The sequence below is a fragment of the Phocoena sinus genome, chromosome X (assembly GCF_008692025.1).
Source record: "Phocoena sinus isolate mPhoSin1 chromosome X, mPhoSin1.pri, whole genome shotgun sequence".
Taxonomy (NCBI): domain Eukaryota; kingdom Metazoa; phylum Chordata; class Mammalia; order Artiodactyla; family Phocoenidae; genus Phocoena; species Phocoena sinus.
In genome coordinates, this window is record NC_045784.1 from 93,209,776 (window position 1) to 93,353,954 (window position 144,179).

Sequence of the window (144,179 nt, forward strand, 5' to 3'; positions counted from 1 at the left end):
ACGGAGCTTACATTCTAGTGGTGGGAGAGAATAAACAACTAAAAATAAAAGTATAATTTTTCAAGTGGTGTTGGATGCTATAAAAAAAATATGAAGAAGAAAAGTATGATGGGTGCTGTTTTTGATGAGGTAATCATAGAAAGCATTCTCCATTAAGGTCACATTTGAGTAGAGACCTGAATAAAAGGAGAGAGCAAAGTATGTGGAGGTAAAGTCTTCCAGGCATGTGCAAAGAACGAGGCAAGAGTGTACACGGTGTGTTCTAGAAACAGCCCTGTGTGTTTCATATCTTATAGCGACATTCACATGCATCCTATTGTATTTGAAAGCAGACAATTCCACCTTATTCTATTGCTCATGTGCTCTCAGAACGTGGGTGAGTTTAGGGGTAATGTGACACAGGGGTCTTGACCGAGTTGCTCAGTCAAAGCAGAGCTGAGCTCTCTAAACACAGAGGAGGGCCCTAGCTCTAGGATCTCAATGGCATCATCGGTCAAGGACTGAAACTGACTGGACTAACGTATATCAATTAAATTCAGTTTTAATATTAAGATTATGTACTTTGAAGTTCGGTGTTAGTTTGGGTTCAGTCACTTCAGAAAATATACAGCATTGGTTCCAGTTTGAATAAATTCACCGTTTGTTAAGAAAAGAAAAACAATAACAACAAACTTTGGTTCAGGTCACAGTTCAGTGAGAATATTTGGCTTCAGTTGGTGAAGTACGGCTTAGCAAATGAGTGTGGCTAGTCCTCCCATTTGGTTCCTGGTTTGGTTTCATCCAAATTCCGGTATTCAGTATCCATCAGAGGCCCCTTCTGTAAGAAAAGGTAGACCGTCTTGAAGCATTGATGGCTTTAGTGATATAAAACTTTAAAAAATTTTTGATTCAGTAGATTGTTTTTCTTCTGACTAATGCTTTAAAACAAAACCTCTCTAACAGGCTGAAATTTCAGTTAAGAGGAATGTGATTTAATGGTTTGTGTTTGCTTATTTTGTTTCACATTCTGAAGGAACTCATTTCTACCTACCCAGCCAGGCAAAACACAGGGAGCACACACTCTACCTCTGGTTGCTGAATATGCTTGCCCCCCACCCTTATGTGTTCTCCAGTAGCTGCCTCATCCATCAAGTATCTGTCGAACCACGCCTCAAAGCTAGGAAACTGTTCCCTCAAGTGGGAAATAAATTCCTAGAATTCAGAATTCCAAATAGTCCACTGCCTTACAAAGTCTGCAGTGAAAATGTTATTTTGGTCTCCTTGGATAATTTTGCCTCATTTGAGTATAGCAGAATGTGAATCTCGTTTTGATTCCACTAGCCACTTACCACCTTTGTGGCCTTGGGCATTTGTTTACCCTTTCTGAGCCTGTTTCTTCACTTGAAAATTGGAGTTAATAATAGCACCTGCCTCCCAGAACTGTTGTGAGGATCAGGAGAGATCACGTATGTACAGTTTCTGCCACATAGTAGGTACACAGTGATAGTGCTTTTGATTATGATGAGATTTTCTGCTAAAAGGAATAAATTCGCAATTTCCTGATCTGAAAATGACAGGTTATCTGGCTCTTCAGAAAGCTAATGATGCCTGGAGTTAATAGCCACAGTTGATGTTTACTCCAAGGATGATGAGCTAAAGTGGAAATATGCTTTGGAAATTCCACAGTTACCTGATTGCTCACAAACTGACAATCCAGATCACTTCAGCACCCCTACCACAAACAAAACTCCACTCTGGAAACCATTTATCTGGTCTGGCTGCTTCTGCAGACCTGATGAACGGAGTATTTTCCCAGATCTCTTTGCCATATGTGTCATCCTTGCATTGATTCCTTGGCTCAGAGATGGGATTGGAAAAGAAGCAGAAAAGAAACTCCAACTATTGCCCATTTGCCGGTACCTCTTTGACACTGTGATAAAAGAAAAGAATGACTGGAGAAACTTCCAAGCACATTCTCAGGGTCACCAGGCTGTATGAATATCCAGCTGATCTCACAGGATGCAGATTAACCAATGAGTCACGCTAACGAGTAACACCTTGGACGGAATCTAGACAACTGCCTCTTCCATATTGTTCTACTGCAGTCAGGTAAGCGAATGGTATATTAGACCTCTGGGTAATAGTCTGTTTACTGGTTAATACTCAGTATATTAAATCAGGCTTCTGGAAGTTAAGTTTATATTTATAAGGGACAAGAAGGACAGGTCAGAACTGCAGTTCCATTGAAGTTACTGTTGCCATTGCCTACAACTGACTTTGAATACATTCAATTCTCTCTTTCCCAGGATAGATAATACCACTCTGGTGAGTGTCATAATTAAGTGAATTAGAACTCACTGGCACAAATACAAGGTGGAATTTTAAAATCAGGTAACCTAATATCATGAAGGCATTATTTTAACAAGTTACTCTGAAAAACTGTTACGTGGGAGATCTGGCAGCTCTTAGCAGACTCTTGTTCTAGTTGTAACCTTTCACAGTCAGAAGATTTGGGTTAGTGGATTTGGAAACTAATTGGTTGATATGTGATCCTAAACTGATCCATAGATTGGCAAATTCAAGCCTCTCTCCCATGGGGGAGGAGAACACTGAATAAATACATTATTCACATAAGTATGATTTACTTCCTTGTAGGGTCTAAAGACTAAGTCCATTTAGAAAGTATAAGTCAGGAAATTCTTAAGAGTGTAGACTAAATAATCAAAAGTTGAGGCCTTTCCTTTCTACTGATGTGATATAACTAACCAACTGAGCTCGTCCAAAAAATAGTTTGTGTAGCTTTTTCAATCGGTGCCAAAGACGAAGGGAGAAAATGCAAGATCGTGGAGCAGGCTAGAAATGATAGTGCCATATGAAGACCTAATTAATCACTAATGATTTGTCTGCTTCATAATGGAAAGGGGTCAGAATATATTGAAGTGAAGTGCAGAAGTTATTGAGGACACCTGGTGCCTTTTCAATAGTGGATATTTCGCCGACAGCTAGCGTTTGAATTTAACAGTAACTATGCACCTGAAACAAAGAGAAAGGAAGTACTAGTCCCAGCTCTGCCACTAACCAGCTGTGCAAACTAAGAGAGGGTACTTTCTTCTCTGGGAATAGTTTACCAGTCTGTGAAATAAGAAGTTGAACTAAATGATCTTTGAGGTCCCTTCCACCTTTGAAGTTATATGAATCTATTTATTGGCACCATAAAAAAAAAAACAAGGTATGAAAACTGAATATTGGGGGGTCTGTAGGCGAGGTATTTGGGTAGATGGTTAAGGATAGATATCATTTTCATCACCGTTAAGCTTGACCTGCTTTTTCATTAATACATGCCAGAGCCTTTGCTAAGTGCTTTGGACATTGTGCCAATACTGGTATGAAACCAGAATGCATATCCCATCTGGTATCAGCATCCCATGACTTACATGAAATAGCAAGGTTAGAGTGACTACTAAAGTGATTTACATTGTTAATCTGGGAAGAATCTTGAAGAAATCTACACATAGTGTATACTTCTTTACCTTTCTAAAATGTACAGAAGCTGGCGTTTCTTTAACTCTATAGCCAGTGTTTTAGAGCCATAAATGAGAGGATGAAGATGTTTTCTCCACATCTTTAAGGTGCTTTCAACTCAATTTTCTTTCTCTTAGCCAGAATCTTTACCAATAGGGAAGAATGACTGGTGCAATCAGTTACCAAAATATCTACATTTGGCTTTAGAATTTGGGGTTGGATTTTTGTTTGAAGAGGTGTTCCTAATGCTTGGGGGTTTCATACCACAAGTCAAATATTGAAGCTGCACTACAAAGGGAAGACATAGGAAACACTGGGAAGTTTAGCCAACTCCTCCTTGCTCCTTCTACATGCTGAAGATGACATCTCTTAGAATGATGTATTCAACCAGTCCAAGAGGAACCCCAGCCTTTCCACCAGGCTTGCTACCTTTTCTCACCTCATCCACAAGAAGGTTTTGTGATAATCAACTATTGTTTCCAAAGGTCTTTGTTTCCAACTCTTGTGGGAAAATCTATTCTATGAGTTGGAGTGAAAAACAAGAGAAATTGGGTTAATAACAAAAGAGAGTTAAAGTGAGTTATTCTGATGATCCATCTGTCCATAATGAAGAACAGACTAAATTTCCATGTCATGGTGTGATGGAGTGAAAAATTATGCATGTGTAGATGTTAACAATCTTCTGCCTCTCCCAGTGCATCAAGGAGAAGCTGAGTTGTATTTTCTCGGATCCTCGCCATTCCAACTTCTCCCTCCTATGTTTAGCAAAACTGATCTTTGGCCTTTTGCTATACACAATCAAGAAGAGAGAGCAAGAATACATGAGAGGCAGGGGGAAAGGATTTAGGCTGCATTCTAAACCAATATACATAATAAAGTGCTTGGACAGAGGAAAATATTGAGAAAAGAGGATTGCTCTGCCTGGAGGTCCAAGGAAAGTTGGGAGTGGGGTGGATAAATTGAAGAGAAAGACACTGGAGACCTGTGGAATATGATGCAAGAAACAAACAAACAAACAAACAAAAAAACCCACACGAGATAAAGGGGAAGTTAACGAGCTGCTCTGAATCTCCTTCATGGTTTTTGATTAGCACAAGAATTTGAATTGTTTTGAAATTACTTTCGGTTGCTAGACTGTCTTTGAATAAGACCTACTCTGATACTGGACAACGAGGGTCCTTACTCTATCAAAGCTTCATTAATTTCACAAAATCATCTTTCTGTGAGGTTGAATGCCTTGCCCCTGTCAATATGCAATGGCACTTCATAGCAGATCTCACAAATTGGCTTTTCCCACTAGCTAACTAACAAAGCCCTGCCAGAGGCCTAGGCCCTAGTGAGATGCAGCCTGGTGGCAATAGCACTATCCCTCACCCCTGACATTTGGTTAGATATTGTAACTTTCCCCAGTGATTCGACATCAATTTTCTCTTCTTCCATCCTCACGGCATCCCTACTGGGTAGGTAGGACCAGGATGCATATCTCTATTGTCCTTTGCCAGCAAGTAATTGGCAAAGACACAAATCTTTAGGCTCCGATTCTCAATCCTCCTTGAGAGACCCCTCAGAGAATTCAACAATGAATTGTCTGTGATCGAAAGGATCACTTGATACAGGAGACACTAGAGAATAGCTAAGGATCGTGTCAACTGTCCATTCTTCTAGGTTCTCTGTTCTGGGTCTCCATATTGAGGCAGATCAACAGAAAGCAATTTACCTTAACCATAATACCTTAGTGTTCTGACAGAAAAAGGCTCTTACCGGCTTAAGATTTGACAGTTTACACACATCCCCTTTTTTCGAAGGGGAAGAAAAGACATTTCCATTTGAAGATTATATCTGTATCTTTTGTAAAACCACATTGTCCATTATAATAAACACTACCTATTGTACAAGGAATTACATAATAAATTCCTCTTAGAATTCAGTGGCAGGAAAAAAAATCCGGGCAGATGAACTCACAGGCATTTTTTTTTTCTCGACAGAGAACCATATGACTCAATTTTGTTGTTTTCTTCCATTTTTACCTTAACTGCCAAGAAACTCAGAGTAAAACTTAGTGGTCAAAGACAGTGATTTATCATAGGGCTGTCTGAACTTTCTAGTTCTACTTCCTGTAATGTTTTCTTCTGTTTTTCATTTGAATTGATCTGTCTTTATATGTTCTTAAAATTTGAAAACCACCTTAGTCTATTTTAAGTAGGCATGTTAGGGAATCATAGACCAAGAGACTCTCAAAGTAGGAAGAGATCTTCAAAGATCATTTATTGCAACCCCCCTACAAGCCTAGAAATATCATCTACTCTATCCCCACCACATGGCCATTCAGCCTCTATCTGAATACCCCTAATAACAGAGAACTCACTGTCTTTGAGACCCACACATTCATTTTTGGACTGCTCTGATTTCTAGGAAATTCTTCCTTATATTGACCTTATGTTTCTAGCTTCCATCATTTGATTCAGATTCTGTCTCCTGAGACCACCTAAGACAAAGTGAAATCCTGCTCTTCATTGAAGCCTTTCACATACATCAAGACAGCTATCATGCCCCACCCCTTAGTTCTTTAGTCTCCACTTATCTTGGCTAGGTATCATAATTCCTAAAATTGGTTCCTCTCAGTGCCTTAAGAGAAAACCATAGTAAACAATAATTGGATTCTTTTCAAAGCATGAATGGAGACCATTTTTGCTATCCAAAGACAGTGGCACCATCACCTTGATACCAAAACCAGACAAGGATGTCACAAAGAAAGAAAACTACAGGCCAATATCACTGATGAACATAGATGCAAAAATCCTCAACAAAATACTAGCAAACAGAATCCAACAGCACATTAAAAAGGTCATACACCATGATCAAGTGGGGTTTATTCCAGGAATGCAAGGATTCTTCAATATACACAAATCAATCAACATGATACACCATATTAACAAATTGACGGAGAAAAAAACATATGATCATCTCAATAGATGCAGAGAAAGCTTTCGACAAAATTCAACACCCATTTATGATAAAAACCCTGCAGAAAGTAGGCATAGAGGGAGCGTTCCTCAACATAATAAAGGCCATATATGACAAACTCACAGCCAACATCATCCCCAATGGTGAAAAACTGAAAGCATTTCCACTAAGATCAGGAACAAGACAAGGTTGCCCACTCTCACCACTCTTATTCAACACAGTTTTGGAAGTTTTAGCCACAGCAATCAGAGAAGAAAAGGAAATAAAAGGAATCCAAATCGGAAAAGAAGAAATAAAGCTGTCACTGTTTGCAGATGACATGATACTATACATAGAGAATCCTAAAGATGCTACCAGAAAACTACCAGAGCTGATCAATGAATTTGGTAAAGTAGCAGGATACAAAATTAATGCACAGAAATCTCTGGCATTCCTATACACTAATGATGAAAAATCTGAAAGGGAAATCAAGAAAACACTCCCATTTACCATTGCAACAAAAAGAATAAAATATCTAGGAATAAACCTACCTAAGGAGACAAAAGACCTGTATGCAGAAAATTGTAAGACACTGATGAAAGAAATTAAAGATGATACAAATAGATGGAGAGATATACCATGTTCTTGGATTGGAAGAATCAACATTGTGAAAATGACTCTACTACCCAAAGCAATCTACAGACTCAATGCAATCCCTATCAAACTACCACTGGCATTTTTCACAGAACTAGAACAAAACATTTCACAATTTGTATGGAAACACAAAAGACCCCAAATAGCCAAAGCAATCTTGAGAACGAAAAACAGAGCTGGAGGAATCAGGCTCCCTGACTTCAGACTATACTACAAAGCTACAGTAATCAAGACACTATGTACTGGCACAAAAACAGAAAGATAGATCAATGGAACAGGATAGAAAGCCCAGAGATAAACCCACGCACATATGGTCACCTTATCTTTGATAAAGGAGGCAGGAATGTACAGTGGAGAAAGGACAGCCTCTTCAATAAGTGGTGCTGAGAAAACTGGACAGGTACATGTAAAAGTATGAGATTAGAACACTCCCTAACACCATACACAAAAGTAAGCTCAAAATGGATTAAAGACCTAAATGTAAGGCCAGAAACTATCAAACTCTTAGAGGAAAACATAGGCAGAACACTCTATGGCATAAATCACAGCAAGATCCTTTTTGACCCACCTCCTAGAGAAATGGAAATAAAAACAAAAATAAACAAATGGGACCTAATGAAACTTCAAAGCAAAGGAAACCATAAGAAGACCAAAATACAACCCTCAGAATGGGAGAAAATATTTGCAAATGAAGCAACTGACAAAGGATTAATCTCCAAAAGTTATAAGCAGCTCATGCAGCTCAATAACAACACCAAAAAACCCAACCCAATCCAAAAATGGGCAGAAGACCTAAATAGACATTTCTCCAAAGAAGAGATACAGACTGCCAACAAACACATGAAAGAATGCTCAACATCACTAATCATTAGAGAAATGCAAATCAAAACTACAATGAGATATCATCTCACAGCAGTCAGAATGGCCATCATCAAAAATTCTAGAAACAATAAATGCTGGAGAGGGTGTGAAGAAAACGGAACACTCTTGCACTGCTGGTGGGAATGTAAATTGGTACGGCCACTATGGAGAACAGTATGGAGGTTCCTTAAAAAACTACAAATAGAACTACCATACGACCCAGCAATCCCACTACTGGGCATATACCCTGAGAAAACCATAATTCAAAAAGAGTCATGTACCAAAATGTTCATTGCAGCTCTATACGATAGTCCGGAGATGGAAACAACCTAAGTGTCCATCATCGGATGAATGGATAAAGAAGATGTGGCACATATATACAATGGAATATTACTCAGCCATTAAAAGAAACGAAATTGAGCTATTTGTAATGAGGTGGATAGACCTAGAGTCTGTCATACAGAGTGAAGTCAGAAAGAGAAATACAAATACCGTATGCTAACACATATATATGGAATTTAAGGAAAAAAACTGTCATGAAGAACCTAAGGGTAAGACAGGAATAAAGACACAGACCTACTAGAGAATGGACTTGAGGCTATGGGGAGGGGGAAGGGTAAGCTGTGACAAAGCGAGAGAGAGGCATGGACATATATACACTCCCAAATGTAAAACTGATAGCTAGTGGGAAGCAGCCGCGTAGCACGGGGAGATCAGCTCGGTGCTTTGTGACCACCTAGAGGGGTGGGATAGGGAGGGTGGGAGGGAGGGAGACGCAAGAGGGAAGAGATATTGGAACGTATGTATATGTATAACTGATTCACTTTGTTATAAAGCAAAAACTAACACACCATTGTAAAGCAATTATACTCCAATAAAGATGTTGGAAAAAAAAAAAGACAGTGGCTATCAAGATAAAAAAAGGTTAAGCAACAATGGCATAACAGAAATGTGACTTAATTTACCTCTTGGAAATTTTATGAGGGGGATATAAAAACACTACTGCTTTTCAAATGAAAAGCAAGATATTTAACCTCAACTTAATAAACACAACAAATACAAAATACATTTTTTATAATGGTTAACTAAATTATATATATATATAAATTTATATAGAGATACAGATAGAGAAGGGTAGTGAGAGGTAGACGGATGGAAACACCGGAAAAACATTAAATAAGAAAGGAAAAGAGATGAAAATGCACAGAGGAAAGATATACAGAGAGGCATAGAAACATTCACCAAATATTTATTGAGTGCCTTTTATATATGTCAGGCACTGTGCAGAGTACAAAGATGAATTGAACATGGTTCCTGCCATCAAGAAGCTTGTAACATTTCTTTTCTCTCTCTAGAATGAAGTATAGTAGAGACAACAAGACAAATATACAAATAGCTAGAAAACAAGTTATTATTATATAACTTTTAAAGAAGTATAGGTACAATTATTACAGGACTTCAGAAATAGGGACATATCACTAGTGGGAAAAAGGAAGGCTTTTTGGAGAAAGTGATATTTGACCAGACTTTGAAGGATTGGCCTCCTATGGTAGTATTCGGAGGGAATTTCAGGTAGAGGGAGAAGCACGAATAAAGGCATGGAATCAGAAAAGGTCAGGGGAAAGAGCAAGCAGTAGGTTTGGGCTAGAGCATAAACTGTAGAAAGAGGATAGAGAAGGTTATAAGATCTGAGCTTTAATCCCAGAAAGGTACACAGAAATATAGATTGAGATATACACAGAGAGGGAAAAAATTTACTTCTCTGGAGTAACATAACCATCTTTTGACACCCTTTTGGAACACTGTCACTACAAACCATTAAAGTAGTGTTGCACTTTATAGGCATAAATAAGGATATTTCATGTTAATATTTGTCCTTTGGGGACAAGAGACCAAGTCAACCCAAGTCTGACCTATGAGACAGGTTCTGCAGACCCACAACCATCCAAGTGAATTTAATCTGACCCTAGATTGCTCCTGGACCGGGGGATACCCAAAAGAACAAGCAGGTCTTGCTTCTTAGTCACATCAAATATGTCCCAATTAAGTTAATATACTGCCACTTATAAAGAACCTACCTCCATCAGCTAGTCCCCTAGAGGATTCTAAGCATTTGCTCGGAGCAATTGCTTTTCCTTTGATCTCTCATTCCAGAAAAGCATGGTCATGAGAAATTCACCTGGGACTACTTCCCATGCTGGGCTCAATCATCCTGAGGTAGCTGGAGCCAGTGAGTGCACGGGCAAAGTCCCTCCCTGGCCAGACTATTCCCACTGGGTACAGAACTGTACCCACAACTCAGATTTCATGGCTCTGGAGGAGAAAGGTGTTGTCAACAATAGTAATCAGAATTGGTTCTTATCTCGTTTTGAAGTTTGCAGGCTTGGTTCTCCTCTGACTTCCCTCCTCATATACTGGAGCTCTTATTTGGATGATGGGCACAGTGAAAATGTTCCTAAGATGTCCTCTGAAGTCAGGCCTCTTCTCAGGTATTTCTGAGACTTTAATTCTATAAATAGGACTAAGACCATGTGCTTTCAACTAACAAATGAATCCATAAGGCTGGGCAGAATTGGAGGTTTGTTTTTCATCCACTCGGGCCAAATCAACTTAGGAACATGTATGGCTCTGGATGAGATCCTGTCTGCATGATAAAGGTGATATAGTGACCAAGGAATCTGCAATTTTTTTCTCTCTCTCTCTCTGGACTGTGATGTAAATACAGTCACCTAGCTCAAAACACCCCAAACCAAAGTATTCCTGCCAAGCTTATGCCCATACGTACACTTAGGGGTCTTTCCCCAGGATCTCTAAGGAGTGTTCCTAAGGGTCAAGGGTTGTCCTTGATAACTCAGATCTCTTTTTGACTTGGTAAGAGCAGTTCCTCTTTTACTAACTAGATGGTGACTTTAGGAAGATAGCTTCTCCTCTCTGGACCCTAACATACTTTTCCACATTTCAACACGGTTGATGGTCTCCAGGGCCCTGCCAGGTCTATAACTCCATGTGCGCACGTTCATTTGCTTGGAATTAGGTCACCTTTGAAAAATCTTTAGTGGCATCTGGAGCCACTCTAATTTGCAGTGAGCCAAAGTTAGAATACAGATTAACAGTCACCTCTGCTCTCAGTGCCTCTTTGAAAGAGATCCACTATTGCTTGTCCTGCAGCAAATCCAAACTGGAAAGGAGGTAAGATAGCACAGTTTTTACAAACCACTCCAGAGAAACCCAAACAACATACAAATAACAGATGTATTGTAGGTTTTTAAAAGGTACCTTGTGTCTATGTCTGTGGTCTACCTATCAGTCATCTTGAGCTGAGAAGACGGCATGGACCAGAGAAGGGGTAAGAGAGAATCGTATTGCACAGATTCCATTATTTTAATGGGCTAGGAGTAACCAGCCAGGTGGGAAATGTGCTTGATTAAGTCGACTAGCTTTGGCTGAAGAGGAGGCTAAAATAAAAGGGCCAATCCATTGTGGCCTTTTGTCTAATTAATGCTTACTTGACTCAAGTGAGTTTTCAAGTTACATCCAATTGTTTGATGTCACATAGATGTGACCACCCAGCGTACGAAGTATTACCATTTGGCTGTTTGCCACCTCCCACTCCTTGCAAGTTGATTCCACTTGGCTTAAGGACAAGAATGTGATGAGATGAGTAGCTTGGTAATAAAGTTGTTTATACTAAGACAAGGTAGGCAGAATGGGAGTCCTTGGAACAACACTTTTTGGTAGAGTAGTTTTGTGTAGTAAACCAAGTTACAGATGAGGTAGATAGCCATCTGCTATCTCCTCCTGCTTAGCTACATCGAGTGAAATAAGGAATAAGTGGATCACTGAAAGCTGCCCACAATCTAAACAGATTCAGCCTCCGCCACCAGACATATGAGTAACACTGCCAGCAATAAAATAAAATAAAAGTAAAGTGGACTAATTTGAGAATCAGGCTGACTTCAGGTATTCTTTGGCTGGATGGATGTTATAATAACATGCAATAGTCTATGAAGTGAGCCCAAACAGGAGGATAAAATAGAATAGATGATCTAAAGGGATTTTGAGCAATTTTAATTTCCTTTGTGCCTTTCTGTGTTTTCTAAATTTTCTACAATGAACATGTATTGCTGTTGAGATCAGTAAGAAAAAAAATCTAAAGAGATTTAAATAATCCCCCATGGGATGACCATTCTGTTACATTACATTTGTAGAGTATAGCCCAACCTCAAGTAAGCAGGACCCAACTTGAAGTTCATCAGCATTTGGCTTTCTTTTTCCACTAATCCATTTTGAGTAGAGGCAAATCACAAGAAAACAAGCAGATATAAGGGATGTGGTGAAATGATTTAAATGGCTATTTGAAAACCTTGTTTAAGTTGTTTCCTAAATATTTTGTTTTGCGCAAAGAATATAGTTTACTTAGGAAAACATCATTTTGAAAAAATCATTTTGGTCCCTCTTAACCACCCACTCAAGCTCCCGTGTTATTAGTGACAGATGAATAGAGAAATTTAAGAATCAGGCTATACTCCACTAAATAAATCAAATGGTACATGAAAGTAGAGAGTGTTTTTCTTCTCCATAAATAATTAAAACACTAAGGCAAATTGAAGAAAGCTTAGTTTTGGTCAATGCAGAAGGCCTTACTGGAAAAGAATCCAAGAAAGGATGGATGACTTTAGATAGAGGTTCATGATAGAATCAAGCAAAGGAAGATGTGATCATGACCAAGACAGAACTAGCAGGCTAGACGAGGTAGGCTTGGTTGGCATGCTGGACTAGAGAAATACCAAAGGGGGAACTAGAGGGTAGGATTCGATACAGAGCTAGCGATCACACTCAGTGGATCTCATGGCTCACTAAAAGACTTTGGCTAGTCAGTGCTCACTTTACAGGGCCAGCCCAGGGGCTAGACAGTCCCTGGGGCTAAAGCACTACACGATGTCTGGGAGATTCCTGATCCATGGCACCTACAGCTGCAGCCTCATTCCCCCTACCTTGCCCCCCCAAATCCTTCCATATTCATATAAGAGGGCAGTACCACCTCCTCTAGGAGAAGTAAAGTCATGTTTTAAGTTGGTACCTTTCTTTGAAACTTCCCTCAGGCTTTGCCTCTTTCTAGAAGTCTTAAAAGTTCAGCTTTTGACTGAACCTTGCCACCAGTAGAAGATGATATTTCATGTCTCCTCCTCCACTGCCGTGTCTAGGAAAAGGGATTAGAAACTCAGTTCGAGGAGATTGAAAGGCAACTTGAACCTTTTCTGCATCCTCTTGAACAGCGTTAGTATAGGAAATAGACCACCCTGAGGCTGAGAGAAGTGAGCTCCTGTGAAGGGAGTAGTAGTCCAAGGGCGCTTTGACTGAAGATTGAGAGAAAAATGCTGGGAAGAGCTTGTGACTCAGATTCGGGGTGAGGTGATAATGGAAAAATTAAATATTAGTGAGAAAGGTATCAAATTATACCTTAGGCATTTCTTTCTTTAAAAAGGCTTGTTCTAAAAGAATTAACTGCTTTACTGGCTGATATGTTTGGGTTCAGCTGTTTTAATAAAGAGATTATTTTTTATAATAAAAGAGAGGAAAAGCTTGCTTAACTATTTTAAACATGCCTGTGACTTAAGCCTTATTGCTTCGGTCCATGTGACTGTGGCAATCCACTGCCAATAACCCCTTGAAAGTAGGAAAACTAAAAGAATAAAGTAAAAGCAAATGTTCAAAGGGATTTAGTTTAAGGGCAGGGGTAGGGGCTTGAAAGGCAGGGTGGACAGGGGAAGGAGGGAAAGTACCAAACTGTAAGGGAATTGCTCAAGTCAATCTACGACCGCTGTATCTTTTACCCTCACAGTATCTCTTACATCTCTTCCGCCATGTTCAGAATGTGACCCTGAGGCCCAGTGAGATACTCACCTAGCAAGGACAATTCAATTGTGTTGCCTAGATTCTCCTTACTTAGACAAGAAAAGAGATCGTGACAGTTTTGGAAAGATTTTGAGTAATAAGCAATCAGAAAACAAAGGAACTTCTTCTTAGCCCTCAGTTATCCAAACAACACAGTTAACCAGACTCTTCTCCCCGCCTCCTCTTCCCTATGCATTCCAGCCAACTGAGGTCACAGTGCACTGGGATTCAGATGTATGTTTGCTAGAAGATGTTTTTCCCTGGCACTAATCTCACAGTATCTGAGTTGTAAATTGTGCTCATTAAATATTTTCTAGAGATTCAAACGAAATGAAAAAGAAAACAAAGTGCCTCCTACTCTTTTTCTGTGAAAACAGAGAGCTTCTTATCTTAGTCCAAGTAGGGTCTGCTCTTTTAGAATGACTAAACTTGGAGGTGGTTCTCTGCCCTTCCTTAAGGTTCACATCCATTGTAGTATACATTGAAATGGCCTTTGCATGATAGCTGTGTAGTGAGCGAAGCTTATTAAAGTTACTTCCCAGGGGCCCCCTTACAGTGGAATTAGGCTTGAATAACATAATTACAATTGCATAATGTTGCTATTTACAAGGTTTTTACAGATTTAACAAACAAAAAAAAAGAGGAGGCACATTAATACGTAGGTAATTCTCAACTTCCTCATGAGATGTGTCCTAAACATTTAGAAGTCAATGACTTGGAGTTTGGAATGCCTTGCTGCATAGAAACTGTGTTACATATGTGGTGGTCAGGTTTCTAGGCCAGTACACAAAGGCTGATTTAACCCACATGAAGCAGAGTTATATTAGCCCTCTGGCTGAGGTCCTAGGTCCTGAGGGCAGAAGGAAAAGCATTCTTTCTTCTCATTCTTTGGGTCCAAGGAAAACCCAAAGCAAAAGTTTTAAAGTAGAGGAATCTAAACTGACTTTTCCACCCTCATACTTGTTTCACCCTTCACACATCTCCTAGGGATCCATTGCTCGTGTCTTGTCCCAAGCCTTCCACTATAATCCTTCATTCTTCAAAACTGCCAACTTCGGGCTTCCCTGGTGCCACAGTGGTTGAGAGTCCGCCTGCCGATGCAGGGGACACGGGTTCGTGCCCCGGTCCGGGAGGATCCCACATGCCGCGGAGCGGCTGCGCCCGTGAGCCATGGCCACTGAGCCTGTGCGTCCGGAGCCTGTGCTCCGCAGCGGGAGAGGCCACGGCAGGGAGAGGCCTGCGTACCGCAAAAAAAGAAACAAAAACAAACACACCTGCCAACTTCTTCATTTCTCCTAGTCCTGATGAAAATGAAACTTCCCAGTCCTCCTGAGCATCTAGCTCAGTTCACCTTCATTATGATATTAGTGATGAATCGCCCCTTACCCTCCAAAATGTATATCTATGGTTGGAAGAGGAGGCTTATGAACCCCAGTTGGTGAAATTTAAGGGAAAGTAACAACCTCTAGGAAGTTTTAGGAAGTGGTAGATATCGGAGGACAGGAGGAAGAAGCTATTAGGTAGGCAGCAGGGTGCAGCCTGAAAGGCAAGCCCTGCAGTCACTTCACCAAAGCTATACCCCCTTTCACAGCATCTTTCCTTCCTCCCCGTCTGACACCACAATGCTCTCTCAAGGTTTCAAGTGTCTCCTCAATGGCTTCCATGGTAGTGGCAGTGCGTGTGAGGCATTCCTAGATCTTGTGGGTATTTTATAAGTTGAGTCTATCTCACTAAGAGTCAGCCTGAAACTTCATAGAAAGTTGGAAACATTCTGGAATAGGTGGTGTTAGTTGGTGGCATCAACATAGGACATTTAATGAAAGGTAAGTGAGATGTCTGGGAGCTCTTGGATTTAGGTCAAGCCTTCTGAAATTTGTTAAGGGGGCTCTTTTTTGAGGACTTTTGTGATTTGTACAGCCTGCCAACGCCATTGTGGTCAATTAACACGCTGGTTAAAGCACAAGTGCTGATGAGGCCAGGATCAGAGGTCAAATCAATCCTCTTTGGGGCCAATTGGCTTCAATCCGTTCCACAGATGCACAGCCCACGGAATCTTGCCCTCTATCGAGGGGATCCAGATGAGTGAGTGTTAGTGGCCTCAGCTACATCCATCTCCAGTGCTGGGAAAGCGCTACCAAGCACACAACCAATGACGGCGAGTCAGCTGCAGTGTTTTCTGCTGCAAACTCCAACACGTTCTTAGGAATGGATAGGTTCTTGTGCGGTACCTCCAATGCCTGTGCCACCCTGCCAGAGGGAAAACCCTTCAAGAGCTTCCAAACCCTTTCCTGCTGTGAGACAGAGACAGAGACAGAGGCAGAGACCGAGACTGACTGTGTGCTGTGTGTCTTGGGTGTTTCCTTCCCCACAGGAAAGAATGTCTTGGAGACTGGATGAATGTGTGTCCCAGTTGATCATCTGCTTGTATTGGTTAGGAGGAAAGAACAGAGCCGGGTCCCAGGTGGCAGGGGGCCGTAGGGCAGCCACATGTTCAGTACAGAAGCTTTCTGAAGCATAAATGTTATGACACATAGAGGGTACCTGTGATAGTCACAGAAATGAGGATGCATTGGGTTTTCTTAGGAGAAAAGCAGTCATCGAGAGCTGACAAAGTCAACAAAGGCTAGAGGAAATATAGGAAGAATGTGGATGCCTTTGGTAGCTGCTGTCGGAATTGTGATTATTCTGGAACATGTTAAAAAGACAAGGGAGCAGGAGTGTGTGGAGATGCCCTAATGTTTACTTTAGAATCGTGTGATTTCCACGGATATGTGGAGAGAGCAATGGGTCTGAGGGTCAGTGTCTCCATGAAAGAGAGAATAAGAAAGCAGGATAGGGCTTCCCTGGTGGCGCAGTGGTTGGGAGTCCGCCTGTCGATGCAGGGGACACGGGTTCGTGCCCCGGTCCGGGAGGATCCCACATGCCGCGGAGCGGCTGGGCCCGTGAGCCACGGCCGCTGAGCCTGCGCGTCCGGAGCCTGTGCTCCGCAACGGGAGAGGCCACAGCAGTGAGAGGCCCGCCTACCACAAAAAAAAAAAAAAAAAAAAAAAAGAAAGCAGGATAAAGAAGAGAAAAGATACTGACAGGAGCCCAATAAGGCAATGGATTCCTCAGAAATAAATACATGGGGAGAATTCTTGATAATCAGGCTGCTGTTGCTGCTTCTAGTAGGGGAGGAGGGATGAGGGAAATTGTCCTGAATTCAAGCCAGGCAGTCAAGGAGTTGCCAGGCAGAAGCAATGGGGCAGGGCCTGCAGAGGAAATGACATAAGCATCCCCTCGAAGATGATCTTGCCAATAAATCCTGGGAAAAGGGGGTCGTTGCAATATTGCTGTGTGGCTTAAATAGAGGTGAGTCTCTAAAGACCAGAGGTGGCCCACCGTGAGGCCCAAGTGCTCACAATGAGACAGATGGGTGCACCTGCCTGATAACTGGATAACAAGGCCAGCCTCATTAACATTCAAATGCGTTATCAGTGAGGAGGTGAAGATGTCTCTAAGGCCGGGGCAGCTGACCTCCCTCAGATGCAGCTTGCTCTGCAATAGGCCTCCCCACAAGGTCTGTGCACAACTCAGTGGAGCTTGGAAATTCACCAACTCCATCACACTCTGCCAACAGAATGTAGGCTGAGACTGGCATCCACGCCAAAGGGAGCCCCAGCTTTGAATATTTGGCCAGTTCCTGGGCTCTGTTTTCCTGCTGGCCATTACCTTACGGCTTGTTTCTCACCAGCTGCTTTTCTGCTTTTCTTCTTTGGAAGGCTGCGATCTCCACTGGTTGCAGGCCATGGCCCACTTGCCTGCGGGGCAGGAGAGACACAAAAATAGTTAACGAAGAGAGTGTGGCAGAGAGGGGCATGGGACGATGCTAACTAAGTGTGATCTCCACTTACCCATCTTTGCCCACTGGTGGAGGCACGGGAAGGGGCTTCGTGAAGCCTTTTTTTCCAACCAGCCAGAAGGTCTCTTCTGTGCCTTTGCCCTTATTATAGAAAATACGGAAAATCTTAAAACGTGCTATCACCAATTTTCCTAAAGAAGTCCTTCTGTTCAATAGGGTGCAAACATTCTGTTTGGCTCAGAAACTGCCTCTGCTTTCTCCTTATCACCACTCGCTGGAGTCTTCCTTCCTACACGGCTTCTTTGCCATATATACCTAAGGCTCAGACAAGCTCCATAAGCTGCCACAGAGGCCAGATGAAAAGCGAACAGCATTTCAAGCTGTCATCCAGATGTTTTGTCTCCCCGCTGACACGCAGCTCCATCTTTGGGAATACGTGGATGTTCCGCTTCATAGCAACCAAACATCTGTACGTTCAGTCAAAGATTCCGTTTGTCATATTCGCCGTGATCTTTTGCAATTAGGCAACCCATTGTCTTTTGTATCTAGAGTACATACGTTCAGAGTCCACCTCTATCCCCAACACTCCACCATCCAATGGCTCTCACAAAACCCAAAAAGGGAATAGAAATGGAAAGCACACCATGCAACTTTGATCTTAAGCCCAGGGCATCCTGGCTGCTTTGAGAAGTCTGTATTTCTGCAATGTTCTTTTCTTCCTGCCAAGGGAGTCTTACAGAGAGAGACCCCAGGGAGGCCTCCACCTACAGCCCCATTAGTTGACTGTCAAGAACCACAGGTCTGAGAAGAGGAAGGGAATGTAAACTCAAGTTCATTGCCCCAGAGCCTGAGTGATGACCTCAGAAGAGCCAAATTTTCTGCCTCTGCCCTGTCCTCCCCTCTTTCCAATCAACCCTCCTCAACAACATGGTTCTCTCTCCTCCTTTCAATTCTCTTTTCTCTGTCCTGTCATTTCCCCCAGTCCGTAAGGAAAAAATGTGTTTACTAAGACTGAGAAAAGTAATGAGATGTGTTTCCAACTCAATCTGAAATATGGTCTCACTCTTGGCGGATCTCATTTGGAACAGTTCTAAACAGTTTAACTTAGAAATTCCAATTAGGTTTGCCCCCCTTTAAATATCAAATCCATTATTCTCTATTTTACATCACATATATCCATCCCTTAACAATCACGACAACAACCATAATAATAATTAGCACATTTAACTGGAGAATCTCAAAGCGTTCGCAGATATTTGGTTCAAGGCTCTGAACGAGCCCTCCATGAGGCAAGTAGGAAGAGAATACCACAACAGCCCAACCTCCATGAACAGGCAGCCAACCCACCCTAAACCTAAACCTCAAATAATTGGACTGTTCGGGGCCACTCTGTTTTCAGAAGAAGTGAGCAACTTGAAAATATGCTCCCATCACTCATTCTTACATTTATTCCACCCTCGTCGTGTCAGGGCTGGGAATACAGGGATGGCTCTGTCCTTAAGGAGCTCACAGTGTAATTAAATAAAAACAATTATCACAGGCTTCCCTGGTGGCGCAGTGGTTGAGAGTCCGCCTGCCGATGCAGGGGACGTGGGTTCGTGCCCCGGTCTGGGAGGATCCCACATGCCGTGGAGCGGCTGGGCCCGTGAGCCATGGCTGCTGAGCCTGCGCGTCCGGAGCCTGTGCCCCACAACGGGAGAGGCCACAACAGTGAGAGGCCCGCGTACCGCATAAAAAAAAAAATAAAAACCAATTATCAGGCCATGTCTTGGGCCCTAAACAGAAGCCCAACTCTTCTGCTTCCTCAGCTCTTTATTTTCCTCACAGAACCTAGTACAGTGTCTCGTACAGAACAGGTGCTCAGTAAATAGACTGTTCCACTAACTGGCACTCTCATTCCTTGAGTACTTGGAATACTCAAGGTGTCATTGGACCTCATTTTGGTAAAACATACTCTCAAAACTTGACCCCAACCCCCAACCATAGTTGACTGTTTTTCTTGAGCTCTAGGGGCTATCAGGACAGTATGTCAATCCCCAAGGGAGATTTGCAGATGCCAGGATTGTCTCGATATTTGGGTGAGTCCTGGGACATACTGGCATGCCAAAACCAATGGTTGCAAAATAGGATGGAAGTGTTATGGACTCAGGCAAGCTTTCAAATCAAAGAGTATGCTGGGGAGCTCCAGGGGCTCTCTGAGGTTTTGGAGCCCATCCAGGAGAATTCTTAGAATCCTAGCTCTCTGTTTACCCACCCTACTTTCAAAAGTCTGCTGAAGGGAGGTGGGGGCGGGGGGGGGAAACAAGTATGCAACAACTGAAGCCTAAGGCGAACTCTCTGACTCAGTATCAATCCCTAGGCAGTCCCAGAGATCTCCCAAATAATAGCACCTTACTTTGGCCTGACACTTTTAAGATACTTTGGCACCTCCTGTCTTATTTAATCCTCACAAAAACTGTGGAAAGTCGGTTTATTATTAACCTCATTCTGCAAATGGGGTCCCTGAGGTTTATGGTGATAAAATGGCTTGTCAATAAGCAGGCATAGCTGGGACTTGAACCCAACCCTACTAGACTACAAATTTTATTTATTTATTTTTTACTATGACTTTGCTATATTTTATTGAGGTATAATTGACATACAACATTCTATTAGTTTCATGTGTACAACATAATGATTCGATATTTGTATATATTGTGAAATGATCACAACAAGAAGTCTAGTTAACATCTTAGACTCCAAATTTTAAGTGTTCTTCCCTCTACACCATATAGCTTTTCCAACACACTGGAGTCAAGGGGCCAGTCTAGAGGCCAAAAAGCAACCGCAGGGAATTTTAAAGCTTGTGATTAATGATCTGCCTAATAATCACAGGTCAGAAGAGGCCTCCATGTTGAGAAATGGAAGCACAGAGAAGATGAAGTTACTTGTCCAGTGTCACACATTGAGTCATTGATGGGACAAGAATTATGGACCAGACCTTCTGACCTTCATGACTCTGTCAATACAACCTCATTACTTCTTAGCTCAGTTGCTGGTGTGTAAATGTCCACCTCTGGCAAGGACAACAGAAACCGGCTAAGAACAACCATTTGGGGAAATCTTTTCAGAGTGTAAAGCTACCTAAGAGGCCCTGGCAAATATATGTGATAAGCCTAGATATATACAAAGTCTCAGCAAGGAGCTTCAAACTTGTTAGGAAAACAGTAACTGAAACAGGACTCATTCACGTAAGAGAAGAGGTAATAAGATGACTTATCGCCAGGCCATTAGGAGAAAAATATTGAGAAAAGCAGAAATGGCCCGTTAAGCACTGATGATTCTGTGCCAGTATAGTACAAGAGGAGGTTGGAGTGGGCAGGGGAACAGATTCCCAGAGAGTATGAGCTTCTTGTCTCTAAATGTGTCCTCCTCTAAGCTTCCTCATTTTGGTCTCTTTCTTTGTACCCCCCTCCCACCCAATTACTCAACTTCTCTGTGTTCTCCTCCCTCAGCCAATCCAATCCACATCTTTGATCCCACTAAAAGAAACAACTTAAAGCGTCATCACTCCAGTGAAGGAAATGGGATGGGGGGTAGAGGGGGGAAGAGTGGTGTTGTTACTGGATCCAAGCCTTGAGCTGAAGAGAAGAGGCTCTGATGGAGGAATTTTAAGCATCAGCCAGCTGGAAGGAGAGGATGTTTTTGGCCATCAGCTTTGAAATCACACCTGGCTGGCCATCAAATGTAGTCCTTCTGACCCAGGCACTAGAGCGATTCTTGCTTTCCAGCAACACAGTGTGGATGGGGGAGGGGGGGCGGGTGGTGGTGGAAATGTTAAATCAGAATTTCTAAAGTGTGCTGGTGATGTCGTCTTATTGGGGATATATTGCATGCCCTCAAGGGACAAGGAATCTTCTGTCCCCAAGTCCCTACTAGGTAATAGCCAATACCTGCCTCTGGTGGGGAGGTAGAGGTACAGAGACAGAAAAGATCTCCCCTCCTCTCCCTTCCTTTCTGTGGGTCTTACTTCCTGTCCTTATCCTTCTTTTCATTGGCCCTTCCTTTCCCCTGGGGCACCCTCTCTTCTTCCCTCTCAGTATCTCCCTCTCAATCTCTCTTCCTCAGGAGGTCTCTGCCACCCCAATAACCAAGGCCTGACATGGCCTTAGGGGAAGCCTCTCCCAGCCTCTTCCCCCAAATTCCTTGGGGTAGGGGAAACTGTGAAGTCGCAAAGGGCCCTTCTGAAGTAGTCCTGCTTTTGTACGTGAACCACCCAAAGATGTGATTGCTCCTGACTGGTATTTGGGGGGCAATAAAAACCATGGGGATGGGGGTTTATTTTTCCTTTTCAGTTTCAAAAGTGGCACCTCTTCAGCTCTTAAATTCTCTCGTAAATGAGGGAATCTGTGTCTAGTAATACAGGCAGGCAAGTGCTTCAGGAAGCCAAGCCACCTTTGTCCTCTTCCGCTGAGAAATGTCCAAATATATAGAGGGATCACAAACGCCTTGGGTGATTTGATTCATTGCCTAAGTAATATCGTCCCCCACATCCTGTCTTTGCATTCTCTGCAGAGGTGGGAAAGAAACCTCTGTCCCCTAGTAAGTGACCCATCCCCCCTGCTAGAAGATATTAAGGATCTATCGGAAGGGACAATCTAGGACTAGCCATTAAGGGAATTAATTGATCAACTAGAACCAGGCCTTCCAATCTTTGACTTCTGAAATCCTTTTCTATGTAAATTGCCACTATTTGGGGTAGGCATGCAAATGACAGAAACAAATCGTGCATCACTCAGTGCCCGGATTTTGCTTTGCCTAAGAATAATCACTGAGGAAATAATTTTCATGGACAATGGTATCATAGAAAGACTACTGAATGGGAAGTCAGGCTTCCTGGGTTATGGCTTGACTCTGCTATCAACTGACTGTATGACCCCGATCAAATTACTTCACCTTTTTAGGCCTTGGCTCTTCATCTGAAAATGGAGTTAAATTATCAAATCTCTAGAGTCTCTTACAGTTGGGACGACCAGGGGCCCTGGGGTACCCAGAGGAAGATGAAAAGAATCCAGTGGAAATGGTGAAAAAAGAAAAAGGAATATTACTATAATCCTGAATCCCAGATCAAGTGATAGTCCTAACAGAGAAAAGGCACTATAAAATGTTTGTCTTTCATCAGAACTGACTGGTCCTTGGGGAAAGACATAAAGCCTCTCTGTAAACAGGGGGTCAATGTTGTGGATGAAAAATCAGAAAGGAGAGCCACCAAGCAGATGGACAGAAAACCCAAACTCCCCAATACTGTAGCACTGCCACATACTAAATGAAATGGAAGTTAGAAAATGTAAATAATAGTGCCGCTCACTGAAATGCCAAATTCTGGGCAATTTTTTAAGAGAGAAAAATGCAACTCCTAGTCAGGAAAGTGCAGAGGGATTTTAACGATCCTTCTCACTGTAGCCGTATTTTAAAGGAATGAAAGGTGAGGCAAAAAGGAACAATCTTTTGGGAACCAGAAATGGAGCTGGAAATTCTGCCCAAATTATAGTCAGACACCCAGGTAAACTCTTTCAGCAGACCATGACCTCTCCAGGAGCAGGTGTGTCCAAGTGGTTTGACTCAAAAAACAAAAGGACATTATACCTTGAGCTCTGTCCTTCCTCGAAGCTCCACTTCATAGCCTTCACTCAGGGTTTGAAGAATTGTCACCGTGCTGTGACTGACGTGAATGCGATAAGCTGTAAAAGCAAGAGAGGCATGACTTTGGATCTTTTCAGGTAAAATCAGTCAGAAAAATATTAATGTAATAAATGCCCCCACTTCTAAATGAACTAGACCCTAAGCAAAGTCCCTGAGAGAGAGAGAGACAGAGAGAGAGAGAGAGAGAGAGAGAGAGAGAGAGAGAGAGAGCGCGCTTTAGTTAGAGTTTCACAGGAGGAGGGGACGGAGATGGATGGCCTTTCTCACCAGGCCAAACACCAAATAAAACATTAGCTGTAGCACCTATCAGCCTCCTAGACACTATCTCAGATGAAAGACCATGCAATAGAAAGGTGTTCATTCAACTTGAGGTTTGAGATGAAGAAAAAAGCAACCACTACTTTGTTCTTAGCTGAAGCGTGACCTCCTCTGAGGGAAGTTAAGCTTCAGCAGCTACTCTCACAGGCTGCTGCTGGATCTGAACCCCCAAGGTCTGCCCATCCTACTTAAGGGGCAAAAGGGTGTCTCTTCCATATACATCCATCCAACTGTCTTCCAGTATTGCTGAACTTAAAACATCAGTGAGAAATGTACCAAGACCTCTGCCAACATTCTGTGGTGACTACATCTATAGCTGTCCTTTGGGTGGGTGGCTCTAGCTGTGTACACACGTGAATGGATTATTTTCCAACTAATAATCCCAACTTAGGATGAGAGCATTATATGAGGGACTATGACTAAAACTTCTTTTTAGAAATTAAGTGTAATTCTTTGGTGAAGAACAATCATTTATCTGAGGTAGGATCCTTAACTGTCCTGAAAACTGTCATCCTATGAAGTAAGACCTTGTTCAAGTTTTGTTCAATAGAAGTCCAAGACAGTCTCACACACACTTGAGAAAGTAATTCTTTTAGAATCTGAGTACAATCTGAGTAGCAAGTCATGGCTGAAAAGAACTGCAAGAAATTTATGCTGTGTTCTACAAATGACTTTCCTTCTCTTGACGGCTCAGTATTGTTTGTATCTTCCACACCACCTCATGGTCACCCAAAACCTCTGCTCCGAAAAGGTTGTCCCATCCTTAAAATTCAGCTAGTGTGTCCCGAGCCAGCCCTATGTGTGACATTCCACTAGCATCTTGTTGTGAGGGAACATTTCAGTAGAATAATCCTACTGATGGGGAACACCACAGCTCAATACAGAGAGATGGCTCATGCCAACCAACATCCAGTTGTGTGGCAAGGAAGGTCACTCCAGGGCTGGGTTACTAGTCACTTCCACTCCAGAATCAGTAGATTCAACTGAGCATAAAGGAGGTATTGATGAGATTGATTTATTTTTTAAAAAAATAGACCTATGACACGTCCTAGTCTCATATCCAACATGAAGTTAGTCTACCTCTTTACAGATCTTCACTCAGGAGTGGCGCTTAATGTCCTATTTCAGTCACAGTCATTAGCTTCCAGAAAAGCACTCTAACCAGTTCCTGTAGTGCAGAGACCACATATGTATGCGTCTTTGTATCCCTCACAATGCCTTCCTTGCGTAGTCAGTGCTTAATACACACTGCTGTGCATGATTCACTCCATCTTCTCCTTCCTAGCTGATCACTGGACGAGGTTGCTGCCTGAACCTGAAAATTCACTTTCTGCTCTCAACTCTGCATTTCCAACGTGAAATGTGTGGAGTGGGTTTCCCTGGTGCGGACCAGAACATGACTTCAGTGTTCTACAAGCTTACATCAGTCCAGAGTACTGTGCCAAATCTGCATTGCGTTTCCATGATCAATTTCACTTCACCTTGGGTTGCACTTCCAGAGCAAAGGTATGTGCGTGCGGCAGTTCCTGGATGACTCCTTCCATGGCCTCTGCCATATCTGTGGAGTTCGAAGAGTTTCCCAGATGTCAGAAAATTTATTCTGACAACAGCTTCTAAGTTCCATGCTGCCTCCTTAATCATGGCTGCACAGGCTAGATTGACTAAGACTGGACCCATTGTGCAAGGCTGTTTCCACACATGAGTGATGAGGAGGGGGGGGGTCACACAGGGCACCACCCACTGTGATATAGGCCACCATCATCAGGGACTTGTCTACGTATATTGCTGAAGTTTGAGAAGAGCTTGTCTTGCTTAGTAGCTGCCAGAGCCAGGGCTGCTAAGGGCTTAAGTGGTTTTTTTTAAATGTAAAATCCATGAAAACTATATATAGAATCTATTGTGGTTCTTGATGCTTTTTTTATACCAGCTTGAACAAATCGCTTTGCTCAACCATAACATAGGTAAAGCACATTTTGATTCTGACATTGCCTTAACAGTAGCAGGAAATAACCAAGGAAGAGTTGCCAGCGGCGCACAAGTGACTTAATGGTTTGTACAGTTTTCTTCTCAGAGAAGTAGGGAGAAATGGTATCTTTGATACCATGCCTGTTTTGATAGAAAGAAGCTAAGAGTTTTATATACAGGCAAGTTGAAATTAATTATTTCAGAATTCCAAGCTCCTTAGATTGAGGGATTATTGCTAGCTAAATGTGAGGGCACTATTGGATGAAGCCAGAACTCCTGGGGTCGTAACGAGTTCAAAAAGAGGACTAGAGCAGCAAACAGAAGCTGGCTGAGAGACAGCTGGCTCTGGGTGTGTCTCCACAAACTAGCCGAAAAACTGAAAAATGTCAGTCCCTTACCTATTTCCTTTTTCAATATGACGCTCCCAAACCTACCGGGTTGGCCAATTTGTTCCTTTACCCAAAGGATTTTTTTGAGTTGTTTTGATCAAATTGTCTGGCTGTTTCAGCGTCACCTAGCTACAGCTTCACGTCTAGAACAACATCATGTTCGATCCAACATCACCCCCTGCTGGTTTGTCATTAGAGACCAAAATAATGTGTGTTAAATCTTCAACTTCTCAAGTTATCTTTGATTTTTCTTTGAAACAGTAAAACATCTCTCTGCTCTCTTTCCCCTCTCTTTTTTAAGAAAATATTTATTATTATTATTTTTTTACTTGGCTGTGCCGGGTCTTAGTTGTGGCTTGGGCGGTTTTTAGTGGCGGCACGTGGGATCTTTAGTTGCGGCACGTGGGATCTAGCTTCCTGACCAGGGATCGAACCCGGGCCCCCTGCATTGGGAGCGCGGAGTCTTAATCACTGGACCACCAGGGAAGTCCCTCTTTCTCCTCTCTTGACGAAGAATCACTTTGTCAGTAGCAGGAGGTTACCATCCCATCCATCCCTCTAGAAGTACTCACGTAACCCTGTTGATTCCATCCGAGAAGCTGTGTTCACAGTGTCTCCAAATAAGCAGTATCTGGGCATGGTGAGGCCCACCACTCCAGCAGCAACCGGCCCTATAGAGTAGCAGGCAATTGGGAGTATAGTCAACAGGTATGCATCCAGTGCTAATAGCGGAACACTGCCAAGGGAAGGAATGCAGCTGCATAAAAGAATAAAGTTGCCACTAAATAGCTCTGGGCATCTGAAGGAAGTCTTACAGTGAGTAATGAACTCTTTGCCCTACCAGAAAGCAAATTTATAATGATGAAGAAATGATTACCCTTCTGATTTATACCTTTGTTCCAAGTAACAGTTACACCCAAGATGCTTATATCTGTCAACAGGGACAAATAAGCATTAAACCCAATCAGAAAAGCCTGGGCAGGGATTCAGGATCCAAACATGTTTGTTGCAAGGGAAAAAATGTGACTCTTTCTCGTGCCTTAGGGTTGGAAGGAGGGATCTCATAGGGCTGTCTCACAAATTGTGTCTATAAAGAGAATTATTGCTAAGACAGTTGGAAAATCTGAAAAGAAGTAGAGTTGACATTCAATCATTTGTGTTAGAGGCATGGAAGAGTAGTATATAAAGATAATCTGAGAATATTTTCTATTTGCCCTTAGAATGGGTTTTGTTCTTGCATTTTAGTACGATCATGTTAAGTGTCCAGAGAGTGAACATTACTTGAAAAAAATCTCAGCAACCATACTGAAAACCTAGTTCAAGATGATCTAGAAATTTCTCCACCTTCACCTTTCTGGTCTCTGTTCTGTTTCTATGTGAAAAGTGTTCAGCATTACCTTTTTGCTGTTTCCTGAATTAGAGAAAATAATTAAGTGTTTTTGCTTCAAAAAGTTCTTTCTGAACATTAATTTTGAAGAATAAAAGTTATGTTTCTCATTTTAATTCATTTCTCACCCATTAAGAAGCATTCATTAAGCCCTGAGCTAGGCACCAAGGGGAATAAAAAAATGTAGCACATGGTCTCAGTTCTCCAGGAGTTTATAATCTAATTGAAGAAAAGAGACTACCAAACTGGAAGCAATTAAGCAACAACCCAAGACAATGTATGGCTGAGACAAGATAAATGGCACAGGCAGAAGTGCTCTAATAGTTTAGAAAATGGGGGAGAGGTTGCTTATTAAGACCTGGTTCAGTCAAAAATGGCCCAGTGAAGAAGGTAAGGTAAGGTAAGGTTTGTGGTTGGGACTGAGCATGGAATTTTGGGAAGCTCTTAGAGAAAGCAGTCTGCTTAGTTCATGTGCCTAAGGAGAAACTAGAGACAAGGTTGGCTATTGGGTTGTACAAGATGGCAGACCTTGACTCATTAGAGAAGTTTGAGCAGGGAATTACATGATGAAAATCCTTTTTCTTTTTCTTTCTCAGGTCAGTGTATGGAATGCATCGAAAGGGGAGAAAGTAAAACCAGGGAAAACCGTTAAGTGTAATAGCAGTAATTCAAGCACAAGGTTGTAAGTACTGGAAAGGAGGTGATGATGGACGGAGGGCAAAAAGGAGTGATAAAAGAGAGACATTATCAAGGGAGAAGTGTTGGCTGTCTGACAACCGTGAGGAAATTGGCATGGGCTTATGAGCTTACACTGGTTTGTGGGAAAAGATGACTCGAAGCTTTAGATATGCAGAATTTGAAGTAATGGTGACTCATCCAAGAAGAGATGTGCTGAGGGGGGTTGTTGATGTGAAACTGAAGCACAAATGGGAGATGAAGGCTTTTCTTTAAAAGAAAAATACTGAAAACCTGCTGTGTGCTAAGCATTCAGGATACAAAAATGACTAAGATCTGGTTCCTGCCATCAAGGAGCTTACGGTCTAATGGAAGGACAGGCAAGCAAACACAGATGTGGTGATGACCATGAGAAGGACGGATAGAAAGAAGCAAGAGTGGAAGCAAGAAGATGCTATTGCAGTGACGCAGGCAAGAGATGCTGGTGGCCCAGACTTAAGACTTAGTAATTGGTTGAATGGTGAAGGTCAGGGTGAGGGAGGAGTCGAGGAGGATGACTCTCAAGACTAACTGGAATAACTAGGTGGATGGTGGTGACACCAGCTGAAATAGAAAGTAAGTACAGGAAGAGCAGGCTGTTTATGTGGGAAGAAAATCATTCTGTCTTGGATCTGTTGAGTCTGAGGTCTTTGTGGAACATTCAAGTGGAAATGTCAGTAGCAAGTCTGCTATATAGGGCTGACGCTTAAGGGAGAAGACCGGTGCTGAAGTTGTAGAGTTGGAAGTCATCAGCACACGAGTGGTAGTTAAACTACAGACATGGATGAGATGACCCAGAAGAGCACATAAGGGGAGAGAAACAGTGGATGAAAGACAGAACCCTGAGGCATATCAATATTTAAGGGACAGATAAAGACAGAAGAGATTATCAGACAATGGTAGAAACGAAAGCCAGGTTGGAGTGGGTTGAGAAATGAATTCGAGGCCAGGACATACAGAGAGCAAAGCGCAGAGCTTTACAGAAAATGTGGGAGCAGTTAGAGAGCAGGGATTGCTAAGAGAGCCAGTAAATGAAATGGAGAAGAAGAATTCAGAGACTGAGGAGGAGGTCATAAAAGCCAATTGAGGGAGAATCGTCAAGAGTACCAAATGCTGCGGAGATAAGGGCAGACTAGGACCGGGAAAAGTGGTAGGGCTAAAGCCAGATTGCAAAGGGGTTAAAGAGGCAATGGATAGTGAAGAAATGGCATGATAAATGTCAATCATTCTTCTACAAAATTTGGTAGGAAAGGGATGAAAATGATGGGAGAAGAAAAAAAGGAACCTAGAAGAACAAAGCAAAGATAAAGAGGAGGGGAGTAAAGAGGGGAGCAAGAGGCTAGTAGGTGAGAGACCTGTGAAGATACCTATGAATGTGAAGATAGGTGGAAAGGGTACAATGAAGGGGAGTCCTGAAGGTGTTCAAGCAAGTGAAGAGGCGTGTGGGAGAAAAATACTCCAGGAGTTGAGATTTTAACGAATTAAAGCAATTATCCTAAATACCACATGTGCAGGTTGGTCTTGTATCATAGTCAAACATGGAACTGTTGGCTCTAACAGGAAAGGTAGACTGGAAGGGTTTGGTACCTAGAACAAGGGTTGCTGCCCACTGGGGTAGGGCAGGTGCTGGGAAGGGAGTTAACTTAGAGAGACATAAAGGAATGATGTAGCACTAGACACCTGGATAATCCAGCTGCCAATAATCAGGGGAGAGCTACCCTCTTCCTCCCGTTTCTAGCCTTCCCTTGAGGTACATGGGAATGTCTTCTCTTGCTTTAGCTGCTGGTTGTTACCTGAGTGCAGGCCTATTCGAATCCGGACTGGCACCTCTGGCATGTGCCGCATCTTGAAGGTACCCACAGAGCTGAGGATATCTAGGGACATGTTTGCAATCTCGGCTGCATGCCTCATGCCATTCCTCTTTGGGAGGCCTGAGGCCACCATGTAAGCATCTCCAATGGTCTCTACCTGGAAATCAGGGGAGATAGAATTAGCAAGTAAATAATGTGTGTGTATGTGTGTGTGTGTGTGTGTGTGTGTGTGTGTGTGTGTGTGTTTTCACAGAGCTTAAAGGGTATGATGGAGGTCAAGTGTTCTTGTAAAGTGAGGAAGCCAGAGAGAGGCTGTCACTGCTTCACAGTCCTGCCTGTACATTAGAATCACTTAAGGAGCTTCACTTAAAAAATTACTGATGTCTAGGTCCCATACCTGTAGATTCTGCAGTTACTTCTCAGGTTCCTGTCTGACCCTAGAGAATTATCAGGCTCCAAATAATTCATCCTAGGAGAAGGTGCTTTCCCAGCAAGCATTTCTCTAGATGATTTCGGGTCAATAAGCTAGAACAGCCTTAAGGAAAGCATAGGGAAAAGGAAAGGAAGGAGGTGAAAGATTCTGTTCCTTCTGCTTTGCCTTGCTAATATGATGGAGTTAGTTTTGCAGTCTCCTTGGGTGTGAGAACTCAGTCTTTTCCCACCAGCTCCCTCCTCCTGTCCTACTGCCACCTCTCAAAGGAGCAGCAATAGTAGCCCTCAATTGCTTTGCAGGGGCAGTTAGAGCTGGACACCTGTAAATAAAGGCAAATGAATCCGTGCTCGTCTTCCCCACAGAAGTGTACTCACCCTTTTAGGTGATTAGTAAGGTGAAACTTTTCAGGTAAATCCAAAAGATAAGTAAGCTGAAGGGACTTCTATGAAATGTGCCTGTCAGACTCTGCTAGTACAAGTTTGGATCCAGTTAAAATCTATGTTCTCCTAAAGAACTGAACTCACAGATTGCCATAGTTAAGAGCATGAAATTCTGAAGTCATACAGCCTCGTTCAGAATTCCAGATGCACCATTTACAAACTGTGTGGCTTTAGTCACGTAATTTAACCTCTCTGTGCTTCAGTATCCTTACCTGTAAAACAGGGATAATGACAGCACCTACCTCCTAGAATTTTCCAAGTACTAAATGATATCAAAGCACTTAAAACCTGTCCGGTGGATAATAAGTGCAAGCCATTAGCACCACCGCCATCATTATCACATCATCATCATCGTCAAACTGACGTGTCTTGAAACAAGTCATAGGATTGTGCCTATGACTCAGCTCCAGAGAAAATTTCGTAATTGGCAATAGGCCCCTCATCATGACTTCCCGTGTAGCCAGTAACAGCGATCCTTTGCACCTATGGCACTTTGTACCTCGGGATGCTTCCATTCAGGGCCTCCTATACCTGGTGCAATTTGAGAAAAGGATCCCTGCTCTCAGATAAGCATGCCTGCCTGCACAGAGGAAGGCAACAGTTCAATGCAAATACTATATGGGAGGGAGAAACTCACTGGCTGGCCATCATCATTGACTGGTGGTTGACACTTCAGCTTTAATGAGTCAGTCGTCCAGGAGCCCCCAGGAATATGGATGAGAAAGTTAGAGAGGCAGGGAGCACGGGCACTGTTTGGCCTCGGTGGGAGACTGCTGTGGTGAACTGTGGGTTGTATAAACCAGCATAAGGACACAGAAAGGGAAGAGGAGGTATAGAAAGGGGTCTGGTTGAGACGGAGTGGTAGTAGGAGAACGGAAACTGAAAACAAATCACTAACTTCATAATTTTGCAGCAGCCTTCTTCCTTCCATTTCAGATTAGCAAGTGCCAGGGGAGGTGACTCCAATTTTACAGGGAAGGAAAATGAAAACACAAACGGTTTTGGTGACTCGCTGCTGGTTCAATTTTTATTTCCTTTGCACTGTGTTGTTTTTATTAAAAATGACTGAAAACTCAGATTCCGTTTTTGGATTTATATAGCCCGACTCTGTCCTGAAAACAGCCCACTAGCTTCTTACTGCAGCCGTGAAGTATCAAAATACCTAACAATCTCATTCCCAAGACCCCCAACAATTGTCTGAACAGTATCAGCTGGATTGATTAAACCAGTGGCTGTGTTACTGCCCACACTGAGTCACCTTTGATTTTAGTTTCAACTGAATTAGCTTTCAGTGATTTGTTTTTCTCTTCAGGCTGCTTGAGTTCAACAAGTTAAGACAGGTAGTCTGATTCCATGGATTTTTCCTCCACCGTGGCTTCCATGTGTGCCTCTTGATTAGTTTGCAGCTCCTGCTGATTGACAGGTATGATGTCTATTTCTGAGCCCTATTTAGGCAGCTTGGCCTAGCCCCGAGGCTCTCTACTTGACCTGAAAGGGCCCTGTCTAATCTGAGATAAACACACTGCCCTGTGTGTGATTTGAGAGTTGGAACATTTCAGACTACTGTGAAGGATCCAGTGAATGGAGCTACTCATTCTCCAGCTCTACCTGGGCTCCTGGGACAGAGGAGCTGTCTAAAGTGTGGGATGCCTGGGGCATCTTTCTCCATCAATAAAACAAGTAACCACGTTGCAGACGTGGAAATGTTCCTATGTAGCTATGAGATTTTTAGTCATTTTCTGCCTAGAGACAGGACCACACATACAATCAAGGGTAAAGAAGCATGGCACCGAAATGAGTGAATGTAGTCATCTGTTCTGTACTCATCTTCTGCAACCTTTGAAAGGAAGAGTGGCAATTGACAGGCAGGAGGGGTGGGGGGAAGTGGAAGCAGTGGTTGCAACCTCACAATTAATCACTTCCCAAGACCTCAGACCACTAGGTGGGCTTTAGGTTACCCTATAGCAATCCCAGAGAGCCTCGGGTCCAATAGCTCTTTGACATGTATAATGCCAGAGTTCCCTCCTGGATAAAAACGGTACCTAAAGAAGGAAACCAAGTTTTAACAGCACGTATTAGATGTACACAAACTTTACCAGGATGAACTCTGTCATAGTCATCAACTATGGGCCAGACACCAGTACTTTCTGTATCCCCTTCCGTGTCTGCACTGTGGGTACTTAGAAACTGAAGTGCAATAATGCTTTTTGGCCCCAACCTCTTCTTAGTCCCAGTTCTAGAAAACAGCTCAAAAGAAATCTGACTGGCAGTCTCTTGCTGGGTTGAGATTGTTGTTTTGGAAAGTGTGAAATTCTATGCATTCTATTTGGCCTTCATTTCCAATGGGAGACCAATGGAAGTAGTGTACTATTTACATTTTAATTCCTAAATAACAGCATTCAATACAATTGCATCCTTCCTTCCATTTTGGAGTACACATAGGTGAGCCTCATATCAAAATTTCTCTCTGGAATATACTGCTCTGCTAAGTAACGTACCTTGTATACATCATGACTGCCAATGATGGCATCAAAGAGTGTGTACAGGTCATTGAGAAGATCCACCACCTCGATGGGCTCACTCATGGCTGAGATGGTGGTGAAGCCCACAATGTCGCTGAAGTACAAGGTGACCAAGTCAAAGCCCTCAGGTTCAACCGTGCAGCCCTTTTTGAGGGATTCAGCAACTGACCTGAAAACAGACACAGCTATTCCTCAGAGGACACAGGTCTCCCTCCAGGCCACACAAAACATCTGCTAGAACACAACTTCTCCAAAAATCACCACCAAGTAAGTGGTAAGGAAGAAAATGTCACCTGGATGCAAACACTCATTCTTTCATCTATTTTACAAATAGATATCGAGTGCTTGCAGTGTGCCAGGCACTGTGACAGGTGCTGGGATGCAGCATTGAGCAGGGAGCCCTGATCTGTACCTTTGTGGAGTTTTTTTCAACTCTCTATCCTTCCTCAGTTCCCCCCACCCAACTCTACCCCACCTGAGGGGGAAATGTTCCCAGGCAGCTGCCTTTGCATGAGACTAGCTTCCCCAATTATCTCCTAGAAGATCACGTTACAACATGATAAGGTGCCTTGGAAATTTTGGAAATTGTAGCAACACATAAGGCTTTCACCTAAGGAAGGAAAAACATAGAAAAACAGCCCTGCTACTTTCCTCTAGGAGCTAAAAAATCTGCCTCCTTTTAATTGGTCAACTTCCAGGCAGTCATGAAGTGACACATAGAAAAACCGAGGCATCAAAAACTTAAATGACTAGCATGATCCACAAGCAGTGGAAAATTAGGAAGTGTGCTCTGCTCCCTTGGCTTTCCAATTCTTCTTTGATTTGAAGGTGTGACTCAAAACTACTGGGAGTAGAGAGTGTACAGGACAGGGGGAGGGAGCAGTTAGTTGATGGGTAATTTTTTTCTATTTTTAATAGAACACATTGTTACAAGCATTCACACTCCTCAGGTGTTCACACATACGGTGGTAGCATCTGTGTTAGAAGCTTTTCCGTCTTCTGTTTTTCAATTTCCAGCTCTTCAGTCCGCTCCCGGATCAAATCTTCCAGGTTGCTAGAATATTGCTCCAGCATCCGAAGCATAGAGTCAATAATATTAGTCTTCTTCCCTTTATTGAAAGTTTTAAACTGGAAGTAAACAGAAAGAGGAGCCAGGGAATTCTTACTTCTTAAACTTAGAGATGATGGAACAGGACCCCCTTATCATAAACCCCTTCCTCTAAAATGAAAAGGCAGGAGAGGTGACCCCAAATATAAATAGGAAAAGTCACTACCCACCCTTATTGTCACCCTGGCCCACTCACAGGGCTCTTTTTCCCTGAGTAGTTCTCCCCCTACCCTTCTGGTTCTTTCAAGTCTAAGCAAAGGTGCTCTCCAGGCAGGATCCTTCAGTTCTGAGATGCTAGCACATGAATAGTTAGCCATTTCAAAGGCACCAGGATTTGGTCTTGAGCTCAGGCCAGTTGTGAGTGGGGTCAGGGGAAGAGGGCGGGGAGTGTTCTTTCACTCTTCTAGATCACCAACCTATAAAATCATCCTTATCTTCTAATGCTACCATGTTGCCAGTTCTCGGACAGTGGGAGGTTCTTTGACCTCTTAAATATGACCCAAGCTCGACGTGGTAAGATCTACCCCTATTTCTTACCATGGGGTCCAAGAATAATGGTGTCTCCTAGCACTTGGCCTTCATGTCAGTCAGGGTCATGTAGAAATTCAACTGGTCTTGCCCCTGGTCCTTTAGAGGTGGCTGCATGCCACAGATTTTCAATAAGCCCTCCTGGGACCCTGTTCATTTACAGAGACAAGGAGCTTGGCACAGCATTGGAATCACGAGGGGTAACCCCTCCTTATTGCTATATTCAGCATGCAAAATGCTGGGTTGACAACAAGGGAAGACTGGTGGTAATTTTGCTCAGCGCAGGCCTAGGAATCTGTCCCAATGAACCCTTTTATACAGCTGAGCCACACGTGCTCTATATAGCACTCAATGCCCCAAGGCTAACACTAGGAGTTTCCTTCTTAGCCTGGTCCAGATCTACGTGTCCACCAAGGTCCTATAGTAGCCAGCTCAGATGCTTTGGGCCCCCCTATTGCCTAACCCAGGGAGCCTCCCTCTCTTCCTCTTCCCATTTCAGTTTTATTAGCGGCAGGGAGTTGGGAGGCTACCCTTGTCTTTCAGACGGTCCAAACTTCCACTGAAGCATTTCAGTGAGGGCAGCTCCAAGCAATCTTGTTTGAAGGTCGTATGATGTGCACTCCTTCTGTCTATCACCGGCTTCTCTGCTGCCTTCTGAAATAACATCTCTAGCATCAACACCAGGGCAAATGCTTTTTCTCCTGCCTCATGGTAAGTTTTCAGAAATTTGACCTTCATGGTCCTTTGCCTTTTCCATACTATTGAATACCTGTTTGAGTGTCCTCAAAAAACTCAGCCAGGCTAATGGAGGCATTGTTACCTGGGGACACGGATGACTTCATATTCAGGGCCCCTCAGGCTTTCAATCCAAGTCTTTCTTTTTTCCGCCTCAGATACCTGCCACTCACAAAGCATCTCAGTGCTGTACCCTAGCCAGGCTCAAAAGCCTCTCCGCCAGAGCTGACACAGCACTCCCAGAGAGCACCCTCAGCTTCGGTATCCTGTAGTTTGAACAAATCCCTCAACAGCATGCTCCAACAGAGGAACCACACCCTAGCAGGGCTCCCTTAGCAGGGCTCTCTCTGTCTGCTCTCCATTTCCCCCTTTTAATCCCCAACTCTAGGGAAAGCGTCAACCTCTTTGGAAACTCAGTATCTTAAGGAGAGAGCTTATCACTTTTCGTGCACTCCATTGCCTCAAGTCATTCCCTAGAAACCTAAGGAATCCCCTGCTTTTGTACTCCACATTTGCACTTCCTTCCATCTGGAACCCTGTTTCAAACACCCCATATTTTCCCTGACCCTCCAAAAACAATCTGGCTTCACTTAAATGGGATACTCATCAGAGTTCTCTGGAATTTCCAAAGCAAAGGGGGCTCTACGAGGATCCCCATCTAGTCCAGGATATATCTATTCCATCTTCTGATGGTCTCAATGCCATTGTCTTGCAAGTGCCTAGTGGTTCAACTCCATCTTTGAAAGGTTAGTTAGATCGGATTGTGGATGGTCTGGAACAGAGGTTCAGATAAAGAGCACAAAAACCTATCCTTGTGCTCTTGGAGGATGTGCTGGGGACGCTCCAGCACCAAAGGCCTTCAAACAGCCAATTCCATGCTTCTTCCCCAAGACGAATGCCTTTTTCTCTTGCAAGAGGTTCCACAGTGTGATGACAACCCACGGAGTTCATTTTAGGTAGGCCGGTTTCAGTATGGCTTCTGGGCTGTGAGTGTTAAGATTCACGGAGTCCTTACCTGGTTAAATATTTCATCGAAAGTTGGTCGCTGTTCTGCAGCCTCAGCCCAGCACTGCTTCATCAGCTGGAGACATTCAGGAGGGGCGTGCTCAGGAGGAACCACTGGTCTGTAGACAGGAGGAGGCTTCTTAAGTCTTTCTATGATTTCTGTCCAGAAGCAAGAAGAAAAAGGTCTACAGATTGTGGGGAAAGCACCAAGCTTTGGCAAAGATAATTGAGTTTTAGCCAAGAATAGGGTTGGTCAGGAGAAATTACAAAAAGGCAATGTCTTTTGCTTTCTCCTTAGGTGGCCTGAATATAAATTGTACCTGAACAAAGGCTACATCAATCAATTGAGGAAGGACTGAGAAACTAATCAATTGAGCTATTGGTATCATTTAAGCACAGCTTTATTCTGCTTCTGCTAGGTATTATTTATGTTTTCATTGAAGTATAGTTGATTTACAATGTGTTAATTTCTGGTGTATGGCAAAATGATTCAGTTTATATATATATGTACGTCTGTGTGTATACATATATATATATACACATATATATATTCTTTTTCATATTCTTTTTAATTATGGTTTATTACAGGATATTTAATATAGTTCCTGGTGCTATATATTAGGACCTTGTTGTTTATCCATTGTTTCAATGATCTGGCTCCTTTCACCCACCCCCAAATCATCTAAGCCTCTCAATCTCTACAGTAGACCCAATTAGCCCCCGCTGAAGGCCCAGGCCCAGCCCAGTTCCAGGCTATGGGTCCTGCCTGGCCCCTAAGGTAAGGGAATTAAGAACTCCAGTAAAGGGACTTCCCTGGTGGTGCAGTGGTTAAGAATCCACCTGCCAACACAGGGCACATGGGTTCGATCCCTGGTCCGGGAAGATCCCACATTCCGTGGAGCAACTAAGCCCACGTGCCACAACTACTGAAGCCTGTGTGCCTAGAGCCCGTGCTCTGCAACAAGAGAAGCCACGGCAAGGAGAAGCCCGTGCACCGCAAGGAGAAGCCCACGCACCACAAGGAGAAGCCCGCGCACCGCAACGAAGAGTAGCCCCCGCTCGCCGCGACTAGAGAAAGCCCGCGCACAGCAATGAAGACCCAACACAGCCAAAAATAAATAAATAAAAAATAAATTAAAAAAAAAAACTCCAGTAAATAGTTCAGGGCCTCAATGGGATCCTTCTGGCTGCCGGTACTTGAACCCCACTTTCAGTGGAACATTAACTGTGTATCAGACTATGGGCTGAGCACTTTGCATGGTCTCTCTGCTTCCAGCCTTGCCTTCAACAAACCATCCTGAAAACATGGATTTGGCCGTGTCACTTTTTTGCTTAACATCTCTTCATGGATTTTTATTACCCACAGGATAAAATCCAAGCCCCGACTATGTTGGAGCTTCCATTTTCAAATTTAATGTTCCACATTTCTCGGAATAGCTTTATTATTTATTAATTTTTACTGGTGTATAGTTGCTTCAGCTCATTTCTTACCCCTAGTCCCCTCTCCACACCCCTGACTTTAACATCCTCATCATGAACCAAACCTTGCTTGCACCACCAGTGTGCCTTTCCCACCCCTGCCTTGGCTGTAACACTCCAACAGCACTGCTTTATACCATTATAAGTGTCCCCTTGCCTCCATGAAAGAATTTCAGTCGTTGCCTCTGACTTCTCAGCTCCTTGTGACACCACACCTTCTGCTCTGTTAACCCAGGTTGGCCCGTACCAGTAATGGTTTCTCCATCACATCTCTCACCCTGCCCCCAGTGCAATAGATTCCATGGACGTCGACCCCTTGGAGTGCAACCGCCCCATCCAACTCTCTGGTAGAGGGAGTCCCTTTCTGAGAACACCAACGCGTGAAATAGGTCACCTCTCCGCTTAGGCCCAGCACGATTTATGTCCTCGAGGAGCTCACAGTTCAATTGGGAGGATAAACAATGACCAGCAATATAAGTGCTCTAGCAGATATATGCACAGGAGAACACAGAGGGGACACCTGACCCACACTGAAAAGGTCAGAGAAGGTTTCCCAGTGGAGGTGACATGAGTTGGATGAGGCAAGGTGGGGAGAAGGTAGGGGCAACATGCGTGGAGGCACAGAGGTGGGAGGCAGTGATTTCAGGGCACTGCCAGTCACGTGGCTTAGCTGGAGTATGGGGAGTGACAGAAGATAAGCCTAGAGAAGTGGCTAGGGACCAGATTGTAAAGGGCCTTGTACCGCATGTGAGGAGACTGGGCTTCATTTAACTTGTGATGAGGAACTGTTGGGGGGTTCTAAGTAGAGGAGTGAACTAAAACTCCGAGTGGGGCAAGAGACAACTAAGTATTTTAGGTTTGGTTTGGTTTGATTTTGCAGTTTTTAAATCTTTTATTTTGAAATAAATTTAGACTTCCAGAAAAGTTGTAAAAATAGTACAATAATTGCCTATATATCCTTCACTCGGTTTCTCCCTAATGTTAGCAAATTTTTTTCTTCTTTTTTGGCCATGCCATGTGGCATGTGGGATCTTAATTCCCCGACCAGGGACTGAACCCGCGCCCCCCTGCAGTGGAAGCGTGGAGTCTTAACCACTGGACCACCAGGGATGTCCCCGAATGTTAGCAACTTATAAAACTGCAGTACAAAGGAAGTTAATATTGGTACAATACTATTACTAATCTAGAGTCTTTATTTGAATTTCATCAATTTCCCCCTAATGTCCTTTTTCTGTTTCACAATCTAATTCAAGATCCCATATCGTACTTAATTGTTATGTCTCAGTCTCCTCCAATCTGTGATGGTTCCTCATTCCTTCCCTGTCTTTCAGGACTTTGACACTTTTGATGAGTACTGGCCAGTTATTTTGCAGAATGCCTCTCAGCTGGGGTGTGTCGGATGTTTTCTCATGGTTAGATTGAGGTTATGCATTTTGGGGCAAGAATACCACGAGGGTGGCATTGAGCCCCTTTCAGTGCATCATGGCAGGGGTACATGATGTCGATGTACCTTGATCACTTGGTTAAGGTGGTGTCTGCAGGATCCTCCACTAATAAACTTACTCTTTTTCCATTTGTAATTAGTAAACATCTAGTGATTTCATACTTTTCGAATACGTAAACATCCCGCTTCCCCTCAAATTTTGCCTGGTAGCCGAAGATTCTGATGGGAGATAAGGATGAAAGACTATGGCATGTCACAGGGAAAGAATGGGAGGACTTTTGACATCCAGGAGCATCACCGAGGGGGCACTGAAATGTCTGGCAGGGGGTGTCTCAAAGGAGTAGTAGGGGACTGCTAAAAAAAAGGACTAATGTAAGTCCTGTAGGCCCTTGGCTTATGTCACGGTTTGGAAAAGGACCAGCTTCTTGGGTGAGGGTTATTTCTTCCAAATGCCTAAAGCTGTCTGGCTCCAAGTCCCACCTACACACAACAAGGGCTGCTTGCAGACCAGTGGGCAGTTAGCACAAACACGGAATCGTGTTCACTCTTCTGGCAAATCGCAGCAGCCTGGGTTGGCCTGATGATCTGGGTCATGGTGGGCTCCTGGTACCCTTTTCTCACCTCCCGCTTACCTTTGGCAGGCAGATCCATCATGCAGAATGGGGTGCCCCGGACCATCACTTCTTGCATGATGATGGCAAAGCTATAGACGTCTCCTGCAAAAGAACGTAACCTGCTGCCCCTCGGGGCTCTCAACAGTTCAGGGGCCATCCACAGCAACTCTGAAAAGAAAGCATTGTGTAATGAATACAGGGCGGATTAACTGACAGCATCTGCAATGCCCTCGAGGGCTCCAAGGGTGCTGTTTCATTGACTGCTTTATATTGGTATTAAGACAGACTGGCATGCTAGTGCCTCCGCGCCCCCCCTCCCCCTGGAGTCTGCATTTATGAATCTAAGGAATTACTCTCAGAGAAAGCATACTACTTTCCCCACACCAGGACCACGTAGGCAGACACAGCGGAGGTGTGGGGAAGGGCAGAGAAGCTCGAAATAAAAAAACTATCTGGTGCTGACTTTCTTGCTCTCTTGAGCCTGCAAGTAGCAGTTGGCAGGCTTCCAGGGAAAGGCGAGTGCCCTGCCCGACTGGTTGCCATGGATTTGCTGTGTGCTGAGATCTATATGTGTCTGATAATTTGACTGTGCTGGGGCTCGAGGAGTCATAAGTTGCTTTCTCCAGGTCTTATCTAAGAGGATTAGAGGATCCCCAAGTCTCCTCTGTTCCTTGCAGAGCAAAAGGGTGCAGCAATTCCTTCAACTCAGTTCTGCAAATATTTATTGAGGATTTACTATGTACCAGGCACTGTGCTAGGGACAGGGGCAGTGCCAGAGATGAATTAGACCTTGCCTTTGCCCTTGCAGAGTTCACAGACCAGTGGGCAAGACACACACGTGTACCCCTAACTGCAGTACAACAGAGATAGTGATGAGGGCCACTATATAGTGTAAGGAAATGAATCTATTAAAAGCCACTACTGAGAACCCACTGTGTGCTCTGCTGCACTTCAGACCCGAACAGGGAAAAAAAGATATTATCTCTGCTTTCAGAGAGTTATGGCAGAGACTCAGAAATTTGGGGCGAGGGCCCCTTAAGCAATATATAAAGAAATACCAGTTAATAATATAAATTGAGTAGTCAAAAAAATTGGAGGGAATGCTTCATATTGAAACATATGAAATTCCATTTCTGTAGGTCAAAAATGGTTCAATATTGGCAATTCCATGAGGTTCAAGCTAATAAAAAAAACTGAGCTGATCAAGTTAATCCAGGAAGGCTTCCCGGAAAAGTTAAAGGAGCTTGTTAAGAAGGTCAAGGATGCAGTTTCCTAGAGCCGACGACAGGGTAAGGGCTTTGCAGGGAGAAAGAACAGTATGTGCAAAAGAACAAGAGGTAGAAAGGAGCAAATTGCGGATGGGGGTGCTGGTAAGCAGATTAGCTTGGCTGAAGAGAAGGGCTCTGTTAAGGAATAATGAGAAATGAGAAATGGGGTTGATGAAGTGGGGGAGGGAGGGTGGCTGGAAGAATGAGGGCAGAAGGTGAGAGGCCCTGAGAGCCAAATGAAGGCATTTGGAGCGAATACAAAAGGCAGTAGGGGTGCTGGAGCTGGAGAGGGATTTGATGAAAGCCGTGTTCGGGAAGATTAATCTGGCAACCTGCACAAACTGGATTGAAGAAGGAGAGAGGCTGGAATCAGGGAGACCGGCTAGGAAGCTATTACAGTAAGAGCCAGAGGCGAGGTGAAAGGGGCCTGAATGGGGGCAGGGGCGACAGCAGCAGGATGGGGAACGAGATACATAGGTAGGCTACAATGGACAGGGAAGGGACAGGGCTGGGGATAGGCTCAATATGCTCTTCCGAGGGGAGAGAGGTGGAGTAAACAGCAGGTTGATGTCCAGATAGGGAGGCTGGAAAAGAGTGCCTCCTGAGGGTGAAGGTGGCATGGGGAAAGCGCTGGCTAACTTTTCATCTTGTCAAATTTGGGGTATTGAGAAGGGAGCCCAAAGGACAAGGTCCTATGAAGCAAGAAGGAGGATAAAAGGTCAGAGATGATTTTGGTTTGTTAGTGAAACCCAGGAAAGAGAAACTCACCCTGGAAATTCTTACTTTGAGCCAACTCTGATCAAAATGGTGGAACAGGGAATTCTAGCCTCACCCCGAGTCACATACTCATCTCTCTTTGCCCTCCAGGTGTCCCCAGCCTTTGTCCCCCAACTCGCCTGCTGCACCACCCCTGTGAGTCTCTGATACGCTCACTATAGTGGTTTTGTCCTTCTATCTCCTCACCTAGGAGAACTGATATTTGCAAATAAAGCCAAAAAGATTGAATAACACTTTAGTCAAAGGAATACATTTCTGACCATGGGATTTCAGGCATACGGTTTTGGGGGGAGGGAAAATGGTATGCAGCTGCTTCTTCCTGGCATCCTCTCTCCCTGCACGTTTAAAAGCACAAGAAGGGAAAAAAAAGCACAAGAAGGGAAAAGAGGACATGACTCTCTGGTAAAAAGCTGGGTTATTAAATACAATCACTACCAAATAGTATTTTCAGAGAGCACTTACATGTATGTTGTTAATGGCTAAAATGAGGCTTTATCTGCACTATACTTATGTAATTGAGAGTGGGCAGTAATGAATACACTTACAACCTGCCCCCATTTCCCATTCCCACTCCAGAGCCAAGTAAGAGCCACTACCTACCATTAGACTTGAACTCTCAGGAAAAAAAAAAAAAAAACTAGAAAAATCACTTTGGCTTGTTTTGTGTTTGCTGGAGCTACTACTAACTCTTGAGCTCTGCTATGGTGATAAAATCAACCTTGGAGAGCCAGTGTGGTGTGGTACAAGAGAACACATGGCGGAAGTCAAGAGACCTGGGTTCACAATCTCAACCTGGTCACTAATCAGCTCACCTTTCTGAACCTCAGTTTCCCCATCCATAAAATGGAAATTGAGCCAGATGATCTCCAAGGGCCTTCCAATTATAAGATTCTATTAGCCCTGTCGTCTAAGGTAGGGAGCCTCAAATTTCTTTATTTTATTTTATTTCATCCATTCATTGATTCAACAAACATTTTCTCCACCAAGTATCGTGAAAGGCACTGAGGGAGGCAAACCTGTTTCTCACCTTCACAAAACTTACAGTTTGGGGAGGGAGAGAAGACAGCTAATTAAACATGTAATACCAACAAAATGTGGTATTACAACAAAGTTCAAAGCCTTAAAGGATCATAAAGAGGAGAATTTAGCCAAGCCTAAGGGGTCATGGAAAGTCTCTTGAATCAGTGGTATTTAAGTTGAGCCCTGTGGGAGGAGGAGAATCTAGCCAGGCTCAGATGAGTGGGTAACAGAGTAGGAAGGGAAGAGTGTCCCAAGCAATGGGCACAGCATGTGTGAAGTTCTGGAAGTAAGAGAGAGCCTGGTGCAAATAAACAACTGGAAGGCAGTCAGCATTGCTGGAGCATAGAGACAGAGGAGGGAGTGGTTAAGCACAAGAGGTCCTCACGGCCCAGACCATGAAGGGCTTGTAAGCCACGTAAGAGAGTTTGAACTTTATCCTAAGAGCAATGGGAAGCCATTCAATGAATTCTGGCACCGTTGTAACATGATCAGATTTGCAGTTTAGGAAACTCCCTCTGGCTGCAGTGTGCAAAGAATGGATTGAGCATCCAGATTGCCCTTGCAATTTGGAGAATGGAATGAAACATTAAGAGGGAGAAACAGGGAAAGAGACAGACATAGTCCACCAAAAATAAAATAAAATAAAATAAAAATAAAAATAGGGCTTCCCTGGTGGCGCAGTGGTTGAGAGTCCGCCTGCCAATGCAGGGGACACGGGTTCGTGTCCCGGTCCAGGAAGATCCCACATGCCGCGGAGCGGCTGGGCCCGTGAGCCATGGCCGTTGAGCCTGCGCGTCCGGAGCCTGTGCTCCGCAACGGGAGGGGCCACAACAGTGAGAGGCCCACATACCGCAAAAAAAGAATAATAATAAAAAATTTTTTAAATAAATAAATAAAAATAAAAAACACGCACTGCAGCTAGCTTTCCTCACTCTAAAACCAGAGTTTCTTAAGTTCGAAAGTAGCCAACCTATGAATTCAATGGAATTCTGGGAAGCTGGACATTGTGTTTTATCTTTTATAGATGAGTAACTTTGACAGGAAGCTAAGTACTTCCCACTCTCCAGCGGTCGTCCCAACATCCTAGCACTAACACCAGGCAACTACTCCAAGCTTTCAAATTGGGATTAGCCAAATAATAACCATACAACTAAGTCGTCAACAAGAACAGGCCCACAGAGAGAAACAGACGAAGAGAGAGACAGAGACAAACAGAGACACAGAGGAAGACAATAACACATGTTCCTATTGTGATTACCAGGAGCTTCAAGTCCTTCAAAGCATGGATGGGCAGAGAATGAGGAAATTGTTATTAAATGTTTTAATTTAGCTGGGTGTAGGAGCTAGTCTTCAGAAGATCTGAACTGAATTCCTGGAACTGCTTGCTGCTAAGTGGCTGCACGATTTGGGCAAATCTTGAGACTCAGGTGTCTCATCTGTTAAATGAGCAAGTTGGACCGGATGACTCCCTAAAATTTCGTATTCCACTAGCTTTGTAAAGCTCAAAGATGATGCCACTGATGACTGGACTGTGTCTCTATCCGTGCGTGTGTCTCTCTGTGTCCTGCATTCTTCATTTCTCCTATAAAGTCAGCAATTTTAAAGCTTATAACACCAAAGATCATTTTAAGAATATGAGTATATGTTGGCATTTTGCCTCTCTCCCTCTCTGTGTCTCTCCTGGGTTGTCTGTTTCTCTGTGTTTTTGTGTCATTATTTCTCTTCTTCCCCCTTGCAATACCAGTTAAAACTTTTAATGTGCAAATTTCCTATATGTATTTAACCCTATTCATTTTCTCTCCTTACTCTTTCTCTCTCTTCCTCCCTCCCTTCCATCAATTCATTCCCTCATAGTTCTCAATCACCGACTCCCAAGTCCCATCTCAGGTTTCTATTTCTTTGATCTGTTATGACCTCTACAGGCATTGTTTGGTGTTGCCACACGTGCACTAAATAGAAGACAAAAACACAAAGTGGACATTACAGGCATGCCTACTGATTTACTAGAAGGCCATAGTTCGGTCTGAAGCCATCCCACACAACCCACAGAGCATTTACTTGCTGCCGACCGCCCCCCCCCTTGCTTCTTTCTCTCTGACAGAGACAGTGAGGGTAGGCTCTAGTGACATCCCATTCCAGAATGGGCTTTGTGGGAGTCCAGCTACCAAATTACCTTCCATTCAATCTGACAAGTATTTATTGAGCACCTACTGTGTGCCTAGCGCTCAGCAAGTTCCTCCAGGGACACCTGGGGTCTCCACACAATATAACCTAATCCTGCCACAGCAGGAACTCAACATTATTGCACTGGCTTTGTTCAGAAGGCTTGGCTGCGCTGAGATTACAGCCTGCAGACTTCATTCAACTCCTTTGGCTTGGAAATGAGGCTGCTTTTCAACAAAAGTGGGGAGTTGAATCAGCCTGAGGCTTTAATTCAGGGCATGTTCTCATTTGAACTTTGGAGTTACCTTGTGTGCATCAGAAGGGTACAATACATCGCTTACCTTCCGCAGAAGGTTCCTCTTGGGAGAGTCTTAGCGTTTCCAAGATGTCATTAAAGCCATAATCTGTCACTTTGAGTACAAAACGCCCATCTACCACACAGTTCCGAGACTTCAGCCTCCCATGAGCAAACTCTCTGTGATGTAAGTACTTCATGCCCTGCAGATGATACAAACAGGATTTATTTAGCAACTTATTTAACTATTTGGGGCTTTTAGAGCCACTTTCTGAGACTGTTAATGGCATGAGCTATTATGATCTAGAATTCAGCCTTTTTCTCTTACACGCAGGCAAAGCAAAACTTTGACAACAAGAATCGTTTCCAGGTCCCTTCTAGCGCTAAAATTTTACGTTTTGATGAAGAATCATATCTTGTGGGCATAAAGAACTGTGTGTTATTGGAAGATTTATTGACATTTCAAACACAGATAGATCTATACATATATAATTGCCAAGAATTTGAAGATTCTGATTTTCCCCCAAAAGGTCTAGCCAAACTCTCATCTACTACTGGCAGGAATGGAAACTGGTACAGCCTTTTGGGTGGGTGATTTGGAAATCGCTATCAAAATTGAAAGTATGCGTACCCTGTGACCTAGGGATTCTACTTCTCCAAAGAAATGCTTGCACATGTGCACATACACAAGAATGCTCCTTGCAGCTCTGCTTTATATTATATAATTGGATGTATAATAAATATCAAGAAGGGACGTCCAAATTGTGGTACATCCAACCTATGGAATATTCTGCAACAATTAAAAATAGTAAGATCAATTTGTATGTACTGATAGGGGACCATATCTAAGCCATAAAGTAAGTGAAAAGGAGTGAGTTGCAGAACTATGTGACAGTATGTATTTTAAACAACAAACAAAATCTATAATGTATGTAAATACACGAAAAATGAATTGCAAGGCTAATCACCAAACTGTCAACAGTGATTAATTTGGGGGGAAGATATGAAGGAGGATTGAGTAATTGTCAGTATTTTCCCAATATATTTATATCACTTGATTTCTAAATTTAATTGAATGCATTATTTTTATAATTAGAAATGTCTTATTTTTATAATTTATATAAAATATATTAAAATTATATAAAATATATACAATTTATTTTTTATATATTTTTAATTAAAAATAGACAATAAAAAAGAAAGCTGAAAGCAAGAAAGCTGATACTGACTGCTACAGTTTGCTTGGCAACCTTATATGACATTCAAATGCGATCTACCAGGACTTTACCAGATGGGTTTAATCATTCACATATAAATACATCCATTTTCTAGTGCAGTCATCTCGGGACTGTTTATGCTGAGTCCTTTTAAGTATCTGGCTCTATTTTGCCACCTGACACCCCTTTGTATTTGTATGCTTTACATCTTGCACCCTAGGAAATTCTGTAGTCCCCAGTACTTCCAAGCAGAGTCTATAGTGGGGGAGATTTCTCCCTAGGTGTCTAATGCTTGGGTTTCATTCATCACGGGTCTGAGAGAACTCATTTAGAGGACTCTCCCTTAACTCACGGGACTTTGCTTACAGAGTGAGTGGAAAGAGTATTAGAATAGGAATTAAGAGATTTAGATTCTATTATTAGCTCTGCCACTTAATAGACAGCTGGTAAATGTTTATTGAGTATCTACTATGTGTGGTAGACACTATATAACAAAAACCTCATTTAGTTTCTCTGAGCCTCTGTCAAAGGAGGATAATCACACTTCTTTTATAGAAAATTGGAATGAGATAATGTCTATAAAGCTACCTTGAAAAGAGTTAGGCCACAATACAAGGGTCAAGACTGTGATTAATATACAGGAAGCTCAATGACTATTGGCTATCCAAATCAGCCCACTACAAGTGCACACAGACACAATTTTCATATCACTCTAGGGAGTTCATAGACTCCACTGAAGCCCATCCATGGACCCATCTGTGAACCCCGTTGGCTGTAAATAGTCCTTGCCTCTGAGAATGGAGGTGCTGCCTGGTAGAACCGATAGTCTTTTGGCTTTCTGGTCATGCTGAGTTCCACATCTATACCTATAGTATAGACCTATGCAAAGACCCATCACCTAGTTCTAGACTGAACCACCTTTTAGAACGTGAAAGCCAGGAGATGGGGCTAAGCAGAACCAAAGAGCCTGGGAATGAGCACTTTCCCACATCCAGAAGGCAGAGAAATGGGATGGAAGAAAGGATTGCTTAAGGCAGAAGAGTGCTCAATAGCTATAGGAAGTAAAGACAAATCTGGCCCTCAAACAGGGGAGCAGGTGAGGAGCAAGCAAATTCTTTCTGTATCAGGACCTTATAACAGATATGGACAAAAGGGCTATGAGAAGAAGTGAGGGCAGACGCAGGGAAGGAAGGTGGAGGAGTGAGAGCATCACAATGATCCAAGGAAAGTGAAACATCCGAAAATATTGAAGTTCTAATCTACAGGGAACATCTTGGATTTTCAGTCTTTCCATTAACCTTGATGAGATCCAGCAGGAGTGATGATTTAAACATCCAATCTAGTTTCACATCCTGATTTGTCAGTATGTCTTCCAGGCTCCTTCGGGAACAGAATTCTGTCACAATGGCAAACATCCCCGAATCATAGAAGAAGCCCACTAAAGGGTTAATATTCTCATGACGTAGGTCCTTCATCTGGAAACAGAGGGAGAGAAGAGAGTCACAGCTGTTCTGTCTCAATTGGAGCTGGGGCCTTCTTCCTGATTCTTTAGGGACACTGTGGAGTGGAGCTCAGTGACCCAGGAATACTAAAGAGGTTAGTACAGTAAGAGGTGGAATAGATTGTCTTTCCGTGAATATTCATCTATGCAGCATCTATTAAAATAAATAGCTTACATAAACATCAGGCCAAAGCTTACAAAATTTGTTTCAGAAGAAACACTTCGAATTTTGACTACATTTTACCTTTGTATCCATTCATTTTTTTCCACTAATGTGAGAAGCATTTAGTGTGTCTCAACAATGTCCAAGGCATTGGACTGCATGCTAGTGATATAGAGATAAACAAAATGAAATCAATATCCTGAAAGAGCTCACATTTAAAGAAGGGTGATAGACAGACAAACTGACAGCTGTATTTCCCTGTGAAGTGGTTTCTTATGGGAGAACGGGATGCTGGTAGAGTTCAGATGGTAAGTATCTAATTCAGTCTGGGAGATCTGGCTTCCCGGAGGAGCTAATGTCTAGACCATCATGAAGTGCAAGTAAGAGCTGACCATGTGAAGGTGACATGGTGGGAGGGGTTGAGAGTGAGAGCATGTTATGCTGAGGAAATTGCAACAGGTTTAGGGTGGCCAGAACACAGTGCAAAGGAAAGAATATGAGACACAAGGCTGGAGAGATAGGCTTCCCTGGTGGCGCAGTGGTTAAGAATCTGCCTGCCAATGCAGGAGACAAGGGCTCGAGACCTGGTCCGGGAAGATTCCACATGCCACGGAGCAACTAAGCCCGTGAGCCACAACTACTGAGCCTGTGCTCTAGAGCCCATGTACCACAACTACTGAGCCCACGTGCCACAACTACTGACACCCGTGCACCTAGAGGCTGTGCTCTGCAACAAGAGAAGCCACCGCAATGAGAAGTCTGCACACCACAACAAAGAGTAGCCCCCACTCAACACAACTAAAGAAAGCCCGTGTGCAGCAACGAAGAGCCAACGCAGCCAAAAATAAATAAATAAATTTATAAAAGGCTGGAGAGTTAGGAGCCACATCCTGTGCAGCTTTGAGAACCGTGCTATAGAATTCGAAATTAATATTACGGTCACTCAGTAATTGTTATCTATTATTATTACTTTTTAATGGGGGATGAGAGAGAAAAGGGCTCCATTATTGCTTCTAGATTTCTACTTGGATTCCTGGAAAGATGGCAGTGATATACATCAATATAAGAAATTCAGGGATGTTTTAGTAGTGGATATGTTGGTGCCCCACCTACATCCCCTTTACAGTGCATCCTGTAGCTGCTGTAAATGTTGGCTGGTAACTCACAGTGGCTCCATTCTCTGGAAAATTGTCCTAGAGGCTAAGCCAAAGGGGAGCTATCTTACTTGAAAGGTTAGGGCCCACCCACAGACCTCAGCTAATGATTGACTGACTGGGAAAGGTACAAAAGTTCAACTCTCTCACCTCAAAGTGGAACTCATGGTATAACTTGTGCTCCAGTATTTCTCCCATAAAATCATACTGAAGCTAGTCTCAAGCTGAGATCACATACTTGCCGAGCTTTTACTTCTGCCTTATCCTGCATCCTCACTCCTTTTCTCTTCAGAGCATTCTCTCAATGAGTAATTTGAACAAGAATCTCCATCTCAGGCTCAGCTTTTAGAGAATCTGACCTAAGACAGTGGGAAAGCAAATTTTGGGTGATGGGGACAGCTGATTAATTCAGTTTGAGACACATTAAGAATGAGGTGCCCGTGGAACATCACGGTGGAACTATTCCAAGGAGATAGTGTGTTCTAGATAAATAGACTTGGGAATTGTAAACATGTAAATGGTAGATGAAATTAATGGGAGTGAATGAGATAACCCAAGGGAAGCATATAAAATAAAAAGAAAAGCGGGGGGTGAATATCAACATTTAAAAGATGGGAAAAGGAAGAACATCCTGCATAAAGACTTAGAAATGAGGCTAGAGAAGTGGAGAAAGGCTTATTTAGAACAACATTATGAACACCACAGGAAGAGTTTCAGGGAATTGAGGTAAATGCCAGAAGGAATTTCAGGAAAATGTGATAAATACTGGAGAGGTCAGGTAAGATGAAGACAGCTACACCTAGACACATCATAATTAAACTCCTAAAATCTAAACTTATGCAGGCAGTCAGAGAATATACAAAAACCTCTTCATGATTAAAAAAAAATTCACAGAAAATCAGAAGTCAAAGGGACATGTGTGAAAAAACCTTCAGGTAACATCAAACCCAAGAGTAAAACATTAAATTCTTTTCCTCTAGAGTCAAGAGCAAGACAAGGATGTCTTCCTTCACCATTTCTACTCAATATTGTATAATAGCATCAAAACATTGATGAGAAAAGTTAAAGAAAACTTAAATAAATGAAGATCTATACCACATTAATGGATTGGAAGGTTCAGTATTGTTAAGATGTCCATTTTCCCTAAATTGATTTATAAATTCATATAACCTCCTATGAAAAATTCCAGAAGGCCTTATTGAAGTAATGAACAAGTTTATTCAAGAACTTATTGAAAATTAAAATAAACTACCCTATCCAAAACAATCTTGAAAAAGAACAATTTACAGGAGCTTATACCACTTAACTATAGGAGTTACTCTGGAGCTGTGATAATCAAGATAGTGTGATATTGGCAGTAGGGTACACTAATGAGTTAGTGAAATAGAGTACAGAGTCTAAAAATATACCCACACATATATAGTCAGTCAACTTTTCACCAAGTTGAAAAGTTAATTAAGTGGAGAAAGGAAAGGCTTTTTAAAATAATTGTTACTGGAACACTGGATATCGCTATGGAAAAAAAAAATAACCATGACCACTATCTCAGTCCATACACAAAAACTAATTCAAAATGGATCATAATCCTAAATCTAAAATCTTGGAATTGGCAAAGATTTTCAAGCCACAAAATAAAATCATAAATTGGATTTCCTCAAAATTAAAAATTTTGCTCATCAAAACCATTAAACAAACAATCCACAGACTGAGAAAAAATATTGTAAAACATATATCTGACCAAAGGAAGGTTATATAAAGAACGTCTACATTTCAACAATTAAAAGGCAAAACTCTCAATTTTTTTAAATGGGAAAAAATGTGAACAGACAATTCACAAAAGAAGATATACAAATGAATTATAAACACATGAAAAGATGCTCAATAACATTAGTCATCAAGAAAATGCAAATTAAAACCACAATAACATTTTATACACCGTAGAAAGGCAAATATCAAAAAGACAAATGTTGCTGAGAATTTAAAGCAACTGGAACTTTTGTACATTGCTGACAGGAGTGTAAAATGTTGTAACCAATTTGGAGACCTGTTTGGATGTTTCATATAAAGTTATACGTACATCTACTCTATGACTCAGTGTCTATTCTTAAGCATTTACCGAAGAGAAGTGAAAATATATGTTCACAAAAATATCAATACTTGGACAAAAATGTTTATAGTTGCCTATGAAGAAATACTCAACATACTAATCATCAGAGAAGTGCAAATCAAAATTACAATATGATATCATCTCCCACCCATTAGGGTGGTTACTATAAATTTAAAAAAAATAACCAGATAATAACAAGTGTTGACAAGGATGTGGAGAAATTAGAACTCTTGTGTACTGTTGGTAGGATTGTAAAATGATGCAACTGCTATGGAAAACAGTATGGAGGTTCCTCAAAAAATTAAAAATAGGACTACAATATGATCCAGAAATTCCACTCCTGGGTATATATCCAAAGAATTGAAAGCAGGATCTCAGAGAGATATCTGCACACCCATATTCATAGCAACCCAAATGTCCATCAAGAAATGAATGAATAACATAAAATGGAATATTGGTCAGCCTTTAAAAGGAAAGAAATCTATTCACACTTTACCACATGGATGAACCTTGAAGACATTATGCTAGGTGAAATATGCCAGTCACAAAAAGACAAATACTATATTATTCCATTTATATAAGGTGCCTAAAGTAGTCATATTCATGGAAACAGAAAGTAGAATGGTGGTTAACCCAGAATAGGGGGAGGGGGAAAAAGTGAGCTGCTATTTAATGGGTACAGAGTTTTATATTTGCAAATTGAAAAAGTTCTGGCGATGTGTTTAACAACAATGCAAGTATATTTAACACTGCTGAATTGTACATTTAAAAATAAAGATGGTAAATTTTATGTTATGTGTTTTTTCTTAATTAAACAAATATTTATAGTTGTCTTATTCATAACTCCAAAAAACTGGAAACCCAGCCAAATGTTCATCAACAGGAAAATTATAAACAAATTGTGATATATTCATAAAATGAAATACTACTCAGAAATTTTAAAAAATGAACTGCTACTGATACCTGCAAAAACGTGGATTTAATCTTAAAAATACTATGTTGAGAGAAGAAAGTCAGGCACAAAAGAGTATATAGTCTATCATTCCACTTATACAAAATCCAAGAACAGAAAAAATATTAATTCATGATGATAGATATCAGAACAATGATTGCCTCTGGGATAAAAGAAATGACTGGGAAGGGAAACAAGAGAACTTTCTGGGGTGATAGACATATTCTGTATCTTGTTTTGGGGAGTGGTTACACAGATATATGCAATATATGCAATTATCAAAATTCACTGAACAGATAATTCATTCATCAAATTATACGTAAATAAAAAATGTCTTTTTGAAACACAATGAGACATTATACTATGTGAAATAAGCCAGTGACAAAAAGAGGTATCTAAAGTAGTCAAATTCATAGAAGCAGAAAATAGAATGGTGGTTATCAAGCGTTGAGGGTGAGTGGGGAAAAGGAGAGTTTTGTTTAATAGGTACAGAGTTTCAGCTTTGCAAGAGAAAAGCTGTGACGATCTGTTGCCAAAAAATGTGAATATACTCAAAACTTAGAGATGGTAATTTCTGTCATTTTATCATACTTTAAAATTTAAAAAACACAATGAGATACCCATAGAAACCCACTAGAATACTAAAACCAAAAAGACTGACAAGACTACATCATTGGTGATGATGTAAAGGGAGCTCTCATAACTTGCGTGTAGGAAATTAAACTAGGAAAGGTTTGATACTGTCTTATAAAGTTAAACATGTACTATATTTTAACATAGAAATTCCACTCTTAGGTATTTACCCAAGAGAAATTAAAATATGTGTCCATAAAAAGACATAAAAAGCATATTCGTATCAGTTTTATTCACAATAGCCAAAATTGGAACCAGCCTAAATGCCCATCAGCAGGAAAATAGATAATTACATTGTGTTATATTCATGCAATTGACTACTACTCAGCAATGAAAAGAGCAAGCTATTTATACACATGATAACACGAATGAATCAGTCAGTATGCTGTATGATTCCACTTATATGAGGTTATAGGATAAGCAAAAGTAATGCAAGATAGACCCAAAACCCAGAACAGTGGTTTTCTTTGGCTGGGGGCGGGGGGGGAACGCAATAATTTACTAATGAACACAAGGGAACTTTCTTGAGAGAAAGAAATGTTTTATATCAGGGGTCAGCAATCCTCTTCTGTACCTATAGTAAATATTTTAGGCTTTGCTGATCATGTATAGTTTCTGTTGCATAATCTTTGTTTTCTTTTTTTACAACCCTTAAAAAATGTAAAACACATTCTTAGCTCCCAGGATGTAAAAAACAGGCCAGGATGTAAAAACTTTGCCGACCCCTATTCTATATCATAATAGAAGTCTAGATTATATGGGCATATCTCTTCATCAAAATTATATATCTATGATATGAGCATTTCAATGCATGTAATTGTACCTCAGAAATACAGAACTGCAAAATAACAACAATAATAACCAAGTTAGAGATGTGAGAAGTGGGTGGAGGTAGAGATGAAATAATAATGGTAGAATGTTGATAATTGTTGAAGTTGGGTGACGGGCATATGGAGTTTGTTTATATCATTCTGTTTATTTTGTGTGTGTCTGTTATTTTCTATAATAAAAGTTTTTTAAAAGAAAAGAAAAACTTCCAGGATGTAGCTGAAGCAGTACTTAAAGGAAGTTTTCTAGCTTTAAGTGACTGTATTGGAAACTAAGAACAGTTAAAATCAACTATAAAAACTTCCAGCTCAAAAAACTAGAAAAAGAACAACAAATTAAAAGCAAAGAAACTAGAAGGAAAGAAATAACCAGAATACAAATCAATAAAATAGAAAGCAGACATACAATAGAGAAAAATCAACAAAGCCAAAAGTTGATTTCTGGAAAGGATTAATAAAATTGATAATCTTCCAGCAAAACTGATCAAGAAAGAGAAAACACATATTGTCATTATCAGAAATGAAAATGGGAGCATCACTACAGATCCTAAGGCTACTTAAAAGATTGCATGAGCATATTATGTACAACCTCATGCCAGTAAGTTCCACAACATGTATGGAATGGACAACTTCCTTTTAAGACATAACTTACTGAAACAGGTATAAGAAGAAATAGAAAGTTTGAATAGTCCAATATCTATTCAAGAAATTGAATCTGTAATTTAAAATCTCCACACAAAGAGAAGAACAATAGGAATCTAATTAAAGAGATTCAAGCAGAGAACTGACAAGATCAGGTTTGATTTTGATTCAGATTGCAATGTGGAGAAAAGATTTGACAATGATAAAAGTGGATATGTGTAAAGACAATTGCCAGTGGTTGCCAGGGTTTATGGGGAGGAAGGTGTGAATAGGCAGAGCACAGAGGATTTTTAGGGCATTGAAACTATTCTGTATGTTACTATAATGGTAGATACATCATTATGCATTTGTCAAAATGCATAGGATGTACTACCCTCTGAACCCTAATGTAAGCTATGGACTTTGAGTGATAATGATGTGTCAATGTGTGCTCATGGATTATAACAAATGTACCACTCTGGTTCAGGATGTTGATAGTGGGGGAGGCTCAATTTTTCTGTGAACCTAAAACTGCTCTAAAAACTAAACTCTCTCTTTAAAAAAAAAAAAAAAAAAAAAAACAGACAATTGCCGTAGCTCTTGTGGGTGATGATGGTGGCTTGGACCAGGATGGTAACAGTAAAAACAGAGGAAGAGAACATTGGACTTTTAAGAAAAATGGAGAAGCTCTGAAATACAGGTTGTAGAAAGTGAATTAACTAATGAAGTATTATAATGGACTTAAAGGATAATTTTAAGGGACATTTTAAGATGGAAACAATATACCTTGTTACATGACTTTCTGCCATAATACTCAGCTGTTCAGATGCAGGCACAAAGAAAGTTAAGAGTTAGGGTCATCCTGAATATGAGTTTTATGTGTGTCCAAAAAGACAGAAATAAGAATGTGTTCAAACGGTCAACTATGAAATCTAAGGTGGGCATGAAAGAAGATAAAAGAAGGGCTTGTGGGATGGGAGAAAGTAGAGGTCAGTAGACAGGAAAACCCAATGTAAAATATAGGCACAGTTGAAAGAAGAGAAGGCTATAGTCAGAGAGTGTGATGTTTGAATCTATGATTTTGGAAGTGAAGCATTTTCAGTAGCAATTATAGATAACGACAAACCCCAAGGTATAATGATAGTAGCGGATGGCCAAAGTGAAATGGAAGAGAAGATGATTAGAGATTATATGGCAAGGAACTAAATAGCCAAGGTATTAGAAGGTACAAGGAGTATGCCACTCAGTTCCAGATGATGGGAAAGAACATGAGACTGGGAGATAGATACAGCCTGATTTTCCTGCATACGTCTTTGGAGAAGTTGGGACCCTAAAAGATGTTGGAAGTCATCAGTCCTTTGGTCTTCTGACTCCAGCTGTTTCCCTTTAAGGAATATCTATCTGACTGTACATGACTCCCTTCTATAGCTGGCTCACCAAGATGTGTTCTCCAGTCTGGCCCCTGATACTCAGTCCCCAAATTTTAAAATCATGAAGGCACATAGTAGTCAAAGCAGTGCTAGACTCACAGTGATAGCATCGTCAGATCCACTTCCTGCTTCATAAAAGTACTAGAAAGGAATTAGGGCCTTTCACATGGTAAATTCTGGAAAATTGGCCTTCACCCTAGAATTGAGTTACTATCTGCACCTGACATAGTAACACAAGTTAGTAAGGGGACACAAAAAGATGTCATGAGGATAATGGGAGCCAGTTTTCTAACTGTTGGAGAAAGCAGTTACAAACACGGAAAGGGAAAGGATAGAATGAACTCTGTGGCATTCAATTACAATTGGAGGTATTAGATGGATGATAGATAGATGATAGATAGATATAAATGATAGATAATTGAATAAAATTAAAACCACTGGTATAAATGTATGAATAAATAAATAAACGGTAGAGAAGGTAAGGCTCTTTCTTACAATACAGAGCCAACAAATAAACATAGAAAGAATGCTAGAGTTAGAGAATCATCAATGGATGCTAAAATTAGTAGGTAAAAATTTGATCAAAAAAACAGGCTATTTATACAGACTCAAATTATCTCTCTACAAATTATGTATTAATTACAACGAGGATAAAAAAACAGTAGCTCTACGGTGGCAAAATCTGGTAGACACCACCTAAACCAAGCAATAAGAGTTAATATCACTAATAATGGGGCAATCAACATTATGTGCTTCCTAATACAAAGCACTGAAAAGAACACTGCATCACTTCTGTAGCATTCTGGCTGAAGATGCATAACCTAAATCTAACCATGAAGAACATGGAAAAAACCCAAATTGAGGGGCCATCTACAAAATAACTCAGCTGAATTCTTCCAAAAATATCAAGATAAAGAAAAACAACAACAGCAAAAAGCTGAGACTCTGTTTCAGATTAAAGGCAACTAAAAAGACATGACAACCAACTATAATGTGGAAACTCTGATTGGAAACTGGCCCAGGGAAAAATTAGCTATAATGTATTATGACTAATGATAAAATTAAAATATGAGCAGTAGTTTAGATAATATTACTGTATCAATGCTAAATTTTCTGATTTTGATGATTATACCATAGTTATATACAAGAATGCCTTTGTTTTTAGGAAATAAACACTGAAGTATTTAGAGGTAAAATGGCATGATGTCTACACCTTACTCTCAAATGGTTGAGAAGAAAAGAATATACATAGTCAACCCTCAGTGTCCACTGGGGATTGATTCCAAACCCAGGAGGACACCAAACTCCATGGACGCTGAAGTCCCTTATAAAAAATGATACAGCAGTACTTTGAATTCTCCCTTGAAGTGGTTGTAATATCTTCCTGATTCCCTTATATATTTAATGATTTAAACAAAACCTTTGACATGTATTCATTTTGTATTTGTGCGAGAATCATGATTTTATCCTTTAAAAAAATAATAGTTAACACATAATATTGGTTGTTATCAAACAATGTAATAAATACTTGTCAACTTAAAAAAAACAAAAATAAAATAAAATAGTACAGTGGGCCCTCCGTATCCGTGGGTTCTGCAGCTGCAGATTCAACCAATCTGAAGTTGGTCAAATCAAGGGGTGCAGAACACATGGACTCTGAAGGCCGACTGTACATAAATTTATAAATAGAGAATGAAAAGCACTAGGAAAAATGTAAACAATTGCTGAATCTGGGTAGGATATACAGTAGTTCCTTGAATTATTCTTGCAGCTTTGCTGCAAGTTTGAAATTATGTCAAAATTTTAAATTACCCAAAAAAAGGTATCATGGACACACTCTACCTTGGGTCTTCTTATTTCCACACTTGTAGTTTATCAGCTCCCCCAGGTTTGGCATTGTTTGGCTCCATACTTTGGATCTAGCTCTCTGTTTAGCATCCCAGATCATCAAACCAGTGTGGGACTGCTTATTCTAGCTCTGACCTTGGTCACTCCTTCTGGATTCATCTCTCACTATTTTTCCTTCAGCTCCAGGCATCAAAACCACATGTAAGGGAAATACCAAATCATAACATCTCATTCTGATCCATGAGGCACATTGGGTCCCTCATGGGCTGCACCTCTTCCATTTCCCCATTTCCCTTGTTTTCTCACTTGTACACTTGTACAGTCTGGATGTAGCAGGTGTCTCATTCAAACCTATTGGATTGATTTGAACTTGCCTGATTCATAAATGTGAAGAAATATATCATTATCTTCTAGAAATCCCACTTTCATGAGTCTGAAGGAACCAGACAGTTCCGTAAATCTTTTATGGACTCAAAGTTCAAGGAGGAGTCAATTTTAAATGGTTTGAGAGGAAGCATCATCATCTCTGCCTTATGTACAGACTGCTTCCTTAAACAAACTATCCAAGGACTTTTTTTTTTTTTTTTTTTGCGGTACGCGGGCCTCTCACTGTCGTGGCCTCTCCCGTTGCGGAGCACAGGCTCCGGACGCGCAGGCTCAGCAGCCATGGCTCACGGGCCCAGCCGCTCCGCGGCACGTGGGATCTTCCCAGACCGGGGCACGAACCCGTGTCCCCTCCATCGGCAGGCGGACTCTCAACCACTGCGCCACCAGGGAAGCCCCCAAGGACTTTTTAAATATAATTGGTGGGATTGGGAAATCACCATTTTTCTTATGTAAACAGAAATTACCAGATGACTTTTCCAGGCCTGGCAAACGGAGATTTTGAATGATTATGGGATATGTACTTAATAATAATCAGATACCATTTTACGAAGAAGCTGTATGTCAGGAAATGTGCAAGATCTCAGCCCTGGGAAGAAATAAAAATAAGGAAAGTAAAGCTCAGGGAGTTTAGGTGACTTTTCCAAGCTCATATATCTCTTAAGTGGTAGAGCTGAGAAGTGAATCCTTCATGTCTTTCTGACTCCGGAGCCCATACTTTTGCCATTGCATCATACAGTCGTAATGAGTCAGTAGCTACCCTATAGTTTCCCTGCACTGATCTGTTAAAGGATCTTCCTAACAGCTGGTATTAGTTACTTTGGAGAAACGATTGGTGGTTTCAGTGGGAATATATATAAGAGAGGGTTTCTCATACCATTTCAAACATATCACTTGCACTTGATTTGATGGATTTAATGTCTCCAAAATCTCCAGAGGGGAACTTTTTCAGCCACACCCAATCACCCTAGAAAGAAAAGGTAAAGATTGTTGGTGAGCCTTAGTTGCCAGCAGCTTTAGAGCAATGTCCCTTCCACATGAAGAGTCTATAGTTAGACCATCAGCCTAAACAAGCGTTGTTCCTCCTCTCTCACCCTCCGCCCCATGGACATTCTGTATTCAGAGCTAAAAAGGAGGTCACACAGAGAAGTTAAAGTTTAAAATTCCGATTAACTAAAGCAGGGAAACAATTGCAGGGATGCAGATGTCATCAAAGGAATGATACTGCTCTCTGCAACGACTTCCTTAACTAACTGCAGAAAGTCCCGGGTCATTTCACTCATTCATAGCTAAGTGATGTAGCACCAGGTTTCCTGCGATTAATGGTGATGGTTAGTGGCTGCAATTCTCACTGCCTTGAGGCGTCTATGTCGAGAGATGTAGGGCAGGAGATGTAGTGCAACAAATGTTTCCTGCATTTACCTTGATCCATTTTTCTCTTGTGGGACAGGTCATTTTGGGGGCCTGTTATGCTTTAATCATAAACTGATTGGCTTAAACATCGATTAAACATTTTTTATTTGGATGTACAAATGTACTACCATAGTAATAGAGTAATCTAGACTCTTTCAGAAGTCTATTTCTGACTTTTTAAGCACAAAACAGCTATTTCTAAGGCTGCTGTCAAGTCAAAGACAACAATTATTTTACTGTCTTCACTTTAACACCAGTGCCTGATAGATAATTTTCTTCTACGTGCATAGCCTCAAGGATTCATCAGTCACCAGGCCCTATTTAGTTTCTGTCCAGCCCAAATCTGAAGAAAGCAATACACAGATTCCTTTTTCTCTGTAATAATAATAATAATGCCTTACATTTGCACAGCGCTCTCTCCTCTTCAAAGTGCTCTCACATCTATTACCTATAGCCTGGAGATTCTATTTCAGGCTGCACCAATTTGTCATCAAGTAGAGATAATAAAGCAGAGAGCTCTGTACAGTCAAATTCCGAGAATAAGAGAGTGTAGCCACTCTCTTATTATGGAATATATCCAGCTGTGGCACTACATCTGGAGACCAGCCGGAGGCAAAGGCTAATAATGGGAGCTGCAGGCATCTGAGTTACTCGCCGTACTGTGTGTTAGAGGGTATCTTCTGGCCAAGGAGCTCAAAACCCTTTAACTAGGAAATGGCTTCTAGAGACCTTCAGCAGCTGAACAAAACTGTGTCAGCCAGGCTCACGCCCACAAAATTCAGACAGGTAGTCCAGGACCAGTGCCTGTCTGTAGCAGATTGGTCAAAGTACCAAAGGCAGCTTTCCTGGTCTCTTGCCCAGCAGTTCCCTGAGTGTGGCCCTAGACCAATTACATCATAGTCACTTAGGAACTGGTTAGAAAGGCCCATTGTAAGGCCCCACAAAATCTAAAGGATTTTGCCCTTTAGAGGGATCAAAGGCTGAGGTTTAATCTGAAAGTTTACAAAGTCAGCCCATGTGTGGGTTATACACATATACTGATGTGTATATAGTAAAGCCTTCCCAGCACGTTTGCCATTATATTACATGGACCATGGTCACCGCTAGCTTCTATGGCACCTTTGTGCTAATTAGCAAAGGGTGCTTTCCCTCAAGTAAAAAAATAATGTGAGAATATTATTTTGCAGCCTGTGGCAGCCCTGTGATGTTGGGCAGCAGCCCCAGCTGTATATATCTGTGCATGTACCACACTCTCGTTGACTCATACATCCTTCAGACACCAGGGAAAACACTCCACTAGCAGCTTCAGTATTCTGCGTACCACCAAGCCCTGCCTGCCAGGTAAGGCCTCTTTGTCAGGTCCGCTACCTCATTCCAGAACTAGGCTGAGAGGCCAGAATCTCTTTGCTCACTCCTGCACCACTCTCATATACGTTACTATATGTCTACAATGTGGATAGTACCCTCTTAGAAGTGGTTCCCTTGTGCAGTGTACAGCCTGAATATCAGTACTGGCAGCCCTTACTCTGCCTATAGCCAGTGCCTAATACCTTCTTCCTGGAATCCACCGTATTGCAGATATGGGTCCGCTTTCTCTCTTGCTTATTAACTTTTACAAGTAGTTAAGCAGAACTTTTTTTCCTCCCAAATCACCAAATTTGAGGGCTTCATATTTAAAGTAATTGAAGCCTGAAGAGATTAAATGACTTGCCCAAGGTCAGAAGGTTAGGTAGTAACACAACCAAGGTCTTCCATCTCCCACTTTGTTGCTCTTTCCTCCCATGGGCTTTCTTTGGTTTGGGGGATTTGTGTGTGTTTGTTTCAAGATTTAAACAATTCTCATGAACTTTATAAGCAAATGTTTATTAAGTCTGTGTGTATCCTACTTTATGAGTAATGAGGAAAAGGGAGGATATGGGCCGGTTTTATCTTTACCGTGCATGCACTATTTATTTGTTTTGTTTTTTCTTTTAAGAGAAAGAATGATAAAATACTTCACTCATCATTCACTTTTTTTTTTTTTTCATCATTCACTTTTTAATTAAGAGGAAGAAACATCAAACTCTATCCACTAAAGTTTTTAGAAGTAACTTAAAGTCCATCAGTTTTGCACTAAGGCCCTGTTGCATTAACTAAGAGTCAAGAGAATTAAGTTCTAGACCTGGCTTTGCCTCAAATTCAGGGGTGGTCTTAGGGTAGCTACCTCATTGGCCTGAGCCTCAGTTTCCTCACTGATTGATAGAGCTGGACGACTTAGATGATTTCTAAGGTCCTTTTCAGCTTTGATGATCCAATTCTGTGATGAGAGAGAAAAGATGGTTGGTGCAAAGGAGAGGAGTGGAGAGAGAGCTATATGGGATATAGAAGGTGGGAAGATAGAAAAAAAGGCTCTGGAAAAGAGAGATGAATGGGGAGGGTGTACGGGGGAGAGACAGAAATGAGACAAAGAGAAAAACACAGGGAGAGGTTGAGGGACAGAAGGAGTCAGAGAATAAAAAGGGAGGATCAGTTCAGTGGGTTCTCTCTGAGTGTGTCAGGGTTGCACTACTGCCCACCTCACCCCCTCTCCCCTAGACTGTGGCTATTAGAACAGATCCTGACACGTCCCCATTGCATCGGCCAGTCATTGCTCTTTCCCCAGCAGTCTGCTCAGCTGGCTTTCCTTTTACATCTCACAGAGTATCTCTGAGATAAGGGCTGATTTTCCTGTACAGTTCCGAAGGCTATGCATCTGTGTGTCCCATCAAAGTGTGAATCTGTGTCAGTGTATTACAATGTTATGGAATGTCCTAAAGAAGCCTGTCCTCTGTTATTAGGTATCTGCTACTCCAGGCACACTGTCTGGAACTTCCACACCTTCCAGTAAAAATTCTTATGAAAATTTGGTTTATTCTAAACAGAAACTAGATAATGAATCTTTAAAACACTCCTAATAGAGGGCTGTTTCAGAAGGCACACTGGACCTCTTTCTTTGGTCTGTTGATTCGATTGACTACCGCTCTCTCCCGGAGTCCTCTTTAGCTCTAGCTAGGCAGTTTTCTAGCTTCAACTGTCTTCCTTTACACCCTGCCATCAGCCTAATCTTGACCTCATGGCGTGGTATTATTCTCACTAACACCTTCCTTTTGTGCAGATAAAGTCCTCCTTTGGCCTACACAGTTCAGAAACACCCATGATCTGACTGACCAACAACAGGCATTATGGGAACTAACTCAACTCACTGCTTCCTTCCAAAGTGAGGAAATATCTGACAAATTCTTAAAGGCCAATTACATACAGATGTTTATTTTCTCCCTTCTTAATTCTACACTATCACCTTCCAGCTCCACCAAATAAAACATACCACAATTAAACACATAAATTCTTCCACAGAATCAGAGATTCATAGCATATCTGGGCCAGAAGAGGGCTTACTCTTAGTTCAGCAATTCTCAACCCTGGCTGCACATATAGGGGAACTTTGAAAAGAAATACCAATGCCTGGGCCCACCCCATACCAAATGAATCAGAGTTACTATGCCTGGGCATAGGTATTTTTTTAAGTTTCCCACAGAGATTCTAATGAACAGCCAAGATTAAGAATTTAGTTCAACCCCTCAATTTACAGATGAAAAACCAAGAGACTGCCATAGGTACTGAGATTTACTTCAGAATCTTAGAGATGTCAATATATTTGTAAACCATCAGCCCCATTCCATTTGACATCCTGAACATTATCTTGAGATTATCTTGCCTTTGGTCTTTGAGAGAGTAGAACTGTCAATTCCCCAATACCTCAAGTTTACATTTGAATCAAATCTCCTCTTTGATTAAATTAAGTTCAAGGCAAGATCCAGAGGTTTCCTGCTCCAAATGTAAGTCAACACACTTCAGGTACAATGAGAAAATATATGCCATGCTAATCTTGGTGTTTTTATGTAGCTATAAATTATTTATCCAATGAAGGAGAGCATTCACTTGGAAAATCCAATGGTGGACAACCTAAAAACTCATTCTGGCCTGTTTTGGACTTTCTTTGTAGTTACTATTGAAGTTGAGAGTGTTTGCTGCTTTTGGGAGTATCTTCAAACAAAACAAGGAAACCATACTGGGAAGGCCTTACTTAGGAGGGACAGAAAGGCAGTCTAGTTTCCCTTTTACCCCCTGCTTAACTCTTTCCTGCTGAGAAGAAACAGTTCGTCTCTCTAACTGATGCAAGATTTGTTCTGGTTGCCAAATTCCAGTATCTTAGAACAAGGGGTTGGGGGTGGTCTCTTAAAGCATGAAAGACAGAAATTTAAGTGAAATAAAAAGGATTTCTATTTTAGACATCAGAAGGTAACCTTTTACTGCAAGAGGAAGTACAGGCTGAGGAAAGGAAAGAAATGAATAATTTTTTAAAGATTTCAGTAATATCAGAGAATAACAGGTAAAGGAAGAACAAGCAGTATTTGAAGGGAAGAGCTTGCCCCAAGCCTTACTCTATATAAGCATGTCTCTAGACATCCCATCACAAACAGTTCACTCAGGAAGTCATTTCTTCTATTATGATATCTATGTCTTCTGGAATGAGTGACATGGTTAAGTGTTTGGGCCTCACGAACTTTTTTCTGCATTCATAGTAAATACATGGTGTTGAAAGATCAATGAAGTTGGAAGTAAGTAGATTAGCTGCCGAGGAAAATCATCGTCAAAAATGTCAACCAAACAAGTCTGTAAGGGGATAATGGACAAAAATACTCATCAAAAGGAAAGACTTACCAAAGGCCTCAATATTTTGGCACAAAGACTAAGTAAGTCCTACGTCACTGCCTCAATTTAAAACCGAAGAAGGCAGCAGATTAGATAGCTGTTGGATATCCTACCTCATAAATTGCTATGTTGGAGTTTTCATAGATAGCTGGAGTTAGACTCCCTGAAGAAAAGGAGAGCCTTGGGTACCTTCCACTTTGGACCTCCGACGTGATCTGGAAGCTTACACTGACACGACTTCCTCTCTGTGAAAGGATTAGAAAAGAAAGTTTATGAACAAAATTATCGTGATTAAGGACAGAGCATTGAGCTATGGTATAGACACTATGCTTACATGGTATTCTTTTTCTTTTTTAATTCCTAATCGAGTAACTCTATGAGTTGAGCTCTATAAACATGAGATTGATTAATTTTTCCTATCCCCAGCATTTTTTAATGCTAGGATTGGTTCTGTGCTTCACCTCCGTATACCACAATTCACCTCCATATACCACAAAGGAAAGGCAAAGCTCTGCAGATATTTCCATCTCCTAGAGAAGATTAGAGCCGTGGATTTTGGGGGACAAGAAAGAACGCCTGTCATAATTTAATTTGGGACCCTCATTTTATAGACAAAAATGAGAAAAAGATGAGAATCTAACATTTTGAAAAAATCAATAGAAAACTTAGGACAGAATCCCACTGTTCTGGCTCTTAGGCCTAGCTCTTTATGTTATACCATCTTGAATGGCATCCTTTTTTGTGCAGTCAAGATTAATGGCAGAAGATATCTCAGAAAGCTATAAGATGGTAGAGAGTGAGAAGATCATCTGCCCATGATTTATAAGTCTGATGTTTAAATAGGCCAAATTTCTTATTCCTTTATTTGTTAATTAGTACACAGAAGTCTGATAAGAGAGGGCTAGGAAGTGTACAGTTGAATGACAAAAGGAAGGGTTATCTCCAATCTGTGTTAACTTTTAAAATTGAACATCTTCAACTGAACGTAATATCTTCAACTGAACCAGCAGACGTACTTCATATGAAGAAATAATAAGTCAACAAGTTCCTCATATCCTTTTCCACTTCTCTAAATATACCTTTCTTAAAATTATAGCAATTCAGAGTTAGCAGTTACATTTGGTATTGTCTAGGCCATTCCCCACCACCAACTCCAACACTCTCATTTTACAATGAAGAAACAGAGACCTAGAGGGGGACTTAGGGACTGGAAGAGGAACGTAGATGTTATGTTTCCAGTCTTGTGTTCTTTGTACCACATCATGCTTTGTTTCTCTCTTGCTCACCAATAAAAATTAATCTTAAGTAGTTTCACACACTCTGCCCTTAACAGTCTTTGATAAACTGAAGCTCATCAGTTGATTTAGCCCCGAGTTCAGTTCATTCTACCAAGACAAGACAATCACAAAGCTCCAAGGCAATAGTAAACTATACTTAGCCCCTGATGTGTTGAAGTCCCAACAGCTCAAGATTCAGACAAGGTGGAAAACTTGACTCTTCACATATCCCTTGCATCAACCTGAACTCTCCTCAACAGAGCAAGGCCAGAGAGGAATCCACTTCCCTTTCATTCTTTATTTTCATATCTCAGCAGGAGCACCTAGATCTGTATATTGAGATATAAACCTCTCCATGAAGGGCAAAGGAGAAAGCAAGAGAATCTGCCAAAATCCACATATATTCGGGCTTCAGCTTCACTTTCTTCTAAAAACTTCCTTTCCTGACCTGACTTCTACTGACCTGCCAATTTTTCTAGACTGAATTAATTTTTTATGCACCAAGAGTTTACACTTTCAGACATTCCATTTGGATGGAATTCTCGCCTTGGCTTCTTGACTAGTTAGACACAGCCAGCTGCAAGTTTGTGACTACACAGCAGTTAAGGAAAATATATGCTCCCCTTATCTTCTTCCATAAGAACCCATGATACAAGCCAAGTGCCACAAAGGATCTGGAGGCCAAGGGCTATGCTCTTCTAGGTAATGCCATCCCTTTCCACCTGGGCCAATATAGCAAAGAAAGAAGGAGGAGAAGGAGGAGGAGAAGAAGAAGAAGAAGAAGAAGAAGAAGAAGAAGAAGAAGCCCTGTAAGGCTATCTATCCCTGTTGCTATTAATTTTTATCACTCATATGGTGAGAAGTGATGATGATTGTTTTTTTTAACTCTCATTATGTCAGAATTTATGCACAAGTAAAAGAAAAGATCTATTATCATGAACAAGATTTTAAAACCTTGGGCACTTTGCTCATCTGAAGGTAGCACTATTCTGCTATTTATGGTGATTTTGTGAGAACTGGTATGAAACCCAAATATATTTTGTGTCTCAGTAGGAAAGAGAGAAGGCATAATTGGAGGAGGTTTTATATTTACTGGACTACTGCAAGGCCTATAAAAAGGAGAGGCTAATTCAGTCCAAAATTGAGCTATGTTTATTGTTTTGACACTTTAGACCCAAAACATCTAGTCATATTGAATATGACAAATCCAGACAAATTCCACCACTTGAGTTCCAGTGTCCTCTGGTGGCTTCAAAAATAGAGACTAACATCAATAAGTTTTGATGGCATAAGGGTAGAATGTAGCTTTCAGCCACAGTGATCATTTTGGCATTCAGCAATACCTTTCCAGGAACGTGATATCAACCTTACAAAAGGATCTGGTGATTTAAACAAGTAAGAGTTAGGGTTGTAACTGAGACTTAAAGCAAACAGCTGAACTTTTCATTTGATTCCAAATGCACAGGGTATTATCATGTAAATCCACTCTCACCCAGCCAACTAGTTAAAGCATACCTCTTAGTGTCACATTTAGGCAAGTGATCAGTTCTGTCACAGAGATAATTAATTCTCAGATCTGGTATGCTGGTGTAGCAAAAGTAAATAGCACATAAGAACAATGTGAGGTGTGGGGATCCTCTCCCTACACCCTGCCACCACCATACTAGAATTGGCAAAGACTAATGTCTTTATTTTGACCACATATACTGGGCACAAAGAGGCACAGTCTCCTACTACTAGCTGCATTGGACAAAACTCTTCCCTACACATTTTCTTTTCCAAGCTCTTGTTTGTGCTGTTTTCTCTGCCTAGGAGGCCTATAGGGGCGAGGCAGGTAATATAAATTGATGAATTAAGTTGAGTATTAAGACAATAGAGAGTGATGGGAACTGTGTCAAACTGCAGACACCGTTTTTGCAAATTCTTCCCAAAACGGCAACTACTGAAGAGTTTCAGCCAGTTGCCACAATGATGCCCAAAGTTGATAGATCTTCCAACCTATAAAGAACCTCCAGAAATCCAGGTTTTTATGTATAATCTCACAATTCCAAAATTCTGGCTACAATTTTTTTAAACCATAAATGTCAGACAAAAGTGGTTACCAGTTTGTGACCTGGGACCTAGACAAATCCTCTCCCGCCTTCTTTAAGACCCAGATTCGGTGCTGGGTCTCTAAGAAGCCTTCCTCCACTGGTCTATCTCCTCTTAAGTTCTACCATATTTCTAGTGTCCTTTGTGCAATGTGGCATCTACCGACTCGTATGGTATGATTTGTCTCTCTGACTTGACGGTAATCTCCACGAAGGCAGGGACTACATGCCATCTCTTACAAAGCCTAGCCCAAGGCCAGGACATAGTGGCAGGCACTCAGTGAAAATAGCCAATTACGACACAATCACAATCAGAAGAGGACCCCTGGTGACGCTTAACTTTCTTTCACTCGTTGATTCATTCACCACTTTTAAGAGCACCTATTACACCATCAGCACCACATCAGGTGCTATGGGCTAACATTAAAACAAAAAAGATGTACCCCCACCATTGAGGAGCTAGCAATCACATGTTGAGTCCAAATGTACAAAAAAGGGCTATATGTAGTCAAAGCTACACTATTGCTCAAAGTGCGCTGCGTCACTTTCTCAAAACTAAGACAGCACTATCCAATAGAAATGTAACATGAGCCACATGTGTACTTTTAAGTTTTCTAGTAGTCACATTAAAAAACCTAAAAAGAAACAGGTGAGGTTAATTTTAGTAATATATTTAACCCAATATATCTAAAGTATTATCATTTTGACATGTCATTAATATATTTTAAAATTTTAATGAGATATTTTACATTTATACTGTCTTCTAAGTCCAACGTGTATTTTACTCTTATAGCACATCTCAGTTCAGGCTAGCTACATGCCAAGTGCCCAATAGTCACTTGTGGCGTGTGGATACCAGCTTGGGCCGTGCAGTAAGAGCAAGGGATGCTCCTTACCTTACTGCCAAAGTGGGGATTGATAAACGTCACATCCTCCAAAGTCAGTAGAATTCTGTTGGGTCCTTTAATCAACTGGATTTTATTTATACGACGTCTGAAAGAAGCATACAATCAGATGGTCACAGGGGGCTGGATGTTTTGCAAACCAGGGGTAAATTTGCCCTATGACAGAAGTTTAAAAATACACAAGATAATTGAGAGAATAACCACACATAGATGTTTACCACAGTATCCACAGCAAAGAGAGAGAACGAGCCTGGTCCTCATCACTTGCAATGTTACAAAGACCAAAAGAGAAAAGTGAAAATGCTATTAAAGAGGTATCAAAAGGGAAAGCGCTGCATGGGGATGATATCTCAGACTAATAAAACAGTGATTCCACATCAAGGGTACATTCAAAACAACACCTCTGAATACTTTTAAAGAACTCAACAACTTTTCTCATATGCCATAGTATATATTCTGATAATACCAAGGCCAAGAATCATTAATCTCCATTTTATAAATACAAAAACACACATTAAAGAAACAAAACAAAATTAAGCAAATTATGTGAGATTCCACAGCCTGAGGCAGAGCTGGGACTTGAATCCTTGGTGTCTGGCTGTGGGCCCAGATTTCTGCCCGCAAGACCACTTGTCTTGCAAAGTTGCATCTGTACGTTGCCAAAGCAACAGGTTGAAAAGTGGAAAAATTCAATCAGTTGGTTGCTTTGTCCACATGATTCCAAACAAGTGGGCTGACTGAGTTTTTTTTCCTTTGACTGAATTGGTCTCTTGTTTAAAGAGTCTTGTCTCACAGTTTAAACCTCATTCTCTCCAAACATGTCCATTAATTTGCGGTGAATGCAATTATTTCTTACAAATCAATTACTAGACACATAGGAGTTTATGATGTCTACCCACACAGCCAGGTGGGTCCTCAGTTGAGCTAACTGAGCAACCTGAGGACCTGAAGGGAACCTTGGATTAGTCCGTGTGGTTGTTTTGTTCTGTTTTGTCTTGGGGGCTCTGATAGCTACAGTTTGGCTTCACTTTTTCCATAACCCCTTAATGGTCACCCTGTGGAATGTATTAAAGCCGACAGCCAGAATGGGGAAAACAACCACTGAATGAAACTGCTTTGTCAAGTTGCTCTAAGAAGTCTACAGTGTCACTGTAGCTTTAAGTACTGGCAACCCAGACAGTTTTTCTCAGTGATTCTACTGATTTGTAAACAAACAATTAATGTGTTTCTAATTGTCTGCCAACAAATATGTCCCTTATCACTGTGGGAGCTGCTGCCCTGCAGAGAAAATTAAAAGAGCCCTGTAGTGAATTCTTGGGTAGAGCACATGAATCTTTTGGCAAAGTAAAGCATCACTCCCTAACTTATCTATTTCATATGTGCAGTGAATTGTCTTAAAACAGGCACACCTGTAAAAATAATCATGCTACAGAATACACTCTAGTAGAAAAAAAACTGGACTCTCAATCCAGATTCTGTCATTAATTAGCCAGATTACCTTGGATAAATAATTTAACCTCTTCATGCCCCAGTGTCCTCATCTACCTCGCCAGATAATAGTCCTTGCATTACTCGCTTTATAGAGTTGTTTTGAAAATCAAATGAGATAATATATGTGAAAGTGCTCCGAAAAGCGCGAAGCACTATGAAAGTATAAGAGCTCATTATTTTCATTATCATCATTAGTATTACAGAGCACGGGAGAGCTTTATAGAAAGGCGAGGCAATCTGGTTCAGAGTAGGGAGAAAGGAGGAGTTCAAAGAATCCTTTGTTTTGGGGTGGTTGGGTTCTTTGCACGTCTTTCTTTCTGAAGAAAGAAAAAAACTTAAACAATCAAAACACAGAGAAAAGGAAGGAACAGAGAGCCACTCTCCTGCAAGTAATCACCATCTATTACAGAAACTCATCAGCCGCTCAGCTCTTCTGATTGCAGCCGCGGTGGGCAGCGAGAGGCAGGAAGGCAGCAGAGAGAGGGCATCTTTTGTGCTTTGTTAACTGAAGAACCAAGGCCCAAGTGACTCTGGGAAATGATGTGCCTCTCTCCCATCTCTGAGTTTTCTGTGACCACTTGAAGTACCAACTGTCTCACTCATTTTCCTCTCCAATCATTTTCCTCTCCAGTCTTCTTTGCCCTTCAGCCCACAAGATCCAAACAAACCCCCTCCCATGACTTTTTTTTTCTTTTTTTCCTTCCCTTCCTGAGAATTGCAGGTTAGGCTCACTCTAAGCCCAAAAAAACAGTCCATTCCATGGGAAAGACCAGTGAGATCAGTCATTTGGGGGAGAGTCGGGGGGGGGGGGACCGACAAATAAACAGCTAAGTGATTCCATTTTCCACCTTGCCATGGCATCTTTTGGCATTGGGGAACCAGAGCCTATTACTCTTCAAATTTCCCTAGAGGGGGAAGATTTTGATTGGAGGGCATTTATTTTCACTAAGTATCTCATGATGTTAATTAAATACTTTATTCTTTGGCAGCAGCTAAAGACATTAAATTTCTGTTCTGAGCAGAGATATGTCACAGTCATAGAAACTGAAAAAAAAACTTCCTTTGAACTACACTATTGTCTTTCTCAAGTGTGCTTTAACAATGCATAAGCTACCTACTATTTTGTGTGGCTTTATCAAGTCTCTAATACTGGGGAGATGGATAATAGTGGTTTTTCATAGCGATGCTAACATTCTAACACTAAGAGTAACACCTGTTATAGTTTCAATCCAGGATTTTGCAGACTCATTAGAACATCAGAGCTGGAAGGGCTCTTAAAGATCATCTAATCCAATTCCTTCATTTTACAAATGAGAAAATTCTGGCCAAGAGAGATTTAGTGTCTTGTCCAAATTTACACAGCTGCCAGGGCTTCCCTGGTGGCGCAGTGGTTGAGAGTCCGCCTGTCGATGCAGGGGACACGGGTTCGTGCCCCGGTCCGGGAAGATCCCACATGCGGCAGAGCGGCTGGGCCCGTGAGCCATGGCCACTGAGCCTGCGCGTCCGGAGGCTGTGCTCCGCAACGGGAGAGGCCACAACAGTGAGAGGCCCGCGTACCACAGGAAAAAAAAAAAAAAATTTACACAGCTACTTAATACACTCTAGACATTTTTCTTCTTGGAATTTTCCAAAATAGCTCCACTCCCGTTCCCTACCAAGTTCTTGTCATGTTGTTAGGACCACCCACAAAGAGATAACAAAGGTGTGGTTCGCAGGGTGGAAAAGGTAAAGTGGGAGGGGTATGGCTGATTTCATTTTTCATTTTTCCCAAATCACCCTAATGTGGGGAGGATCCAACTGTTAAAATGCAAAGATTATAAGAAAGGGATGTCATATTAAGCCATCTTCAGCCATTTATCCCTGATCCTGAATTAGTTCATCAGAGTAGTTGGTGGTGTATTAAATGATCTGCGGGAGAAAAACAAGGACTTGATGATGTTGATGATCAACTAGGATAGTTTTTGTCCAAGGAAGAAGGACAGTAAAAATCTGGAATATGATACCCTGGGCAAAAGAGATTACTGTCAAAGTGAGGATCCTGGGCTCCCAACAATCAGCAGGAGAGTCCCACGTGCTTGGGAAGCAGATGAGATTTACCGTTTCTTGAGCACCTACTGTGAGTCAGCTATTGTTCTAGGTACAATACTTGCTTCAGTTTATTTAATCCCCACTACAGTCCTGTGAATTAATACCATTATTCCTAAATCTTAGATTCTAGCCAAAGTCTGCCTAATTCTTGGAACTTGTTAAAATATCCCAGTCCATACCTACCAGTCCATACCATTTGAGGAAGGAAGTGGTTATAGGAGACTCTACCAGTGGAAAAGGGAGCACAGCTAGGGAGTAGGCAGGCCCTAAAGTACTAGTTCCCTTATTTCACGATAGTGTTGACAGCCAGATCTACTCACAGGCCACAACACTGACAACACAGCTGAGGAAGTTATTCTTGGCATCATGAAAACACTTCACTCTAAATGGGCCGGTAGGGATGGTAAATCACTACGGAAAAAAGAAAATCAGTGGGTCATGTAATGAGGCAATTATACTGAAACATGACTTCCCAGAAATCAATATTAACAAGGCTATAATGGGCTTGTGTTTTTACATACAAAAAGAAAAAATGTACCTTATAAAGTAAGCAAATCCATTAATAGATAGCAGGGCTATAAGCAAGGCAAGGCAGACCATCACAGCAAAGGCAGGGTCGATGCCTGCAGAGAGGAAGAGGAAGAGGGAGAATGGCATCAGAAAGAGGCTGTAAATAAAGGGCACCACTGAGCGACTCCTCGTGCTTTCTGGTGACTCTAAAATCAAGCTACATCTACCTAACTTAATTCTATTTTTCTCCGGCACAGTCTGTCTTGTTGACTTTATGGACACAGAAAGCAATTTCACTGTTCTGAAGCAAAACCACTCACCACTCTGACAATAACAAATCACATGAATTAAGGCTGACCCGGGTGTTTCTTTGGAGAAAAAAAGTCCACGAATGGAAAACTTTGAGTACTTTAAGTTGGACAGCAATAGAGTTCTTGAGAATAAATATATTATCTCACCTGCGAAGGGTATTATGTTGGCTTCATAAAATAAAAGACCTTTCTAATTCACCTGAGCCCATAGACCTCGTGAGTTATAGATGAAAAACCTAACACTTGTCCTTCAAGGGTAAGTTTGTTTTTGATAATTAGTGTTTTCACTAGGATGTAAATTGTCCTCTGTAAAATCTAAGTATTTGGATAGATTACTAAGATTTCAGAGGGAAATATATGATGAGGCAAGTAAAGAGGTAGCTGGGTATGTCATGCTAAAACAAAATAGAAGTTGAAGTCTATTTCAAATAGATGCATTTGGTTTTAGAAGGGTGTGGGGTACACTTGCATAGGAATAGTATAGATCCTTCCAAATTTCCCCTCTGGCTCTCAGAGACTAGATGGAGTTTCCCCTCTTCCACAAACTAGAGGAGTTCCATCAGTCAATCAAATGCAAGTATTCATGGGATGCCAACTGTGTTGGGTGGCTGGAGGGTTATAAGAATTATTAGCTCTGGTCCCTGCCCTCAAGGAGCAGTCCATTTGGGAGGAAGAGATACAAATCAATACACAAGAAACAACTGAAAAGCAATTTTGTGCTAAGCTGTGAGGTACAGACTTTTAGTTCAACAGGGAGTTCAGAGAGGAGAGGGTGGAAAATGGTATTTCTGTGGTGGAACCTGATTGAAAGGATTTGGATACATCAAGGGAAGGACAGGTGAATTTTCTAGCAGGGGGAACAGTCACAGATCACAGCCTACAAAAGACCAAGAAAAAGCATCATGCCTTCCTCTTATTAGAAAAACCTCTTTGGGAGTAGGATCCTTTTAAAAACAGGTAGGGGGGGCTTTTAAATTGTGGATGGTTATTTAAGGCTGCAAAGTACCTATCATTGTCCTTATTATTTTAAATTAACTATGTAGAGTGCCGAGATGTTTATGTCACCTAAATGCAAATGACTGATTCTATGAGTGTCCCAATATTAAAATATGCCTTCTCCTAAAGAGGTTCCCTATAACCCAAGCTGAGCCAAATTGACTACCATTGATTTTCCATTCCTTACCTCCTTGGCAGATCTTCCCTTCTGCAAACCAGCATTTTGCATCTGCTTGAGGGGGCCTGCCACCAGGGAAGTGAATTGGGGTCTCTCTGAATCGTAGGAGCTCTGTTTCCATGTCCACAGTGTAAGTACTGTGGAGTTCCCATTCTTTCCAGTTGGTGTCCAGGATTACATACTCTGAAATTCCATTTCCATTTGAATCTGTCCTTATCAACTGGTTGAATCCATAGAACTGCATGTTTCTGGAATGCTGAACCAGGCTGGCAGCGCTAGCCCGTCCATTTTCTTTCATAGCATTATTCATGGCTTGTGCAATAAAGTAAATTGAATTGTAGATGGTTCCAAACAACGGTGAAACCTATTTTTAAAAATTACAATTATCTTGAGCCCTAGTCACCCTAGAGCAATCTCAGAGTGTATTCCAAGCCTGTGTTCATTATTAAGGGCTGCACGTCTGAGCGGAAGTGAGCTCTGAAGACCCAGAGGAAAAAAAAAAATTGTTTCTCAGGACTTGCTTGGTTTCTCCCCTGAATTTTTTCTGTTTTTCTCCCCCAGGCCTTCACATCTTTAAATATATCAAATATGACAATTTTATGAGCAAACCAAGTCATACACAATATATTTTTATGCTCCTAAACTAAGATAGTGATTTAGTTATAAAGGGCACTAAAAAAATAAGTATGAAATAGACAAGAGGCACGCAAAGGAAATTGACCAGGTCAATTACTAGTGCATTATGCACGGTAAAATCTTTTTTTAGACAAGAGGCAAGCAAAGGAAATTGACCAGGTTAATTACTAGTGCATTATGCACGGTAAAATCTTTTTTTAGACAAGAGGCATGCAAGGGAAATTGACCAGGTTAATTACTAGTGCATCGCACGGTAGAATTTTTTTTTTTTGCGCGGTACGCGGGCCTCTCACTGTGGTGGCCTCTCCCGTTGCGGAGCACAGGCTCCGGACGCACAGTGTCAGCGTCCGTGGCTCACGGGCCTAGCCGTTCCGCAGCATGTGGGATCTTCCCAGACCGGGACACGAACCTGTGTTCCCTGCGTCGGCAGGCGGACTCTCAACCACTGCGCCACCAGGGAAGCCCAGTAAAATCATTTGGTTGGCACTACTAGAGTGGTAGGTGTATGTGGTAAGACTATAATGTGTCTCCACAGTCCAGGTCTGTGTCCCGACTTAGTTCAAAATGGCTATTCTCGGGCTTCCCTGGGGGCGCAGTGGTTGAGAGTCTGCCTGCCGATGCAGGGGACACGGGTTCGTGCCCCGGTCTGGGAAGATCCCACATGCCGCGGAGCAGCCGGGTCCGTGAGCCATGGCCGCCGAGCCTGCGCGTCCGGAGCCTGTGCTCCGCAACGGGAGAGGCCACAGCAGTGAGAGGCCCGCCTACCACAAAAAAAAAAAAAAAAAAGGGTATTCTCCTAGACACATGCTCCCCAGAGAAAGTGAACACTAGAATACAGTTTTAAACATATACCCCAACTCATACACATGCAGACATGCACACGGACACACACCCCCACAAATACAGAGCCAAATGTTGCGTATAGAGGAAGTAGGTTTTAATCAAGAAATCCCATATCCTATTGCTGTGCAAAGTGGCAAAGCTTTGGTGAGAAGCCACTGTAAAGCAACAAGGCTGCTACAATGGACAGCATGACTCTTCCTCTCATACAAATATGGTAAAAGCAACAGCATTTGTGTCCTGTGTCTGATACCCTGCTCATTAACCTGGTAAGTTTATTTTTGGAACAAACCTTGTATTCTTTTTCCAAAAAGGTGGGGAAGAAAAGCAAATGATCCCTCCATGCTTCCTCCCACACTGGCCATGGCTTCGTGGCTTTTCACAACATTTCACTTCTAGGATGGAGTTCAAGAAAGCTATGGTCATGCCACTTTACTGAGCTTCAGGGAAAGCTGATACTTGCTACTTTGGTTTCATAAGGTCTAGAAAGCTATCCTCCTGTAACAATCTGCATCTGAATAAATGGGTTTAAAATTGAGTGAATCATTTTTGTGTTAGAAATACAAATCAAGATGCAGAGTGGTGTAGCAGCTAGCAAAACACTGCCATGCCTTGTAAATGTAGAGCAGAGGGTTTTCAACCCTGGCTGCACATTAGAATTACCTGAGGAATGTCAAAAATACTAATGCCAAACACAACCCAGCCAACGAAATGAGACACTTTAGGTTAGGAACCCAGTAATCAGTATTATGAAAAGCTCCCCAGGGATTCTAATATTCATACAGGGTTCAAGACCAACAGTATAGAAGAAGACACACTGGCCTGAGGTCTTTTCCTAATGCCAGTATGTTGGGCGAGTTACTTATTCCCCCTCTCTGGACTTCAGTTTCTTCCTCTCTAAAATGAGGATATAGAATCATGAATGTCTAAACCTTGGGAGTCATCTGGTCTAGCTATCTTACTTCCTAGATATGAAAGAGAGACCCAAAGAAGTTAAGTGATTTGTCAAGGTCGATTAGCAAACACTTAGTCCTGTCCAAAATAGTCATAAGATTTTGGTCCATGCCAAAACGTCCTTGAGATTTGGTCATATTTAGTCCTATCCAAAATGTCCATAAGGCATTTGGTCCACACCAAAAGGTCCTGGAAATTTGGTCCTACCCAAAATGTCCATGAGCATATTTGGTCCATGCCAAATGGTTTTGGAGAGGACCAAATATCAAGGACCTTTTGGCATGGACCAAATGTCTTATGGACCAAATGTTGATGGAAGTTTTGGTCAAGACCAAATATCAAGGACTTTTTGGTGTGGACCAAATGTCTTATGGATATTTGGGACAGGCTCAGATGTCCTGCAGTGGTCATGGTCACTCACCTAGGCATAAAATCAGGACTAGAACCCAAGTCTCTTGGTTCTTAGTTTATTTTAGCATTCTTGGTTGAAATAGATGTTCTCCGTGGTCTCTTCTAGTTCTAAACTCCTGTGAAACTTCCCAAATCTTGATCTAGTCCAGGGAGCAAATTTAGCTTGCAGACTTTTTTGTTTGCTTTGTTTATAGTTTCTTCTTAATTTCTCTGATCTTTTAACATTGGCGTGCCGCACAGCTCAGTCCTTGGTCCTCCTCTCTATCTGCACTCACTCCCTTGGTGATCTCTTCTGCTCTCATGGCTTTAAATACCACTCTATGCCATAAATGTCAGGTTTACACTTCCAGTTATGACCTGTTTCCTAAATTCCAGTCATATAGTCAACTGCTTACTTGGTATCTCTACTTAAATATTAAGTTTCAGTGTACCCAGAATCAAACTCCTGATCTTTACCCCAAATCTTCGTGCTCCATTTATGAGTTTTTCCCATTTTTGTTAAAAGCTACTCCATTTTTCCAGTTGTTCAGGCCAAAGACTTTGCCCCAGTAACAGAGAATCTAATAGCAGAGCAGAAATCAACATCTCAGTCTCCTGAGTTTTATTCCAATGATCTCCCTTCACCACCCTGCTTTAACACACACTATAGATATAGGCATGGTGAATGGATGACATGTGCTGCCACCAAGGCACCCACACTTAGTTGCCTAGCACACACTGAGGTCCCTTCAGGGGTTTTTACTAACTCCCCTTCCTGATGTTCTCAGATGATCCATTTAATTGTATTTAGGATTGCTGCAAGAGTCTGCCTGTTTACTGGGGCTTTGGTAGGTTATGACGATAAGTGAAGGCTGGAAGGTAGAGTATAAAATCAATACTAGTATAACAAATGAGTAAAAAACCACAGGGCAGCAAGAGAGCAGGGAGAATGCTAGTATTCTGTTTTGAAAGGCACAGAGCCTTCTGGGAAAGGGACTGCATCTAACCTACAACGAAAAGCAAAGATTAAAACGCTTAAAAACATCATCCTCACCTCTGAGCTGACCCATCACAGAGTTTTCAGCTGGCCATCTCAGATTGACCCCTGCTAGAGCTGACTGACAGCAACTCCCCAAGATGAATGAAACCTGAAGCTTGTTCTTCAGGATTCTCCAGCCTCCACCACATACCACACACATACACACACATGCACGTGTACACACACACACGCGCGCACACGCGCAGAGCCACAGAAGTATGGTAGGGGGACTTGAAGCTAGGAAAGAACATAGCTGTAGCAACAGCATTTGGTTGCAAAAGAGGGGCTGTCACTATGCCCCACTCTTGCTGTGGGGCCTTAGATTTGTGTTCTAGCTGGTTTGTGTTGCCATTTTACCTGCTGTGCCTTTCAGCAATGGTAATTGCCCCTTCCCATAAGCCAAAGGCATACTCTGTTAGCGTTGGTAACAAAAGCTCTGTAGTTGCAACTGCTGCAAATAATGAGAAAAAGAGATAGAGGATTGGACAAGGAAAGTAAGGACACTCTTTACAACCCTCTGTCTTGGTTTCTGACTAGGTTCTAAAGAAGCAAGACAGGATTGGCAAGACCTTCTGTCGGGCAGATGGCCTTGTTATATCACAGGCCAGAATGGTGAAACCACTGATGACTCAGTCTATTGGTTTGGAGTGCTGTATAGACCTGAGCCTGAATGAACGAATGAATTGTGAATAAATGAATGATAATTGAAACTTATCTTTCATTATTATTCAGTGACTTTAGCTAGCTCTACCCTAGGCATTTTTGGAGCTTGTATCCAAGAGAACAAGGTCTGGGTCAGGAGCAGTGCTATTTGAATTTGTTCAGTTTAATGGTTCATGGTGTCATCAAGTTGACTATCATCAGTTCAGATTTACTGTGCTTAAAGGACACAAAACGGATTTCCAAAGAACTTTGTCCTTGGAAGTGTACATTAAAACACCTGGCTTGGAAAGCACCACTTGAAGGACAAAATGGCAACATCACCTTTGAACAAAAAGCCAGGTGCATACAGAGACCAAGAAGCCAAAGGGTAATTGAATTCTTGTTATTAAAGGTGGTACCTCCAATAATGCATGATCTCAACCCTTGGACTTAGCCACAAAATGTCTAATAGCCTAATCTGTTTGATATGATGATAGTCATGAAGATAACACTCTTATTTTACATAGAATGCAGTACAAAGGCAATTGTAGCCACTGTGAGCTGCAGGCAAGCTTTTCTGACAACCTGTCTAGTGGGCCCCATCCTGGAATGTTCCAGTCCTAACCACATCGCCTTCGGCCTGGCATCCCCCTGCCAAGCACCCATATTTATGGTAATGGAAAACAATAGGTGTAGGAGCTTAAGGTCCCCCGGGCTGGCTGAGAAATCCAGAGGATTTCTTTTGCTTAGCCAAATAAGGCCACATTTGGAAAAAATATCCAAAATGTGTGTTCTAGCAATATGCATTTGTAGCCAATAGAATTTCATTGAAAACAAGCGTTGGGAATACAATGAAAGAGAAGAATGCAGGAACTAAAATCTTAGTTCAGAAGTCTTTTTGTGCCAAAATATAAAGGTACAAAGTGATAATCCTTGCCCAATCATGCTGAGACCAAATTAGGAAGTTTTTCACTGATGTTCCACCCCCGCGATCTCTCCATTCTGATTTATTTTTCTCTTTTCACAAGTCCTCATAAAGCCCTATCACCTCCTATATCAGAGGAAAACAATCCATTCAAATCAAATACCCATTCAAATCAAATAAGTATTAGTCACTTAGCAATGTTACTTTGAGTAAAGCACTGGACATGGGACACGATGTAATTTTTTTTTAAGGCTAATGTGTGGTTAAATGGTCAGGTTGTATTACTTCAGGTCGTGGACTTAGGTTGGAATTCCAGCTCTGCCACTTGCCAGCTGTATGACCTTGGACAAGTTACCTTGAGCCTCAGTTTCATCATCCATAAAATGGAGTTGATAATACCTAATTTGTAGGCTTGGTCTGAGGATTCAATGGAATCATTTACGTAAACTACCTGGTGCAGAATAATCACTGACTACATGGTAGCTGCTACTGTTTGCATTTAAGAAGAGGAACACAGGGCTCTGGTAATATCATCATGGAAGTGAGTGTTCAAGACCCTTGTCTCAGTCTTGAATTTGTCACAAATATGTAATAGAGTGCCAGTTTTGGACCCAGTGTCCTTAGCACCCTGAAATGGCGGAACTGTTCCCCTTCACTGGAGGAAAGATCTTGCTTCTATTTTGTTTTCCATTATATAACCAGCAGAGTGCCAAGGCCATCATAATAATAAAAATAACAACATTAACAATAATAATGAAAAACATCATATTGATGTTAGGTGCCAGGTAAGCTCTTTATGTGTATTAACTTATTTAATCTACAAATAATGAAAAGAAGATACAGAGAGCTTAAGTAAGTTTACAGCATTCTGCCTTCAGAGCCCATGCTCTTAACTACCATGTTATATCTGAGCTTAATAAATAAATAAATGCTAAGTTAATTCATGGACTGTCATTAAACCCACCAATAAAAGAATATCATATATACCTTTTGCAACTTTTTTCCTTTCATGACTTCCCGATTAAAGATAGAAAAATCAAGATTTTTTTCCTTCACTCTCTTCCTCCTCTCAAACATCACTCCCAAACAACAAGGAGAACAAGAAACAGAAACAATAAACCGCCATATCTAATGGCACTAGAAGATAAGTGGCACTTGACCACAGAATATGAAGATAGAAGGCTGCTACAGGAGTGGTAACTGATTTAGCAGAGTGGAGAGTGATTAAATCTAAGTATCTGAAGAGGGGAATATTGGTAAGCAGCAAGCAGATTTGCTCCCTGTGAATCCTGGAAAGGCTTAGGAATTAGAGGCACTATGTACAGAAGTGGAGGTTAGGCAGAGCACGAAAGAGGGATGGCTTTGGATGTCTGTGTAAGGAGCAGTTAGACTTCTGCCATCCCACTTGTACTAAGGAGAACCAGATCTCTGCAGGAAACAGGTTAAACTGATTCAGAGCAGCTCTAGAGCTGGGACACTTGACCCAAATGACAGTGAGAGTGAGGTGGGCCATAAAAAAAGAGTGATGAAGTTAAAGTCTTCATACTTAATGATGAGAATCCCAGTCTACTTCCCCCAACATGGCTCCTAGAAGAGTGACAACCAGGATTACAACTCCCAGGAAGGAGATTGAAACATTCTTCTCTGAAGAAAGTGACTGGCTCAAGAGGCAAGATCTACAGGTATTGGGAAAAAACAAACAAACAAACAAAAAAACAGCTGGCAAGCCAATTGCCCTATACTGAAGCCTACAGGTCAACATAACCACCATGTACATACACTTTCAAATTCTCCTTTTAAAGCTTCACTCTTAAAAACATACAGATAGCCAGGATCATCAGACATTTAAGGAAAGCTTCCAAGATTAAATAGAAAGACCAAAACAAAGAAGCATGAAAAATTAGGAACTGAGGGAAACACAAAGAGCAGAAGAAAACTTCAAAGAAATTATAATGAATATCTTCAGAGAAATATGAGAAAATACCATATTCAAAAACAGGATGCTATAAAAATAATCAAACAACTAGAATCAATTATTGGAACTTAAAAATATGATAGCAAAAAAATTTTTTTTAATCAGTAAAAGAGTCAGAACAGCTTTTTACGTCAGGACGTGGGATCTACCGTGTGGTTCTAGATGCAAAGGAAAGTTCCAAAACGTATGGGAGGTTTGCTGGAAAATGACTTGGTTAAAACTTGACAATCTTACCAGGAGCATCCTGCAGGTCGATGAATACTAATGAAGCTATGACCATCACCGATTGATGATGAACAGCTTCATTTGAAATGACAGGGGTCGCTGTCCGCCTATTGAAAGAGGCCAGTTTGCCATGAAGTTCCTAAGGTGTAAACATGTCTGGCTAGTGCCACGAGATTTACTTGTCTGTTGTATGAAAAACTGGTGATCAGGAAAAGCTCTTCATTTTATGGACACGGAAAGAAAACAAAACTCAAGACAGATTATTTAATTTTGAAATTGCATTTGTAAATAGATTTCTGAGCCAACATCAAATCTAGATTAATGCATCCATAAGATTCAAGCCATTTCTGTTTAATCTTGTCACTGCCCTAGAGTCATAACCTGTTAGCCAGTATATTATTGATACTTTCTAGCTCTGAAACTGTTTTTAGTGGAAAATTCTTTTTCAGTTGTCCAGCCTTGTAATTAAATAATTCTGAGTGAAAAAAAAAAAAAAAAAAGAGTCAGAACACAAACTTAAGGAATTCTTCAAGGAAGAAAAGCTTAAAACAAAGATACGGGTGATACAAGAGAACTAATAATACAATTAAAAAATCAACCCAGGCAATCTTCTATCCAACTAATATTTTCAGAAAGAGCAAAGACAATGTTGTTGGGGAAATTATAAAAAAAAAATAGAGGTCGGCGGGAAGATGGCGGAAGAGTAAGACGTGGAGATCGCCTTCCTCCTCACGGATATACCAGAAATACATCTACACGTGGAACAACTCCTACAGAACACCTACTGAAGGCAGGCAGAAGACCTCAGAGCTCCCAAAAGGCAAGAAACTCCCCACGTAACTGGGTAGGGCAAAAGAAAAAAGAAAAAACAGAGACAAAAGAATAAGGACGGCACCTGCACCAGTGGGAGGGAGCTGTGAAGGAGGAAAAGTTTCCACACACTAGGAAGCCCCTCCGCGGGCGGAGACTGCGGGAGGCGGAGGGGGGAGCTTCGGCACTGCGGAGTAGTGCACAGCGACGGGTGCGGAGGGCAAAGCGGGGAGATTCCTGCACAGACGATCGGTGCCGACCGGCACTCACCAACCCGAGTGGCTTGTCTGCTCACCCGCCGGGGCGGGCGGGGCTGCGAGCTGAGGCTCGGGTTTCGGTTTTGGACGGAGCGCAGGGAGAGGACTGGGGTTGGCGGCTTGAGCATAGCCTGAAGGGGTTGGTGCGCCACGACTAGCCGGGAGGGAGTTCGGGGAAAAGCCGGCACCGGCCGAAGAGGCAAGAGACTTTTTCTTCCCTCTTTGTTTCCTGGTGCGCGAGGAGAGGGGTTTAAGAGCGCTGCTTAAAGGAACTCCAGAGACGGGCGCGAGCCGCGGCTAAAAGCGCGAACCCCAGAGACGGGCGCGAGCCGCGGCTGAAACCGCGGACCCCAGAGACGGGCGGGAGACGCTGGGGCTGCTGCTGCCGCCACCAGGGGGGCTGTGTGCGAGCACAGGTCACTCTCCGCGCCCCTCTTCCGCGGAGCCTGTGCAGGCCGCCACTGCCAGGTTCCCGGGATCCAGGGACAACTTCCCCGGGAGTACGCACGGCGGGTCTCAGGCTGGTGCAGCGTCACGCCGGCCTCTGCCGCAGCGTCACGCCGCCTCTGCCGCCGCAGGCCCGCCCCGCACGCAGTGCCCCTCCTTCCCCCATCCCCCAACCCCCGGCCTGAGTGAGCCGGAGCTCCCGAATCAGCGGCTCCTTTAACCCCGTCCTGTCTGAGCAAAAAAACAGACGCCCTCCAGCGATCTGCGCGCAGGGGCAGGGCCGGGTACAAAGCTGAGCTCCTGTGAGCTGTGAGAGCAGGGAGGAGAGGGGGAGGTCTCTCCCGGCAGCCGCGGAGGCGGCGGATTGAAGCTCCACGATCAACTTGATGTGCCCTGCATTGTGGAATACCTGAATAGACAGGGAGTGATCCCAAATTGAAGAGGGGGAATTTAGGAGCGAGATCTGTGATTTTTTTCCCTTTTCCTCTTTTTGTGAATGTGTGCGTGTATGCTTCTGTGTGAGATCTTGTCTGTATACTCTTGCTTCCACCATTTGTCCTAGGGCTCTATCCGTCCATGGTTTTTTTTTTTTTTTTTTTAAATTTTTTTTTAATAATTAATTTTAATTGTAATAACTTTATTGAACTTTACCTTCGTTCTTTCTTTCTTTCTTTCCTTCCCTCCTTCCCTCCTTTAGACAGCGAATCACCCCAGGTTGAGGGGGTGGTCTCTGGGAGCAGGATTTATGATTTTTCCCCCTTTGCCCCTCTTTGTGAACGTGTATGTGTATGCTTCTGTGTAAGATTTTCTCTGTATAGCTTTGCTCCCAACAGTTGTCCTAGGGCTCTATCCGTCCATGGTTTTTTTTTAAAAAAAAATTTTTTTTTCTTAATAATTAATTTTAATTGTAATAACGTTATTGTACTTTACCTTCGTTCTTTCTTTCTTTCTTTCCTTCCTTCCTTCCCTCCTTTAGACAACAAATCACCCCAAATTGAGGAGGTGGTCTCTGGGAGCAGGATTTATGATTTTTCCCCCTTTGCCTCTCTTTGTGAACGTGTATGTGTATGCTTCTGTGTAAGATTTTCTCTGTATAGCTTTGCTTCCAACATTTGTCCTAGGGCTCTATCCGTCCATGGTTTTTTTAAAAAAAAATTTTTTTTTTCTTAATAATTAATTTTAATTGTAATAACTTTATTGTACTTTACCTTCGTTCTTTCTTTCTTTCTTTCCTTCCTTCCTTCCCTCTTTTAGACAGCGAATCACCCCAGGTTGAGGAGGTGGTCTCTGGGAGCAGGATTTATGATTTTTCCCCCTTTGCCTCTCTTTGTGAACGTGTATGTGTATGCTTCTGTGTAAGATTTTCTCTGTATAGCTTTGCTTCCAACAATTGTCCTAGGGCTCTATCCGTCCATGGTTTTTTTTAAAAAAAAATTTTTTTTTCTTAATAATTAATTTTAATTGTAATAACTTTATTGTACTTTACCTTCGTTCTTTCTTTCCTTCCTTCCTTCCTTCCCTCCTTTAGACAGCGAATCATCCCAGGTTGAGGAGGTGGTCTCTGGGAGCAGGATTTATGATTTTTCCCCCTTTGCCTCTCTTTGTGAACACGTATGTGTATGCTTCTGTGTAAGATTTTCTCTGTATAGCTTTGTTTCCAACATTTGTCCTAGGGTTCTATCTGTTCTTTTTTTTTTTTTTTCTTTCTTTCTAAATATTTTTTAGTACAATAACTATATTATACTTTATTTTATTTTTACTGTATCTTCTTTCTTTCTGTCTTTTTTCCTTCTTTCCCTCCTTCCTTCCTCCCTTCCTCCCTCCCTCCCTCCCTCCTTTCTTTCCTTCTTTGCTTCTTTCTTCCTTCCTTCCTTTCCTCCTTTCCTCCTTTCCTTCTTTCTTTCCTCAAACTTCTACTAATTCTCTCTACATTTTCTCCTTCTTTCCCTCCTTCCTTCCTTCCTTCTCCCCTCCATCCCTTTCTTTCCTTCTTTGCTTCTTTCTTCCTTCCTTCCTTTCCTCCTTTCCTTTCTCATACTTCTACTAATTCTCTCTACATTTTCTCCTTCTTTCCCTCCTACCTTCCTTCCTTCCTCCCTCCCTCCCTCCTTTCTTTCCTTCTTTGCTTCTTTCTTCCTTCCTTCCTTTCCTCCTTTCCTTCTCTCTTTCCTCAAACTTCTACTAATTCTCTCTACATTTTCTCCTTCTTTCCCTCCTTCTTTCCTTCCTTCCTCCCTCCCTCCCTCCCTCCCTCCTTTCTTTCCTTCTTTCTTCCTTCCTTCCTTTCCTCCTTTCCCTCTTTCTTTCCTCATACTTCTACTAATTCTCTCTACATTTTCTCCTTCTTTCCCTCCTTCCTTCCTTCCTTCCTTCCTCCCTCCCTCCTTTCTTTCCTTCTTTGCTTCTTTCTTCCTTCCTTCCTTTCCTCCTTTCCTTCTTTCTTTCCTCATACTTCTAATAATTCTCTCTACTTTTCCTCCCTTTTATTCTGAGCCGTGTGGATGAAAGGCTCTTGGTGCTCCAGCCCAGGAGGCAGGGCTCTGCCTCTGAGGTAGGAGAGCCAACTTCAGGACACTGATCAACAAGAGACCTCCCAGCTCCACATAATATTAAATGGTGGAAATCTCCCAGAGACCTCCATCTTAACACCAGCACCCAGCTTCACTCAACGACCAGCAAGCCACAGTGCTGGACAACCTATGCCAAACAACTAGCAAAACAGGAACACAACCCCACCCATTAGCAGAGAGGCTGCCTAAAATCATAACAAGGCCACAGACACCCCAAAACACACCACCAGACGTGAACCTGCCCACTAGAGAGACAAGATCCAGCCTCATCCAGCACAACACAGGCACTAGTCCCCTCCACCAGGAAGCCTACACAACCCGCTGAAACAACCTTAGCCACTGGAGACAGACATCAAAAACAACGGGAACTACGAACGTGCAGCCTGAAAAAGGAGACCCCAAACACAGTAAGATAAGCAAAATGAGAAGACAGAAAAACACACAGCAGATGAAGGAGCAAGATAAAAACCCACCAGACCTAACAAATGAAGAGGAAATAGGCAATCTACCTGAAAAAGAATTCAGAATAATGATAGTAAGGATGATCCGAAATCTTGGAAGTAGAATGGACAAAATGCAAGAAACAGTTAACAAGGACCTACAAGAACTAAAGATGAAACAAGCAACGATGAACAACGCAATAAATGAAATTAAAAGTACTCTAGATAGGATCAATAGCAGAATAACAGGCAGAAGAACGGATAAGTGACCTGGAAGATAAAGTAGTGGAAATAACTACTGCAGAGCAGAATAAAGAAAAAAGAATGAAAAGAACTGAGGACAGTCTCAGAGAGCTCTGGGACAACATGAAACGCACCAACATTCGAATTATAGGGGTTCCAGAAGAAGAAGAAAAAAAGAAAGGGACTGAGAAAATATTTGAAGAGATTATAGTTGAAAACTTCCCTAATATGGGAAAGGAAATAGTTAATCAAGTTCAGGAAGCACAGAGAGTCCCATACAGGATAAATACAAGGAGAAATACGCCAAGACACATATTAATCAAACTATCAAAAATTAAATACAAAGAAAGCATATTAAAAGCAGCAAGGGAAAAACAACAAATAACACACAAGGGAATCCCCATAAGGTTAACAGCTGATCTCTCAGCAGAAACCCTACAAGCCAGAAGGGAGTGGCAGGACATACTGAAAGTGATGAAGGAGAAAAACCTGCAACCAAGACTACTCTACCCAGCAAGGATCTCATTCAGATTTGATGGAGAAATTAAAATCTTTACAGACAAGCAAAAGCTGAGAGAGTTCAGCACCACCAAACCAGCTTTACAACAAATGCTAAAGGAACTTCTCTAGATAAGAAATGCAAAAGAAGGAAACGACCTATAATAACGAACCCAAAACAATATAGAAAATGGGAATAGGAACATACATATCGATAATTACCTTAAATGTAAATGGACTAAATGCTCCCACCAAAAGACACAGATTGGCTGAATGGATACAAAAACAAGACCCTTATATATGCTGTCTACAAGAGACCCACCTCAGACCTAGAGACACATACAGACTGAAAGTAAGGGGATGGAAAAAGATATTCCATGCAAATGGAAACCAAAAGAAAGCTGGAGTAGCAATTCTCATATCAGACAAAATAGACTTTAAAATAAGGACTATTAAAAGGGATAAAGAAGGACACTACATAATGATCAAGGGATCGATCCAAGAAGAAGATATAACAATTGTAAATATTTATGCACCCAACATAGGAGCACCTCAATACGTAAGGCAAATACTAACAGCCATAAAAGGGGAAATTGACAGTAACACATTCATAGTAGGGGACTTTAACACCCCACTTTCACCCATGGACAGATCATCCAAAATGAAAATAAATAAGGAAACACAAGCTTTAAATGATACATTAAACAAGATGGACTTAATTGATATTTATAGGACACTCCATCCAAAAACAACAGAATACACATTTTTCTCAAGTGCTCATGGAACATTCTCCAGGATAGATCATATCTTCGGTCACAAATCAAGCCTTGGTAAATTTAAGAAAATTGAAATTGTATCAAGTATCTTTTCTGACCACAACGCCATGAGACTAGATATCAATTACAGGAAAAGATCTGTAAAATATACAAACACATGGAGGCTAAACAATACACTACTTAATAATGAAGTGATCACTGAAGAAATCAAAGAGGAAATAAAAAAATACCTAGAAACAAATGACAATGGAGACACAACGACCCAAAACCTATGGGATGCAGCAAAAGCAGTTCTAAGGGGGAAGTTTATAGCAATACAAGCCCACCTTAAGAAGCAGGAAACATCTCGAATAAACAACCTAACCTTGCACCTCAAGCAATTAGAGAAAGAAGAACAAAAAAGCCCCAAAGCTAGCAGAAGGAAAGAAATCATAAAAATCAGATCAGAAATAAATGAAAAAGAAATGAAGGAAACGATAGCAAAGATCAATAAAACTAAAAGCTGGTTCTTTGAGAAGATAAACAAAATAGATAAACCACTAGCCAGACTCATCAAGAAAAAAAGGGAGAAGACTCAAATCAATAGAGTTAGAAATGAGAAAGGAGAAATAACAACTGACACTGCAGAAATAAAAAAAATCATGAGAGATTACTACAAGCAACTCTATGCCAATAAAATGGACAATCTGGAAGAAATGGACAAATTCTTAGAAATGCACAACCTGCCAAGACTGAATCAGGAAGAAATAGAAAATATGAACAGACCAATCACAAGCACTGAAATTGAAACTGTGATTAAAAATCTTCCAACAAACAAAAGCCCAGGACCAGATGGCTTCACAGGTGAATTCTATCAAACGTTTAGAGAAGAGCTAACACCTATCCTTCTCGAACTCTTCCAAAATATAGCAGAGGGAGGAACACTCCCAAATTCCTTCTACGAGGCCACCATCACCTTGATACCAAAACCAGACAAGGATGTCACAAAGAAAGAAAACTACAGGCCAATATCACTGATGAACATAGATGCAAAAATCCTCAACAAAATACTAGCAAACAGAATCCAACAGCACATTAAAAGGATCATACACCATGATCAAGTGGGGTTTATTCCAGGAATGCAAGGATTCTTCAATATACGCAAATCTATCAATGTGATAAACCATATTAACAAATTGAAGGAGAAAAACCATATGATCATCTCAATAGATGCAGAGAAAGCTTTTGACAAAATTCAACACCCATTTATGATAAAAACCCTCCAGAAAGTAGGCATAGAGGGAACTTTCCTCAACATAATAAAGGCCATATATGACAAGCCCACAGCAAACATCATCCTCAATGGTGAAAAACTGAAGGCATTTCCACTAAGATCAGGAACAAGACAAGGTTGCCCACTCTCACCACTCTTATTCAACATAGTTTTGGAAGTTTTAGCCACAGCAATCAGAGAAGAAAAGGAAATAAAAGGAATCCACATCGGAAAAGAAGAAGTAAAGCTGTCACTGTTTGCAGATGACATGATACTATACATAGAGAATCCTAAAGATGCTACCAGAAAACTACTAGAGCTAATCAATGAATTTGGTAAAGTAGCAGGATACAAAATTAATGCACAGAAATCTCTGGCATTCCTATATACTAATGATGAAAAATCTGAAAGTGAAATCAAGAAAACACTCCCATTTACCATTGCAACAAAAAGAATAAAATATCTAGGAATAAACCTACCTAAGGATACGAAAGACCTGTATGCAGAAAATTATAAGACACTGATGAAAGAAATTAAAGATGATACAAATAGATGGAGAGATATACCATGTTCTTGGATGGGAAGAATCAACATTGTGAAAATGACTCTACTACCCAAAGCAATCTACAGATTCAATGCAATCCCTATCAAACTACCACTGGCATTTTTCACAGAACTAGAACAAAAAATTTCGCAATTTGTATGGAAACACAAAAGACCCCGAATAGCCAAAGCAATCTTGAGAACGAAAAAAGGAGCTGGAGGAATCAGGCTCCCTGACTTCAGACTATACTACAAAGCAACAGTAATCAAGACAGTATGGTACTGGCACAAAAACAGAAAGATAGATCAGTGGAACAGGATAGAAAGCCCAGAGATAAACCCACGCACATATGGACACCTTATCTTTGATAAAGGAGGCAGGAATGTACAGTGGAGAAAGGACAGCCTCTTCAATAAATGGTGCTGGGAAAACTGGACAGGTACATGTAAAAGTATGAGATTAGATCACTCCCTAACACCATACACAAAAGTAAGCTCAAAATGGATTAAAGACCTAAATGTAAGGCCAGAAACTATCAAACTCTTAGAGGAAAACATAGGAAGAACACTCTATGACATAAATCACAGCAAGATCCTTTCTGACCCACCTCCTAGAGTAATGGAAATAAAAACAAAAATAAACAAATGGGACCTAATGAAACTTCAAAGCTTTTGCACAGCAAAGGAAACCATAATCAAGACCAAAAGACAACCCTCAGAATGGGAGAAAACATTTGCAAATGAAGCAACTGACAAAGGATTAATCTCCAAAATTTACAAGCAGCTCATGCAGCTCAATAACAAAAAAAACAAACAACCCCATCCAAAAATGGGCAGAAGACCTAAACAGACATTTCTCCAAAGAAGATATACAGAATGCCAACAAACACATGAAAGAATGCTCAACATCATTAATCATTAGAGAAATGCAAATCAAAACTACAATGAGATATCATCTCACACCAGTCAGAATGGCCATCATCAAAAAATCTAGAAACAATAAATGCTGGAGAGGGTGTGGAGAAAAGGGGACACTCTTGCACTGCTGGTGGGAATGTGAATTGGTTCAGCCACTATGGAGAACAGTATGGAGGTTCCTTAAAAAACTACAAATAGAATTACCATATGACCCAGCAATCCCACTACTGGGCATATACCCTGAGAAAACCAAAATTCAAAAAGAGTCATGTACCAAAATGTTCATTGCAGCTCTATTTACAATAGCCCGGAGATGGAAAGAACCTAAGCGCCCATCATTGGACGAATGGATAAAGAAGATGTGGCACATATACACAATGGAATATTACTCAGCCTTAAAAAGAAATGAAATTGAGATATTTGTAATGAGATGGATAGACCTAGAGTCTGTCATACAGAGTGAAGTAAGTCAGAAAGACAAAGACAAATACCGTATGCTAACACATATATATGGAATTTAAGGGGAAAAAATGTCATGAAGAACCTAGGGATAAGACAGGAATAGAGGCGCAGACCTACTGGAGAACGGACTTGAGGATATGGGGAGGGGGAAGGGTGAGTTTTGACAGGGCGAGAGGGAGTCATGGACATATACACACTAACAAACGTAGTAAGGTAGATAGCTAGGGGGAAGCAGCCGCAAGGCACAGGGATATAAGCTCGGGGCTTTGGGACAGCCTGGAGGGGTGGGAGGGGGAGAGTGGGAGGGAGGGAGACGCAAGAGGGAAGACACATGGGAGCACATGTATATGTATAGCTGATTCACTTTGTTATAAATCAGAAACTAACACACCATTGTAAAGCAATTATACCCCAATAAAGATGTTAAAAAAAAAAAAATAACATAAGAAAATTTTCTAGGCAGAATGAGCTTCTAGATTGAAAGGTCCCACCAAATATACAGCATAATACATGTCAAAGACCCAAACATAATCATGAAATTTCATTACTTCAGGAATAAAGAGTTGACCTTAAAAGTTTCCAAGGGAGATAAGGAGGAGTGAAAACAGGTTGCTTCAAAGGATCAGGAATAAGAATGACGTTGGAGTTCTCAATACCTACGGTGGAAATAAGAAGACAATGTGCCATGTCTTCAAAGTGCTAATAGAAAATAATTTTTAACCTAGATTTATATATTTAATCAAACTATCAATCAATAATGAAGCTAGAATAAAGACTCTCAGTGCAAAATTTCAAAAGTTTACCTCCTGTATACCTTTTTCAGAAGCTACTAAAGGATGCACTCAACGAAAATGAGAGAGTAAACAAGAAAATGGGAGTCATGAGAGTCATGAATAGTGAATCCGGCACAGAAAAAAGAGAAAGCGAATTTCCAGGGTGATGAAAAGAGAGATACTACCATAACAGCCGTACAGCAGCCTTAGGGAACAACAAGTTTAGATTGGAATAGGAGGACAGAGAGCCTCAGGAAAAACAAATGAAATTGATAAGGGATTTAACAGATTTTACTGTGTATAAAATTGTTTTTATGTTTTTGTTTTTTGTGGGGTTTTTTTTGGGTTTTTTTTTGCGGTATGCGGGCCTCTCACTGTTGTGGCCTCTCCCGTTGCGGAGCACAGGGTCCGGACGCGCAGGCTTAGCGGCCGTGGCTCACGGGCCCAGCCGCTCCGCGGCATGTGGGATCTTCCCGGACCAGGGCACGAACCCGTGTCCCCTGCAGCGGCAGGCGGACTCTCAACCACTACGCCACCAGGGAAGCCCTAGTTTTTTGTTTTTTATAATTTTTGAATGGGCAAGTGTATAAACTAAAAGAGGATGCAAACCACTTCTATAAGCAATATAGCCTATATATAGAAATTTCAATTCCACTGGAAGCTATTGGGCAAAGGAGAAATATAGCCATCTTTCTCATACATTTGTTTACTCATTTACAATCTCTCTTTCATTAGAATTTAAGCCCCATAAGAGCAGGAACAAGTGATATGCTAGTAAATGTTGGCAACAGCTCTATGAAAAGGGAAAAAACTCTTATTTGTAGCATTTACCAATTTCTGTGGTGTTAATACCCTCAGTGCCTGATTCAAGCTACCAACATGATGCCACTGAACACAGTGTTTGGCAAAGAGGCACACAATTAGCTTTTATGAACTGGCTCCAACACACTACTGACAAAAATCCTGTCTTGTTTACTGTTCTGTCTGAAGTTCAGCATAGTACATGGCACATGGCAGGTGCTTAATAAATAGTTGTTGATCTGTTGACTGAACAGGAAAAAACAACAGGAGCCAAGGGATAAGCAAACATTGAGCTACATAATTTGATCTGAGAAAATACCATTTGGAATTCTGAAAGTGAGATAATTTTGAAAGCTGGAACTATTGAGTGATTCTGTGCCAGTAATCATAAAACTTCAAGAGAGCAGGAAGTTGAGGTCAGACTGTAACTTAGATGCTAGGTCACCATCAACCAATAAGGTCATCCTGGCCCCCAAAAGAAAAGGTGGAAAGGAAGTAGCTATAAGCCAGGCACTCTGCTAGTCACTTCACACGTATTACTTTGTTTAATCTTCACAATAATCCTAGAAGCTGCACATCACTAACCCACTTTACAGATGGTAAAATTGAGACTCAAAAATCTAAGTAACTTGCCCAAGGACACGCAGCTAGTAAGAGTGAGAGCTGAGATTTAAACCCGAGTTTGTCTAACTCCTTATCATATATTCTTTCTGCTATACTAGCTCCCTTCAAAAATACCTTTTAGCAATGTAATTTAGGAAAAAAGGGGGTTTTGTTTATCAGAGATGTGAAAATAATTGTCTCACTCTTCTATCATTCTTTGGTTATGAAAGTAAAGCCAAGGCACGTGCAAAGTGGGGGTGGAAATGTATCCAAAAAAGCTTTTTTTTTTTTAATAAGCTTTAGAGTCTTTGTTTTCACTTTCTCTATTTCTTTGTCTAAAGTAGCGTACAGGCTGCCTAGCAACCACACTAATGGCGTCTTTTTTTTAACCTTAATTACCTTATGTTTTCCACAAGCTCAAAGAGATTGGATCAAACATTAAGAGTAGAAGGTCTGAATTTTTTTAATCAAAATATCTGCTCATACATATGAAACACACACACACACACACACACACACACACACACCTTTCTATTTCCCTCAATCCTGTGATTAAAGTAAAAAGACGACTTAGTCTTGTATCTATGTGATGCGATATCATTGGATAAAAAGTACAAAAATTCACCATATAATTGCTTGCCTATAAATACACCAAACAACTGGTTTGAGCAATCATTCTTAGCAGTTTGAGGGATTCTTGCCTTTCTTGACCAAATCAATGAATTGTTTTCAATTAAACATGTGTGTGTGTCCTAAAAGAAAGATTTATTACAAACATACCTGTGGCAATAAAGTTTAAATCCCACATTGTTAATATCTCTGCTGGTCACTTTTTTTTATTAGAGCAAGAATCTGCAAAATCTTTGTTATCAGTACTCAGGACAGAAGGAGATAAGAAAACCTAAGTTTCATCTGAATCATTCATTCAGATAGAGAGGCAGTGCACAGGATAAAGGAATAAATAGTATACACAAAGGAGAAGATCATGGAGAATGTGAGTGTTGGGCACAACCACCAGCCTACCTGATAGCCTTCTTCCTTGCTAATAGAATTTCACTTTTTTGCACGCTTTTCCAGCAGCCATAAGAGTCAGTCACGATGGTCTCATTCCTCTTTCTAAATTATTAGTTTGGGTATGGGTATGGGACACAATTGTGACCAGGAAAATGGGGGGAGAAGTCTGCTTGAGGAGCGTTTGGGCAAGATTTCGTCACTCTTAAAAAGAGACACAAGAGAGGGACATTCCCCATTTTTGTCTGTAGACAGTTGCACTTGGACATGCTGTCTGGAACTGTAGCAGTCATCTTGGGACCAGGAGAAGACCCAGATCGTGAGGGCAATCTAGCATGCTATTATAAAGTGGAAAGACGAAAAGAACCTGGTTCACTGATAACATCACTGAGCAGCAGAATTAACTGACCCTAAAGCCCCCATATCTTCCAGTTTTGAACAAAAAACAACTACTTGGGCCATTTTGTGTTGAGCTGTCTCTTAGTTACAGCCAGAGCATTATAACTAATGTATTAGTTATAACAGAGCATTATAACTAATACAATATGTTAGCAAATGCTAGAATTTTTAAACTTATTCATGGGCCATTCTGAAAATGACTGCCTTCTACATCTGGCCTCTAACCTATAAAAACCCCCTCTGTATTTTTTCTAATCTAACTATCTTTGGCCTTCCCCTCTTCCTCTCATATTCCTTGTCTCTTTTGTATTTTTCCCTCTTTGTTTTTGTCTTTTGTCCATTTTTTGGTCCATTTTACTCTTGTCCATTCATTTCCTTGCTTTCATCCTGTCCCCACTGCTTTTCCTTCCACTAGCCCTCAAATGGCTGTGATTTGATCTGAAATACGTTTATACATATATTCATCTATACATACATAAATATTATTCCTTGTATATTATTAGGGAGGAATTCTTCCCCATTCCAAATGATTCCTTTCATATAGAGATAGCTCTACTAACAAAAAACACCTGACCTCTTCAACCCTTTACTTGTTCCTTCCCACAAAGGAGTGACTTAATCTGACTGGTTAGTTTGGAAGGAGAACTAAACATGTGGAGCCCAAGCCTTCCTAACTTCTTTCTCTTGGGAGTAAGCTCCACTATGCTCTTTCAGGCTGGACGTTTTACAAAAGGCATGTCCTCACGGGGCAGAAATATAGGGGTCCAGCAATGCTGGTAACTAGATGGAGAAGTCTGATCAACCCCTAGATTCAATACTGGGAAACTCAAATGCATATAGACAGAAGCTGCATTCTCCAGCACCAGCTTTATCAATAATAATGGTAATATCTTCCTATATACCAGCTCTCCTATTGTTGAATTGGTTCCAAACTCGGGTGAGAAACAAGATTTCTTTTTACTAGGCCCCCTTGAACGGCACTAGTATATATTAAAGTTTTGTTTCCCTGTTCTGAAACACATTTTATTTCTTCTTCATGGCTGTATATGTTATCATTGCAGGTTGCTCGAAGATTTAAAAAAAAAAAAAACCTCCAATAATGTATCTTTGTTTTATAAATGTTTTCTGCAAACAAAAGGTGTTTTTAATTTGTGTGTGGTTGCCTGCTGTTGACTGAGTTTCCTATGGAATAGAGGCACTTGACAGGAAAAATATTTACCTTCCTGATTTTTGAGGTTTTCTGTTCATGATTAACTTGTGAATCTGCACTTACTTGATCTGACTCCAGTTTCTCAGGAATTTCACCTCTACCTGCTGCCTCCATAAAGGCTTGATAGAAGGTCTTTTCTTGGGACTCCACTGTAATGGTCAACACAGCATCATAGGCTTCCCGGAGTTTTGGATTGTTCCTTAGAACCTGGTAGGGGGTATGCTTATAAGGTAAACTGTAGAGCAGGGCGTCATAGGGAACAAAGACATAGGTTCCATCAGTCATTTTCAGATCGTGAGCCCATTCCAAGAGATGCGTCTGAGTCTCTCCCCCAATCAAGGTCGAATGCATACACATGATGATTACTGAAACCGACAAAGCAGGGAGGTTATGGTGGCAATATGTTAGTAAAATATAGTACCAAAAACTACAGACTGGGAGAAACAAATAATTGTATTATAACCAATTTGTAAATGATATCTACCTTATGTCTTTAAGATGAACAAGATGTTGAAACCCTGAGTTGAGGCTGAGGTATTTCAGGGACTCTAATTAGGCAATAGGGAAAAATCAGACACGTCTACAGGCTGCAGAGACTGGTACTAGACTGAAATAAACAAATATAGCAAGTGGGAGGTAGCATAATGAAGAGGCTTTGGAGTTGGAAAACCTAGGTTTATATCCTAACATCACCAGTTACTAGCTGTATACCCTTAGGTAAATTACTTAACCTCTCTCGGCCTCATTCATAAAATGGAGATAGTAAATATGTACTTCGTGGGGCCGTAGTGACGACTGAAGGGGGAATACATACAATGGGCTTAGCACACAGCGCTCAATAAATGGTAGCTATTATTATACCTAAGAATAAGAAGGCTAGAGGGAGAAGATGGGTGATATTCCCATAGCCACTGTTGCTTTTTATTGCCTACCTCCTACAGACATACATTCTAACAGATGTTGACCAACTGTTCCCACCCTTACCAAGGCCATTATAAACAATGAATGGTACTAACTCACACTCTGCTATAAATGCTACTAATATTACGGGTGATATGTTCAATTTTAAAAAATCCAACTTCCCTATAATAGGAATTACTTTGCACTCACTTTAATTCTTCCTAGACTTATGAAACTATGTTGTTTGGCAAGGCTATGCTAGAATAGAGTGGATTAGTGGAGGCTACAGTTGAAGAATGACAGCTAGATCATGAGACTGAAAGTCTTGTATCCAATTTCGCCCTTGGCATGTTAAATGAGTTTAGTTTAAGCCCACTTGTGCTTCACTGCCCACATCTTTAAAATGTAGATGCCAATGCATTTCACAGGTACATTGAGTAGTTTAATTAGATAATGCCTGGCAAGTATTCTGAGCTCCTTGAAGAAAGGCAAAGACCCTACTGCCTTTGGTAACTATTAATTATACATGCTTACATGGAACCTTTAATCTCAGGAACTGAGTATGCTTAAACTACGTTCAATGACTGGTCTTTGGTATTTACGTATTGCCTCATCTATTTTCAAAAACCTTCTTTGCACTTGTTAGATACCCTCAGAAAATTTCCCCTTTGAGCCAGAGATGGTACCCTTTATTTTTTAAGGTGTACCTAGTAAGTTATGAAGTTGATTTAGATACCAAACACACACACCGTAACTTGAATTTTCAAATGACCATTAACTCCTTCAATATAATTACCCTGAGAGGTTCTACACGTATTCTGATGCGCAAACCTTCCTTTGAATACTCTAGGGATATCTTCGGAGCTAGTTCTTGAGCCACACAAGGAATTCAGCCTCCCTTGTTCATAATCACACATTGTATGATGGGAAAATGGAGTGACAGAGAGGTCCAACAAGGCAATGATTGGATTTAGAAAGAGAAACTAGAACCGAAGGCCCCTAACTCCCTAAGTTTGGCTACACCATTAAACATGAATCACTTTGGTCAAATTAATTCAGTAACATGTCCATTGAGGGGAAAAACTGAGTTTAGTCAGGTGCTTCGGGGTAGCTGGTCAGTTCTTCCAACAGTATCCTTGGCAAGCGGGTCAGTATTGGGATCTTCTACAAAAACAGAGATTAGATTATGAGACCAAGGTTACCCAGTAGAGGTAAAATTCATTTAATTAACTTAAAGGAATATTAAAATTACTCCCCTGGATGGGAAATGTTAAATAGAACTAAGTGCTTTGTGTTGGTTGAAATACAGCAAATATTTTAACATATACTATGTGTATTGGGTGCTGCGATGTGCCAGTCAGATGCAACCCTCAGGAATGAAGCATTCATTCTCCTAGCTGCTGGGAATTTTTGGAGATAATAGCTGATACCTCTCAGGGAATTGCCCTCAGCTGAGGAGAACCACCATAGTGTGTTGGGAGCTGGCTTGTGCTGGTTCACAAAAGACTATGGTTAAATTTTCACGGATATTATGAACTAGTTAATGTCATGTTGGTAGCTTGAAATTGGCCATGGTGGGTGTTATAACACCATGGAAATTAGCAAATGCTACAGATCAGGGCTTTCCCCTCCTCCCCCGATAAACTGGCTATTAAACAATTATTATCACATTGCACCCCTTTCTCTGTATCTGCCTGTACCCAATGACTGGTCAATATGGAGGCATAAAGGCCAACACTCCTTAATTCTGGACAACACTGAAGGGCCACCCCAGCTCCAGAGCTCCCACAGGGACTCGCTGGGACCTTTGTTGTGACTGCATGACAGTTTAATTTTTCCAATCCTACTGCTGCCTCTCCTTCACAGGTGTTATCCTTGAAAGCATTCCCCCAATAAGCTTCCTGCACACAGATCTCCATCTGCCATTCTTTTTACTAGGGTACCAACTTGTGACACTGGTTTAGAGCCCCACTGTACCCTGAACTGACTTCTGTCATGGCAGTTACAAGATTCATTGCCTTATTTATTTATGTCAGCCTCTACTATGAAACCATGAGTTCCTTGAAGTCAAAAACTGTATTTTATTTCTGTATCCTGGTACATATTATATACCCAATGAACGATGAATGTTTGAAACAATTTCAGAAAGAGAAGTTTTGTATCTGGGTATCTTTTGTGGGTTCCTTGAGATGCGAGACATGGGCATTTGGGATTGCTAGTATGGAGGAACAATTCGAAGGGATATTTGCTGGGCAGGTAGATAATAACATGCCTGTGCTTAATGTTTAGTGTCATTAACTGTGCTCAAGACCTTACCCTCCCGTTAATTTTCCTTTCATTGGCCCACACAGAGGACATTTTAGGCAGAGTCAGAATTTTTATTACTGTAAAGACCCTTTGAGACCATCTAGCCTGTCTTACTCCCCCATTATTTTACAGATGATGAAATGGAAGCCTCAAGAGGGAATGATCACAAGCTACTCTATTTTTTGCAAGGTAAGACTTTTCCATCGAACACGATTAAAACAGAAAGCATAAATACTGAATTCAAACAGCACCATCTTAATTTAATAGATTGAGTGCTTTGTCAATAGGGATTTGTAGATGCATCTGTTCTACATGATTATTTTACTAAATAGCTTTATTATCTCAAAATGACATTCATTAAAATGGGATTTTACCTGTAAGTTGTCAGGAAAGGATTAGTGGACAGAAACCGTAAATCCTTGACAAGACCTGGGTCAACAGGTGATCACTGAGTAACATTAATTTGTAAGTTTCCATCCTGATTGTTAACAGTCAAGCCACTCTATAGCCTAAACAAGGACCAGGAGATACATCCTCCTGAGATCCCATCTCACTAGCATATGACATTAGCGCTTTCTCTGAGCCACCTGAGCCCCAACTGAGTTGTCTAGTAGCTATGTCTTCATACTGTGGTACACACTATGGCAGGCTGCTCAGGACCCTCTCTTTCACCCTCAATGCTAGCAGCAGGAAATGTCTAACTCTAGGAGAAGCCAATCCCCAAGTCACTCAATTCCTACCTCTCTTCCTATATTGAAATACTCTATCCAACACTTCCTCGAGGTGGAGGAACTATGTTTCTCCAAAAGCAAATTTTATTTCTCCCAGATTACTGGCTATGGAGTGCTTGGTGGAGGAACCTGAGCCCAGTCTCACACCTTGTGAGATGAAAATGGTTTCACTAGCTATTGCTGAAGAAGTTCTTAGTCATATTCATATTGTGAGCCCACAATACTGCTCCCAATCCACAGAAACCCCCCATTCTATTGTCCTTAATTTTCATTTTAATCCTTTTGTGACATTTCCTACCACTAACCTTCATTTTAACCTATTTTGTGTTAACAAGTGTTGAGAGATGGGAGAGTAAGCAGGTCAGAGGAGGGGGGGGCATGCAGTGTGGTTTATCCCAGGTCTCACATTCCCCCAGGATTCAGCCCCATCTGGCCACACTCTGAAACAAGTAGGGTCACACCTTCCTCCCCTCAGTTCTCCCCCATGCACTCTATAAAATGGATACATAAAAAGAGGGTTGGGAGGCTCTGGAATCTGCATGTTTCCCAACCACCGCCCAAAGTGTGATTCAGGGCAGGAGGCCCTCAAACCACAATTTAAGAACACTGTAGTACACGATGTGTGGCTATTTCTATCGACTGAGGACACTGCACACATTTTTGGCCTTAAGTCCTGAGACCACCACTTAACTTACCTGCCACCAGTGTCAAACTGGTCCAAGTAGCTCAGCATGCTGTCAGACACATATTACATTCAATGGCCATTCTGTCTGCATCAGATCGTGTTTTTTCTTACCCAGTAAAACTGTTATTACAAGTACTTTTATTGCCTTCACATTACTGCCCAGCTTACGTTTCTAATATTTCTCCATACTTTGCAACGTATGTTTTCTTCAGCTTTTCCTAAACTGCTACGCAGGTAAGGCCTCCTAAACGCAGGAAGCCTAGATGTTTAGAGATTTCCTCCTGGGCTGGGTCTTCAATAACTATATCATTACTGATAGTGGACCCATTCGAGAGAGCAAGTTGTCCTTTCACCATTTACATTTACTTACATTTATCTATACCAAACTGTATACCAAATCCCCTATCAGCACTAAGGCTCTTGGCCGTAGTATTACAGTATCACTATTCTTACTACTGTAGGAAAACTGGGGCGATACCCTTGAGGCACTTAAAAGAATTTCATCAGTGGGCCCAAAAGTTAAGAGAGAAAAATAAAATGGTAGGGCTAAATTATACACCATGGAACACAGGGTGTCAAGTGAGTAAGCTTTAGGGGCATCCCTCAAGTGGACAGGAGGCAGGAGAGCATGTCTTTCATTAAACCAGTGATTCTCAAAGTATGATCCCTGGACCAGCAGCATCAGCACCACCTTGAACTGGTTAGAAATGCAGATTCTGGTACCCTATCCCAGCCCTCCTGAGTCAGAAACTCTGGAGGAGGGACGCAAGCCCCCCAGGGGATTCCGGTCACGCTTAGGTTTGAGAGGCACTGCTTTAGATCAACCTGAATACATATCCTAGTTTTCCCACTCACTAGCTGTGTGACATTAAGCAAGTTATTTAACCTCTCTCAGCCTCCAAAGTCTCATTCGTGAAGTGCATTAAATAGTAATTGGCCTTACTTTATAGGGAGGCTGCAAGAATTGAATGAGATGGTCCATATAAAACCCTTGCAAAGTGACTAGCATATAATAAATTCTCAATAAATATTAGCTGTTATCATTGCCATTATTATTATTGGGTTTTTTTTTTTTATGTCAAGAATCTTCAATAGATGGAAGAGGCCAGCCAGGTTCCTGACAATGAGGTAGTAATAAAGTATCTGACTTTGGAAGAACAAGAGGGAAGAGATATGGGAACATACGTATATGTATAACTGATTCACTTGGTTATAAAGCAGAAACTAACACTCCATTGTAAAGCAATTATACTCCAATAAAGATGTTTTAAAAAAAAAAAGAGGACATTCTGACTGTGTCCTAGTTACCGTACATCATACTGTAATGAAGCATTCCCAATTTGGAAGGATTTAAAGAAATCCCCAAATGGTTCAACAACCTTGTAAACCCAAATTGAAAGGATTTCACAATCGGCCAAGCATTGATAGGCAAAAAGGTGAGGAGAAGGGAGGAGGGCTCGAAATAGCCATTTGAAAAGTTCTCTAAAGAGCTTTTTAGTGGGGCCTCCTGCTAGTCTTTGTTGAGAATTAGCAAAAGAACTTCTGGGTAATTGCAATCCCTCAGGTGCTCTGCCTGGTGAGTGATGCTCTTTTGTGCCATTGGATCAAAATCTCCAGCAGGACTCATGGTTTAAGGAGCGGAGAGTGAACTGAATTTTGGCCCTCATGCCCACTCAGCTAGATTCCCTCGGGCAGGGAAAGCCACACACAGCAGCCCTGCCTGTAAGCTGAGGCCTTTGTCCTTGATTAATATTTCTCCTATATGACTTTGTCAGACACAAAGTTAATTGGTAATTGCCTCTGAAGCTTAAAAGAAGTGAGCTGACAATCTGGGAGAGGCTGAATCCTGAATCCCCCCCCTTCTCTGGGACTTCATTTACCCCATTCTTTGGTGTTAATAATGCATACAGCTACCTACTTGTTATGTGAGATTCACAGCTGTTGTAAAACTTGGAAGAAAATACCTTGCTCCTGGATAACCCTGAGGATTAAATGACATTATCTATATGCAAATACCTTGTAAACTGTAGAGAGCTGTTCACATGTAAAGTGGTATTATGGTTGCTTTCATTGTCTCAATGGCAGCCTCTAGTAACACCCCTGCTGTTTCCCTTCCCAAGAGCCCACAACCATTATTATTGTTATGATCATCTTTACTATTAAATTTTATCATTGTCCTGCTGTTGTGTAAGCAAAATTTAGACCAGTTTCTGAGAAAGACATTCCTTCTGACTCCCGTGATGTGCCAGTGATAACTGGAAACATAAATTTACAAGGAAGAGAAGTGGCACAGCAGCTCTACCCTCCCTCCCCACCACTATCTCTCACTGCCGCCACCACTGCCACTGCCACATGGGGCTTTGGTCACTGTTATAGTGAGTAGGTCAGACAAAACCAGTCTTCCAGCTATTTCCATTACTTCCAAATATTGCCAGTCCTCTCCAAAGGAAGGGATCCCTTTCCACTATATTTTGTACATCACAAAAGGTCCTTCTCTGAAGGTTTACTTGGGGGTCCACAGTGTTAAGAAGTAGTCTCATACCCAGCAAAATAAGGAAGAGGCCAGGCACTGCCTTCCTCAGCCCTTCTCAGCTGAGGTCACCACAAAAACCTCAGTGCTCTTTCAGTCCCAATAGTCAACAGCTAGGAATACTTTCACAGGCTCATTCCTACCAGTTGAAAGGGGCTAGAAGATCAGCTAGAGATTTGATCTAGTAGATGCTGGATATGGTGTATTGTAACCGTCCTTACTGCTCAGTTGGCCCAATCCATACTCATTAACTTCTAGCTCAGTTTCTCACCAGATCTCCCATTCTCTGATTGGACTGGAGATGTGCCCTGAACCCTAGGCCTCGTGGCTGAAGTCCCGATACTCTATTTATATTCATACTCTGAATCATACTCCTATTGGCTGAGGCACTAGTCTCAATGGATGATCAAGTGGACAACAAGCTTACCTTACTTTAAGACTCACTCCCCTTCTGCAAGTCCTCCTGTCATATCGCACCCATCACTCGGAGTGCCCTCAGATACCAAAAACTAGCTGTGCCAAGTGTGAGTACTACGCACGCTTTTGGACAGTGCACACTCAGGTGCCCGAGGTCCTGCTCAGGCCGCAGCTCAGCCAATGGCTCGGTTTCCCTGCATCCGCCCCAACCTACCCACGTTCTGATTCATAACGCTGAGCTCCCAGCACACTTCACCTGAGTCTGCCTATGTTTTGTCAGAAACCCGGGGCAAAATCTTGGAGGGCAGAGCTTTGTCTTCTCTCCCTTTTATCTCCCTTTCTGAGTCCCTACTGCACTTTCTGCTGCTTTTCTCCTACCCAGGGTCTTTCTTTGCTGCATAACCACATACCTCCCTCTCTAGGCTTCCAGCCTCCTGCCCCCTTACCGCCATCTTAAAATTTTCATTCTCTTAGTGAGCTGATCCACACTGCTATACAGAAAGCAATCTGATTAAACAAAGTCATATTGAGACAAAAATTTGTCTGGTTACTTCAAGTAGGGAACATTTATTTGCATTTTCTTGAACTTGAAGCAGTGGTTCTTGACTCTGGCTACATTTTACAAGCACCTGGGAAGCTCTTTAAAATACCTTTGCTGGGGCCTCACCACAGACCATCAGAATGTCTGGAGGTGGTACTCTGGCCCCAATCATTTTGAAAAGATATCCAGGTATTTCCAGTGTGCGGCCAGAGTAAGAACCATTGACCTAGAGGAATGCATCTCTAATAGTACGGCGAAAATATGTACATTTGCTACCTCCCTGCCTCAAAAGAATTGTGGGTGGTAAACACTCAATCCTTACTTCTCTCAGTCTGACAACCCGAAGAGCTTCGGGGCCTGGATTTATTTAACATTTCATGGTAGAGGCCAAAATGTCATTTCAAAGAGCATACTGTTTAGAATGGGTGGGATGTGAAACACTCATGGAATGTAAACTTGCAGGAGACACTGGGCTTCATGAAGATTTGTAACATATTATAAAGTTATGATATTAAGTATGTTAGCCTGTTTCTGGCGTGATTCCTCCCTGGAAATGGTTGTATATCTTTAAAAATAATTCTGTGATCTGCTTTGAAAGAATCAAGCTCTATTATGAAGTAATCAGAGCCACACTGATTGCTTAACATTTATAGGATCTTGTAGACTGGAGCTGGAAGCAGACTACTACAGTTCCTGGAACTAAAAATTCTTGCCCTCATCCTCCCATAATGATCATAATTAAGGTCCAATACTGGAGACACTTGAAGCTTAAAATGGGCTCCTGGGTATAGGCCAGCCCTAAGCTGGACCATTCTCTAACAAGTCCATTGCTGTGTTAAGGAAATGACTGGGACCAGGACTAATCCTAGAAGTTATCAGTTTGACAAGTAGTTTCTGAGCTATCTGTCCTAAAGCGATGGAGTGACTGCAAGAGAGGATGAGCAGTGTTCCCACAAATCACTGCTACTTTCCAGAAAAAAGGTAAAGTGGAGATTAAAAAATTCGAATAGAAAAAAAATCAAAACCAAGTGTCACAAAGGCTTGCAGTATGTATATGTAAAAGACTTCCATCTGATTTAAGAAGACCAGGAAAGAGCCCTCCCCTTTCCCAAAATGCACCCAACTCGCCCTGGGTCAGTGGGTCAGTCCTTTGCTTTACACTTGGTCCATGGTCTCTGCAAGAATCATCTTTGTTTGTGTTTTTTTTAAAGAATCATCTTTGAACATAAAACTTCTCTTGGGAGGGGAAAGGTTACAATTTAGGCAGGCTTCTCATTTTAATATGCTTTTATGTATCAGCTAGCTCCCTCCATATCGGCTTGTTGTGTGCTGCAGAGAGAGAAGCCCTGCTTTCAGGGAGTGGAAAGTGAGAAGGGGTGGGTGTGCATCTTTGAGTCCAGAGAAGACAGGTTCTAAGTGAGATGTGATGACACAAGGGCACTGAGCACCTATGAGGGAAAGTACCCAGAAGAGAATCAACGGTAAATCTCCCTTCAGTGACTAGACCAGACAAAAATAGAGCTATAAGAACACCGCTTCTTGGCTGATCTGAAACTGCTGGGGTCCTAAGGGCATGGAGGGTGTGTGACCACAGTTGCTCTTGATGCTAATCTTTCCCACCCAGGTGCTGAGATAGGCTCTGTTGAAGCAGGATAGTCTTGGGGCCCGAGTGTGATTGAAAGGGAGCAAATGCATGAAGAACTGGAGAGTGATGTGCTATCCTAGGGTGTGAGGATAGGAAAATTTTGGACATTGTCATATCCTTTCACTGAAGCCACATTTAAAGCTGAGCCAGAAGGCACTCACTGAGAATTCTGTCTGCCTGGCGAATCCGCTGTAGAGCTTTCTGGATGCTTTGGCTGTCTTGTCCTGTGGTCAGGACGACCCCTACAGGTAGGCCGCGACTCCGAAGAGCACTTGCAACTCGATGGGCTGTATGCACCCAAATGTCTTCATCTGAGGAAATGACTCCAGCGTGAGCCCACTGGAAATACTTCATGACGGTTACCAGCACCCGGATGGGAGAAGGGAGTGTCCGAGAAAAGGTCGGGTGGCTATTTTTATTGTCTAATTCATAATTCACACAGGCCCAAGAGAAAATCCCTTTGTCCCAGCTGTTTCCCAGGAGTGAGGCTGCCTCGCAGTAGCCAGGGTTGGCAGGGCCAATAAATCCTGAGGCCATCTGGTGGTGGGAAATGAAACTGGGTAGAGCCCTGGAAGCCTGGCAGTCTTCGTTGAGGATCACGTATTCAAAAGAGTAACCCAGGTCAAACGATGGGTCCTTGTTGATCCGCTCAATGGCTAACCGAGCGGCAACCTCGGGCAGGGCCTTTGAGAACAACGGATCACAAGTCCAAGGGCCCACCACCCCTATCTTGTAGGGGGGTGCCCATATCCGCTGTGGGAGGGATGTAAGGGCCAGGAGGCACAAACACCACAGGAGCTTGAAGGATGCAAGGCCATGGTGCCCTCGCTGTCTTCCGGGAGCCGCAAACCAGAGCATAAGGTGAGAGAAAGGCCAGGGTCCCAAGAACAGAGCTCTCCTGCTTCCAGCAGGCTAATGAAGAAATACTGGAAGGTGAGTCTGCTGTCCCGAGATGGACACTGTTGTTTCCAAATGCCTGTCAATCAGAAGAAAAGGTATGTTACTCACATTATTCCTGAAACTTCTGGAAATGACAGTTATGAAAGAATGGCAAAGGAATGGCAGTCCCTACACTAGAAGATTCTCTCCCCTACCCTGACCAAAAGTCCTCCTCTTCCTCTACTTCCCGTAATCCTTATCTCAGGAGATGGTGCCTCCATCTACCCTTCACCTACTTGCTCCAGTCAGAAACCTGGTAGTCAGCTGAGACTCTTCCTTCTTCTCTGCCCCTCATTCAATCCATCACCAAGTACTGTTGATTCAACTTCAGTAACAGTTGCTCATCTCACAGTGTTGTAAGGATTACATGGATTAACATACAGCAAACACTTTTAACAGGGTTTGGCAGGTCATTAACTTTACATTAGTGATATTTTTATCATTATTATAGTTTCAAATATGTCCATGTTTCTCCGCCACACAGCCCTCTTGGGGACAGACACAGATGTAAATAGATAATGGCAAAGCAGAGTAAGAAGTGCTATGACTGAGGCAGCCCAGACAGAGGAAAACAGAGAGGATCACCCAAACCCAAATTTCAGGGGAGGAGAAGAGGGAGGGGGGAAGGACGTCTCTCTGAGTTAAGTATTGAAAGAAAAGTTAGCCAGGTGAGTGGAGTTGCAAGGGGTCGTTGCTAAGAGGCTTCTAGGCAGAAGGAACAATCTACAGTAAGGCCCAGAGGTTAAAAAAGGAAAAAGATATGCATTTGTTCCGCTCAGGTCTGTGATGTCAACCAAGGCAGGGGCCAGGTCACCAAGAGTCCTATATGCCATTCATAAGTTTTTAGATTTAATCCTGTAGATAATAGTTTTAAGCAGAGAAATGATGTAATAAGATTTTCATTTTCTAAAGATTACTCAAGTAGCAGTGTGGAGAATGGGTTGGAAGGGGGCAAGACTGGAGGCAGGGAGACCAGTTTGGAGGCTGTTGTAGTAATCCGTATGAGAAATGATGGCAGACCAAGAAAGTGGTAGTAAAGACGTAGAGGAATGGAGATGAATTCCACCAAGATTAAAAACATCAAAGAGATTAAGAAGGTAAAGCCAATAATAACTTAGTGACTGACAAGATGTAGAAGGTAAGGGGGAAAAAGGAGGACTCCAAGATGATTTTGGGCTAGGCAACTGGTTAGAAAATGATATAAGTCTCTGAGATAGGGAACACTAAAGGAAGGGTTGGGAAATATAATGTATTCTATCAGACACGTTGAACTGATGATGCCTGTAGAATATCCAAGTAGCAAGATCCAGTTGACGATTTGACATACTGGATCTTGTAACAGAAAGCTGGGCCAGAGATATAAATTTGAATGTAATCAATTGATAGAGGGTAATTGAAGACATGGCAGTGTATAAGATCAACAAAAGAGAGTTGCAAAGTAGAGAAAGAAGTCAGAGGACAAAATCCTGAAAACCCACAACAATTAAAGGTCAGGCAGAGAGAAAGGAGGTTATAATGAAAACTTCCATGAAAAGTCCAGAGAAACAGCAAAATCCAGGAGACAGTGATATCTTACAACACAAGGGAGATGACACTTTGAGGATGAAGGTTGTTTATCACATCTCACACTCTGTTGAGAAGTCAGGTGAGCTAAATATAGAAAGGTCTCTGTCCATTAGATTTGGATTCAGAGAGTAAGGCTGCAAGTGGAAGGACCCACAATGAGTCAAAAATAAATGGGGATGGGCTTCCCTGGTGGCGCAGTGGTTGCGAGTCCGCCTGCCGATGCAGGGGACACGGGTTCGTGACCTGGTCCGGGAAGATCCCACATGCTGCGGAGCGGCTGGGCCCGTGAGCCATGGCTGCTAAGCCTGCGCGTCCGGAGCCTGTGCTCCACAACGGGAGAGGCCACAACAGTGAGAGGCCCGCGTACTGCAAAAAAAAAAAAAAAAAAAAAAAAAGAATGGGGATGAATGGAGTGGAGTCAGTAAATGTGGAGAGTTCTTTCAAGATGATGCATGCAAAGCCTTTCTCCACTTGGCCCTTGTCTTTCCCTATACCCCCCCCATCTCCCTGTTCTCTCCTGATGCTATAGTAAATTTTTTGCAGTTCTATAGACATATGTCACATAGTCTGCCAAGCATAGGATTTGGAAAATGCCATTCCTTCTGCCTGAAATGTCCTCCTCCTTCCTCCCATACTTCACTTCCAGATTCTCCTGATGAACTCTACCTTCGAGACCCAAATAAAGTGTTCCCTCCTCTGTGCAGCCTTAATTAACACCCCCAGGTTGAGTTCATTGTTTTTCCACCTGTGCCTTATACCCATTAGGAAAGGCGTTCCTCTGATTTACAAACTGTCCCTGTTTCTGGTCTGTGTCGTGACAGAGCTACCGAACTGTTTGCTATCTCTGTATTTACAGGACCTCATACTTTCAACTACAAGGGGTAGGCAATGAGGGCAACTCTCTATGAGGAACAGAGCCCACTGTACTGGGATTTCCTAAGGATCTTCTTCATCGCACTAATGCCTAGCCAACACATAGTAGGTACCAGATAAGTGTTTGTGAAATGAATTAATAAAACACTAAAGTTGCTCCAAGGCCAAGAATAACCTCACTAGATATAAAAAGAAGAATTAACTGCTTGGGGGAGATAGTAATGAGGAAAATCCTTAGGGAATTTTTAATTCCAATCAAAGATCAAAATAATGGCATGGCTCTCTTCAGGGTTAATAATTGGCTCTTGTGTGACTGGGCTTGCCAGCAATAATTCTGTCTGGGCCGGGTCTGTTGCTTATCACCTTGACTTTCACCCCTAATTTTATGAGAAAGCCTGACTCTTCAAGAAACCAGTCAGTGGCACATCTGCTGGATCTTACAGACGTACCACAATAGTATGCCCCATCATTTGTACACAGGTTAAAATGGAGCACTACTCAGCCATAAAAGAACAAAATAATGCCATCTGCAGCAACGTGGATGCAACTAGAGGTTGTCATACGAAGCCAAGTTAAGTCAGAAAGAAAAAGACAAATACCATGTGATATCACTTACATGTGAAATCTAAAATATGGAACAAATGAACCTATCTGCAAAACAGAAACAGACTCTCAGACATGGAGAAGAGACTTGTGGTTGCCGAGGGGGAGGGGGATGGGGGAGGGAAGGACTGGGAGTTTGGGATTAGTAGATGAAAGCTATTATATATAGGATGGATAAACAACAAGGTCCTACTGTGTAGCACAGGGAACTATATTCAGTCTCCTATGGTAAACCATAATGGAAAAGAATATAAAAAAAGAATATGTGTATAACTGAGTCACTTTGCTGTACAGCAGAGATTGGTACAACACTATACATCAACTATACTTCAATAAAAAAAGAAAAGAAAATCAACTAATGATAGTAATAACTAAGTAAAATAAATAAATATAAATAAATAAATAAATAAAATCTACTCGTCGCAGCCCTTTGAGGTAGATACTATTATTACCCTCATTTACAGATGATGAAACTGAGGCTCAGAAAGGGTAAGTAATTTGCCTGAGGGCACATGGCAGCAGGATGGGGATTTGTATCCCAGTTGATCAAGCACTGCCTGCCAACAGCCCCTAATCTATGAAGTCACTGAGACAGTCCTTATTATACCTTCTATGCTACCCAGATAGAGCTCGAATGATTCATTGGTGGTTTTTTAAAAATCCCTTTGTTCCCTATGAAATAATAAATTAAGTAATGAGGGGGAGGAACAAACAGAAATTTATTATCCAACTAGAAGAAATTTGCCACCAGTGTTCCAGCCAAACCTGGGGACCCCTCACTGAGGGTGCAGTATTGCACAACTGGGGATGCGGGCCTCCAATCACACTGTACTCTATGTGAAGCTAATCCTAGTCTTTGAGAACAGAAGTCTTGGGAGTACGACCTTTGGCACGTTAGTTCTGTTTCTTAACTGCTTCATCTACAAGATGGAGGCAAATTTAATCGAACGCTTTTGAGGTAAGGGATTAAATAAGATAGAATGCTGAGCACGCAGTTGTCCTTCAGTAAATACTAGTTCTTCCTTGCTGTTTGGAAAGAGGACTGCTTTGGGAATCGGAAGGCCTGGATCTTGAACCCAGATCTGCCACTGACTCACCATGTGACACTGAAGATATTGTTCCCCCTTCTAGGTGCTTTTTCTCCCTCAGCTGAACTAGAGGATCTTCAAGTCCCTTTCTTCTCTGATGTACATTGATCCTGGGATTCCGTACTTCTTCCAAGCAGTGACTTTTCTAAACCTCTGCACTATGAAACTGCTTTCCGAATTCATTCAACATTCCCTAGGCTCTGCTGTTCTAATTAGATTTCGCTGGAGTGGTTTGCACTTACTCCCATCTGGCAGATCTAGTTCCTGATCATTTTAAATTTTGGTCTAGAATCCTCTACCAACTACCTACAATGTGAAGTGCCACCCCCATGCTGTAGTTATACTATACTGAAAATCTGGATTCCTAAAACCATTCACTATCTTATCACTATGAGCAAGGGTACATTGAGAACCTGTTCTGTGCTAGGCCTGTAGCTACAAAATAAAAAGTGGGGGACTATAGGGCCTGGCCAAGAAATCTTACCAGGAAGAGAACTATGTACATCAGGACGAAGAGAGCAATAATAGCCACCAACATGGCTCAGGTATAAAAGGTCAAATTTGTAAGTTCCCTGCTTGCTTTTGCTCACCATGGTATCTCCAGGGCCCTGCACAGGGCCTGAAACATAATAGGTACTCAGCAAGTGTTTGTTGAATAAACAGTGAAGAGGAGACATGGAGCACAAGTGAAAGGTTTTATTACCATGTTCTTGAACAGGCTTTTGTTTTAGGCCTTGCAAACTCTTAATGGGAATGTAAGATGGTGTAGCAGCTACGGCAAACAGTATGGACATTCCTCAAAACATTAAGAATAGAACTACCATATAATCTAGTAATCCAATTTCTGGATATACATACCTAAAAGAATTGAAATCAGGCTCTCAAAGAGATATCTGCACTCCCATGTTCACTGCAGCATTATTCACGATAGCCAAGATATGGAAACAACATAAATGCCTGTCGATGGATGAATGGAAAAGAAAATGTGGTAAATACATAAAATGGAATATTATTAAGCCTTTGAAAAGAAGAAAATCCTGCCATATGCAATTACATGGATGAACCTGGAGGATGATATGCTAAATGAAAAAGCCAGGACAAATACTGTGTAATTCTGCTTATGTGAGATGTCTAACGTAGTCAAATGCATTGAAGCAGAGAATAGAATAGTGGCTGCTGAGGGCTATGGAGAGAGGTAAATGGCAAGTTCAATGAGCAGAGAGTTTTAGTCCAGCAAGCTGAAAAAGATCTAGAGATTTACTGTACAACATAGTGCCTATAGTTAACAATATTGTATTTTGCACTTAAAAATCTGTTGAGGGCAAATCTCATGTTAAGTGTTCTTATCATAATAAAAAATTCAAATTCAAATTTTGCTCCTTTTGTGTAGCATTTTTCAAGTTTACACATTTACAACATGGCTCCTTCCTCAAGCCACACACACGTCAGAGTACCTCTTGCTATTTGTCTAGGTTGTTGTTGCCCTTTGTTAAACAACTCCCAAGCTGAAGATTTGTCTCTCCATTCTTCCTGGGCTCTATTTCATGCATTGGGTGGTGTTTCTAGCTCTGCTAGCACTCCCTTGAGAACCAGAAAGTTCTGTGTTGCTCTAGAATGTAGTCTTGATCCCTGATCCCAGGATTCTGCAGAAGGAAACTTAGTCTGAAAAAAAAAAAAGTAAGGAGACAGAGAAGAGAGGAAGACGAAGGGAGGAAGGGAGGGAGGGAGGGAGGAAAGAAGGAAGGGAAAAAGGAAGGGAGAGTGAGGGAGGGAGGCGGGAGAGAGGATGCCCTAAGCCTTCTTTTTTCCTGCTGATTTGGGTTTAAAAACAAAATTATAAAGCTCTTGTGTAAAAGACACTGTCCTCGCAACAAGCCTGCTGAAGCCTTCTTTGGGATTAATGGGAAATGTGGACATAACTAAAAGTTTGAAGGTATGAAATTTTGAAAATAGACTACTACTGACCCACAGCTCTTCTGGGGCCGTTGCCTAGGTAACTCAGGTTTGAACACCTGCATGGAATCGGGCTTCCATGGAAAGGAGCATAGGGATGCATCATTTTATTTCAGGTAGCTTTCACAATGTGATGCGAAGCCTGATTTCAAAAGGGAAATGACTGTTCTTTAAACATGTACAAAGAAAGACTATGACAAATAGCTCTGAGGAAAATGGTTCCTCATCCTAGCTTGTCAAGCTGAGGACTTCTATGGATGATAGATCTTCGCAGTTACTGCCTGAATCAAGTTAACAGCTTGTGTAAGACAACATCAGGATGAAATAAAAAAGAATCACGAGAAACTAAATGAAAGCTTGGATGAGAGCCGCTGAGCCCAAATCTTTATTTAAAGTGTCTTGAAAGCTCTTTTCTCCCCCTTTCTCTCATTCTTTCTCTCTTTCATTTTTTGTTTCTTTTTTCCCGCCACACATTGCAGTAAAACTGATATATCTCAGTCAGAAGATTGAGCTCCCAAGTGGGCTATGTTTTTTCCCCACTACAGTATTTCTAATAAACAAGAGCTGTCAACTACTCACCATGTAATTCACCACTCAAAAGTCTTCAATTTACCATCTGCGCATGCAAATCTCTGGCTACCCCGTGTGTCCATTTCAGGGCATCCTCTATGCGTTCATAATCCTGCCAAGGACTCCAGTCTGTCGATAAATTCCATTAATGGGGAAATAATTGAGAGGGAGAGTAAACCTTTTTTTAAATCACTCTTCAGCATCCCCAGCCCAAGACCAGGATTAGGATTTAGAGAGACACTTCTAATCCTTTAAATTGATCCCACCTGTAACAGAGTTAGTGCTGACCTAAATGCATTGACCCAGAGATTAACAGAGTCCTCTGGATAAACGCATCCTCCACGGACTACTGCCTACTTCTACCTTTCAAAGTTGGACTCACATACGCTCGGATTTTGCCTCTGTGTTCTTCCTTTTTCTCTTCTGTCCAATAATCACACATGATGTCCTTTTTCCAGGATGGCTTTAAATGCCAGAACGTTCATCAGTTGTGATTCCAGTCCAGGATATGAAAGATGATCCAGGCTGACTCCCTGCAAAATTCGAAGTAGGTGAAGTTTGTCTCCTTCTGTCCTCCTTAAATGCCTCACTGCCTTTCCTTCCAAGAGAGACCCCCCAACTCCCTCTCCCCCAACTCTGCACACATGCCCATACTTTAAATCTATCCCCTTCCCCTTAGCAATCCTCTTTGTCGCGAGCATCATTCATTCAGGGACCTGTTCTGTATTCCTAAGGTAAGAGCTGAGGGGTTGGTGGCTAAAAATGATGTCTGTTAAATTATGGTTACCATATGGCAGACATTTAAAAAGCTAACAGCATTATTGAGACATAATTCACATACCATAAAATTCACTCTTTTAAAGTGTACAATTTGGCGGGTTTTGATATATGCAGTCACAAGGTTGTATAACCATCGCTACTATTCAATTCCAGAGCATTTCTATGACCTGCCACAAAGAAATCCTGTATCCATTTAGCTGTCATTCCCTATTCTTCCCCTCCTCCCAGCCCTTGTCACCCACCAATCTACTTTCTGCCTCTATGGATTTGCCTATTCTGGACATTTCATATAAATGCCCATGTACAATATGTAGTCATCTGTGACTTAGCACAGTGTTTTCAAAGGTCATGTATCTTGTAGCATGCATCACTACTTCATTCCTTTTTATGGCTGAATAATTTTCTGCTTTATCGCATATATCACACTTTGTTCACTCATTTATGAATGGATAGACATTTGGGTAATTTCCACTTTTTAGCTATTGTGAATAATGCTTCTATGAACATTGTGTACAAGTTTTTGTGTGGACATACGTTTTCAATTCTTTGGGGTATATACCTAAACGTGGAATTGCTGGGACGTGGTAACTCTATGTTTAGCTTTTTGAGGAATTGTCAAACTGTTTTTCAAAGAGGCTGTACCATTTTACATTCCCACCATCAATATACGAGAGTTCTTGTTTCTCCACCTGTTCTTGCCAATGGTCATTATTTGGCTGCCGGATTTTAGTATGGTAAGCATTTTTACATGTACATCATCTCATTTTATATTCACAACAACCATGAAAGTAGCTATTATTCCCCCCATTTTGTAAATGAGGATACCAAGACTCAGATAAGTTAGGCAATAATAATATTTATTGAGTACTGATGATATGGTAGGCATTCTTGGAATCCCTATATCTCCCTTAATCTGCACAATGATCCCGTAAGATAGGTACTGTTTGAATTGCAGAAGTAAAGAGAGGTTAAAGTGACTGACCCAAAGTCACACAGCCACTAACCAGTGGAGCCAGAATTTAAGCCCAGACAGTTGGATTCTGAATAAGTGGCGGACTCAGAATTCAAACCCAAGGCCATTTGGCTCCAACAAAGCCCATTCTTATCCTTGCCACATTCCACTAATGCATCTCTTGTGCTATACGTCCAAGGCTGCTTGCATTTTAACAGGGGGTCCAGGAAATCCTGGTGACTACCCAAAGGAAACAATCCCCAGTTGTGGAATGTTAGGTGACGTGATAGAAACATTCATGCAAGTGAGGGCCCTCTAGCCTTCTCTACCTACGGGGACAGCAGATTCTTCACAGGAGAGTTCTGATAAGGGCTAGGATGCTCAAGGGGCCACATTCAAGGAATGCTCCAAAATCCTGAATAGGCATGAGATTCCAAATTTATAGGTAGGAGTAGCTGGGAATTAACATATAAATAAAACTTCTAAAGCGATATTCTTTTATTGAGTTCCACAAACACTTGTCTCTATGTTAATAATTATAGCTAACAGTTATTGAAGGCTCACTATGTGTTAGTCACTGCTCTATGGGCTTTACATATACTAAATTGTTGAATCATCACAATAGTCCTATAGGGTTTGTATTATCATCATCCACATTTTATAGATGAGGAAACGGAGGCAGAGAAAAGTCAAGTAACTTGCCCAAGGATACACAACTAGTATGTGGTGGAGCCAGATTGTGAAAACAAGTGGTCTAGTTTTAGACTCAAGGTCCTTAACGACTGCCTCTTAAAAGAAACTGTAGGGCTTCCCCGGTGGTGCAGTGGTTGAGAATCTGCCTGCCAATGCCGGGGACACGGGTTCAAGCCCTGCTCCGGGAGGATCCCACATGCCGCGGAGCAACTAAGCCCATGCACAACTACTAAGCCTGTGCTCTAGAGCCCGCGAGCCACAACTACTGGGCCCAAGTGCTGCAACTGCTGAAGCCTGTGTACCTGGAGCCCGTGCTCCGAGGCGGGAGAGGCCACCGTGGTGAGGGGCCCGTGCACCACGGCTAGGAGCGGCCCCCGCTCACCGCAACTAGAGAGGGCCCACGTGCAGCAATGAAGACCCAATGCAGCCAAACATAAATAAATTAATTAATTTAAAAAAAAAGAAACTGTAGGGTGGGGCCATTGGATTTATCCATAGGCTCAAAAATACTCATTGGATCTCTAGACCTCAGTGACAGTGTAATTAATGATGATAAATGATAATGATTCAAAACCACTAGGGTTCCTTGTGAGTCTAAAATTTTACAAAAACCTTAAGTTAATTCACGAGTACAATCTTAGGGGTCATTCCTATGGACCTTTTAGAATCGCTGTGTCAGAAACATCAGCTACACTGTCTGGTTAAATACTGTCCCTCAGGGGTCTTGTTGGAGAATATTAGTGGGATTCTACTGGATTTTATTGAAACTTGTATCAGTTCCCATTCTATGTTCCCTATATCGAAGCCTAACAATTTATAGAATTCAAGCATCTCTGGATGATCTTTACTTCCTAAGGAGCCATGGAACAAGGATCCAAAATGGCACCCTCTCTCCCCACAAGACTGATTGTGAAGCCAGACACATGTGTCCAGGTTCCCTCTTAACTTTAGCTGCAAAGACAGAAACACAGCCCTTTAATATTTAATATTTTTTTTCACTACTGAACACTACAGGAAACCCCCAATTATATACATCATGGGAAAGTGGGAAAGGATTTCCATGACATTAGCCTGGGATCTATGTATTCTTTTTGAGACTGAAGCACAGGATGAATAATTCTGCAGGGCTGGGGCCTGGGCTATAAAAATAAGTCCAGAATGGTGTGTTCCTAGTTAATCTCCCACTCTCTGTCATCTTCCCCCACCTCCCTTGCTCCCTAGGTTCTCACGTGACTTCCTGACTGCAAACGTCCACATTTTGCCACAAGGGCTGCCATGTCACATATAACCCTGCTGAAGATAAGGAGGAAAATAAAATTTAACAGTTGCTGTGAGCTCTACATGCCAGTCACTGTGCTACAAGCATGAAAGGTGCTCTCTCGTTTCAATCATCACAAAAACTCTATGACGCATGTAATATTATTTTCTCCATCTTTGACAAACGAGGCTTAGACAGAGCAGGTACCTTGCAGGCTTAAGCCAGATTCAAAGCCAGATCTGCCTGATTCCAGTGCAAGCTCTGAAGTGCAATTTTCCACCTCTCTTTAAACGTTTCATATAAACCCTAACCCACTGAAAGTTCTTTTGCGAATTCAGTAGCAATAACAAAGTTCTCTCTGCTTATGATGCTCAACAAGATACATATTGGTTCTTAAAGGAAGGACAGCTTTGGGTAGCAGGCAATATAATAATTACCAATTATTAAGCACCCCCCAACTAACACTATAAGTGTATTCTTTTATTTATTTCTCTCAGAACCCTAAGATGTGGGAGACAATTCTTATCCTCACTTCAGAGATGGAGATAAAGATAAGTCCAGAGAAGTTATGTGACTTGGCCAAGATCACATAGCTAGGAAATGGCGGAGTCAGGCCTCAAATTCAGGTAGCATGGCTCCAGGGCTGCGAGCTTAATAACTCTGCTATATTGCTTCAGGATACAGAGAAGCTATTAGAGGGTGTTTCATTTATCTATTTATTTATCCATCTACCTATTCTATTTCTTTATGAGTCAGTGGCAGCTCTGCTTTTTTTTTTTTTTTTTTTTTTTTTGCGGTACACGGGCCTCTCACTGCTGTGGCCTCTCCCGTTGCGGAGCACAGGCTCCAGACGTGCAGGCTCAGCGGCCATGGCTCACGGGCCCAGCCGCTCCGTGGCATGTGGGATCTTCCCAGACCAGGGCACAAACCTGTGTCCCCTGCATCGGCAGGTGGACTCTCAACCACTGCGCCACCAGGGAAGCCCAGCTCCGCTTCTTGTGGTCTTCTCTCCAGGACCCAGCTGGTGGAGCGGCCTGTCTGGAATATGCCAGATAAAGGCGTTAGTGACCTTTTTCCTAATGTGGATTCCTGGCAATTTTGTGAAGCTTACAGACCCTTCCCAGAATAATATTTTTAAATATAATAAAATTACATTGAACTATATTTAAGTACAATTGCCAAAAAATGACATTATAAATGGGTTTATTTTTCTCCAGTTTTGAGAGGAAAGGTAGAATCCTGACCTAGTTTTCGGCCACATTCAGCCCAGAAATCTTGACCAGCATGAAGCTCAGTGCTGCCCTCTAGTAGTCAGGTCCCAAACTGAAATTAAAACTGAGACTGTAATGAACCCACACATAGCCACAGGATGTCACTATTATACAAGTATTCTCAAACTCAATTTTTTTTTTTTAATTAAAGTGTTGCATGACTTGTAAACATATTTTAGAAAATGCAGAGCAGTAAAAATCAGAAAAATTTTGTTTTTAATGAGTACTGTATTTTTTCCTAAAAATCACAATCAAACTACATATACAATTTTGTAAGCTCCTTTTAAAAAAAAATTGATACCATAACATACATAAATTTAAGGGCTCAGGATTTGGATTCGAGCCAACCTGTCTTCAAATTCCAGCTCTGACTTTCCTAGCCATGTGACCTTGGGCTACTTGCATAAGTTCCCTAAAGCCTAGGTTTCCTCCTATGAAAGAAACGATGATTAAACAGAGCTACAACCCAGCACTGCTGTGGGGATTAAAGATGATGCATATAAAGTGCCCGGAACACAGTAGGTACTCAAAACATGGCATTTCTTAGGCAGAGCATTTTAAGACCATGCTAAACCCCATGTACTCTTGCTTTAGGTGGCCTCACCCGAATCTCTCCATTTATACTTTAACATGTACCCACATCCTACATTAAATATATTTTTTGCTAAATTGAAGTAATTTAAAAAAATTTTGCTTTTGAAATGTATTAGTTATGACTTCTTAGCAGAGATTATATATACTCAGGAACTCTTACAAACTGATTCAATCTAACTAACAGTTTTTCCAATGTATTGAAATGTTTCTGAGTACAAAAAGAAGTAATTCATAAAATCGATGTGCTACATTTTTTGACATTTACTTAAACATTTATTGACTTTAATTTTGCAGTTACTTACATATTTTGAAGCCAATAATATTCATCACGTGTCAAACACCTTTGCAGGTCTTATAAAAGTTCATAGATCTTAGACATTGTGCCTATAGTGCTTGATGGATTAAAATACAAGTTTCTGGCTAACATTATTATCATTACACTTATGCATTATTTTATGGCTGTGGAATACTTAATTTTGTGTACGATCCAAAATTCACTCAACCATTCCCCTATTATTATATATTTAGGCTGTTTCCAATTTTTTTTCTATTGTAAGTGATGTTATAACAAATATCTTATAATATAAACTTCTCTTCAGTGTATTAGCATTATTACCTTAGAACAGATTCCCGGAAGTGAAATCACTGGGTCAGAGTATATGAATACCAGTAATGATTTTTGACATGTATGGTATTCATTTTCCAAAATATGTGGGCCAATTTATGCTCTTTCTAACAGTGAATAAAGTAAAAGTGTCCTTTTTATCGCTCTGTCATCAGCTCCAGCTTGTCTCAAATTTGTATTTGTTAATTCCACAGGCCAAAAAAAAAAATCTAGCTTTAATATGCATTTTTGGATTACCGGTGAGTTGTTTAAACATTCTCTTGCCATAATTTTATAAGTCATATGCATTTCCTGTTTTGTAGAGTGTCTCTTTGTATCTTCCCCCACTTCTAAGTTCCAGTGGTAGACAGAGAATAGCCCAAATTGGTGTCTTGCCCAGCATTATGCAGAATTGGGTAGTTAGTAATGCTATATAATAACTACAGACTGTGGCTAACAGTGTGCATTGGTTTACTCCACTTGCATTCCACCCCAGAGTCCCATCCAGCTAGGGCTTTGCATGTGAATTAGATATCACCCAGTAGATGCACTTATGTGAAAGTCTGGCAGATGGAAATCGGCTGACAAGCTAGAAATTGCAGTCCTGCCTGTAGAAATGATTTCCTGCAGTGTTTCTTCTCCAGCTTCCCGGGTATCAAGAGGAACAGAGGGGTTACCCCCAGCAAAGGCAGTAACAGCAGTTTCTTGATGTGGTTTCTAATCACTGGAGCGCAGTTATGGATGCTCTTCGTCTAGCTCCCTGGGTATTCAGAGAAAGCTGCAGAGGGGACAATGGCAGGTCCTTGATTCTGGCAGGGCTCTAGAGGTGACATCAGAAGTAAGAGCTCCCTTGAAGTTTCAGTTCAGTATTTTTTTGTAACTATTCTTTTAAATCCAGCCTACACCCCACTCCTTTAGACCTTCCAGCAATTCTGTAAGTACTCAATTCTCTGTTTTAAATTCGTTGCTGTAAATTGTTGTGAACTTTCTGGAATGTAGTTTAACTATCTATTATGGTTTTAAAATATTTGTACCCTTTGACCCAGCAGTCTTATTTGGAAAATTCTATCGTACAGAAGTAAGAGCATCAGGGTCCACTGCCACAAAGACATTTATTGCAGTGTTATTTTTAGTGGCAAAAAAAAAAAAATCCTGGTGACAACCTGAATTTCCATCAATAGGGGAATGGCTAAATTCACACAGTACATCTCACTATGAGATATTTTAGACCAAACTGAAAAAAATGTGGTGTGTGTACTGACATGTGTATGTATGTCATGATATATGATGTATTCGATACAACAGGTTGTATAATTCTATTTTTGTAATAAAGAGGTAGGGACATCTCTTCCTGCTTAAACTTCTTAGAGTGGCTTCTGTTTCCTGCACTAAAATCTGACTGATACACACACTGTAACACTGTCACCATCATTAAACATTACATATTTAAGGTGTTGTAAACATCTGGTTTCCAATTCAGTTATGGGCCCGATAAATGAGGTAAATATATAAGAAATTTCTTGGAGGCCCAATACTTATTAAAATATTGTACCATACAAGGGACTTCTGCTTCAAGATGGAGTAACTTGTAGCAGACCAACTAGAAAAATCAGGTAAGATTCCAAAAAACAAAATCCTTTTCGAAAATATCAGAGAACCAGGACTTGAGAAGGGAGATTCCAGAAAGAAGGGAAATTCATCAAAGCAAGCCTAACTTCCTACATGTTGTTTTTTCCCTTAGGATATTTGTCAATTCGTGGCCCAGACACCGGGTAGAGGGTGACTCTGAAGAGGCAGAGAGGCCACCAGAGCTTTAGGTAATATCACAGGACTGAAGCGACAAAAATTGGGGTTTAAGTTCTGCCAAAGCCAACTAGGATTTGAGTGGCCACAATCTGGAGGGAGGAGAAGCACAGAAAAGTGAGCAAGACACTCAGCCCAGGTTTTTCCTTTCAGGAAATTGCCAATTAAGTTGCACAGGGCAAAATATTAGAAGTCAAGCAGAGTGGCCAAAAAGTAGAGTGGAGTTTGGGGAAGTTTCAGAGAGCTGAGGAAATAAAGGTCGGAGTCCAGGACTTCTCACGGAGGAAGGTCCCTAGGAAACATCCAGCCCCTGGCTCTCATTTGGGACCCCGTAAAGAGCTATATCCTTGGAATGGGGCAAACTAGAGGTAGGCTGAGTCTGGCAAACTATAGGTAGGCTGAGTCTAGCAAGCGCTGTAAAACAGCCTCAAGTCACTTCAGTGGCTGATTGGATTAAGGTAATTTGCCCTTCTGCTGCCTCGCAGAAAATGGGGGGAAACCTCTTTGGAGGGACACACGATCATCTAGAGCCTGTATACCTTTGCAGGCACAAAGTCTTGCAGTCAGTAAAAAGTTAACTGACATACCAAGAAATGAGCCCAAGAAGAGAAAAAAAAAACAAGCAATTGAAACAGACTCATAGTGATCCAGTTATTGCAGTTGTATGACAGGGACTATAAATACTCAAGAAAATAAATGACAACATAGTGAATTTCACCTGAAAGCTAGAATCTATAAAAAATAATCAAGTGAAAAATCTGAAATTGAAAAAAACAATAAATGAAATTAAGAATTCTCCATGGACCACATAAAGACTAATGTTTACTGCTACTTTTCAGGACATTACAAGCGCCAGCTGTGTTATTCCCTTTGGAAGACTCCCTTCCCCCATTGTGTGTAGCATTTGAAGGACGGCCAACCAATATATCCTGCGCTTCTCTGGTCAAGAGGCGGGCATGAGGTCCAAGCCAAGTCAGTTGGATCCTCTTAGGAATTTAAATTTTGAGCTGAGCAATGCAAAGATGGGAAAGAGTTGGAGCTGATTCATAGTGCCAGTGTGCCTAGAAAAGTGGTCCATTAGTTCCCTCTATCTAGATCCTGCAAGATGCCTTGTTTCTGAGACCTGGTTGTTTACTTTTTCCTTCTGTGAGCTAAATCATTGCCTTCCAGGTGTATTCCTTGATTAGCCAGTATATTCATTTGGGTAAGTAATAAACAAACTCCTAAATCTTTGTGGCTTAAAAAAATGTCTATTTCTTATTCATGTCCAATCCAAAGTGGGTTAGCAGGAGGACTATTCTCCATGCTACTCAGGGACCTAGGCTCCTTCCATTCTTTGGTTCTGCTCTCCTCTAGGTCTTAGGAGTTGCTATGACTGAATCGTTGTGTCTCCCCCAAAAATCATGTGTTGAAGCCCTAATCCTCAATGTGATGGTATTTGGAGTTGGGGCCTTTGGGAGGTAATTAGATCATGAAGGCGGAACCCTCATGAATGGGATTAGTGCCCTTATAAGAAGAGACACAAAAGAGATGATCTCTCTCCACCATGTGAGAATACAGCAAGAAGGTGGCCATCTGAAGACCAGGAAGAGGGACCTCACCAGGAACTGAATCAGCCAGCACCTTGATCTTGGACTTCCCAGCTCCAGAACTGTGAGAAAGAAATTTCTGTTGTTTACATCACTCAGTTTATGGTATTTTGTTATAGCAGCTTGAGTTGACTAAAATAGGCATCCTCTGCATTCAGCTGGCAGGATCAAATGTGGGAGGATTTTATGGAAAATAGCACATGTCAATTCTGTTCATATTCCGTCGGCCAGAACTCAGTTACATGGCCACACTTCACTGCAAGGTGGGCTGGGAAATGTAATCTAGATGGGCATCCAGAAAGAAAAGAACACTGATATTGATGAGCACCTGCAGTCTATACCACAGCCAAAGTTACTTCTAATGCTTGCAAAGGACCCTAATCAATACAGATACATAGGACTTCAACAGACAGAGCTTGAAGAGGGGGGCAATTAAGCTAGAGGAACTAGTGTAAACAAAGAGAACAGAGCATCATCTGGTTTGGCTGGAGTATTAAATGGATGATTGGTGTTGGAGGAGGTCATGGAGAGGATGTGACTACCAGTTGACCTGCAAGCTGGACTCAGGCAACTGGAAGCTCCTCACCCCCGCCCTTATCTTTGGAATGTGCATTCTGCTTGCTTTCCCCATGCTACAAGTTATCCCAAGGGCACAGCCTTGAGATAATAATGTGTTGAGACCATCTGGAGCATATACGTGACTAAACCCAGTTAAGGCCTGTATATAAACTTTTAAGATTCTGGAGAATGGATGCAGAGATCTACTCATCTTGCGGACGCCCCCCCCCCCCCCCCCCCCCCCGCCCCAAAGATAAGCCTAGTATGTAAGTTCCCTTGCTCATTAAATCTGTCACCTACCAATCTGGAGTGCTCTGCCGCTTTTTTGATGTCTTTTTGCCCTCTGTGTACAGGGGTCAGTCTGTGAACCAACAATTGAGAGCAAGTGGGAACCAACAACTGAGAGCAAGTGGGAGGCAAGGTTGAAAGAGGCAGGTAGGGACCTGAATGCCAAATTAATTCTGTAGGCCAAGGGTTGACAAACTCTGGCCTGTGGGCCAAATCCAGCCCTCCCCAGGCTTGGCTTTATAAGTAAAGTTTTATTGGAACACATCCACTCACATTGTATTATGTACTTTCTATGAATGCTTTCACTATACAATGGCAGGGATAAGTAGTGGCAATGGAGAATGCATAGTCCACAAAGCCTAAGAATACTTACTATCTGGCCTTTTACATAAAACATTATTAGCCTACCCCTGCTGTAAGTCCAAATACAAGTTTTACCATTTGCTTTCTATATGACCTTGGGCAAGTTACTTAACTTCTCTGTGCCTCAGTTTGCTTTTTAGTAAAATGACGGTGATATCAAAATGATACCCTCTAGGGTTCTGGCAAGGATTGAATGGATTACTGTACATAATGCACTTAGGACAGTGCCTGGCATTTAGTAAAGACCATAAACACATTTGCTCTTCTTTTTGCAAACCTCCAAATCTTGGCATGCCCCAGAACTCAGTCCAAGAGCCTCTTCTCTTTTCTAGCCACACTTCCCTTATGACTCTAAGATTTCTTCCTCCTATGACACTTATTTTCCATTTCCCTGTTTTGTTTTCATCAGGGTACAATCTGAAATTATCTTTTTTATTGTTTTGTTCATGTATTTATAATCTGCCTCCCACACTGGAATGTAAGCTTCAGGAAAGCAGGAGTTAGTCTTGTTCATTGCTGAATCCCTAGGGGCTAGAACAGTACCTGGCACGAAGTCGATGCTCAGTAAATATCTACTGAATGAGGGCTTCCCTGGTGGCGCAGTGGTTGAGAGTCCGCCTGTCGATGCAGGGGACACGGGTTCGTGCCCTGGTCCGGGAAGATCCCACATGCCGCGGAGCGACTGGGCCTGTGAGCCATGGCCGCTGAGCCTGTGCATCAAGAGCCTGTGCTCCGCAATGGGAGAGGCCACAATAGTGAGAGGCCCGCGTACTGCAAAAAATAAATAAATAAATAAATAGATAAATAAATTACTGAATGAGGGAATGAACTCATCCAAGAAAGTGGCAGATATAGAATTCAAACCCAGGTCTGACTGAGGCCAATGTCCATGCTCTTCATCACCATGCTGCACACTATAATAGCCAGGAGACTAGAGAGGAGAGAGTGGATGGAAGAAACATTTAAGAAGTAAAACAGACGTAACAGCAACTGATTTGGTAGCAGTGGAAGCAGGAGTGGGACAGAGTTGTGAGTCAGATATGACTTTGAGATTGAGGCCTGGATGACACTGAGCTGTAGATGTGGGTGTCATCTGCTTACAGGAAATAGCTGAAATTATAGTAAATACCTACAATTAAGGGAGTTGGAGAAGGAAAAGGACAAGACAGAGAGGGAGGAAACAAGGAGAAGGGACATATTAGGGTTCCAATACAAAATGGATGACACACTCAAAATAGGAAAATTCAAGGAGGGTTTAATAAAGGGATTGTTTACAAAGATATAGGCAAGGGTGTGGCAAAACCACAAGGGATAACATTATATGTTGGAGCTGTTAAAACCCCTAGATTGGAAGGAATGAGGGAAGTGATTACCAGAACTCAAAAAGATTCATGTAGAAGGACCACTCTGAAAAGAATTGTGACCTTTGGTAGATTGAAAGAACCTGCTCTAGGTGATCCTACAGGAAGGAGCTGGGAGTAATAAATAGCCTAACCTCACTCCTCCATCTCTTTATGATATCCTGCCATGGACTTCCAATGGACATATCTAACTAGAAATTAACTAAAGGACAGGGATCCTGTTGATGTAATCCATAAAGGTCAGCCTCCCAGGGATTAGAGCAGAGTGAAGAAAAGTAGAGGAGTGCATCTGGAGGAGCACGTGGAAGCTATCCAACACAGTCCACTCCTCATGCCCCCCAGTATCCACTCATCATCCTTCATCTAGGTGAAGATTTTGTTTCACAAGCACAGGATCAAAGTCCCACCAGCTACTGTATGACCACAGGGTGATGTGAATCCAGTCAAATTTCCACCTGAAACCTAAAACAGTGGTCACCACTACTGCTTTTTACACAGGGTGGTGGGGATCAAAATAGGGTTAAAAAATAACATAAAACATAGCAGCTGCAATCTCTGGTTTTTGTACTTTGCTTAAGATAATAATCAAAGCTGCCTTCTTCCACCACCCATTCTATATTCCCCTTTCCCTCTGCCAGCATCCAGGCTAGACCAGGTTCTTAAATTCATGGGAAAACCAAGTTCTTTATGTCTATAGGATATGAGTTCGTTATGGTATTATCTGTATTATTGGGTTGCTTCAGTTTCCATTTGTCCAATATAATTAGGCAAAGGAGTGTAATAAAAACTCAGTGAATCATCTGGGTTCCAAAAATAGTCCTCCTTTCTCCCATTGTGTGTCAGTCTCAAGTACTTGAGTCCCATTACATTCAATCCTGAATCCTGGGAGAGTACACCTCTGTCAATGTATTTGCCTTGACCAAACTTACATTTCCTTCCCTTTGATCTAATAAATTTAGAAAGTGGTAAATATATGAGTAAGCCAAAATAAACAGTGAATGCATAAAACAATGTCTAATTTATGGGGTCAAAATATAGAACAAAAACTCTGGTCAATAAATACCTATAAGTCAGAACAGGGCAATCTGAGTTAAAGTGTTCTGTGGTCCTTGCATTGTTTGGGAGAATGGCAAATACATTGATTTACTTTAAACTTTTTTTTTTTGCTGTACGCGGGCCTCTCACTGTTGTGGCCTCTCCCGCTGCGGAGCACAGGCTGCGGACGCGCAGGCTCAGCGGCCATGGCTCACGGGCCCAGCCGCTCCGCGGCATGTGGGATCTTCTCGGACCGGGGCACGAACCCGTGTCCCCTGCATCGGCAGGCAGACTTTCAACCACTGTGCCACCAGGGAAGCCCTACTTTAAACTTTATTAAATATGCTTGTTAACATTTCTTGGTAACCACTAAAAGAATAAAAACATAGCATATAACTTCCAAATAGAAAAAGTAGTTGAGATAAACAGACACATTTTAAAATATCAATCCAAATGGAAGCAAGAAGTAAGGTAGCGGAAGAGAAACAAGAGTAGCAGGACAATGAGAAATATCAAAGTAAGAGGTTAGAATGTATAATTAAATCCAAATATACCAGTAGCCATAATAAACATAATAAACTAACCTCTTCAGTTGATGTCAAAAGCTGGATGGGAAAAAAGACTTCCAATTACAGCAGTAAGGGAGTAGCTTTTAGCAGACTAACTTTCCCACTGGAAACAATTATAAAAATTACACAAAATACATATTTTTAAAAGTGCTTGGAGATGTTGACAAGCAAACAATACAAGCAGGACCTTATATGCTACACTCCTTAAATACAGGATGCATATATGGTTGAAACCAAAACATACCAAAACTTACGAGATGCAGCAAAAGCAGAGCTACAACATGGATGAACCTCAAAAACATTATACTGAGTGAAAGAAGTCAGACACAAAAAGTCCTGTATAATATTATATGATTTTATTTATACGAAATATCCAGAATAGGTAAATCCATAGAGACAGAAAGCAGACTGGTGGTTACTTGGGGCTAGGAACAGGGGGAAATTAGGAGTAACTACTTAATGGGTAAAAGGTTTCTTTTGGGAGTGATGAAAATGTTTTGAAATCTGATAGAAGTGGTGGTTGCACAACATCGTGTATATACTAAATGCCACTGAATTGTTCACTTTTCCCCTCAGCTTTATTGACATATATTGACATATTACATTGCATAAGTTTACGGTGTACAATGTGATGACTCGATACAGGTGTATATTGTGAAATGTTTACCACAATAAGGTTAGCTAACACATCCTTTACTTCATGTAATTACTATTTTGTTGTGGTGGTGCTGGTGGTGAAAACATTAAAGCTCTCCTCTCATAGCAACTTTTAAGAATATAATACAGTATTGTTAACACTAGTGACCGTACTGCTCACTTTTAAATGGTTAATTTTGTGTTAAAAGAATTTCACCTCGGGCTTCCCTGGTGGCGCAGTGGTTGAGAGTCCGCCTGCCGATGCAGGGGACACGGGTTTGTGCCCCAGTCTGGGAAGACCCCACATGCCGCGGAGCGGCTGGGCCCGTGAGCCATGGACGCTGAGCCTGCGCGTCCGGAGCCTGTGCTCCGCAACGGGAGAGGCCACAACAGTGAGAGGCCCGCGTGCCGCAAAAAAAAAAAAAGAAAAAAAAAAGAATTTCACCTCAATAAACAAGAGAGATTTTCAAATAAAAGTTGATTTTTTGCCAGCAGATGCACACTACAAGAAATATGAAAGGAGACACTTCAGGTGGAACGAAAATGATCACAGATGGAAGCATGAAACTTCAGGGAGGCGCAAAGAGCACAAACTGTTTAAAACAATGATAATGTCTTGTAGGGAGTTTTGTATTGTGATAAAATATACATAAGGTAAAAATTAACTCGCATAGAGTTTTTACATACGTAGAAATGAAATATATAACAAAGATAGCACAAAGGACGAGAGGTCAATAAATGGAGTGAAACTGTTATATGGTTCTTACGTGTTCAGCAGATGGTAAAAATACTAATTTAAGATGGACTGGAATAAGTCAAGGATGCATATTATAATCCGCAGGGTAACCACGAAAGGAATTATAAAAGAATATACAACTAAAAAGTAATAAAGGATAAAATAGAGTAATAAAAATATTTTAATAATAAAAAGGCAAGGAAGAAAAACTAAATAAAGAATAGACAGAACAAATAAAAAACAAATAGCATGATGGTAGCTATAAGCCCAACTAACTTCAATAATTACTTTAAATGCAAATAGACTAAACACTTCAATTAAAATACAAAGATTATCAGACTGCTTTTTCTTTTATAGAAAAAGTGCAACTACATGCTGCTTAAAAGAGACTCAGATTAAATAACAGATACAGAAAAGTTAAAAGTATAAACGGTGGGAATATATACAGTGCAAACACCAAAAGAGAAAGCCAAAGCAATTGTATTTAATGAGGCCAGCAGAACACTGTTACCAAAACCTAACAAGGACACAACAAGAAAGGAAAAATGTAGGCCAGTATCTGTCATGAAGATAGATGAAAAAATCCTAAACAAAATATTAACAAAAGGAATCCAGCAATGTATGAAATGAATCATGACTGAGGTGTATCTCAATAATGAATCTTGCTTAAGTATTTGAAAGTCAACCAATGCAATTTATTATATTAGCTGAATAAAGGAGAAAGCTGCCAATACTTGCAGGACAGGTATTTGATAAAACTCAACACCTGATCATTATTTTAAGAAAAAAAAAAACATACACACCAAACTAAGAATAGAAAGGGACTTCTCTAAATCAGGGGCATTTTTTAAAAGCTAGCGTATTATTTAATGATGAAATATTGAACTCTTTTCCCCTCAGATCAGTTTACTTGTCCATTCTCCCACTGACTGACATTTGTGTTGTTTCCATTTTGAAGCTCTTATAAATAACGAATGAACTACTGCTAAAATGCAAGAACTTGGATGCTCTCACACTAATGTTGAGTGAAAGAAGCCAGATGTTAAATAGTACATGCTATATAAATCAATTTATATGAAGTTAAATAACTGAAAACATTATCTATAATCATAAAAGTCATTACAGTGGTTACCTTTGGGGAATATTGACTGAGAGGGGACCGAAAGGAGCCTTCTGGGACACTGGAAATATTCTGTTTTGATGTAGTTAGTGGTTAGTTATATGGGTGGATACTTTTGTAAAATCCATTAAGCAGTACACTTAAACTTTATGAACATTACTGTAGGCAAATTATACATCATTTTATTTTTATTTATTTATTTTTGTTTGTAGATTTTTCTTAACATCTTTACTGGAGTATAATTGCTTTACAATGGTGTGTTAGTTTCTGCTTTATAACAAAGTGAATCAGTTATACATATACATATGTTCCCATACCTCTTCCCTCTTGCGTCTCCCTCCCTCCCACCCTCCCTATCCCACCCCTCTAGGTGGTCACAAAGCACCGAGCTGATCTCCCTGTGCTATGCGGCTACTTCCCACTAGCTAGCTATTTTATGTTTGGTAGTGGACTTGAGGATATGGGGAGGAGGAAGGGTAAGCTGTGACAAAGTGAGAGAGTGGCATGGACATATACATCATTTTAAAAGACAGATTATCAAGCCAAAAAAAGTACAGCTATATGCAATTTACAAAAGACACACCTCAACATAAGGACTCAAAAGGTTGAAAAGAAAATGAGAAAAAGTTTTGTCAAGCAAATACTAACAAAAAATTTTGTAGATCTATGCTGATATCAGGAAAACATATACTTAAAGGTAAAAAGAATAGAGAACAATTGAGTGACTGCATTAAGCCCCTAGCAACATTTTCTTTCCTTTCCTTTTTTCTGTGGCAGGGGGAGAACTTTTTGTTTTGTTTATTTTTACTGAATGCATGGGAGCAGAAAAAAGGGTGGAACTAGATGGCAGGGAGAAGGTAAGAAAAAAAACATAGGTGTTTAGTATGAAGGAGACTTCTCAGATAGAGCCAAGTAAGATAAGAAAACTTGCAGATCTTACTTTCTCATCTTGTTAATTAAATGTATGCCCCTGTCTGAAGCTTATATTATGATGTCTTGACGATAATTCACATTTTTCTAAGAAATTTTCAAACTGTTTGAGCCAGAATGATAGTGGGACTTTCCAAAACCTGAGAGCTCAACCAATACAAAAGCCTTATTGTATGTTTTGCTTCTGAAAATAATTACTTGAAGAAAAAGTTTCCAGCAGAGTTGAAAGACTTGTTCTCTCCTGAAGATAAGACTTGTGAATATCCCATAAAGGAGGCAACTGAAAAGTAATGAGGTGAAAATGGATTATTCTCTCACTTCTATCATGACAGGAAGAAAAAGTTCCCTTTATAAGAAATTAGGTCACATCTTCACTTCCTTCAGAATGGATTCAGAATGGGGATAATAAAAAAGGATGAAATTTCATTTGGTCATTCACTTTTTACCACCTACTCCATGTAAGGTTTTTACTCAATACCTGTGGTATGAGTGAGTGTTTAATGTATGAAAAACACATAAGGTTAGCCACAGGAACTTAAAACCTTGTAAAGAATATAAATATATAAATAATAAAAGGCAGGCTTTTGTTATTTATTTATTATTTATTATTAATGTCTTCAAAAAGATATGCATAAGGGCTACCTAGGCTATCTAGGCAGGGTTTCTGGAATGCCAGTGTGAGGACCTCTGTAAATCCACCCCTCCATAAAAGCAATAAAAACACTAGCAAAAGTTGTCAAAATTAATGTTTCAGAACTCTAGAAATTAAGCAAACACTTGCAAAATCTGAGGAATACTTATTCAAGAAAACCTGCTGAACATCCATAAAGACAGCAGGGTTTGTAGTGTTATAACTTGACCTACTCACCTATTCCCATACCCCTCTCTACAGCTCCACAGTAGTGAAAAGACAATCCACAGAATGAGAAAAAATGTTTGCAAATCATATATATGATCAGGGACTTGTATCTAGAATATATAAAGATATTTAAAACTCAATAATAAAAAAAAAACCTAATTTTTAAAATAGACAAAGGATCTAAATGTACAGATTCCAAAGAAGATATGCTAATGACCAATAAGCTCACGAAAAGATGCTCAGCATCATTGGCATCAGGGAGATGCAAATCAAAACCACAGTGAGATACCACTTTGAACTCACTAGGATGTCTATAATTAAAAAGATAGACAATAACAAGTGTTGGTGAGGATGTGGAGAAATTGGAACCCTCATGCGTTGCTGGCGGGAGTGTAAAATGATTCAGCCACTGTGGAAAACAATCTGGCAGTTCCTTAAAAGTTAAACATATGTTTAAAAATGAGACAACAGCACCAAAATGGAGTTACTTATGCTAAGCCTCATGTCACCAGACCAAGACTTAATTACAGTTTGGGCTCTCCCAAAAATGGAATATTAAACCAATCAATCAAGAATCACCTGATCGGGCTTCCCAGGTGGCGCAGTGGTTGAGAATCTGCCTGCTAATGCAGGGGACGCGGGTTCGAGCCCTGGTCTGGGAAGATCCCACATGCCGCGGAGCAACTAGGCCCGTGAGCCACAACTACTGAGCCTGCGCGCCTGGAGCCTGTGCTCCGCAACAAGAGAGGCCACGATAGTGAGAGGCCCGCGCACCGCGATGAAGAGTGGACCCCGCTTGCCACAACTAGAGAAAACCCTCGCACAGAAATGAAGACGCAACACAGCAAAAATAAATAAATTAATTAAAGTCTTTTAAAAAAGAATCTATACTGGAAACTATTAAAAAAAAAAAAAGAATGCAGCCTTGGTGGGGATATAAAAAAAAAAAAAAAAAAAGAATCACCTGATCATCACTAGTTAGGTAATCTGCCTGATAGACCTCTACCATCCCCTAAAGGAAACTAACCTTGCAATAACCAACTCGTTTTTTTACCTAGTATAACTTCCTTATTCCTGCTCCCTTCCGACTATAAAAGTCTTACATTTCATATAGCTCTTTGGAATTTGTTTCTGTCTGCTAGATTAGATGCTGCACAATTCATGAATTGTTGAATAAAGCCAGCAAGATCTTCAAAATTTTACTCAGTTGAATTTAGTTTTCTAACATATAAATTACAATATGATCCAGAAAGTCCACTCCTAGGTATATACCCAAGAGAACTGAAAACATGTCCACACAAAATGTTTATGGAAGAATTATTCATAATATCCAAAAAATGGAAACCACCCAAATGCCCATCAATGGATTAATGAATAAATAAAATATGTTATAGCCGAACAGTGGAATATTATTCTGCAATTAAAAGGAATGGAGTACTGATACATGCTACAACATGGATGAACTTCGAAAACATTATGCTGAGATACAAAGAACCACATATTGTATGATTCCATTTATACAAAATGTCCAGAATAGGCAAATCTATTGAAGTAAAAAGTACATTGGTGGTGCCAGGAGCTAGGGTGAAAGAGGAATGGGAAATGACTGCTAATGGGAAAGTGATTTCTTTTCAGGGCATTGAAAACGTTCTAAAATTTCATGGCGATGCTTGTACAATTCTGTGAATATACTAAAAACCACCAAATTCTACACCTTAAATGGTCGATATGCATTGTATCTCGATAAAGTTGTTTTTAAAAGCACTACTTAATGTGAACAGGCCAAAGGTACCTGGCTAACTTAGCCGGTAGAGCAGGAGACTTAATGTGAACAGTCTGGTTGCCAGTTAGAGACCTGAGAAGAAGAGACTGACTGCTCAGATCACTTCCCTGATTGATCTAGACTAGTCCTTCTCAAGTCAAGAGCAAGGCGAAGGTTGAGATAGGAATATTGGTAACTCCAAAGAGGTTTATTTCCATTAGGTCTACACTTGACCAGGAGAAATGGCTGCACAGAATAGCCACAGCAATCCTAATCAACCCAATTTATTGCTCCTACAGTCTGCTCTTCCAGACCCCCCGACCATCTCCTGAACTGTACTGATGCCTCTCAACACACCAAAATTTATCTAATCTGTCCCAACTTCGTACTCTCAAATAGGGGGCTGGCTGCATAATCTCTGCCATGGGTAGGAAAATAATATTCCTCAAGCAGGGACTGTACACCAGGCACTGACTCATCTAATTCTCACAACAATGTTATGAAATATGTATTAATATTATTATTTCCATTTTATAGATTGGGAGATGGAGGTTAAGTAATTTGGCCAAGGTCACAGAGCTGCTCAGTGGCATGGCCAGGATCTAAACCCAACTGGTGCCAACAACAATTTATTTAACCAAGATGCCATTCTATGTTCCAAGAAAAGCCCTTTCACACCCTTCCTAATCACTCTCCCCACTTTTTGCACATGTGCAGTTATTTAGTGAAGACCAATTCTGTGTTTTATTCACCTGGTTCCCATTTGCCCCCCAAACATAGTTTTCATATGGTTTAAATTCATTGCTCTGACCAACCAGAGCCCAACAGTGTGTTTTGTGTTTGTTACCAAACCAAACATGGGTCCATTTGCCTGACATGCAGCAAAGTCAATCTACTGACACCAGGTTGTGGTGAAGGAAAGTACAGTGTTTACTGCAGGGTCAAGCAGGAATGGGTAGCTCATGCTCAAAAGGCCCAAACTGCCAGATAGCTTTCAGGGAAGGGTTTTTAAAGGCAAGGTAAGGGAGAGGGTCTCAGGGTGCCTGATCAGCTCACGGGCGTTCTTCTGATTGGTTGGTGGTGAGGTAACTCGGTGGTATTTTGGAAGTCAACACCAACATCATCAAACTTCTGGTTCCAACTGGTCTGGGGTCTACATGTTGGTGGTCAGCAGTTAACTACTTCTACCTGATGGGGGTTTTAGTATCTGCAAAACAACTCAGGATATTATCTATAGCCCCTAAGGAGGAACTAAAGGTCTTTGACTTTGTTTTATGGCTACATTCTTATTATTTTGTCTTACCTGTTTTCCTTTGTTTCTTTATTTCTCTGATTAAATTTGTTCTTTAGAACACAAGGAAGGGGGACTTCCCGGTGGTCCAGTGGTAAAGAATCCGCCTTCCAATGCAGGGGACGCAGATTCCATCCCTGGTCAGGGAACGAAGATCCCACATGCTGCAGGGCAACTAAGCCCATGAGCTACAAATAGTGAGCTCGCACACCTCGGCGAGAGAGCCTGCCTACCGCAAACTACAGAGCCCATGCGCTCTGGAGCCCATGTGCCACAACTACAGAGCCCACATGCCCTGGAGCCCTCACGCCACAACTAGAGTGAGAAAACCCACATGCCACAACTAGAGAGAAGCCCACGTGTCGCAACTAAGACCCGATGTGGCCAAATAAATATTTAAAAAAAATAACTCAGGGAAGGCCTAGGATGCTAAAGCTTTTCTACAAACAAAAGGCAGGAGACATAGGATGTTTTGTCCCCAGGAAAGCCCCTCAGGGTCCTGCTTGGTTTCATGTTATCAGTTTACCCAACCTCCCATCCTTGTAGCACATCAATAAAAGTGCACAAAATTCTGTGCAAACATTCAGTGCAAAACTCTAAGCCTTCCCTTTACCTCTAGCTCAGTTGTCCCTTTTCAGTGTTCCAAATGCTCCTCTAGCCCCCAGCACTATTGCCCCACACCAACAGCCACTCCTCATAGCCAAAAGACAGGTCACATCTTCTGGGGTTCGGGGGACATGAAATGAGGGAAGGCTTCATGGAGGAGGCTGTACCTGCCCTGGTCCCTGAAAGGCAGTTGTAAATAGAAGGAATAAACATTCCAAAATAAACACAGTATAAGCAAATGCATGAATAGCGAAGTGTATAAGAACAGAGATTCTGGGATCAGACAGCTGTGAGTTAAAATCCCAGCTCCACTAGCTGCGTCACCTTGGCCAACTTACTTAACCTCTGTGAACTTCAGTTTAAATTCTTAAAAATGTAGATAATATTTCCCTCTCCAGGGGTTGTGAGGATTGAATGAAATCATAATAAATCCAGACACATTCTAAGCTCTCAATCAAGAAAGGCAATTACCTATAAAGCAATAAACATGAGTCGCTTTTTTTTTTTTTTTTTTTTTTTTTTTTTTTTTTGCGGTACGCGGGCCTCTCACCGCTGCGGCCTCTCCCGTTGCGGAGCACAGGGTCCGGACGCGCAGGCTCAGCGGCCATGGCTCACGGGCCCAGCCGCTCCGCGGCATGTGGGATCCTCCCGGACCGGGGCACGAACCCGTGTCCCCTGCATCGGCAGGCGGACAACATGAGTCACTTTTGATAAACAGCAGTTTAACAGCAGTTAACTTTGCCAATGTTGGTGAATAATGGGAGAGAAGTCTGGAAGGGTAAACTCAGACCAGACCAAGATAGGTCTTTAGAAGATTAGGAGAATTTTGGAAAAATCAGGATAGAGCAATCAAAGTCAAAGTTTGCGTATAGAGGAGAGAGAGAAAGAGGGGAGTGAGAGAGAGAGAATTTCTTTAGAGACTGGGCAGAGGGCTTCCCTGGTGACGCAGTGGTTGAGAGTCCACCTGCCAGTGCAGGGAGCAGGGATTCATGCCCCGGTCCCGGAGGATCCCACGTGCCGCGGAGCGGCTGGGCCCGTGAGCCATGGCCGCTGAGCCTGCGCATCCGGAGCCTGTGCTCCGCAGCGGGAGAGGCCCCAACAGCGAGAGGCCCGCGTACCGCAAAAAAAATAAAAATAAAAAATAAGAATGGGCAGAGGGCTTACCTGGTGACGCAGTGGTTGAGAGTCCGCCTGCCAGTGCAGGGGACACGGGTTCATGCCCTGGTCCCGGAGGATCCCACGTGCCGCGGAGCGGCTGGGCCCGTGAGCCATGGCCGCTGAGCCTGCGCATCCGGAGCCTGTGCTCTGCAACGGGAGGGGCCACAACAGTGAGAGGCCCGCGTACCGCAAAAAAAAAAGAAGAATGGGCAGAGGGCTTACCTGGTGACGCAGTGGTTGAGAGTCCGCCTGCCAATGCAGGGGACAGGGATTCATGCCCTGGTCCCGGAGGATCCCACGTGCCGCGGAGCGGCTGGGCCTGTGAGCCATGGCCGCTGAGCCTGCGCGTCCGGAGCCTGTGCTCCGCAGCGGGAGAGGCCACAACAGCGAGAGGCCCGCGTACCGCAAAAAAATAAAAATAAAAAATAAGAACGGGCAGAGGGCTTACCTGGTGACGCAGTGATTGAGAGTCCGCCTGCCAGTGCAGGGGACACGGGTTCATGCCCTGGTCCCGGAGGATCCCACGTGCCGCGGAGCGGCTGGGCCCGTGAGCCATGGCCGCTGAGCCTGCGCATCCGGAGCCTGTGCTCTGCAACGGGAGGGGCCCCAACAGTGAGAGGCCCGCGTACTGCAAAAAAAAAAAAAAAGAACGGGCAGAATTGGGCAAGTAACTTGGAACTCCTCTGTAATTCATTGTTTTGTTTTTTGTCTATGACTCCCAATTACATTGTGAGCTTCATGAGGGTATAGATCATGTCTATTTTGCTCACCACTGTATATCCAGAACCTTGCACAATGCCTGACCCATAGTGTGCGTTCAATAAGTATTTGTTGAATGAAGGAATGAATTATGGTGATGGCGGGGGAAGACACCAAAAAACATATTCCAAGAATTCAAGCATAGATGACTGAAAGAATACAGAAGAGTAGAAGCGCAGAGGAAATAATGCGTTTAAATTTTGGACTCCCCGAGTTTGAGAAGCCTGTAGAGCGTTCCGGTGATCATGCTTAGGGAAATTCAACACTCAGAATTGGAGCCCAGAGAGGAGGTTGAGGGCGGTGCTGGCGATGTATTGAGACTCAGTAGCAAACAAGTAACGATTGAGACCACCTCAGAGGAGTGCGGTTTCAAGCGGAAGTCGCCACCGGAAGTGGCGCAATAAACGGGGCTCAGAGCGGGGCGCAGGGCATGCTGGGAAGTTGCAGCCGTTAGAGCCTGAGGAGACTGAGGAGAGGCCGACACGGAAAATTCAGGTTCAAGTATGAGACGGTCCAGCAGTAAGTCGTCTCAAGGAGACAGAGGAAAACACCAAGGAGGCAGTGGTGATAATGCTTATGAGCAGCCACACACCAGCCATGAGCGGTAAGACTGTCGAGATATCGGGTTTGTTGGGGACTTTGAGATGAGCGGTTTTGAAGGTCGCTGGGGAGTCGAGTCCGGTTGAAGTGGTAAATTGCTTGAGCTTGAATCCCAGTCAGTTTGTGACCCTAAGCAGGTTACTTAATCACTGTCTTAATTGTATAACAGAGATTACCTCATAGCGTTATTGTAAGAAGTGAATATGGGGTTCAAATGCTTAGAAAAGTTCCTTGCTTGCGGTCACCACTCGGGAACATTTTAAATATTTTTAGAGGGTGCGTTGTGGAAGGTGGTGAATGGCCCTAGAAACTAATCTTCATTTGAGGTCTGCAAGACCTTTCAGAGTAGAACTAAACGAACCTTTTCCACAGAATAGTGCCAAATCAAAATGTTAATGATTTTAGGACTACTACTGAGACGCTGGGGTTTAATTCGGTGAAGACTGATTTTTCCAGAAGGCTCCAGAACTCTAAGCAGTTTGTCTACCAGGCATGTGCAGTCCGGTTGCACGCTTTTCCCCAGGCTTCATCACCCTTTTTTCCGGTTAGCTACGGGTCAGGCAGGTCTCCTAGCGTTCCTCGCTGGTGTTCACCTAGCCCTGGCCCCACCTCCTGGAGCAGAGAAGTCTCCCCATTGGACGCCTTAAATAGGTCTTTTTTTTTTGCTGTCCTTGGGCATGTTGGAGAAATGGTTACTTTTGTTAAAACTGTCCAACTGCAAAAGCAGAGTGTTTTTTTCTTCCAAACGAAGTTAGTATCAAACGAGTGAATGCGTAAGGCGGATGGCAGCGTATGGTCGGAACTGAACAGAATTGAACTTAAGGTTGGTACATCGGGGTGCTTTTAACAGCGGACCGAGTTGCTTCCGGGAGAGAATGGGCGGGCAGAGAATTCTGTGGGTTTGGCGGGTTTCTCTGTCTTCCTAAGTATTTGATCATCCCGCAGGCAAGAGAGCAGGACACGACGGGACTCAGAGAATCCGGCGGAACAGGCTGCTGGCACCACCCCGATGGCCAGGCCCATGGTGAGTGCCCCGGCCGCGGCAGGGTGCCCGGGCGCGGGCGGCTGAGGGGAGGGGTTCTGGGGCGGGCTGGCTGCTTGTCACGTGGTCAAGCGGCGAATCAGGGTCCAGCCCGCCAGGCGCCGGGGGCGGGGCCCGCTCTCTGCAGCCCCCACCATCCCCCCGACCGCCCACCTCCAGGGCCGTGCAGTCGCTTTTCCGATCCTGGAAAGGACCCTGAGATGGGAAATAGCGAGAGTCCGGAATGTTGGGGTCTGTTGCTTATGGCTTGTAATCTTTTCTCGATCTAAATAACTTTAAGTTGCCTGAGACAGAAACGAAAGTAGTTCTTAATTCAGATAATAGGCTGGGCTGGTAAATGGCTGGGGAAGAAAGTACTTAATCTTTCTGAAGGAGAAAACCGCAACAGCATTTATTTGCTTCGGTTTTAAAATCCTTTACAAACGCCGGTGAATTTTTACGTAATGTGAGGACGTTTCCTAGGTACCTAGCTTTTCAAACAAGTTCATTGAACTTATTCTATTTTTTTTTCCCACTCAACTACTTTTGAATAACTTCTCGCTTGTTTCCTAATTTATTCAATGGCAATCCGCGCCCGCCCCCCGCCCGCCCCGTCTCTCTTTCTTTTTTTTTAAGGTTCAGACCGCATAATTTTTATTAAGGTAAATGTTTTGTAAAATACTGGGAGCCTAAAGTACCAGTTGCCAAGCAAAGATTATAAATTTATATTTAAAGTAAGAAAAAAAGTGAAATTGACTAATCAAGGATGAATATTTCCTAAAGATACATTCTTAAAAATAATGAAAATTGGAAACTTGAGCCCTAACGTTAAAAATGTCCAAATTTATGTGGAAAAATGTGGACTGTGTATGGAGCTACAAAGTGATTGAAATAAATCATCAGCTTTTGTTGGTGATTTTGTGTTTGTGAGGGGTTGGAGGGGTGGTAATGTACACTTAAATGAAATTTTTCTTGTAGGATTTTAAAATTTATGTAGATCAGGCATGCAAAGCTGCTGAGGAATTTGTCAATATTTACTATGAGACAATGGACAAGAGAAGACAGGTGAGTGTTATAGACTACTACTCTTTATTAAATACCAGTTCTTTCTTTCTTTTTTTTTTTTTCTGATCCAGCCATTCATCTGACTTGCATAAGTGATAGCTGTGTTCTTTCGAAGCACATTGCTTAAGGAAGGGTTGGTATGGCATTATGGAAGTGTGGACTCTGGAATCATACCCCAGCTTTGTGTTTGCCAAGCTCTGTGACCTTGGGCAAGTTGCTAACCTCTCTTAACCTCATTTTATTTTTAGGGTGGTAAATGGGAATTAATTTAACTACTGCACTTATCATGGGACCCAATGTATATTTACTTAAATATGTTACATTTTGTTTCTTCCATTGTATAACCAATATGGTTAAAATAGTATTCATGCTAGTGAAGGGGGTCTGCATTACAGGGACTGTTCCCTGATTTGTCCCTTTAAATTCATATACTAATTGATAATTTTCAATTAAAGCTCACAGCTGTAGCTGGCACTCACAAACAGAATCTGCATGGCTTGGATACTTTTAGTCTTCAGCAGAGCAAGTTCTGACTTCATCAGCTTTTTTCATTGTGATTTATCCCTGAGCCACATCTTCTAAGTAACTATTTCAGTATGTGCTGGAGAGTCTTGCCTAGGTCTCTTATCAGAATAGGACTATGATTTAGAGAACTTTGTCTATGCTGTAGGTACAGAAGTTAGTATCTCTAAAAACTATTTTGTTAAGGCAGAAGATTAAAAAGTTCTTGATACTGAAGTTTGATGACAAGGGACAGGGGCAAGTGATGTAACAATGGACGCTTATTGTGCCTCAGTGCCTTCAAAGACAAAGTAGCCCCCCCCAAAAAGGAAACATAGTTCATTTCCAGAGTCCAGATGTGTGTTGGCCCTTTAAATTAATCAAAGTTAAATTTTAGAGCTAAGCAAATGTGTCCTGTGACACACTAAATTCCTGTGACTGACTCCTGGGACTAAAAAGTTAACTCTTGAATTCTGCCTTATTTGAGCTTTAACTTACTTGACTTATCAAAGACTCTGCTTTAGCAAGTACTCCTGATTCTTTTGAACTAAATATGCTATTTCCATAGTGGTAAAAGGAACGAATGCTTCCTAACACATACAACATGAAATGGTTCAAACATTAAATAACTCACATGTATATAAACACTAGGATTGAAGTGTACAGGTAGGGCCTGATTGACAAGTTTGTTAATTCACAGAATTAGAAAAGGGAGGGAGATTAAAACTGGTTCGGGGCTGCATGGGCTTGAAACCTGTGATCATTTAATTTATTTTAATACAGAGAGCAAAACTTTAAAAAAAAAACTCTTCCAGTTTGATACACAGTTTTCTCAGTGTGGCTAAAGTGAAATATGAAAAAAAAGTATTTAGCTAGCTGCCTAGTTTATTAAAAGCAGGGTAATGTCTATTCAAAGCCAACGTTATAAGGCACATACCTTGTTGACACGGTCTTCCCATGAGAGGGGGCAAGGGAAGGAGAGATGGAGGAAGAACAATAAAAATGTTTAGATACTACCTGTAACCTTTCAATCCATTTCTATAAAATACCCAGAAATAAAGAACTTTTCCCTTTTTTTCTTTTTTCTTTCTTTTTAGGCACTAACCAGGCTGTATCTGGACAAGGCCACTTTAGTATGGAATGGAAATGTTGTAACAGGGCTGGAAGCCCTAACTAAGTTTTTTGACATGTTGCCTTCTAGTGAGTTTCAGGTCAATATGCTAGATTGCCAGCCAGTTCATGGTAAGATCATGGTCTTTTAAGATACTTCCTTTGTTTTCCTTTAGTGAGCAGTGAACTTTAACACCAAAAGCAGCTAGCGACTTTCAGTGGTAGAAATAATTACTTTTTTGAGCAAATTAAATATGAAGAATTTAGCTGTCAAATCAAACTTTTGGTCTTCCTTTAGATGTATGTATCTCTCTCCAGAGGACCACTAGTAGGTTTTGGTGGATTGAGTGATTATGGCTTAGTAAAAGTCATGTGACAAATTGAGCCTTAATATGATTTTTGTTAATGGAGAGGAACGACTATTTTCCCTAAATAAATTGTTGCCTTCTGTACCTTGAAATGTCTCCAGAGAAAAATTATACCTTATCTCTGATTAATGTGTTTTATTATCTTACAACCTATTAAAATTTCACAGAAATTCACTCTGTTATGTGAAAGGATGACTTTTGGCAAGACAGAATTTGATTCAAGGTAGTAGATTGATGCAGTTTATAAGATTAACCTCTAGGTGGGGTCCTAAGCATCTTAAGTAGTAGTTGAGTGTGATTTTTTTTATTCCTTTATGGTTCTTGAAAAGAAAGCTTAAGAAGCAAAATACGACAAAACTCTTTTAGAAACCCAATGAAATACTAATAAATACAGCAACCAAATGGTCCTATTCTAGATATAAGCTTTTTATTTTTAAACTTTAGAGCACCCAAAATCTTTCTGGACTGAAAATAATGTTACTATCTTTGAAATGATTATTGAGTTTTCTGGCTTTGGGTGCACACGCTCAAGATAATGTGCAAAGTGAAGAAAGTTTATGAAACTTTTTTTAGTGTTACATTTTAGGCAGTGTAGTTTAAACCTGAAAATCTGCTTACTTAGAGAGAGAATCCAACCTCTTCTCTTTTTCTGTGTGGGTGAAGAGCAAGCTACTCAGGCCCAGGCTACAGTTCTCGTGGTGACCAGTGGAACTGTGAAGTTTGATGGAAACAGACAACACTACTTCAACCAGAACTTCCTGCTGACTGCTCAGTCTACTGCTGACAACATCGTGTGGAAGATTGCAAGCGACTGCTTCCGTTTTCAAGATTGGGAAAGTAGTTAAAGGGGGCAAAAGTCCATTCTCTTTTGGTCCATTAGTTCCAGCAGTAGAAACTTATAAGTAGTAGTTCATTGCATTGTGGAAACATTAAAAACTAGTATGTGCTGAAACTAAATTTCTTTAATATTTTTTATTCCTAGCGGCACCTTTTCTAGCAGCTGCCAGTTTAGATCATTGCCCTTAAGAGCTTTAATGTTAGTTTTCTACATGCCTTATATTTGTTTCACTAATGACATTCTTACAGTAACATTAAACCCATGGTCTCTGTACTAATATACTCACTGTGAGCCCAGTGTATTGCAAAAATGAAATCCCTTTATAGTACTGTCTATGGGATATCAGCACAATGTAACTCTCTGGGAGGAAGTGGAGTGGTTTTTTTTTGTTGTTATTAGGCTAATTTTGTAGTACAACATGTACCTATTTTTGGTAAACACTGGTAATGCAGTTTAAATATGAGGCTTTTTCAAATCAGTTCAATGAACACATTACTAATTTAGGTTTACATAAGTACTCTGACATACTAGAATGGCATGTAGAGATGTTTAGTAGTCTTTTTATGTTAAGTAATGTAGGTGTTTTTTTTTTTTATGTTGGCATGTTTTCTTAAGTGAATTAATCTACTAGAGAGGTGTAAAATGTTCTCAATCGATACCTGAGTGTTAGATACACTCAGTGGCTTAAAAGCAAAACTTCTTAAGAAAGCTTTTTCTTGGCAGCTCCAGGTCTATAACTTTAGATAGTGAATCGTAGTAGTACTAAGAGCTTTAATGGGAGAATGAGAAGTGAGAAGTGTAGAGATCCGAGGTTGGGCAAAAGCAAGGCGGGGTGGCCAAGTGGTACACTTTTGGTACTTGTTTCTACCTCCTAAAAATGTAGCCTAATTTTAGGATTTAAGTCATTAATAAGTATCCTAACCAAATGGTCATGAAGGCCACTTTTGTTCTAAGAATTATTTTTAAAGATTTTTCCAGTTCACCTCATACTTATCACTAGTATATGTCTCAGTTTGTTCAAGAACTTATGGGGGTAAAATGTCAGCAATAAGCCTGACCCTCCAACAGGGTCTGACAGGAAAGTTGGAAACAAAGCCATCACTCCCTCTTTGGGACCCTTAACTTCTAAGTCTTCCATGTGAACTTCAGGCCAAAAGTCTCCTATGTACTACCCACCCCCAAAGTGAGTGATTTGTTCTCTGTGTTTACACTGTCAACTGCATGGTCTTTTTACTACTTAAAGTTAAAATTATTTAATCTCATGATTTGTTCTTCCATATGGCATTGAGCAAATAGATCTGTTATAAAACATGTTCCTATTATGTGGCTAACACTTTGTCTTTTTAGAGAAAACAGAACAGCAGATCTTCATAAGCCCATAAACTTCAAAAGAACCAGTTGATTCATTTTATGTCTCAACATCTAAAGAGAAAGAAATCTAGCTTTGGTTTTTGGTTAAGCTTTAAATGTTTCTCCATTCTTGAATTTATTGTTT

The 144,179-nt window shown here is 41.5% G+C and overlaps 2 protein-coding genes across 3 annotated transcripts in view; one reads left to right on the forward strand and one right to left on the reverse strand.

The window, feature by feature from the left end:
* Positions 1 to 17,566: 17,566 nt before the first annotated feature.
* Positions 17,567 to 113,830, reverse strand: GUCY2F (guanylate cyclase 2F, retinal). The gene is made up of 19 exons (XM_032618956.1): positions 113,616 to 113,830; positions 106,176 to 106,990; positions 96,322 to 96,623; positions 74,629 to 74,983; positions 73,163 to 73,247; positions 69,037 to 69,133; positions 64,887 to 65,018; positions 59,507 to 59,596; positions 48,308 to 48,484; positions 45,839 to 45,995; positions 40,288 to 40,437; positions 36,743 to 36,891; positions 34,321 to 34,484; positions 33,333 to 33,525; positions 29,944 to 30,118; positions 26,622 to 26,720; positions 23,321 to 23,415; positions 17,748 to 17,836; positions 17,567 to 17,654 (listed from the first exon to the last, which is right to left on the reverse strand). The coding sequence occupies exons 2-19, from the start codon at positions 106,870 to 106,872 to the stop codon at positions 17,567 to 17,569; spliced, it is 3,294 nt and encodes a 1,097-aa protein (XP_032474847.1). The 5' UTR covers positions 106,873 to 106,990; positions 113,616 to 113,830.
* Positions 113,831 to 137,671: 23,841 nt separating this feature from the next.
* The window catches only part of NXT2 (nuclear transport factor 2 like export factor 2), a 7,070-nt gene continuing 562 nt past the window's right edge, over positions 137,672 to 144,179 (forward strand). The window contains exons 1-5 of one of the 2 annotated variants that reach the window (XM_032620902.1): positions 137,672 to 137,785; positions 138,727 to 138,805; positions 139,781 to 139,867; positions 141,466 to 141,610; positions 142,510 to 144,179. The exon at positions 142,510 to 144,179 is cut by the window's right edge and continues 562 nt beyond it. In XM_032620902.1, coding sequence (XP_032476793.1) covers positions 137,685 to 137,785; positions 138,727 to 138,805; positions 139,781 to 139,867; positions 141,466 to 141,610; positions 142,510 to 142,691 — 594 coding nt within the window. In that variant the 5' untranslated portion in view covers positions 137,672 to 137,684 and the 3' untranslated portion in view covers positions 142,692 to 144,179. Of the gene's footprint in view, positions 137,786 to 138,589; positions 138,605 to 138,726; positions 138,806 to 139,780; positions 139,868 to 141,465; positions 141,611 to 142,509 lie in introns of those variants that run through there. The other variant, XM_032620903.1, reaches the window with a different exon arrangement.

Coding starts and splice junctions, on each gene's coding strand:
- GUCY2F (XM_032618956.1), bottom strand. CDS start 106,872: ATGCTCTGGTTTGCGGCTCCCGGAAGACAGCGAGGGCACCATGGCCTT. Junction 69,134..73,162: donor GGATTTGCTTACTTTATAAG/GTACATTTTTTC, acceptor TGCTTCTTTCAG/ACGTCGTATAAATAAAATCC. Junction 17,655..17,747: donor CCACCAGTGGGCAAAGATGG/GTAAGTGGAGAT, acceptor CCTGCCCCGCAG/GCAAGTGGGCCATGGCCTGC.